Source organism: Gouania willdenowi, chromosome 4 (assembly GCF_900634775.1).
Source record: "Gouania willdenowi chromosome 4, fGouWil2.1, whole genome shotgun sequence".
NCBI lineage: Eukaryota > Metazoa > Chordata > Actinopteri > Blenniiformes > Gobiesocidae > Gouania > Gouania willdenowi.
Window position 1 is genome coordinate 18,246,053 of NC_041047.1, and position 144,179 is coordinate 18,390,231.

A 144,179-nucleotide genomic window follows, 5' to 3' on the forward strand; every position below is an offset into this window, starting at 1 on the left:
CCCTGTTGCTCATTAAAAGAACACCAACCTTTAAAATTCAGGATTGGTAAGGTTAGAAAGGTTAAATCTAATGATCTCTGTGAGTCTTACATACCTCAGGGGTGAAGCCATGGGAGGAGGATCTTACTCAACGGATGATGTAGTCACCATCTGACTTGAAGTTTGCCTGTTAATTAACATTGTAAACAGGTTGGTGAGAGACTTTGTAGCTGACTGTACTTGACAATCAAATTTCCTCGCTCTGAGTTTAACAATGTTTATCTCCCCGGGAACACTTGGAGGATGGAAATGTACCTTTGACAAAGCCCACAAACATACGCCTTTATGCAGAATGCACGCAATGCATGGAAGACCCAAACAGCTGCTGGCTGTGTGGGACCTAATGTTCTTTCTCTATTGTTGTATCCACATAGGAATTTAATTTGGAAAAGTTTTGACGTTGTTAATCTCTCAGCATGCACAAGGCACCTGAAAATAATCATTTAATAAACAAAGGATTCCATAGGGTTTTTGAGGGCTATTATAAGTATGATCTGGTGTATTGATGGACCCTTGGTTTGAATTATATAAATGTTAAAGTTAAAATGAGATTGCTCACAAGTTGTATTGTCAAGGGAATGAGTGGTATTGTGATGTCAGGAAGAAAAAAATCTCCAGTGATCTACTCCACACCAGAATGTTATGGTTGGTTTTTTCTTTCTATAATCCTATTGAGTTGAAAAGGTCATACCCAGAGTAAGTATGTAAGAAAGTCCAGAGTTAAAGTTAAATAAAAGCATGGTTATTTTCACAACTACAATTGTTTTTGTCTTTTTTAACCCCCCCCCCCCCAACCCTATATTATCGAATACTGTATCATAGCGTGAACTCGGTGTATCGTCCCGCCCCTGCTGAATCAACATGTTTCGATGCATTTTGGAGGCAAAAAAGCCACATTGACCGCTTTTATGTCAAGTAATCGCCAAAACAGCATAAAGACATCAGCATTCAATTTAAGTTTAAGCTCATACAGTACGCTTACATAACAACGCTAGATGCCAAAAAGGCTCCAGTGTTTCCATGCAGTTTGCATGTTCTCCTCTAATAAGTCTGCATCGAGAAGAACTATAGTAGAACCGTGAATGTGTGCGCGCCTTTGACTTCCACTCTCTATGTTTGCTCTATGATGGACTCAGATGTACTTGGAGTTAATCCTCAATGAGCATGCTGATTAAAATGCATCCATAAAGGACTTGTTATGTCCAATCATGAATATGAACTTCATGCTGTCATATTTTGTACAACTGTATGATCTGGTGCCCTCTGCTGGAACAGCCATCATCATCTGTCTACAATAATGAGGTCAACCCCTGTTCCTGAATGAGACTTCAGGTTAGTCCTTTCCTCCTAAAGTCATTTGGAAAGCCTATGTGAAGACACTGATGTCTATATAGAGCTTTAGAACCATGGAGTTCACCGCTTTCATTATAGGAGCTTGATGGAGAGCCGGTGCCATCAGATTGAGAAATGACAGTGTGGAGTTTAATGAAATGCTCCTAAACAGAGTCTATAAAAAAGTTTTTTTTTGAAAAGAAAGAGGAAAAGCTAAAACACAAAGGCTTTGAAGAAGTTTTCCACTGTAAGCTGAGAACAGTGGCCTTGTTGTGTTGGCAGTCACTGACACAAGGCAGAGGGAGTGGGAACTCTGAGAAACACCAGATGATAAACTACAACACTGGGGTCCTAAGGACTCGAGAAAGTGAATTCATTCAAATGTTTCATTAAAACAAGAAATGATTCAAATAAATATTTCATATGACAAATGTAACACTAAGGCATGAATGAGCCAATGGGTTTACGTAAGACATACATTGGTAAATCTGTGAGTACTATTCTACAGTACTGCTGTACAGGCTGAAACATAAAGCACTGGTTTCCTGCACACATTCTTCTCTGCCCCGCGCCCCGTCTGTGTTATTGTTGGCCCACAAAGGGGGGGGGGGGGGGGGGGGGGGGGGGGGGGGGGGCAATGCTCAGCGCCTCTTCCTGATGACCATCCTTCAGGTTTACAGCTGATGTCAGTCTTATGCTGAAATGTGTCTTTGTAGATGAGAATCTGCAGCTTATACTTAGTATTGACTAGGAGTAGGACAGTATAAAAACTTAATCAGACAAAACGATATATGATCGTGGGGGCACACAATAACGATACGAGGCAATATTTTTGGAAAGGAGAAAAAAAAAAAGATCAAAAATGCAGTTTGAAATATAACCAACTTTTTATTTGTTATTTTAGCTTACCTCTTGGGAAACTTACATATACACTGAATAAAACCTTTTCTATTCAATAGGAATTTTAGAATTTTAGTTTGTTCTTATTTAAAGTGCAAAAAGTGCCAAATCACACCAGTTCTAATTGGTTAGCATTGCTGCCTTTCAATGCAGAGTTTGTGGGCTTGAGTTCCAGTGGGAGGGGCTGTGATGGACTCAATGCACTCCTGTCAGCAGTGACGGAGCATTTACCAACTCCTGAAATTGCTGTTCACAATTTATAGTTGGAATGTTTTGCATTCTCTTTGTTAAACTAAGGAGGCAAAGGAAGAGCAGACGATAGAAATACTGCTTCTCAGCTTGATTATTTATGGGTTTTTTTTTGTGTGATACTGTTACCATATATGAATAGATCTGCAGTACTAATTTTATGATTTTTTTTAAAAAGGTAAAGCTCTGAATACACTTGTTTTTTTACTGAGCTCCAACACATTCTAATATTGATGCTGTGTCAATTCCAACCTGTTGCTTTTCTAAGCAACAGGTTGGAAATGGCTGCAATCTTTTATCCTTTAAAAAAGATGTGTGAATGTTGGTTGGTAATACTTAAACAAATAAATAAAAGGAGGATATGTAATGAGAACAGATGGCTCAATGTGTGCATAAATGCAAAGATTTAATTATATAGTCACTGTTACGTGCATGTACACATTGTGACAATTGGTGACCCCTCCTCTTTTGTTTTAGCAGGCCCTAATCAGCTCACCTGGCCCTCATTAAGTGGCTTACAGGAAATAAGGGCGTGGCCAGCACACACGAGGAAGAAGTCTGGAGAAAGCTGTGTGAACCTGTGCGGCTGCTGCCACTTTAGTTGAACTTATACTTACAATGAACTTTGTGTGGTGGTAAGGTGTAGGGCCAGGTAAGAGGAGGTACCTCCAACAATTTGCACAACTAGGATTTCTACGTCTAGACACGTTACTTTAGTGGTTGGTGCCACCCCCTGTAAGTTTTGGACTCTCCTTTAGTTAATCAGACAGGGTGTTTATTTCTTTTTCATATTGCTTAGTGCTAGAGTGTGATATGCCTTGTTTTATTTTCATTGTTTAATTTATTTGGCCCAACCTCCCCACCCTCACCTTCCCCACTCTGGAATAGTATGTCTTCGTCTGTGACAAATAAATCGTTCTAAACGTCATCGACTGTTCTACTTGGCATTATTTTGACTGTTTGTTGCCATCTGGGTGTATTTTCAGCACTTGGAGCATAACAAGTGGGGGCTTGTCCAGGATCATATATACTAGAGCTTGTCCTGGGCACAACAGTCAAATGTTGCTGAGAAGATCAATCAATCAATCAATCAATCTTTATTTGTATAGCGCCAAATCATAACCAATGGTATCTCAAGGCACTTTACAGTAGAGCAGTCTTAAGGACGGACTCTTCATTTTATGGATACACACATATGCATATATACGTATATACACATACATATGTATCCCACACCCAACAAGAATTCATCATGATGAGCCTTAGCGTGCAGTTTTGTTGCTAGTTCCCCATTAGGGCAGCTTGTAAAGTGTCAGAAAGATGATTTGCTAGACGTTGCTGCACAGTATGGGGCTAATGTACCTAAAGGGGGTTTAAAAAGGGACATAAGGACACTGTTTTTGGAAAAAGTGGTAATGATGAAACTGATTTAGCTTCTGACCACTGTCACGGTATGGGGCTAATGTACCTAAAGGGGGTTTAAAAAGGGACATAAGGACACTGTTTTTGGAAAAAGTGGTAATGATGAAACTGATTTAGCTTCTGACCACTGTTGTCCAGCCTGAGCCTGGTACAGTGTCTGTTACAGGTTTAGAGGATGGATTGAATTTACATTATCTGCTGCACTGTGAGCACATGCATGAATACTATGAACGGGAAGTGAACTCTGTGGTTGTCATACTTGTTTTGCAACAAAATTCCCACTCATATAAGCGATGTTACAGATATACAAGCACGCACGTACACACACACACACACTTTTTCTTTACCTCTCCACTTCTCTATATAATTATATAATAATCTTATTAACACTTGTATTTAACAAGGCCTTATTAAAAGGCTTATAACCTCTTAATTACTGCTTATTACAAGCACTTTTATATAGTGTTACTAAAAATGTTGCACGTTATTAGTTTTTCTCAATTGTTTAAACATGTGTAACTCATGCACCAATACCCTGAACCAATTCTACTAAACTATAAGCATAATCCCTGCTTTACACTTAAACTGCAGTCCTAAAACACACTTGTCAAAACATTACATACAATTCTCTGCATTTGGCAACATTTCCATGAAGAAAATCTCTTGTTTTCACAAGGAACACACTGTCATTCAAATTTCTAAAGTAAATTGCTCTTCTATGCAACATGGGTACCTGTCACGCAGTTTTCCAATTAGCAATCAGAGTTTTAGCATGGAAGGGCAACAGGTGTGCGTTTCTGTTTTGGAGCAATGGCGCCAACATTGGAAACAGAGTCAGAGGAGTGAGAGTGAGGGGAGGAGCTACACTGTGTAAATTGTTTTTGTGTGCAGTATAAATCAACATTTGTTACCATGTAATTGTGTTTTCTGAACAAAAGCCTGAGTCATGATGAATGGAGAAGTGTTTTCCATTTTGAGAATAAATAACATTGTTTTGAGTGAAAGGTTAAGTGCATATTTGCGTTGTTTTCTCACTGTTTGCAATAATTTGAGGAAAAAAAGATGATAAGATGATATATAGTTAAATATAACTTATGGGTGGAAAAAAGATAGCTTTCTGCTCCTGAAACAGCAGAAGTTTTTGAAACAAAACGTAGACTGATGTTATTTGAATACTATCAGTGTGATATAATTAGTATTCTGGACCAAAAGTAACTCAAAGTAGTGTAACAGTTACATTTTTAAAAAAAACAACAACAATAGGGTTAGGGTTAGGGTTACATTTCTGGCTTTTTCTGTCAAGATGGGGTGCTGAGTGTACATTAATGAGAAATAAAATGAACTTTTTTCATTTTAGCAAATGGCTGCAATGAAACAAAGAGTGAAAATTTTAAAAGGGTCTGAATACTTTCCGTACCCAGTGTATATTGCAAGTTTCGAGTAACTTACCCATACCTGAAGATTTCCAAGTATGTTCACATGACACTGCCTTTCAAACCACTCAAACTCCACCATTGTTTGCATTAATGGACAAAAGGCTTCAGGGTAAAAACCTCACCCAGTGTCTTATGATCTATTTTCTACAACTGTCTGGCTCATTCACTCGCTGTCAAATAGTTAAATACATGCAGGTTAATGGCTCTAGTATTATAGGAATTAGGCCTGTGAATATTATCGTGTTAACTTTATTAAAGTAAGTTGTTAAAGAAAAAAATATCATTAAAACTTTCTTGAATAATCACTATTGTTCCTAGGTGCTTATATTAAAGAGCTAGTGTCTTCATCAGGTTACGTTCTGTTATTGATTTTTACCAATATGTAATTCTTTTCTTGGTTTTGTTTTTGTCGTTCATCTCACTCACATCCAGACGTAAACCAGGGCACGAGTTATGCATGACGCTGACAGAACATGTGACCGATGAGGCCACTTTGGTGGCGAGATAACAGAAATACTTCTGTCTGTGGAAGATGAGTTCTTCAGATAACTATGACATTGTCTTTAAGAGGTTGGTTACATTCTGTTTGTACAAATACACATCAACAATCAGACCCGAGGGAGAGATTTAATGTAAGTATAGTATCTTATTGGGTGTCATTTGTGCTTGATTTGACATGTATGATCAAGATAACAGCAAATTCATTGAGCCATAGAATAAAAACTGGTTTACAGTGAAAGTTAGGCAAGCATATAATTACAAAGGTTACAATAGGTCATGGCTTGAGATTAAGAATAATGATACATTTTATTGATAAAGCACTTTTCAGACATAGAAAATGCAGCTCAAAGTGCTTTACATAGTTAAAAAAAAAGAGGAACAAAACACCCACGCACCAAAAAGGCAGTAAAACATACACAAAATGATCAAAATAAAGACACAATGCTGACAATGGCACGTGCATGACTACAGAGGCTCCAATAAGAAGACACCATCACGGGCTCCATGAGGAATACCCAATGAGTAATACATAGTAATGCCTTATAAAGGCTAAAAGAAAAATCACTTTATTATGCACTCATTAACTATGCTGCTCTCCAGCTAGTGGAACTTAGAATGGAACAGTGCTTTACAGGGATTAATAAAAGCATTGTTAATAAGTCCATAATAATTACTTTATTAATTAATTTAAAGTGCTGTTCGTTTCAGATCCAGTAGCTGCAGTGCAGAGGGCCATTGTTATTTATAAATGAGTGGTTAAAAAATGATTTATTTGCCTTTATAAGGCATTTGTTAGCCATTAATAATGTCAATAAACATCTCAATAATGTTGATAAGTCCCTATTACCAGGATTATTAACACATAATTACTGCTTGAATAGCATTAATAATTTTTTTATGAACACATGTAGGTATGTATTTGCTTATGTTTTCTGTATTTTTGTCATTTTGCTAGTTTTTGGAGTCATATTGTGTATTTTTGTTGTCCTTTTGCTTATTTTTCTGTATTAGTGTGTGTTTTAGGTTCATTTTGTGCCACACTAAATAAGACCCAGGCCGCCAGTTGCCCATGTCTGGTCTAGAGACTGGATGTGAGAATAAGAGTTGCAGTAGATGATGGGATAGAACGATGAAGATGCTGAGAGCAAAAAGTACGAGACAATTTTAATGTAATAAAAAAATATGGAATTATTACGCAGGGTTTTACTGTAGAGATGTATGTAGAGAGACACATAATGTGTAATGTGTTGTGTTGTGTCTCTACCTTCTACCACGTGGTGTCCTGTGCGCTGCAGAGGGGCGGTGATGTATTTACCTCAGTGAACAGCGCGGTTTAGACCCCGCCCCCAACAGAAGCGGACTACGTCACGCTCGCTCTTCGTTCTTCATTTCTCATCCCCATCACAGGCGCGCGCGGACAGGTGAGCTCTGATACCGACTAACCATGTTTTGTTTGGGTCAGCAAGATTAGATGAAGGACATATAGTGACGTAACTGCTGCTAAAACGTGAGCGATGGAAGTTATTTGATAGGTGCACAGATTATAAAGCGTGTGTGTGTGTGTGTGTGTGTGTGTGTGTGTGCGTGTGCGTGTGCGTGTGTGTGTGTGTTCAGTGCACTGTTCGTTACTGCCTCTGTGCAGGGATTCAAACCCTCACCTCACTGTACAGTGTTCACATGTCAGTGCATTAGCATGGGATCACAGCAGCAGCAGCAGGAGGAGAGGGTGTGTGTGGTGATGTTTGTGTGAATAGGTTTAGAGCCAAAAAAGATCTCACAATGGTGTTGTGCTTGCTGCAGTAAATGTGCAGGGCTGTGGTGAACACTGATTCCTCACGATAATATGTCTTTGTCCACAAATATGTACAATGTGAATGTCGATCAATGGATTAGGGCAAACTTGTTCTGCAACTGTGCCATAGATCGGTTATCTGTGATCGTAAACAGAGGCCATGTAGGTTCAACTGTGAGGAATCATCACCATAATGATGGTTTCAGTTCCAACGTTAGCTGCCTTATTCCTGCCACTGCTACTTCCTTAATATTGTTGTAATTTCCAATGTCAAAAAAGTCATTCAGTTAAACACCCAATATTATGTCACATATTATGCAATTTTTCACCCATCTCCATTTGTTCTAAGAACCCCAACAACATAGTATTTGAGGTAAATTTTCCCTAACCCGCCTATTTTCCTGAGTTTTAGCTCTTTGAAAAGTCACTTTTTTTTCTTTGTCTACACATGCTGTTAAAGTTCAACACTACAAGAAGTGCAATCTTTTTAAGGCAGCAATGCATGTTTTGTTATTGCAATTAAATAAATGATTGTACTTTATTGCATTTTGACCATCACCAGCCCTCATAAGGAAGGGTAAGAAACACTTTATTATAGGGAGGATATAAAACAAGAGAGCAGTGTTACACCTCGGTGAGGTGGGGAGGGAACAGGGAGGAGAGATTCAAGGTAGGAAATGGAAAGGGTGGGGAAGATTGTGATTATTTTAAAGTAAGAGTGAGATGTGAAGTTGTAGCTGTGCTCATTGTGTTGTGTAATCAAGCCAGTCTGGTGACAAGTGTGAAACTTGGTAATACCTAAAACTGGTATTTGGGATCAACGTGTCTAAGGTTTAGCCCAGTACGAGTTTTAACCCACAGCCCAAGACATGCCAGTGCATCCAAGACCAATGTATGTGCAAGAACCGCTACTGCAAACCAAAGCGCCGCCCCGGGCCCGAAGATGCAGCCAGGCCAGCAAAAATAGTGGGGCCCAAGGAGACTCAGGCCATTGCCCCACGTCCGAGTAGCCCCCTAGATGCCCCCAAGATCCCAAGCCGAGAAAGCCCCAAGGAGCCGAGGACCCAGTGCACCTCGCCACCGTCCCCAACCCCATGCCCCCCGCCAACATCCACTCCCCCACCACCACCCACACCCTTGCACCCAACCCCCCGAGTGTAGGGCACAGAGAGCCCCCTGCCCGAGACCCCAGCAGAGGAGCCAAGGCCCACGCCCAGCCAAGGCCCAAGCCCAGAGCCAGCAGGGACTGGACCCCAGGCCAGAAGGACCCGGAATAGAAGCGGCACCAGCAGCAGCCCGCCCAGCAGCAAAAGCAGCTGCTTCAGCTGCTTCAAACAGTTACCGGAGCTGCTACGTTGCTTTCTTGTCATCATCTCATGTAGAGATTCCAGGAATAGTCCATTCAAGGTGATAGTCCGCTGTTTTGTTCGACCGCTGCGTCGCATTGTGTCACAAACACATTGTTGCCAAATTTGTGGTTCGTGTTTGGGCTGTTTTTATTGGAATGGGCGGGTTCTAAGATGTGATTGGGCTGGAAATTCTCAATCTGATCTGGCAACACTGAATCCCGATTTTACTTGTGACGTCAAAAATGTAGAAAATTGTGAACGGAGCAATTTTCTCTGTGTTGTAAGACTTACACAGACCACAAACAAACCACTAGATAGTTTTATTTCACATTTTGTGTGCTGGTGGACGCTCAAGTTACCTCTTATGTCATCAAAAAAACTGCAAAAGTAGATTTTTTACAATATGTCTCTTTTAAGTTACAGTATATGTCCTATTAAATTTACTTTTTTCTTGCGAACGTTTGATGCTTTAAACAAACAGGAAGTTGCTGATAATGATATATACAGTGACACTTGCAGGAACAAGGTGCATTAGAGCTGGTATCATGGCCAATTTCCTGAATCAATTCGATTCCGACTGATAATGCTTTGAATAGATTAGTCGCAAGTCGATTTCAATTCAGTATTGATTGATGTTTCACATTTCACTTGGACTATAATAAGATGGTTCCAAACTTCTGGCGTCATTCCCAGCGGAACTTCGTCTGCATCCACCGATAGCCATGTTTGCAATGAATGCATTATCGCCTTGGCTGGCGCAGTAGTCACCGTAGCTAACGTCAAACTATAGCACGAGGCTACTGGGGTTAGAGATAATAAAAAAAATCAAATTCAACACCTATGAATCGATTTTGGAAAATTTCTATAAAATCTGACTGTGGCTTAACATTAACAATATAATTGTAAAGCAATACTGTCAACCAACTTCTCTCTGGACTATCTCTTCTGCATAAAACAAGGTATTTGGTTACTCAACCTATCACATAAATGCACTTGAGATTGAATATCTGAAGGTGAATATTACAACTTTGTTACTAATTAATGTCAGAAATGCATTTGAAGTCATTTATGTCAACTTTTAGCTTTTTAAAAACACAAAATATTTCTTTATATGTGGGCATCACCTTTTTGGGAGATTTCATCTGATCATGTCATGTTGTTGAGTCAGAACTTTGTCTTCTTTCAAGCTATATGAGTTAGCAAGACTTCTGTAGGTAGAAATGCACAAAATGTTGAAGAAAACTTGATAATACATAAACTATTATAATCTATAAAACATACAAAGTGCATTAGTAATAAGCCATTAAATGAAAGTGCTGTTTGACATCAGTGTTATAGGGCATCAATATTGTAGCAGCTTGTGCTTGTTAGTGCAGCCGAGACGTGGGTGAAAGCGTTTTCTTCTCCTCTCAGGATGGAGGCCCTGTTAAACGACTGGCTGTGGCAGGAGGAGTACTGGCTCCCTCCTGGTATTAGCTGGAAGGACATGGACGCTGTGGAAGGGGAAGGTCACCTCCCCCGACCCAGAGACCTGATTTACACCTTCCCTCTGGCTCTCTCCTTCATCGCTCTCAGATACGTCTTTGAGAGGTGAGACTACCTCAGCCGCTGTCCTTCAAAACAAATGCCGATTGTTTACTGATGACGACTGATGAACTAAACCGTGATCAGTGTGTGATGCTCTTTAACCTTCAACATTGTTTGTTTGATTTGCTGCATGACTGGTTTACAAACGCTGTCGTGTGAGTGTGTGCATTAGAATTAGCGATGTGGACCAAAACTCATATTTCAATATTTTTTCTCAAAATGACGATATACGGTATTAATCTCGATATTTTCAATTCAAATGAAGTCTGAGGAGACGGACAAATCTGGGTTCAATTTGCTAATGAAAAATGCCACACAGGCACATTTATTAACAAACAGCTGCACAATATGTTCCACTTTCATCTTTTACTCCTCTAAGGGACAGCACGTGTGAGTGAGTTGTGTAGTGTGGCTTGTTTAGAGAAAGGCCTGGGTTACACACTCGGTAATACGTCGAACTGTGCTTTTCATGTTCTGAGAAGTAACGAAAACAGTGACTCCTAAAACAAGTATTTTAATACAAAATAAGCTATAAAAAATATATACATCACAAATATGGAAAAATTGTAAAGGGCACTGTTTGGCTGTACTCTATGAATAATATTGAATACTTGTATGATGTGATTTGTGCTGTGTGATTGTATAAATAAAAACAAGTCAAATAAAAAATGTATAGATAAATCTCAATATAGGGACATCCCACGTAATGTCACGCCATTTGGAGCAGCCATTTTGACGGTCTACAGGTAGCCGCTATCATGCCGGAGCGATGTTGTGCTGTTGGATGCTATCAGATTCGTGATCCTACTAAAGGAATATCTTTATACCGTATCCCATAAGAAACAAAATGGAGAAGCAAGTGGCTGGCGGCAATAAACAGGCAAAACGCTGATGGCGGTGTTTGGCTTTCAACTCAACACACGCGGCTTTGCAGTCTTCATTTTGGATCAGGTAAGTGGTCCCCTCGAAGACTAATGAATGATTTCTCTGTGAGTTTGGGATTTAATGTTATAATTTCACTGTTACCATAGAAATCTGCCAATGTTTGTGTGCAGTATCAAACATTCAACATAGCGTTAGCTTGTCGTTAGCCGGACACATCAGGCTCCCAATTTCCCGATTTTTTTTTTTTATTTAAACATAAAATCAATTGTTAATCAAACGTTTAGCTGTCGCCCTTTATGATAAAAAGATTGTACATTTTGTCAAAGTTTTTTTTGTAGCAGTGAAAAGAACCTACCAACATGAGCTAGCAACAGAACAAAGAGTAGAGAAGAGAGTCGTGGAACAGCTCAGTTAGCTACAGAGTGACTACCGGTAAGTCAGTGTATGTTTTGGTCATTGAATTTTCCGTTCAGAAAAGGGAAATAAAGAACAAAGTAGAGTGGCTATCTGATATCCGTTTTTAAAATTCAAGGCGTATTTCTTCATCAGGGTCAGAAAGCAAACAATTAAAAATTGGTTGATTTTCAATTTTTGATTCTAAAACCAAAAGTCCTTTATCTTCCTGTTGTAATAAACGGTGCGATGACATGACGTTCCACTCAATCGTTGACTGTCAAAATGGCTCACACTCGGCTAGGGGTCACGTGACTGGGAGGTCCCTATAGACAATATTGTCATTTTCTATATCGCCAAAATAGAAACCTTGATATATTGTATCTTGAATTATGATATATAGCCGAGGCCTGATTAGAATGTACATCAAGAGAAAGGAAGTCATATTTGGGAAGCAGAATTATCTGCTGACTAAGATGTAGATCTCTGTATCTCTTAAAGGCATTAAGCCCAGCCAATAGCCTTAGTACAATAGCTTAATAACTGTGTAATATCTCTGACAGTCGCCCTTATCACTGAGGAACATCTATTAAAAACGACGTCTAAAACTCCAGTGTATATACCAGCTAGTGATTTCTGTTGTTGAGACATAACCACCCAACACAGACCATGAACTGATGTTAATTAAACACAAAAAGCCTTTGTCTTCCACAATGAGCATCTATTTATTGTGCTTTCATCAGCTAATTGTTTTAAACTCAGGCTGTGTAATTAAAAAAAAAAAAAAAACAATAGAAGAATTTTCAATGAGCTGCTGGTGTTTCCCCATCTGCCTGGTTATAACGTGGAGCTTTTCTCTGGGTTCAGAAATGCATGACTGTAAGCTGATGCTCAGTGTAAAAGCAAAGCTGCTGTAACAAGAAGCCTCACCTTCAGCTTGCCTCAGTCGGCTCTCGACTACTTTAGTCAGCAACAGGCTGACAGGTGCATGACGGAGGCCAGATGCAGAGATAGGTGATGGACGGATAGATAGGTTTGTTTTTGAATGCCTGCTCTTATCAGCTTCTACATTCACCTGTGCTTACACACACAGAGACAGACTTGTGACTGTTGGTAGGATTAGCTCCTTATTTGTACCCTCATGTGGTATTTATGAGCAGAAGCGTAACATTAGATGTAAGAAACACTGTTACTGACAAAAGGACTGAAGCACAATGTGGAACATGAAATACAGCACAGCATCTGGTGCAGGGCTCAACATCAGGACCTTCATTTCATTCAACGAGATCAAATCTAACACATTAAATAGGAAAAGGCGTGTGTTTGTTTCTGTGTGTGTGTTGTTTGTAACACTAGATGTGTGTGTGCCCAGGCCTTCTCAAACAATCCTCCTTCTTCTTCTGTGTCCACTGCATTATCTTCAAGATAGAGTTTCACACCTTCATGTTTGTAAACATCAACATGCACGCGTAGAGAGATCAAATGTCTCCTGATATATCAGTGAAAGACAGAGGCCGTCTGGTAAATGTCACCATCCCCACCCCCACCCCCATGGGAGCAGCTCTCCTGCACAATGACTCGTCTCATTATATTGTGTTACGTTGGACTGCTGTTGTTGATGAAACCATCAAACGTCCAACAAATAATAATCAGTGGTGAAACTAACGCATTACAAGTACTCACGTTACTGTAATTGAGTTGTTTTTATTGGTACTTGTACTTACTTGTATACTTTTTTGAGCGTATTTCTAAATCAGTAATTTTACTTGTACTTGAACACGTTTTTGTATAAGTAAAGTATTGCATTATTTTCCTACGCCCAACTGTTCCTGAGTACATTTTTATTTTTTGTTTTAAAATGATCAACGGACATTTGTGAAATGACAAAAAATGACATCACCAGGCAACATTCACATGCATCACATCATAGCTGTCCAACCATGCCGGTGAGTTCATACATTTAGCTATATTAGTCATGTCATTTTTATATTTTGAATTTAATTCATTTGTGTTGTTTGATTTAAAAGTTAAAAAGTTCCGATTCTGCCAGATTTCATTTTTAGTTTATACATGAGATGTTTACTGTTTGTCAAGATTTATTACCTAAAGTAAACTAGTAACTTGTACTGTTTCATTGAGCTACCTTTCACGTGTACATGAGTATTTTCTGTATGACTTACTTATACTTGTACTTCAGTACAATTTCAATCAAGTAACAGTACAAGTACTTGAGTAAGATACATCAGTACTCTTTACACCTCTGATAATAATACTGTCTGTTTTACATCCAGGTGTATTGTGTTGCATTGAAAGATGTAGTTGTTTAGTACGAAATGTTTTTTTCTCTCTTGTTCATTTTAGACTCGTCGCCATCCCATTAAGTCGACTTCTGGGTGTGAAGGATCGGATACGTGTTCGTGCTCCTCTGGTTCCAAAGCTCGAAGCTTTCTATAAACAAAACAGTCGACAACCAACACAGGTTTGTATTCCTTCACTCTCTGATAACAGATTACTGTGCACATATTTTATAGGAGACTTAAAGTTAGCATTTTACGCAGCATCGCATTTTTTTTTTTTTTTTTTTTTTTTTTTTTTTTTTTTACAATAACCTTGTTGTTCCTGTTTCCATATCCTTGTTTTTGCACCGAGAGAAAAAAAGATGAAGATTAAAAAGCCACACATAGGAAAAAAAACTTGCATATTTCACCTGGAAGCTGAAGCCACAGTTGGTGAGCTTCAAGGCAGCGTCTCTGTTTACGCTCCTTTCATTAAATGTAATGCTTTAAACGTTTTTTATAACAAAGGAAGGAGCTCCAACTTTTTGACAGGTGGTCTACAGCACGTGTGTCAAACTCAAGGCCTGGGGGCCAAATCCTGCCAGATCATCAAATTCGTCCAGCTCGAGAAAGTTAAAATGATAGAAAAAACTATTTCAGTTGTAGATGTCTCAACCCCTCCAAATACAAAACATCTATTAAAATCCACAATATTTTCCAGTTGTTATATCACATGACAGAAGTCATTTTTAATCTGAAATTGTTGAAAAAACTTTCATCCATCCATCCATTTTCTTACCCGCTTATTCCCGTTTAACAGGGTCGCGGGGGTCTGCCGGTGCCAATCTCCGGCTCTCATAGGGCGCTTGGCGGGGGTACACCCTGGACAGGGCGCCAGTCCATCACAGGGCAACACAGACAACCATTCACTTTCTCATTCACTCCTATGGGCAATTTAGAGACTCCAATCAACCTTACAGTCATGTTTTTGGATTGTGGGAGGAAGCCGGAGTACCCGGAGGAAACCCACGCAGCACGGGGAGAACATGCAAACTCCACACAGAAAGGATCCGAGTGTCCACCCCAGGGCTTTCAATTTTTCCAAAATCTGGCAAATTTTCCTCAAATTAATCCACAAAATTTCCCCAAATTTAAAAAATCAGGGAGGTTTAAGTGAGGAACCTGTAGGGACTAATATACTCACATACTTTATCATTTATTTATCATGTATATGTGAAAGTGCGAACCAGAGCACATTAATGTTGAATTTGCTCTTTTTCCATCTAAAATATGTGGCCCACTTTAGCTCAAACTGCTCTGCATGAACTAAAATGACTTAGACACCCCTGGTCTACAGTGTAGAGCTCTTTTTTAATATTCTTTACAGTCATTGTTAAATGCTTGGTGTGTGTGTGTTTTTTTTTTTTTTTTTTTGATAATTATGAACTTGAAAAAAACAAACTTTTCAGATGAAGGACGTGAGCAAGTTTGATCTGATTTGCTGAAATTCGGTCCTAAAGCTTTGTGTTGTTTTACTAAATCAAAGGTTTAGTCTGTCTCGTGAGATTGATTTGTGTATGAAAATAAGCGACTGTTTTATTTGCATCAGTCGTCTTCTCTCTCATTAAGGTAGTACTCGGAGATTCCCTGAACTCACACTGAGCATTTATTTTTTTATTTTTATTTTATTTATTCAGTTCATTTCCGACATGGTTGCATTCACAGAAATTCATTTGACATTCAGAGCAAAATCACATCATTGTTTTTTTTTTTTTTTTTTTTTTTTGTCCTTTTTCATGCCGGAAAGGGCGACGGAAAAAAGCATTATGCTTATCTAGATCCGTCCCCTAATTTGAACACAGATAATTTTACATCCAACCTCATTTCTTCCCTTTTTTTTTTTTTTTTTTTTTTTTTTTTGTGATGTGTTCTCGTCTGCAGTCATTGTTCCTGCTGTTACTCCTCTTCACAGTCTTTTTCCCCCGTATTTCCACGAGCTTTCTTTTCCAGTCGTTGTTTACGTTCCTCCAACTCTCCAAACGTGAAGTTCTTCTTCTCTCTGAGAACCTTCATATCCTGTGGTTCAAATGAACAGTACGTAGTGATAAAACAAGATCTTAAATGCTTAGTGAATGGTGTGTCAAACACGAGAAGAATCTGGCAGCCTGAAGCCAGTCGCTATGGTTCACCTCATTTGGCTTCCTCATCTTCTGCTGTTGTTCTTATCATTCTTCCCTTTTCTTTGTCTGCTCATTAGAAAAGTTCCACTTTGCAATAAAAATGTCCGTAGAACAGTGTGTTTATAGTGAGTCTGTTAGTGTGAGGAATGTGAGTGCTAATCTTCTGCTCTAATGCATAATCAGACTAGGACCAAGGAGTCATGCTCTTCCCACTGCCTGTTGAAACTTCCATTTCAACACTGATCTATCCATGCAGACCAACAGTTGTGCAATATCAGGGCAAGGCATGACTTGACATGAATATACAGTGCACTGTGTATATCTGTGCTGGTGCTATCTTACATTTGTAATGAAAAACAAGAGTGTTGTTTTTGTTTTTCATGTGCATCCTTTTTTGTGCATAAAAAAAAAACAGTTTTACCTCCATGTGGCCTGGATCATCAACAGTGGCTACGCCTCGGTCGTTTCTGTCATTTGAATACAAAGCTGCAGACTTGAAATGATACAAATGAAGTTCATTTGAAAGTTCTGCAGACAATGTGGGAAGGTGTCACATGTCTATTACAGGACCTGAAAGCAGACAGTGTTTCTTTTTGTTTTGTTTTTTTGTTCTTTAATCTCCTTGGAATTGAATGAAAGTTTAATGGGACACCTGAAGTGTGCAGTTTAGTCTCACCCAGCTTTCTCACATTTACACCGTAACACGTTCCTGTGTAAAGTATCAGAGTGCAGAAAGACGAGGCTGTAAACAACAGAGCCACTGTAGTCTTGTTACAGCTTCAACTGTTTAGGACTAACAGGCTATCAGAGTGGAGCTCAATGTCTCCATGTCACCACTCTTTGGTGTTAATCTGTAAAGAATATCCTTTAATTCATATGATATCATCTATCTCTCTATATCATTCTTGAGTTCTGATTCCTGGCATATGTAAAATTGGCTTTGCTAGTATTAATTGTGTTTTGAAAGTGATTTATATATTTTTTTTAATTTGGGATATCCCACCTTCACATACACTGGATACCAATATTATTGATATAAATTAAGGTAAGTTGCTTTAAAAAGAGCCTGTGGCACAATAGGTATTGTGCACAAGTATTTTTTTTATATAGGGGTAGAACCAGTAACCAAGGAGCAGGCTAAGAAAAAGGGTTAAGGTGAGAGAGGTCAATGATGTTTGAAGCACTGAATTTGAGCTCATTTAACACTATAACGGTGAATGCATAGTTACACACTTTCCACAAATCAAGAGCTTATCCTATTCAGCAAAAGACAGTTTGATACTCAGCGAGTACCCAGGTGGGAGAATTCCCAGACTGCACAACGGGAAGGACGTGGCAACAAGATGAAGTGTAGGAGGAGTTTTAATGAGAGGTAACCTAGTCCTACAAAGAGCAGTGAACATGTTTGTGTTTAATTCATAAGAGGATCATTTGAACTGTTGATGCATCAGTGCAGAGAAAAGGCTTTGGTTTCCCTCAAGTTTCAAGTTAAACTAAACTGAACTACAGAATAATGAACTTGTCACAAGGACACATGGTCACCAGTTGTACTAAAGCAGGGGTTCTCGACCCTATTTCGTTACCACAAATTTCTGGTGACCGTGAATTACTTTTTGATCATGAAGAATTAGTGACAAATTGCACCAGCTCAGCTATTTTTATACTGTATTTTGTTTTAACTACATTTCTATTTTTGAGAAAGTAAAAGTGTGTCATTATGTGTCATGTTTTCTTTTTAAAAATAATTATATGATAACAAGAATTTAATTATTTATATATATATATATATATATATATAGTCAGTAATTATTTTTAATCAATTACTAGACATTTCAGGCGACCCCATTTAAATTACAGGCAACCCCACATGGGGTCACGACCCCAAGGTTGAAAAACCCTGGACTAAAGCATCAACACGTACACTGCTTTTCATGGGGTTGAGCACGGAAGGATGGACAAGAATGCATGTGAAAAATGTGAACCACATACACACCTTACCACTCATGCCCATTTAAACCTCATAGTGTAATGTTTCTTTTTCACCCAGACAATTAAACCTATAGTTTTTTTTCTTATATTATTGTTCATCTCTGTGTGGTTTTAGAGTGAAATCATAAGCCTGGAGAAGCAGTGTGGACTCTCCCAGAGAAACATTCAATCCTGGTTCAGACATCGGAGGAACCAGGATCGACCCAACAACACCAAGAAATTCTGCGAGGCCTCGTGAGTTCTTTTCTCCTGTAGAGCATTGTTTCTCAAATGGGGGTACGTGTACCCCTGTGGGTATGTGATGCATTGCAGGGGGTACTTGAAAGAGAGAAAGAGTGGAAAATTAACAAATGAAAGCATTAAAAGTATTGGATTTTATAATGTTTATTTTTTTAGTTAAAATGATCATCATAATAATGATGGTAGAAATTATTTTGATTAGAACATGAACTGAAAATACAAGAGTCAGTCTGGGTCCCACATCAGGAGGGAGATGAACAAAAATGATAAAAAAAAGAATGAATTAAAAACAATTATAGAAATAAATCTAATCAGGAGGCACTGAATAGTGTTTCATTCCACTCATTTACAAAATGAGATTATTTAAAAAGTGTTAACACTTTCATTTCATCATTATGCTCTATTAAATATACTCCACATATCATGTGCATGTTTTGGTTTTGATTTATTTACAGTATGTGTTATTAATGTTTCAATTCACCAGTAATGTTACTTATGCGTTGCTTCTTTTTATGTCCGAACCGGGAGAAAAAGTCCGCCCAGTCTGCAGTTTATCTGGATACTATTTGGACCATAACACTGTTTGGTATAGTTGGCAGATATTCACAGATTCGAACTTCTAGCATCAATAACTCTTTAACAAAACATCATTGACACAAATTGCACCTCTGCCATCAGTGTGAGGTGGAAAACATACTATAAGATCATTTTATATCATTCGCAGCAGAGGAAAAGTCCATCTGTTGGTTGTTCTGTGTGGTACTTTTCATACATATATACTAAGTCTTTCATATATATATACACTTCTATATATATTCAAACTTTTCTTATGTATATTCAGACTCATATATATTTAATTTTCTGAATGGCTTGCCATTATATATATCCATTTGATTTTATTTGCACAAATAACAAGACAAAAATGTATACAGTGTTTAAAAGTGAGAAGACAGGCATGAGCATGAATCTTTTTTTTTTCTGCTGAATATCATAAAGTTAGTTGTTTGTATATTTCGAGGGAGTTGATTTATTTTAAACCACTCAGAGATATTTGATAATTTTTCATTTGCTTCTCTTATTAAAGTATCAAAATTCGAATGAGATAATAAAATACATGTTTCGTCAGCAAACAAAAGTACATTATTACAAACATTGCTTAAATCATTGAAATAAATTATAAATAAGTTAGTTATTGCCCCCTTCCATTTCTTTACTCTGTTTGAGGTATCTTCAAAGGGGACAGCTTTTCTTAGAAATCGTGTGCGGCTTTAGGGTATCAATACCTAAATAGAGTTCAAAAATGAGAAGTGTGCAATTATTTTTGCCCTTGTGTCGTTTTTTTACTCTGTTCGATGTACCTTCAAAGGGGACAGTTTTTCTTAGAAACCTTTTAAGATAGGAAAACCAATCTTGGTGTGTGGCATCAGGGTATCAATACCTTGATGGAGTTTGAAAATGAGAAGTGCGCAAATATTTTTTCCGGAGTTATTGCCCTTGGGTCGTATTTTTACTCTGTTCGAGGTATCTTCAAAGGGGACAGTTTTTCTTAGAACCCGTTTAAGATAGTTAGTAATTTTAAATTCTGATGTGGTAATATTTTCTTATGTATACATCTAAGTTCTTAGATTTAGGACATTTAGGAAAAGGTTGTGAGTAATAATGACAACCATGGTACAGAGACATAAATCTTTTTCCTGGAATAACGATTTCCTCTTTTCATGTTTCTGTTTTGATAGTTGATCGTCTCATTGATACTTCCATGTTTAACCAACACTTCCTTGTTTTTGACTGTTCAGATGGCGGTTTGTGTTCTACATCACAGCTTTCTGTGGTGGCCTCGCCTCCCTGATTAATGTAAGTATTTTTTAAATTAACTATGTTTCCGTGCTGGTTGAAAATGATAGATCTACAGTATATTGTTAGAGCACGATTGTACGCAACAGAAAAACTGTCCATTAATTGGTATAGCACAAACATGATTGCACAGCAGTACAGCAGCAGCATCCATGCATCCATCCAAACTTTATATAAAAAATCACAATAAGAAATAGTATGTAAACATAATAGAGTAGCGAATATGACTAGAGCAGCATTAATGTTTTTTTACACATTGAGTGGTTTTATTAAAGTTATACTGGGTTGAGAATAAATTGTATTATACACGTGATGTGTTCAGATTGGTTTATTGGCTCAGGCAATGGGAGGTTTTATTTGTCTTCTTACTGTTCATATATGTTAACAATTATTCTCAACATTCCAGACTCCGTGGTTCTGGCATCAGAAAGAGTGCTGGAGAGGTTATCCAAAACAGGTGAGCAGATGATTTTTCCATCTATTATAGCCTTGGGTTACTCAAATAAGGTGCAGTGTAATAGTGAAATGATAATAATATTTTGAACGACATGAGTCAGTTGTGAGTTATATTAAAATAAACTGCAGCCCCTGTCCTTTAAACTCATGTTAATCTCTGTAAATATGTGCTGTGCACTCTGTTTTAATCCTGTGAGTAGAAAATCTGTCCATCAGCTGTTTAATACCAGTAGAAAACAGTCTGAAGCAATATCTACCACTCCCGTACTAATGATTAGCTTACAAAACACTGACTTTCAACATAAGTGGGATTGGAGTTGTTGTGGAAAAATCCAGAGCATGCACACTAGCCACATTAGATTGGTCCTTTAAAGTAAAGCAGGCCTGGAGCTTTCTTTTCTGCGCTGCGTTTCAGAGTTTATATCTGTGGTTCTTCTGACGACAGGTTGGTATGCTTCATGCACGTCCACATTCCTGTCAAGAAGCCAACCCGACTTCACGAGGTCATGGCCTCACATAGAAAACAGTCAGAAAATAAACCCAGCTTTCACTATCTACAGTTTGACTGATTATAACTCCTGCAGGCAATACGGCTGCTACCCGTATTTCCTCTTCTGGGGTCTTTTGGCCTCTGACAAGCAGAAAGAAAGTGGTTTAGTGGCTTAATGCTTCATTCAGCTTCCCTCTATTGTGTAGCTGCTGCTTTGGATGCTGAGTCTTTTGCTCTAGTTTACATTTATAACTCAAAGTATGGACTCATCTTTTTCACAGGCATGTTGACAGTTTTGTTCATATAAATGTGCAGTTTTAGTACTGAAGCTGTTCCCCTAACCTTTAGTATTATGAGCCACTTAAGCCCTCCCCACCAAACCAACACACAAATTCCATTAAACTTTCTGAGAAATGTTCTGTTTTGTACTTGATGGATTTGTTTTTTGTTTTTTGTGCTTGACAGATTTTAGTTTGTACTTGAATTTCTTCGTAATTGAAGACACGTTTCTCTGCAAGTGTAAAAAATACTGTATTTGTTTGATAGGTACATTTCTTATTTGCAAAACAGAATGCATTAGTTTGTGAAGAATGTTTTGTATTTGCAAACCACGTTTTGTGTATTTGTGAGGGTTTTGTCATGGTTTTTAAGTCTATAACCTCTGCCCTAGCTTAACAGATGAATCACTTAACCTAGGTTCATCCACACACTACTAAGAAACACCAGATTTGTGTAAATGTTTGTGTATATCCACTGCATACTTTGCTACACAGGAAAGCCTGATGTTTGAAATGCTTTTGTTTGAGCCTCATAGTGAAAACATTGACCTTTTGCTACTCTCTTCCTTCCTTTCTTTAGCTTGTGGCCAGGCCTCATTACTGGTACTACATGTTGGAAATGGCTTTCTATTTGTCCCTGCTCTTTTCTGTCTCTGTGGATGTGAAACGAAAAGTAAGTATGAGCCAAATTCTTGCACTGCTCACTAAAAAAATGAATTAATATATTAGGAATTAAGTTCAAATTTAGACCTTTAGTAGCATCCTCTCTGCGGTTTCTTTGCATTTTATTACTAAATGTTCAATCTCCAATCTGATGGCTACAATCACACATTATATAAGATAATCCAAAACTTGTTTTCCTCATGCCCACATGGATTATGCAACTACATGAATTTTATTTATTTCAGACCCAGCAGGACCCTTAATCATACAAAAACAGATAACAAAACAATAACAACAATAGTGCAGTGGTACCAAATATTACAAGATGAACTTGCATTATTTAATTTATTTTTTGTTTCTCGTGATGAATTATATCAGTATACATATCACAATATTCAATGAAATAAAGATAGATGAGTTTTTAATTTCCCGTTTGAAAAGTAAGGTCAAATGTATTATATTGAAATTCATTCTTTTTATATTTCATCGAGATTTCTGTTGAGATTTGTGTTTTCGTTTTCATCCATTTTTTTTGTTTGTTCAATCAAAATAAATAAATAAAAATAATCTGAATATCTCAAGACCTGTATTCGGCAATTGAAAATTGAAAAAAACTTGCAAAAATGACAACCTGTATCTGGATTTGTTGACAATTTTTTTCTTTTTACTAATTGAATTGAAAGTAATAATGCAGGGAAAACGGTAGACTGACCTTGACCTTAAATATGACCTTGAGTGAAGGTCAAGGTCACATATTGAAAAGAAATGTTGTTTAATGGTACCAGTCTGAGCACTGTATCTCAATTTGTGGCCAAGTTATAGGCAAAAAAGTATTTTTTGGGTTTTTTTTTTTTTTGTGACGTCATGAACTTTGACCCCTCCCGATCTTTTTACTAGTAGGTCCTACAGCTTTGGTCCTGTTAAATGAAATACTCCACTTGAGATAAGCTTTTCATAAATGTAAGCATTGAATTTGTTTTGTACAATAAAATTTCGTAGCGATATGGAAAATGTTGTTTTTTGACACTTGGCGTGACCTTGACCTTGACCTTGACATTTTGGCTCCAAAAAAGGTGGACTGCACATCCTTGACATTGCCCCTATGAGCTGACATATGTGTAATTAGTGCTGCATTAATAGCCTAGGAGGAGTTCCACGACAAAGGAGTTGCGGAAGAAAAATAGTAACAACCCCTACGATAAGAAAATGGATGGATGGAAGATGCCAAATGGTTGAAATTGTAGTGATTTATAGTCTTAGTATTTAAATGTAAATGTGATTCTGAAAATAAAGAAAGAAAAGAAAAGCCTTTATAGTCAAAAGTGGTATGAAAAAAATGTTGTTTGTATATATAACAAAGCTCATTTCATTTCTGCTGCAAGAACACATGTAAGCTTCATAGGAAGGGGCGATAGTGGGTAGAAAATAAGAAATTAAGGTCACAATCATGCATAAAAATGTATTTATTTATTTAATTGCAATAATGAAACGTGCACTGGTGTCATGAAAAGATTGCACTACATATAGTGTGGACTTTCAACAGCATGTGCAGACAAGGAAAGAGAGATAAACAAAATAAGGTCTGTGTTTTATACAAGAAAATAATCTGTCCATCAGTGTTTTTATTTTGGACCTGAATGAGCATTCTGCCGAAGTAGAATGTGTTAATGGAGCTCACTCTCATGCTGTGTTCTTTGGGTGTGTTTTCTAGGATTTTAAGGAGCAGGTCGTTCATCACATCGCCACCATTCTCCTCATTGGTTTCTCCTACTGTGCAAACTATGTGAGAGTTGGTACGCTGGTGATGCTGTTGCACGATTCTTCAGACGTTCTACTTGAGGTAAAAAGTTAACTATAAATTCAAATGTCACCAATCATGATCACTGTAGGAAAACTTGTTTGTTTTTTCTGCTTATGTTCCCCTGTCCTGACACGCAAACACATTATCTACATGCCAAACAAAGTGAGCAATTCAGAGAAAAGCATTAATGTCTGTTTCTAGTGTGGGTGTAAATCTTTCACGTGCTACCTGTTCAGAAAGTAAGACAACAGGTCCTTTATCTTTGGCTGAATGCTCTCCATATCTATACTGATAAGATCAAAGAATTTAAGTTTGCCGTTTCAGAGCACAGGAAACATAGAGCTGCTTACGTGATATCAAGCTCAGCCACTCTCCGGCCACAGACACAAGTAGTGATACAAGTATCAGCCAAGACTCGTACCATGGCTGAAGCACCACTGCTTAAAGGTCCCATATCCTGCTATTTTTCACCCATCTTCATTTGTTCTAAGAACTCCATAAAAACATAGTAGTTGAGGTTTATTTTCCTAAACTCGCCTGTTTTCCAGAGTTTTAGCCTCTGAAAAATCACTTTCTGAGCAACTCTACACAAACAGGTTGATTTGCGGCCTACTTATGCATATTCATGAGTGGGCGTGTCTATAGACGGGACACTGACTTCCTCCCCCCCCCGCGTGGTGACGTAGGGCCAGAGGACGGCCTGCCATCCTCCCACTCACTCCGTAGCCGAGCTCATGCTGACAGAGCGTGGGGGCGGGGCGTTCAGCGGTACATACATAGATTGTAAAAATTACATACACAGCACTGCGCGAAGGACGCTGAAATACTCACCTTCGTGGGCGTGTCTGTTTCCATGTCAGTTACGGCAGAGAGCTTCCTGGAGGCGTGGCTTCTCCAGCTCAGTGCCGCGACAAATTCGCCATCAAAGTGTGAACGCGTCATCAAATTGGAGCGAGGTGTTTGGGCTCACCCTGTAGTAAGAAAGGAGCAAATCACCCTCTAACGAACGATTGAGGGAATCAATGAAAAAACACTTTGGACATGTGTATGAAGCCCTAATAGCACTTTTATGATGTTTAAAGCACAGAAAAGTCGATTTAGCTTAACATGGGCCCTTTAAACATTTGCACTGTCAGAGGTTTTCTCCTCCTGTTTAAAGGCAGCTCGTCACATCTAACCAGCTTTTGCACTTTAGCTTAAACTAGTAACATAAAGACTTAACTCCCTGCTCTCTTATTTATGTCCATGATTTATTTAAAGACATTAAAGGCCAGAGGCAGAGCTTTATATCAATGGACACGCCACATACAAGGATGGACAAAGATGAAACCATTATATAAAATTAGGGACGTGAACAGATGTGCCGCTGCGTGGGCGTCAATTGAAACACAGTGTATGTCTGTCAGATGGTTTTATTGTCTGTAACCTTTGTGACTAATAGTTAGATTTACACTGAAATAAATGTAAATCATTTTCAAAGTCACCATTTGGGAGCCTGACGAGCCAACTCCACACCAGTCACGAGTCAGAACTGACTCAGATATTTAGGAAAAGTAAAAAGAGCAAAAGCAACAAGTAAAAACATGTTTTCATACTTACTAACTAATATTAACCCTTAGTGGATGGACTTATGTTCCTTCTTTAAGCCGGGCTACCAGACTCAAAACGCCACTCACTTTGTTCTTCTTCGTTGTGTTGTGTACACTAGTTAAAATCACTACTCCTCTGTTATTCTTGAACGGATCAGACCCAGTGGCCCACCCGTCTTTTTTCGACAATTTCCAATATAGTCTCATTTATTTGTGAGTCAAATTTTGCGACAGTTGGTGGTACCGAATCATTGACACATACCAATATATAAATGACTTTGTATGTGCCACAAGGGCGCCAGGGGTCCCCCGGGGGCCCCATTTTTTAAATGACTACTCCTCCATTAATGCTCGTTGAATCTTGCTGTAATTTGACATGGATACTCTATGAGCGGATGTCAAGAGCCTCTCTGAGACCTTTTTTAACTTGGTGGAATCGAGTCATTTGACTGAATTCTCAGGAACGTGGTACGTGTGCGGCCATAGTTCATCCAAACTTCTTATTTTAATTTCCCAATAAAAATCCTTTGTCCTTTCCCGCTGTAGTCGGCTAAGATGCTTCACTACGCTGTGTGGACGACGACGTGTGACTCTCTGTTTGTCGTCTTTGCTCTGGTCTTCTTGGTCACCAGGCTGGTGGTGTTTCCCAGCAGGTAAGAAAGATGATGTGACTACAGAAGACATTTTTTTGTGATAGGCTGATTAATCGGTTTGCTTTTATGTTTAGTCTGAAATCAAAGAAGACTGTTATTTTTTCCTTGTGGGCGGAGTTATCTACTGGTACTTTCTTTTCCCGCCACAGTCCTAAAACATGTATGCATTCATGTCCACTTTATGGGTGCTTGTTTTTATCCTTTGATAAAAGGTGAATGCATTCACTGCACTGTGGATAATAAAAAGGCTGACATATCATCAACTACTCAGGGTCACATACCAGGAACAGCAGGAACTGAACAACTAAAACACAACTAAGATTTGATTGCAATAATCAACGTATTTGTAAATATATTCATGTTTTTTTCTGGCATCTTTAAAAAACAAGTTCATCTATGACAAACCTTTAAAAAAAATGGCAGAGAAGCAAAAAAATTGGTTGAATTGATTGAAAAAGTGCATTTACAGCATAATGTTGTTATCCCCCATCCCAGATATGAGGTTCTGCGCAAGTAGATTCAGGTAATAATTCATGTGTATTTATTTATGGCTTTTTGTCTTCATAAAAGGTGCCTGCATCCAAGTTATTTGACAAATATTACTACGTTATTCACAAGAACAAAGACTTCAAAGTGCTCCGTACCCCACAAAAACATCAACTCACCTTCAAACACTTGCATATAACAGCTAAAAAATTGAAAAAGGCAATTGAAAGTATTGATCAAATAACAAAAAGCAAAAGCACAAACTTTTTTTTAATGGGTGAATGTGCCTGTAATTGTAAAGCAGCTGTAAAGTAAATTTACCATTCTTGTCCTGTTTTTGTTTTTTCAGAGTGGTCCACACAACCCTGGTGGTGTCGCTCGACTTCTTCCAGCCTTTCTTCGGCTATTATTTTTTTAATGCTCTGCTTTTAGTCTTGCAAGCACTGCACATCTTCTGGGCCTATCTCATCCTGCGAATGGTCTACAAGTTTGCGTTCTCGGGAAAGGTGGGAGGAGACTCTGGTTAACCCAGACTGCTTTTACTGGAATGATTTTGATGTAGGTTTTCTTTTTGTCTGCAGGTTGAGCGAGATGAACGCAGCGATGCAGACAGTGAGGTGGATGAGGATGAAGAGCAAGATCATGAGGAAGATGAGGGCGAGTGCAGCTGGCAACAAAGGAATGGAACAATCAACTCCAAACTGGCTTCGCTGGCCAACAACTGTGTCCTGAACAACCTGACCAATCAGAGGAATATAAACAGTCGACTTCGAAAAACCAGATAAAGCAACGGTTTCATTTTACAGTTTCAACCACCTCCGGTGCATTATAAGATGAATGCATGTCCCTTATACACAGCAGACAGTGCATCCAACATGGTCCATTCATGATTTCGGGTCAGGGTAGGTTCACATGCTGCTTCTGCTTCAAAGAAATTGTGCACGATGGTAAATCTTAATATCCATAGTGTAGTTAGGGAAGAAACACAATAATCACCATCATCACAGATAAACATTAAAAGGGAAAATACAGAGAACAATGTCATATCAGCTAAAAACAGAATGTGCTTACTCACTTTAGCAGCTTTTTATTTATGCTTATTAACTTTATTGTGTTGTTAACTTGTGTGCACTGGATAATATTTTTAAAAACTGAAATTCTGCTCATTTTATTTTCTTTCAGCAGGAACAACAAATGTTTTATATTGTATACAAATTCAGAATGTTGTAAATCTTGTGAAAAAAACAACAACAAAACAACAGGTTATCACAATAACAAGCTGTAAGTTCCTATTGATTAAATGATTGTATCAAGACTATTGAAAGTAATGATTCAAGTAAATCTGATAATAAGAGTATTTTCATGGATAATGTTTTAATCTGTTGTAGAATATAACCATGCTTAGGTAAAATTTTCTAAGTAACCATAAAAAATTTAAAAAAAATTAAAAAAATCTTGCTTGGAAATTTTTTTGGGGGGGTGCCGCGTATGTGTTTATGTATAACTATAGCTGTGGCGCCCCCTGGTGCACACTGTATGGATGGATGGATGGATGGATGGATGTAGTATGTCCATGTTTTCATATGTGGCTCTTCAGATGGTCACAAAAGGCCCTTTCATGTTTAATCACTGGAGAATTAAAACAACTCGTTCTGCCTTTCAACATTTTTTGAGAAAGAGGAACTTGACAAGCACTAAAAAAATGTTTTTATCAACATCTTGCAAACTGACTCCCAGGATAACCAAGTCAAATTCAAAGAAAACTAAAATAGACACTTATTAGGTAATTTCAGAATTGGAAAGGCCTTTGTACTAATAAGTTGTTTGAGAAATTACATTGTATAAGCGGATTCTGCATCTCGCTGCGCGCAAAGCATGCTGGTCCGGGTCAAAGGTCAGGACTACCCAGCTCCCGCCTAGCTCGTATCATAAAACGTAAACATGGCAGAGTCTGACAAAGATATTGAATATTTTGAGCGTTGTAAAGTGGATGTTTTAAAAGAATATTGTAAGAGACGTGGACACGTTGTTACTGGGAAGAGGAAGAAAGAACTGGTGGCCCTCGCTTGGGCATTGTCATTTCAAAAAGCGCCTATAGTTTTGACAAAACAGCAGGAACGAGAGGCTGTCAACCTTGATTATAAATCTCTGCTCGAGATCGATGTTGACAGTTGATCCTGGGGGGATCGGGCATATTGTGGCGAGAAAGAAAAGGACGCCAACAAACCCCCGAAACCTGCTGGGTGAGAGACACCTCTCTAACATGTACACCACAATATAATATTTATATACTAGTTTACTAGTTAGCTTTAATGTAGTACAGTATATGTCAAACTTACTGATTTAATCCATTCGGCACGACGTTCTGGATCTTTTCTTTCAGTAGGAAATGGGATGAGTACGTATGGCGGGTCGCATATACATCGTGAGGTTCCTTTATTGCACTCGTGAACGGGGCAAAACTCTTTCATCCACGTATTAAGCCCACGTGTACCGTTGGAACAGCCACGCACTGACCAATGGGACCCTGGCATATTGCCTTAAAACGACTTTAAGCAAAGTAAATGCCTAAAAGTCCATATAAGTAGCCGGTTGTTCCGCTAGACAGGGGCTTTGTTGACACCCTGGGCAGTCGTGAACTCTGACCTGGATATATTGACCCGGGAATCGCGCATGCGTACTGATAATGCTGATTTGGCTTATTGTGTGAACAATAGTAAAGAATTATTGCAAAACGTACTGTTTAACATTCTATAACTTATGTGACCATTCTCATTGTGACGCAGCCTCTAATTGGCACTGGACAGGGAATGGAGTCCTCCACCTCAATGCATGTGTCTATGTATGGGTCCAGCAGCACCATGTTAGGAGATGCTTTGTTACTCCTCCTCTCACTGACCAGGTACATCTGACCACACACTGTAGCGCATCCACAGAAGAACTTCCTGTCCAGACATTCCTCCTGCAGCAGAGTCCACTCGTCTGTCTCCACATCAAAACGCAAAGCTTTGCCTCCGAACAGGTAGAGTGCACCGTTGAGCTCTGTGGTAACCAGGTCATATCTGGGGAAGAGTTTTCAATGATTAGATGTCATTTGTCTTTCTAAAGTCTAATTGAGGAACCAACATAACCGAGTCAAATTTGATAAAGTACATACATACAGTAATTAGCTCCGCCCCTGTGTTACGTTACAGTAATAAGATCCTCCTCCTTTTGGTATGTTACAGTTATTAGCTGCGCCCCTTTTAGCTCCACCCCTTATGTCACATTACAGTAATTAGCGCCACCCCTTGTGTTACGTTACAAATATTAGCACTGCCCCTTGTGTTACGTTACAGTTAATAGCTCCGCCCCTTGTGTTACATTACAGAATTTAGCTCCGCCCCCTGTGTTACGTCGTGGTTAATAGCTCCGCTCCTTGTGTTATGTTACCTAACCACTAGGGGGGGAAAAAAAGCCCAGAACCACGCAGGCAGAGCTGCTAACAGTGTATCGTGTTTTTCTGCAGTCTGTGTCTTCTCCTCGCCTTTCTCTCTCTGCTCTGTTTCAGGTGTCGTGAAGCTGATGATGGCAGTTCCTGATCATTGGTTCACGGCTCAACTAGTCTGATGTTCTATCTCTCTATCCTGTTCTGTTGGTCCTTCTGTCCACTAACACCAACCAGTCGAGGCAGATGGCTGCCACCTCTGAACCTGGTTCTGTTGGAGATTTCTACCTGTTAAAAGGAAATTGTTTCTTCTCACTGTCGCTAATGCTTGTTCATGTGGATTTGTTGGGATTTTCCCTATTTATTACTAAGTTTATATTTTGATAGTGCTTTGAGATTACTTTTGTTGTAATAAGCGCTATATAAATAAAGTTGAATTGAATTGTGTTACATTACAGTTATTAGCTCCACCCTCTGTGTTACATTACAGTTATTAGCTCCACCCCCTGTCTACATTGTAGTTATTAGCTCCACCCCCTGTGTTACCTTATAGTTTTTGCTCCACCCCTTTGTCACATTACAATTTATAGCTCCACCCCTTATGTTACATTACAATTAATAGGTTTGCCCCTTGTGTTACGTTATAGTTATTTGCTCCACCCCTTTGTTACATTACGGTTATTATGTGCTCAACATCCCACAGTGATGGCCCAGTTGAGATTCGAACCGGTGACCCTCCGATAACAAGCCCGCTTCCTTAACGTGTACTTTTTTGTGTACTTTTGATGTTGTTTTTTCTGTTTTTTGAGCCTTTATGTGTATATTTGTCCATTTTTATATATTATTGTCATTTTGTGTATTTTGAAAGAAAAACAAGAAGAAAAAAAACTATTATTTTTTGAAAGATGAACTTGGAATGGGGTCAAATTGACCCCAAGGATAAACTAACAAAATGAAAACAATTAGTATTTTGTTCATTTGTCTAATTTAGGTGCCACCAATGTGCATTTTGACTTCTTACCAATGGCTTCTTCAAAACACCTTATACAATAACATTGTAATTACATTTGTATATATTTTAGCTTCAATATATTCAGGCTTTTGTAAACACTGGGCCAGAAAATGAGATACTGGGGGCCAGAAGTGCCCTGTAGGCCTACCTTTTGAAACCTCTGCTCTAAATGAAACAGATTGATTTAATAATGTACGTAAACATTTCACACAAATGACGATTCACCAATAAGTTCAAGAATTTCTACATGTTAAAAATTGACTCACCGTGGAAATGGAGAAAAGGAGACCACATCCCATTGATCTTTCTTCACAACGTACCTTTGAATTCCACCAAAGACGTCTCCATTTTCATCCAGGCCACAGGCCACATAGAGACATCCTCCCCAAGAAGAGGTGGCAGCTCTTTCCACTGCTCTGACCAATGGGCTCACCCCCTCCCAGCCCTGCTCACACCCCAGGACCAGCCTTTCTACATCAGCCACCAGGCCTTCATCCGTGCTGCCGCCGAGGACATACAGTGCTGACTCCAGTCCGATGGAGCAGTGGCTGTGACGGGATTTCTGCAGTGCAGGTCCATCGACCCAACGCTTGTTCCCACAGTCAAAAATACTGACCCAATCCACACAGAACCACAGCACGTCTCTGAAGTTCCCGCCAGTCACAACCAGGCAGTCTCCTGAATGAGTAGATAGGAAATGACTTAAGATCTAGATTTATATGCTATTTAGCAACAAAAAAAAGATGTTAAAAGAACAACTAATAATCAGATTGTTATGTGTCTTTATAGACCAACCAAATCCTAGTTTATATGAAGTAACCATTACCTACTGCAGCCACAGAGTACTGTGTGAGATTCTTCTTCTGTAGTGGTGGACAGTTCTGCCATCTTCCACTGAGAGGGTGAAACTGGTACAGTGATTGCTGGTCCTGGTCATGAGGTCCTCCCAGGACATAGAGTGTCTCTCTGGCTCTGGTCCGCTTTACTGATCTCCCCATTGACCAACACGCAGGAAAATCTTCATTCAGTTTGCAGATCAGTTTAGCTCTGGGATCAGAGCTCTTCATTTTAGTTAAAAGATCAGTAATAAATGATAAAGAGATATACTCGGGCCTCACGAGCTCAATCAGCTCCAGGAAGTCTTCATCTCTTTTAGAGTCGAAAGACACCCAGCGTAACGTGGCCTCCAGGGCGAGATCCTCGTTGTGAATGGTTAGGTCATCACTGGCCAATAGATCTGCTACTGAATCCTTGGAAAGCGATAGAAATTCCTCCTCAGTGCAGATAGCAGGAAAGTGTGTCAGCACCACATGTCGTGCAGCAGTGTAGAGCTGTGTGATGCCCAGCTGCCAGGCGTAGGCCATCATCTCCAGACAGTTACTGAGGTGCAGCTCACGCTCCAGAAACTTGCAGCACAGAAGTCTGGCACCATCCAGTTGTAAAAAGTCTGCAGTCTCAAGGATCCCAAGAACATTTTCTCTGTCCAAATCTAGACTGCATGTACTGCAGTATTCCATCAACACCCTGAAATACTGAAGACGTACACCTTTGATCTCTATCTGGTATTTGTTGCTTTCCATGCCATGACCGAAGAACAGAGCCCTGAAATAGGGGCTCTGCAGGGAAAGATGTCGACGGTTTACGTAGAAGTCCTCGCCTTGCACTTGTAAAATACCATCAGGGAGAAAATCAGACTCCAATTCTTTTTTTCTTGGATTAAATTCATTCTTTTCTGTAATTATTTGCTCCAAGTGTGTCAAGCTTTGAAGGTTCAGCTCATTGTCAGCACTGAAGGCCATTACACAGCAAGCAACAACACCAACTGTCCTCTGCACTGTCCCTCAACCTCGGCGAAATGTATCACACACCAGCCAGTGGTATTAATAGACTTCTCTCCTGACAAACTGCTGGCAAAACACAGCATGAGAAAGGAGGTCATACCACCATTTTACCGTGACGATTGGGACAACCAATAGGAATTGACCATTCAGCCTCTATTTTACTATATATCAGATAATACATTTAGAGAATTGTTCTCAACGAACTTTTCTAAACAATATTTAAAAAAATAAAATAAATATATATATATATTTGTTTATTTATTTATTTATTATTTTATTTATACATTTCACAGCTGAAAATAAAGATTTTTGTTTGACGTGAAACACATTTTTAATTTACTTGTTACTGAATCATTCATTTTACAATTACAAAAACTGACACCAAGTCCAACCTTATTAACTCATGTCAAACTTACTTGAAAATTTTGGAAATCTAGGTCAAGAAAATGTACAGAGCCCCAGACATGAGCTGGTAAAAAACTATGTATATTTGTGGCCACAAAATACTATTTCGGTGCCACAATAGTACCATGTCATGTCAATGTCTATTTTGTGGCCACAAATTTATTAATTTTTTTTCTTTACTATGTCATGTCTGGGAGTCCGTAAAAATTGATGATGACCTGCTCAAAATAGTAAAACGACACAATACTATGTGACAGACCCCTGTACTACACCATATCTAATGTTTATTTAGTCTTTATTTATTCATGTATTTATTTTAGCATTTTAATGAGGGTGAACAATCTATTTTTAGAACAATTCTCAAATTTGATTTTTGTAAAAAAATATATATAAAAAAATTAATCATGTATCAAAAAAAGTGTATTGTTTTACTTTTATTTTGAAAAAATATATTTCTATTAATCACGCAGACGACGTCAGCTGAATGCACTCTGTGATTTGATTGGTGGGACATCTGTGAGGTCACACATTTACTTCCGTGTCAAAAAGCGAAAATGGCGGTGAGTGCGTGCATTTTGCGCTCTCATTCAATTTCTTTCTTACCTTTCTGCTCACTGACACATTCAGATATTTTAAACAAATTGCATATATATAACAAAGGTCTGACGTCTTTATTAACAATGTGGAAGGGAATTTACGCAGTGTGTGTCTGGTATAATAGCCCCGCTAAGCTAAGCTGACACTAAATAGCACCGTGTGTTTGCAGGACAAAGAGAAGAAGAAAAAGGAGAGCATCTTCGACTTGTCCAAATACATCGACAAACCGATCCGTGTGAAGTTTCAGGGAGGACGGGAAGGTCAGTAAATCCTTCAGGGTTGTACCGAGGTTCCCAAAATGAGGGCCGCGGATCATGCTCGTCTATATCATAACACCACTAAATAATCCTTATTAAAATCAATATTTGACATTAACAAAAGGAAAATCTTTAAAATGCTTTAGAAATTAGTAGAAACATGAAAAATGAACATTTATATCGCAGCAGCACAGTAGAATGTGTCCAAATGGACTTTTCTTACCAGGTAGTTAATAGGAGAAGCTGATGTCAGCTCTTTGATTTGTGACCAAGTAACATGTGATGTTTTTTAAGAGGTTGAAAATATTCCTTTTGATGAAATGTAACTTCTCAAATGTGCACATTGAATATGTGCAACTTTAGATTTTTTTTTCTCTAAGGGACAGCACGTGTGAGTGAGTTCTGTAGTGTGGCTTGTGTAGGGATGTCTGGGTTAGGACACACTCAGCTATCCATCTAACTGAGCTTTTCATGTTGTTCTGAGAAGTACCAAATTCAGCGACTCTTTAATTTAGCATGTTAATACAAAATATGCTACAAAATAAATATATAATTATAGGCAATATTGTAATATTCTGTATCGCCAAAACAGAAATATCGATACATCTTGACTCTCGATATATTTCCCAGAGGGGTATTCCATAAAGCGGGTTATGTTCAAACTCTGAGTATGTTCGGGCTCAAATGAGGGAAACTCTGAGTATCCCATTCCTAAATGCGAGGTATGATCTTCTGAGTCTGTTACCATGGTAACATTGTCCGTGAACTAAATCTGGTCACTGGCAGGTTTTATCAAAGAAACCCTGGGTTTATACCTGGCTCCGCCCACCTGAACATCGTTTCTTAACACTTTAATGAACCTTAACATTCTTCTTTGAAACACATTAGTCACATCACACACCACAGATGTGCTCACATCATTACTAATGTTGTGTTGCTGTACGTTATTTTTTGGGGTTTTTTTGTGCAAATGTTGTTTTTCTTTCTAACATTGTGGATGCAGAGCATTAAGTGAAAGTCACTGAGAGGTTGATCTGCATTAAAACATCTACTGACGTCTGTAGTAAAGTTCCCTGAATACAAACCTGTGGATAATATAAAGTAGAAGATGACAATTTAAATGAATCCACTTTCAGATGCATTCAGATCAAGCATCTTTGAAGGTATGACGGCGCAGTGAATTGTGACACCGCTCTTGGAAGCGATGGTTCGCAGGTTCGCATCCCGCTTCAGTGTTTTTTTATGACATTTTTCAGGATGTCGAGATGACTCTGGCGACATTTTTACATTAACAATCAATATAATTGATTCGATATCAAGCGGCAGCCACTGTCTTTATATCCAGTGTATGGAGGGCTCTCTATGCAGCCATCCTATGCTGCTGCCACGTCTCCTCAAACACATTTTATTCACATTATTCATCGCTCGTCACGTCACTGAAGCAATAAAGTGATGAAGCGACCAAAAAGTGTGACTAATTATGGGTGATTTAAGCCACTATAGTCACTGAAGACTGAACACACCTTTAGAACAGGCTCATATTCCTCAAACACCGGCTTATTTCACCCATTACGGTGAATAAATCACTCTTCCATTTGGTTGTCATGGCAGTTTGAGTAATCTCTGATCCATTGATGATGGCGTTTTATCGCGTGCGTGCACGTAAGTAACCCAAGGTTTACATACTCCATACCAGCTGTAATGGAATCAGATACCCAGAGTTTCCCATCGCGGGGTATGTTGACCCAGAGTTTATGGATAGACTCAGAGTTTGTTAACCCTCCTTTATGGAATACCCCTCAGGCCTATCGGTAATCATTCCAGGAAAAACTCAAATTTCTAATTGTAAACAATACTTTGCTGCACATTAGACAACCCGTCGCTCTGCTGCTAACCTGAACAGCCTGAGGATGAGCTTATCAGTACAGCCCCATCTTTGAATTGCCTTTTATTTTTAACAGAATGTGTGTTTTTCTTTTAGCCAGTGGTGTCCTGAAAGGGTTTGACCCTCTGCTCAACCTGGTGCTGGATGGAACAATCGAGTACATGCGAGGTGAGGGAATACAATTATTATTTTTGTGGTTTCTGTTTGAATTTTGTATTATTATTTTTTTCTTGTTTATTGTGTTGTCTAGTTTTTTTAAATTCTCCTAAAACATAAAATTAGGGGTGGGTGATATGAAAAAAAAAATCTTATGATTTCTTCTTTGTAAAATCACAATTTCAACTCTTTTTTTTTTTTTTTTTCATTCAGATAATTTAGACTATTTTCAAGGTAATTACCTGTTTAAAAAAAGCAAACTAAAAAACAATTAACCTACATAAAATCATCACCCTAAATCGAAACAAAAGGATACAAAAAAACCATTTAAGTAGAGTACTTTTGAAACATTTTAAAACTTTATGGAGCTGTGGCACAGAAACATTCCAACCCTGTGGTGAAGATTGTTTAATAACTGCAACAGTTGGAAACTTGAGCCCTTGTTTGTGGATCATTTCGTGTACAGATCCAGACGACCAGCTGAAGCTGACAGAAGACACCAGGCAGCTTGGACTGGTGGTTTGCAGAGGAACATCTGTGGTGCTCATCTGTCCTCAGGACGGCATGGAGGCCATACCCAACCCATTCATACAGCAGCAGGATGGCTAACGCTGAGTCAGCATCATTTTCATTTACACGCACACAATCACGTTCATGTTGGAATGGCTCACCCTCTCCATTTACTAACTCATGCAGGAGAGCAGTTTATCTTCAGTTAGAAATCCTGAGTTCATATGTCAAAGACTGTTGAATGCACTTCAGTTTTATTTTTCTGTAATTTGCAAATTTGTGTTGTAAAGAGCCTCCGAGTTATTAAGTGTTAACAGTAGAGTCTTTTTCTTTTTATCCAGTCTAGTTAAACCTTTTACAGTTCTTTGGTTTTGATAAGAAAATAAAAGTGAAAACTTTGCCTATGTTGCTGTTTGTCTGTTTGATCAAGTGTTGTCTCATCGACATTAATAATACAAGTGTTTCTGACTAATGTCAATCCACAGGTTAATTACTCTGTTTAGCCTGTAGGAGTTCTACATTGTTTATAGTTGAAGTGTATCCTAAAACTGGGTTTATAATAAGACTGTAGCTAACTGGTCAAACATAAAGGGAGTGTGTAGAGAAAAGCTTTACAACATGTTGACATCTGGATACTTGTGGCATTAAATGCTTAGCTTTAGGCTGAGTGAACAGGTTAAAACAACTGCAGCTTTAAATAACGCTTCAGAAGGTAGCTGCTAGAGGGCAGGAGCATTCACAGCACCTTTTTTGAAAATACATTTGAAAGTGTTAAAAGAGGAGTGGATGTTTATGAATACAGATGTGATGCTGTTGTGTTTTCCCGCTTTTGTCAAAAGCTGTAAATGATAAAATTAAATTCCTCTTGTATGCAGTGATGCGAATGGTTAAACTGGTGTTTGTTGCATCCAACAGCCCTAGGTGTATAACCACCTGGTTAATATGAAGGTTTGACTATAATCAGGGTGTGCCTTGGTATCTGCCAACAAGATATTTGCAGCAGATTCAGTCTTGTAATTTGCGAGGCAAAGCCTTCATCAAATGGAATATCTTACATTTTAACCATTTGCATGTGAAAATGTTAAAAAAAGAGTGAAATAAATAAAAATTTATTTATTTTTTCTATTCTCTTTTCAGTCATGCTCACTTAAAAATCAACTGGGGGGGCTACATGTCTCCCCTGAATGAGTTCACCTTGTATTTTTTATAGGTTCATGGACTTGCTGTTAAACTTTTTCCTACACACTGGTTATTGCATGTCCATTGATTGTGGCTTGGTACTCTGTCTGCTCTAAAGTTACCTTGTGTTTTCTGCCACCTTCATTTCAGAACAGGCATTATCTTCAGTCACATTAAAGGTATTTTTCCTTCTAAAATACATTATTTCTGATGGGATTTATTATCTATTTAAGTGAACACTGCCAGAACTTTTGGACATAGGTTCTTCTGTTGCCTAAAGAAGGAGAACGCAGACTCACTAAAACTCTGTAGAATCTTTTTCCTCGGCATAATTTGAGGGTCCTTCTTGATTTACCTCCAGGATCCTTGATTCTTGGCTGGCTAAAGTGTGAACAAAAAGAGAGACTGCAGAGGATGCTGACTTAGATACAATACAGAAGGTTTATTCCTTAAAAAAGATCGATTATTATTCATCAATAAGGCTTGTGCATAAGCCACAGATGTCTCGTCATCAATTTGTTAATACTTGAGGTTACATCCTTTTTCTCCTCCTTGATCCAATCATGGTCTAATTCTTATGACTACATCTTGCTTTCTGTAATACTGTTCTGCCTGTGGTCCTAATCTAATTCTGCTCTTCCTCTGTGGGCCTTGTGCATATGGTTAGAATAAAATAATATTATCCTGACGTTGATCTACAGTAGGACATCAGTTGGATCAGACCAACGTTATTTCCTCATTATTGCAGCAGGTCCTGTTCAGGGATGTCAACCACAGTTTTTGGATCATAGGAAGAAACCCACAGAACCATGAGAACATGCAAACTTCACACAGTTTATTTTATTTATTCCTTTCACCTGTCACTGGTCATTATGGGAGGCTAATGGTTTCTTTGGTGTGGTAAAGCTGCAGCTTTGGCCCCTCCTCTAAAGCTCAGTCCCTGGTTGTCCCTGTACACCTGTGTAAATCCCTATGGTTCTCCAGCTTTGTGTGAGGGTGTTATTTATTTCTTATTTACTCGGGGGGGTGACAGTGTTAACGCCTGTGCACATCAGGGAGGGACTGAAGGGACTGAAACGGATGGAAGTGGATTTGTGAAGCCGAGCAGACTCCCTCAGGTAAACAGGTGAGATTGAGACCCGGGGGGACGGAAACAACAACAACACGCCCCCCACCACCACCACCACATCCACACCCCTCCAGGTGGACTAAAAGGACCCACACCTCGTCCTCCGGCCGTGTGGGTCCGTGTGTCGGTCCTGAGCCGTGGAGAGCTCAGCTCCGCGTCCCCAGCAGCAGGAGAACAGAGAGGTGAGTGTCCACTGAGACATAAAGCAGGTATTGTTGAACACTGCTGCTCCTCCCGCCTCTTTACACTGCTTCTACAAAGCTTCACCGATAGTCATTCACTCATTTTTACCCACATCTGTTGGGAATACGCATCTATATGTTAGTCTGGTTTGAGTTTACGCGCTAGACTAGACAATTACTGCCCTCTTTTCATCTCTGGCATGGTTGCCAAATTGGGCGATTTTCTATGAGGTGCGATTGTAAAGTTGCACATGCTAAATTGCATAGCAACATTTAGAAAAATGCATGTGGATATTTTCACGTTACTTTGGAGCAAATTTACAGCAACGTTTGTGAAATTTGTGTACTTTTTATTTTATTTAGCTTTTATTTTGGTACTTCCGGCGAATTTTGCACATTAGCTAAAAAAAATGCATGTGAATATTTTCATGTTACTTTTGAGCAGATTTACAGCAATGCTTGTACTTTTTAAATTTTATTTAGCGTTTATTTTGGTACTTCCACTGAATTTGCACATTCGCTGAATATTTAGTTTAAATCGTGACATTTCGATTTAACATTTAAGTTTTACATTGAACATTTAATATTTAGATTTTACGATTTAGATTCAAACAGATTTAAATAAATTAATTAATTAATTAAAAATTAAGAGTTAAAAGGAATTAATAAAAAAAAATAAAAAATTGAATACTGATTGATCAAATAGTTTTGATAAAAGTGTTAGACCTCACCAAAATATGCATTGAATGTTGAATTCCCTCTATTTGTATTCACACATATATATTTTTTAACATTATGCACTTGCATTACTTGAACAAACATTTTATTTATTTGTCACCACTGTTAGATCTAATTATACTTCAAATTTTAATAATTTTTTAAAATGTAAATATTACCCATTTTTTCTTTGCTTTTTAAACTTCTCTTCTCAGCAGCTCCGTCCCATTCAGTACATAAACATTTTATTGTATTGACTTTGTCTGAAATTATATAAACTTTTACAAAAATGTTTTTTGTCTAAACTTCATTCACCACTCACGTTATGCCCTGTTATTGATGTCTTCATAGATTAGTCTTTTTATGTACAAGGAATGATGAGTGGAGACGTTTCATCCTGACTGGTGTCTGTTGCTGTGAATCCATGATGGAGAAGATGAAGGAAGAGGAAGAAGGAGCGTGGGCTTCCCCGAGAACTGCTTCCACTCCTTCAAACCACGGTTGCAACAGGATCACGATTGTAGTCTTCCTCCTTTTCTTCCTGATCATTGGCATCTTTGTAGGTCTTATTGTAGGTAGGTCCTCATTTTATAATCTGACTTTGGATAAGACCTGCAGACACCTTTTTAGTGTGATACATGTGACAATATGTCCGTCTAATCAATCTGTTTTTATTTATGGGCCACCGATTGTAAAGTCGTGCATGCTCGAATAAACAGCAACTTTTTGCAACATTTAGAAAACGTATGTGAATTTGTTGATCATGTTACTTTTGACCAGATTTGAAACAATATTTGTGATATTTTTTTCTCGTAAAAATATAATGTCAATGTTAAATCTAAATCTAAATGTTGAATCAAAATCTAAATGTTAAATCCAAATGTTGAATTGAAATCCAAATGTTAATCTAAATGTTGAATCTAAATCTAAATGTTACATTTAAATCTAAATGTTAAATCTTAATATTTTATTTTGGTTCCTCTGGTGAATTTGTGAATTAGCTAAATATTTAGATTCACCCATGACATTTAGATTGAACATTTAGATTTTGCATTTAGATTTTGCATTTAGATTTTGCATTTAGATTTTGCATTTAGATTTTGCATTTAAATGTAACATTTAGATTCAATATTTATTTATAGATTTAATATTTAACATTTAGATTGACATTATATTTGTATGAAAAAAATATCTCAAATTTTCACAAATATTGCTATAAATCTGGTGACTATAATTATTATTTTTATGTTAATGTGTTTGCCATCAGCTTATCTGGTGCAGGAGCAGCATTATTTCATGGAGACCGTGGAGTTAAAAGGTCTGAAGTATGATGTCCGTCTGCAGGATGAAAACTCTGGTTTCTTCATAATATTGTCCTCAGTTCTAAAAAACAGGGTTCGTGATGACATCCAACACATTGACTAAACTGTATTTTCTTTATTAAGTAATTCAATGATATGTCCTGTGTTTTTTAGATCCAAAACACCTTTATGGCCTCATCTATATCACATCACTATGTTGACAGCAATATCGTTGCCTATGGGTAATTCACTTCAAAACTTTTCAATATTCTAAAGCCTTTTTAGGACTATGAGCTGACCGTTTTTCTCATCTTCGCAGTAACATTAATGGTGATGTGATGGTGACACTCAGACTGGTGTTCACTGTGTCCAAGATCCAGCAGTATTCAGACAACTTTGTTCAGGATTTGCTGAGAGCAGGTCTCAGCTCGGCCATGCACGGAAAACCACTGGAGGTGCCGGAGTTTGGACGGATTAGCGCAATGGCTTTACTGGGTATTTAAAATCATTGGTGATTTATTAAGTGTCTTTGGTCTGAGATGATAATGTGTGAGAAATGAAAAGCAACTGTTTGTTCATCGGCTGTCAACTCATGTTGTCCTCTATATTCACTATAGGAGCCAGTGGAAAATCATTTTATAACATTGGAGATGAGATGATGGGTGAGTTAAACTGTAAAACATTCATTCATTCCCTTTCAAGCAACACACATACACAATGTAACACACAATCTTTTTTTAACACAACATTGGGCCTGTACTACGAAGCTGGATAAGTATATCTGAGATATCTCTCCGTTAGCGGGCTTCACCTAACCAAACATTCTCCTTCAGACAGCCCCTGTCCTACGAAGCAGGATATAAACACGTTCACTTAAGACAGGGGATTTCAGCCTGGCGACGTGTATGCTCCAGTGGAAGAGGTGGAGATTGCAGCGTCGGACCAATCACAAACAGAGAAACTATGCAGACTTACGTCACCATTGAGGAATAATTCTTTAAAAATAATAAGAATAACAATCGATAATTCAGACCAAAAACGACACTGTTGCTGCTAGGGATGTTCCGATACAACTTTTTCATTTCCGATATGATACCGATATTGCAGCCTGATCGATACATAAGATCATACATACATTTATTTATTTATTTATTTTTATTTTTATAAAAAAAAAATAATAATGACTTATTTTGTAGTGTGGAATGTTAGAAAAGGTTTGATCAAGTGATGTTACTCAAACAGAGAACAATAGTCAGCAACAGTAGGTATGAGAAAAACGCACTTATTAATTATAACCAATTGGTCACATAGATTTTAACCTTCAACATAATATCTACAGCATTCTACAATTGAATAAAAAAAAAAGAAAAAATGAAAATGAAAAAAATCAGAAATTTTTTGGATAATTGAATCCGATATTTGTTTTCAGGCTGATATCGGATCGGCTGCAGTAAACGCAGCAAGGAAGGAACGCAGGAATTAATGAGCGTTAATGCTTAGATTAGAGAGATTTTACAATAATCTCAAGGTGGACAATATTTGTATTTTTACAGCCTGTATTATCTTACAGGACTGAGACTCTCTGCATCAGCACAGAATACATGAATGAATGAATTTATTGATCTGAAAGGGCCTGACGCACGCAGGCTTTATCAGCTGACTAATGTAGGTCAGTTCATCAGATATAAATCTACATCTTTCCTATAGGATGTCATCGGGTTAATATTCTAAATATTCTCTCTCTCGGTCGGCTGTCACACCAGATTGCGCAGCAGCGTGTTCACAGAATGACCCACCCTTTCTGGGGCAGGTGGTTTTAAGAGAACTGATTGGTCAGGAGGCGGGACTTTTGTACTCGCTCAGACCACTTCATAACCTGGTCCTGGTTCAGCGTCGTAGTACAGCACACACAGAATAAATCCCGTAAGTTAGTGCGATAAGAGGAAATCCAGCTTTGTAGTACACTAGTAAACAAACAAAAGTTTAAAGAACAAACGATAACTAATTCTCAACAATGTGTCTCCCTAAAATGTGCTTGTTTGTTCTTTGAAGCTTATCCACAGATCCACCGCACACACAATGACATGTGAAAAATATATAAATATGGTCCTTCAGTTTTTTTTCTTCTGTTTTAGCATTTGTTTCTGTTGCTTTGCACTCAGTGAGCTCACAAACAACTGCTTTTATGTTGTGTGCAACGTCCTTTATTCTGAAAGTGGAAATATTTTATTTGTTGCTCTTTGTCAGGAAAAATTAAATCTCATATTTGGCAATGAAATGTCCTTGTGGGATAACTGTGCACTTTTTTTTGTTTGTGTGTTATTATCTTACACTCTGAATAGCTAGATGTCCTGAGAACACATTCACCTGTGCTAATGGAGAGTGTGTCACCAAAATAAATCCAGAGTGTGATTTCATCACTGACTGTGCGGATGGATCAGACGAAGCTCACTGTGGTTTGTAACCCTCTCGATGACAGAGCATTTTGTTTTACACACTGTTCTATTAGCACGTTCTTTAGAAATGGCTCATGTCTTGTCCCTCACCCATTTTTCCTCCCCTTCAGCCTGTGGCACCCGTCCTGCCATGGGAAGTAGGGTGGTGGGCGGTGAGAATGCTCAGCAGGGTGAGCTGCCATGGCAGGTCAGTCTGAGGTTTCATGGACACCACGCCTGTGGAGCCTCCATCATCAATGAACGCTGGCTCGTCAGTGCTGCTCACTGCTTCGAAGGGTTGGCAGCAGCTGTTGCTTTCTTTTCATTTCCAATGCTGTTGGATTTAAATGAGATATTGTACATTTTTAATTATCCATCAGTATTTTATAAGGACACCCCTCCCCTTTGTTTTTCAAATGTATAGTGCAGTGTTTTTCAACCTTGGGGTCGGAACTAAAACGCGGTCATCTGAAACGTCTAGTAACTGGTTAAAAAACAACTTATTTTAAACATGTTTGAATTATTATTCTTTTTCAAATACAGAATACGTGTCAAACTAGAATATTTGCATTTCCTGAAGAAAATGCAAGAGAGGAGGCAGGTGCTCGCCCGCGTCACACTGCATTAGCTTACCATTAGCTAGCATTAACTAGCATTCGCATTATCCTAGCAATAGCATTAACTTAGCATTAGCTATCATTAGCCCAATGTTAGCATTAGCCTCGCAATAGCATTAACTTAGCATTAACTTAACAACGGCATTAGCCTAGTATTAACATTAGTCTAGCTTTAGCACTAACCTAGCATTAGCAGTCGCCTAGCAATAACATTAACCTAGCATTAGCACTAACCTAGCTTTAGCATCAGCCAAGCATTTGGCTAGTAGTATTTACATAGCAATAACATTATCTTAGCATTAGCACTGTTTCAAATGAAATGCAGTATAAAAATATGTGAGGTGGCACACTTTGTGCAATAAATCTGGCTACTCTTTTTTTGTTGCACACTTTAATAAACATAATCAAAAACTAATTCTAGAAAGAAAAAAAAAATGCTTCTGGGGTCGCAGGACATTCGTGACATCAAAATGGGGTCACAACCCGAAAAAGGTTGGGAACCTCTGATATAGTGGCTTGCCAAGCAACAGGATTAGCAATTTAAGTTGTTTTTTTGTGTTTCTAGGAATGATGACCCTAAACTTTGGACTGCCCTGGTGGGGGCCCGACTGGTTAGCGGGGAGGAAACCGAGGCCAAAGAGTTTAATATCAAGTCTGTAACTTTGTCTCCATTCTACGACTCAATGACCACTGACTATGACGTGACCGTACTGGAGCTGGAAACTCCTCTCACCTTTAGCTCCTACATTCAGCCCGTCTGCTTGCCCTCCACGTCTCACGTGTTTTCACCTGGCCAGAGTTGCTTGGTGTCGGGATGGGGCGCTCTGCACCAGTTTGATTGTGAGTCTGCACACATTAGTTTCCTAATGAGTGTATTACTCAATGTGTCTTATAACCTTGTCTTGTTCCGCTCCTCGTGTAGTTGGGTTGCCCTCCACGCTTCAGAAAGCAATAGTGAAAATCATCGACTCTAAGGTGTGCAATAAATCATCCGTGTACAGAGGGGCTGTGACTCACAACATGATGTGTGCTGGATTCCTGCAGGGCAAGGTGGACTCGTGTCAGGTCAGAGTGTTTTCTGCAGCTCTAATAAAACACAAAGAGAGATCAATCGCTGACATCTCATCTTACATTCTTAGACAAAGTTTCCGTGTCTTCGGGCGACGTGTCCCAAACAACAATAACCTTCTGTCAGTCCTAGATTCTGTTAAATGTGTCTGTTATTGATATCAAGAGAATGCACGGCATCACTTACCAGGAAATGTTTATTATGTAATGACTCATATCACATAAAAATCAACCAGACTCCATCTGATTTTTTTTTTAGGAAGGGATTTTTTTATGATTTAGAAAAAAAACAAAACCATAAAGTTGGTTTAAAAAAAAAATAATAATAATAATAATAATTAGAAAATTGAACTAAACATAAAATATAAATGATTTTTATACTTAACAAAAAAAATTCAAAGACTTCTTTGATTTCAATAAAGAGAGAGAAATCTAATTTACAATAATGACAAAACTATTGGTGTTTCTGTACAGAGCTTTCATATTCTTCCATTGAACAACATGTGTATTGTGGTTTCCTGCCACTGTGTTGGATGTAGCAATTGTATGATCTACGTCCAATTACTAATCCTGTACCTGATAAGAGGGCATAGAAAATAGGAATATATTCTATTTCAGGTGCAATAATGTAAAAAATATGGTGATGACCATTTAGATTTAACATTAAGATTTAGATATAACTTTTTGATTTAGATCAGTGGTTGCTAGTCTTTTTGGGATTGTGACCCCATTTTGATATCACAAATTTCTGGTGATCCCTAAGACTTTCTTTTCTTTCTAGAATTAGTTTTTGATTATGTCTGTTCTGTATTACAAATGCTGCTAGGTTGTGTTTTTTTAGGGTAGTTGGAGGCTAGTTGCTAAAAACTAAAAACCCACATCTTTTTATACTGCATTTTATTTTAACTAGATTTATATTTGAGAAGGTGAAAATATAACATATTGTTGACAATTACAGGTTCATTAACGGGTTTTTTACATGAATTTCTGTCTTAAATGTGAAAAATTATCTAAATGTGACGAAAGAATATTTAAAATATGTCAGCTAAATGTCTAAAAACTATTTTAGCACATTGTGTATTTTTCATATACAAACACAACTAAGTTTGCGTGCTTTAAATGACTTTGCTACAGCTACAAATCAGATTTACTTACTTGATATATCAATATGTCACAGGGTGGAGCCTGCGCTGTCAATCAAATTTTATATGAAGGTATTTTAAAGCTGATATCCGGAGTTTCTGAGAAACGTCTCAATGTCCCGCCCTAAACAGCTCCACTTGCTCCCCCTGCCTCTCCCAAACCTCCAGAAGCCACACCTCTACTTTTCTGCACACGCATCACGGAACATAACAAGGTTGCATCAGGTTGCATTGATATAGGTCTATGGGTCAGGTAAAATCATATTTATCTGTTTGCTGTTGTGACGCGCAACCTTGTTTCCGTGCACAGTTCTGCATTCACTTTGATTGACGGTCTCAAAAACAGGAAGTCAAAGCCTATTGGCTGGGCTCACTGGGCGATTGTTTCCATTTGTATAGGGGTCTATAGGACGAAGGAGGGACTTCTATACATTAATGTATATGAATGACCACCGGCAGTAGACCATAGTAAAAGACTAGTTAGGTATTTTTTCGCATTTAAAAAGAATCATACATAAATATAGATTTCTCAGAAACTCCAGATATCAGCTTTAATGTCACAAAAGTTGAATAGGATGTACACATGTATGCTTTAGGAGAACAAAGGGTGTGCATGTTGTGTGTAGGGCGACTCAGGAGGACCTCTGGTTTGTGAAGGGGCCCCGGGCCGGTTCTTCCTGGCTGGTGTGGTGAGCTGGGGTGTTGGCTGTGCAAAGATCAACAAACCTGGAGTTTATTCCCGCATCACCAGGCTCCGCAACTGGATCCTAAAGCATGCAGACCCCAGTATGCTCAATGACTACATCCAGGATGAACCCAGTATGTCGGTCCCAGTCACAGAGGGCTCCTCCAATGATTTATCAGCCTCTGTAACGACGACCAATCATGTGTCAGCTTTACTCTCCCACTCTCCTGGTAAGGTCCTAAGCTTCCACTGAGTAAAGTCAACCTCTGTTGGTTACTGACTTTGGTTTCTATAACTAGTTTATCATTTCCAGTGTTAAACTGCAGTGGAAGCTTCCAGTGTAGCTCCACTCTGTGCATCAGTAAGGTCAACCCAGAATGTGACGGTTCCCCAGACTGCCTGAACGGAGCCGATGAGAGAAACTGTGGTATGTCGTTAATATGATGTAGGGACAAAACATGGCTGAATTCTAGATGTGCCTCTGACTTGTGCTGTGTTAGACTGTGGGCTGCGCCCCGCACTGGACTCCCACAGGATCGTGGGTGGTGTGACAGCACGCAGAGGAGAGTGGCCATGGACTGGTAGCCTTCAGCACCAGAGACTTCACCGTTGTGGTGCAACGCTGATTCACAGTAAATGGTTACTGACTGCTGCACATTGCTTCAAAGGGTACTGAAGATGATTTTTTTTAAATTGTTTTCATCTTAAGTGACATTGCTGTGACCTTGGTAAAATAACCTGCACCTTCTAATTTATCCTCAGCGATTTGAGTCCCACACTCTGGACTGTAAGTCTGGGATCTGTACTGAGAGTGGGATCCTTAATTGTTCCCATCCAGAGGGTGATCATCCACCCGGCTTTTAACAGCACCAACATGGACCATGATATTGCTCTGCTGGAGCTAAAAGTGTCAGTCCCCATGTCAAACACCGTCCAGCCAGCTTGCCTTCCTTCACCAGTCCATAACTTCCTGGTAGACACAGAGTGCTACGTCACTGGCTGGGGATCCACAAGGGAAGGAGGTGAGGTGCTTCAACCTAACCAGAAAATTCAGATTAATTTCTAACAACACAATTGTAACGGATTTTAACAGACAACACAACTTGTGTGTTAAAAAAGTTTACAAATCTTTATAATTCATGCTGTAAACATTAAGTTAAACTGTTTTGACAGAATTTGACTGTATTATTTTCTATTTAATCATTCTTTTGTTGTGGAGTGTTTCCTACCAATAAAACTTCTACTAAAACAGATGTGTCAAACTCAAGGCCCGGGGACCAAATCCGGCCCTTCAGAGCATCTGATTCGACCCGCTGGAGAGATTGAAAATGACGGAGAAAACATTGTATCATTGTGTAAATTACCAAATAATTCAGTTGGAAATTGTTGTTGAAAGAACTCTAAATTTTTCCAAAATCCTGAAATTTTTCTCAAATGACTCCACAAAATTGCCCCAAATTGAATAAAAATTGGTCAAAAAACAGGTAAATCAAAGGACTTTTAAGTATCTGTCCATTATTACGTAGATATTGTTGATGCCTTCCATACTTTGTCTAATTTATAACTGAATGTGCAAACTTGGGCACGTTAATGTTGAAATTGTTCGTTTTTCGTCTAAAACCTGGGTCTCACTTGTGATCGAACTGGTCCGTATTTGGCCCTTGAACTAAAATGAGTTTGACGCCCCTGTACTAAAACTTCTAATAATAATATGGTTGTATATAGCATCCATCTAGTCATCCTCTACAACCATGTATCGCCATCTAGACTGACAGTCTTTCTTTCTCAGGGTGAGCCATAAATATAGACTTTAGTCTACCCAACATGAGCCCAGAGAGGCAGCGAATCAGTTTGTAACCATAACACATTTAACTGGTTTTGACCGGTGCACCCAGAACAGCCCACATGACCCCCATTCTTTCCAGTCTTCATTGGCTTCCAGTCAGTTTTTGTATTGAGTGTAAAATTCTAGTCCTGACTTTCCGTGCGATGCATGGTCAGGTTCCTCAATACATCACTGACTTGCTGTGCCCCTTACACTCCAGGGCGCACCCTTCGGTCCTCAGGCCAGGGTCTTCTTATAATCCCAAAGATTAATTTTAAAACCCGGGGTGACCTGGTGTTAAGGTTGCAACCTTTCAGAAAAGAATACAAGGGACACACAAGGGACTGTGAACACAATCCTCAAAAATAGAACCATTTTGACATAGAACAGTGTTTCTCAAACGTTATTGCCCATGTACCCCTTAGCTCATGATATACATGATCTATTTGTGTCTCATCCAACATTAACCTTGAATTTAGGCCTTTTTGTTCATTTTGTTCTAATTTATTTTTTATTTTTTTTGCTCATTTTAGAATTTAAACTTCACCTTTTGGTGTATTTTAAAGAGCTGTGCAACAAATTATGATTAATGGATTAAAAAAAAAGTCTGTGCGCATGTAAAAAAAAAAAATCTATAATGTTGAATAATAAAGTGAAATGTTTGTGTGTACCTAGGGCAGCAGTTTTTCCTCCTCTCACCTGGATTTAAATCATTCCAGAGCCAAAAAAATAACTTCTCAATAAAGACAACATAGTGTAGAAAACTCTATACGTAGTTACAATTATGACGAATAATATTATTAGTCACTTTTTGTTGGTTTAGTTATTTTACCATGAATTTAAAACAGAAGGTTAACCACAGGTGTGAGGAAAGTTTATGGTTGATAGTTATTGCACAATGGGATTTATTTTTAGGTTGAAAAATTGTTGTATCATGATTTTATTTGGTGTCAATGTCATTTACCATTAATACCCTCTGTAATAAATAACAATTCATTATTTTAATATTTTCTTATAGCTATAGGGAGCCATTGCAAAAGAGTCAAAGAGCCACAGGTTGCAGACCCCTGTCCTAGGGGTACACGTTCCCCAGTTTGAGAACCACTAGAATATACAGAAATCTCTACAAACATTTTTAACCTAGGGAATATATATAGTATAAAATATTTATGTATTTAATTCATGTTAACCTATCAGTATGATTTTTGTTAAAAGGCCATACGTAATATGCCTATTTATATACTACTGTAATAATAAATAATTGGGCTTTCATTCGACTTTTAAACCTCCACATCCTAAACATTAAATCAAATCACAGTAGTCTATTAAATCAATCCAATCTTACAATCTAACCATGACATGTCTTACTGTATTAGCCTCAGGAGATGATGGATGTATGAAGAACGTCGCTTTTAGTTAAATTGCTTTAAACTTTTAATGATGTTCCTTCTGTTGTTTTAAATTCTCTTTTATTATCCTTTTGTGATGTTGCTGCTGTTTTAGTTTCAGCTTTGTTTGTACAGCACTTTGTGATTTTTATCTGTGAAAAGCGCTTTATAAATAAAATGTACTTTACTTGTTTAGGTTCATTGACCAACCTGCTACAGAAAGCTGCAGTGAACATTATAGCACAGGACGACTGCCAGCATTCCTATGGAAAAGCCTTATCTGCCAACATGATGTGTGCTGGATTCATGGAGGGAGGCAAAGACACATGCTTGGTAAGATACTGGGTCTCTTACTCAGCCTTAAACTTCTGTAAATGCAGACTTGGTTGTCTCTGAGCAGGTGGATGGCTAATAGTTATTAGGGCCACTGCTTTAATACATGTATATAAACTAGAGCAGAGGAAAATTAACTCGCATGTTAGATGTGAGGGCTGACTGGAGGAGGCACACAGAAAGATGATTTAGGTTTTATAGCACAAATTGAATCAATTAGTGAAAGCTAATATTATGTTCCAGCAGTAGAAATTTGATTGCTGCTCTTTACATTTTAAAACATTACATTTTCTTACCATTCTATCTCTTCTTTGCAAATACCTTTCTATAAAACATTTTTAAAGGTTATTTTCTCTGACATAACTCGAACAGTGTTTCTCTCATTGATTCAGGGAGACTCTGGTGGGCCTCTGACCTGCCGTCAGCCCTCTGGTCAGTGGTTTGTGGCTGGAGTGACAAGCTGGGGACATGGGTGTGGGCGAATGGCTTTTCCTGGAGTTTACACTCGTGTGACGTCTGTTAGAAGATGGATACACTCACACCTACCTTTGTGACACGCTGCAGAGGAATGATCAACCAGCTCAGAGAGTTTCTCAGCCTTCTCCATGAATGTACTGTACAAAGACCAATCTTCCACAGTTTACCGTCCTGACTCACAGGAATTATTACAAACTGGTGCTGTTTTAAAACTATGCAAACATCTGAATTAAACTGAGAATACTTTCAGCCATTAAAAGCTGATTTCTTGGATTCTGGCATCACTACTTTTATTTGAGACCATGTGTTTTTTGTTAATTTTAAAACTGCTAGAGACAATATTTTTATCAGGTAAGTATATAGACTAGGCCTCATAGATCAAAAAGACTGTTTGCTCAAAAAAAAAATATTTAAAAAGTCAAAATTGACGCTCGGAAATTTGGTTTGATCTCCACAGTACACACTCCTACGCTGGCATTGTAGGAAAAGTTTTGTGCATTGAATTGTGGGATGTGGAGTTCCATAGACATGTTTTTACTTCATTCTTAGTCATTTCTTGTGTTCACCCTCAAAAACTTTGATTAAATCACTTCCCAACACATTTCTGGGGTTTTTATGGACTGAAAGTTGCGTGGGAAGAACAATGGCTAATGTTCTATGAACAAAACTACAGCAAAAATAATGTCAAGCCAATCACTGTCCTACTTATCTAGAGAAGAAACACAAAAAAAAAAAAACACTAACAATGAAGGGAAACACTTGTGTATTTGACTGCAGGACTCCACAACCCATAATGCAATGTGCAAAGCTTTTGACATGTCAACAAATTGAGTGTTTCAACTTTACAGTGGAAATCATAGACTTTCGAGCAGCAATTACAGGCTTTTACATCCTTTATGGAAGATCTACACTGTCTTTATCTGATTAAAAAATAGCATCATTAGCTTTAAATTATGTAGTTAATTATTTCGGTTTATTTTGTATTTTCTGTCATGTAACAAAAAGAAAAGTAATGCTACTTCATTTTGATTTTAGATATTCGTGTAATCAGAATAAATTAACTGAATCAAAAGGATATTTCTTCTCAAGCAATCTGGGATTCTGACCAGTGTGTTTAATCAAAAAGCACTTAGTAAATTGGAGAGGATTTATTCGTTTTTCATGATAAAAGCATTCTTGGTGCTTGCATACATATCTCCAATCACATATTGGGCTCACAAGTTTTGATCCCTTCTAACCTTTAGCAAATGCAAGAAATCAATGTTTCCTGAAACTGTTCACATACAGCCGTGCTTCAGTGCCCTGCTTAGAGGGCAAAGGCAAAACTCCACTGAGACACAGAGTGGAGGGAAGTACATGATAATATTTCTGATCAAGTATTAATTCTCATGTTTGAACTGCTTTGTCAGTCGTCTTTCAGTTCAATCTTCATTTGAAAACTGCATTTCTTAGTGTTCAGCCTTTACAAAAGCTCGAGAGTCACTGTTGGCTGGTTTACAACGGTTTGTTCTGTCAAAATTTAAATGGTCAGAATAATATTTGTAGAGTGAGGAAAAAAAAAAAGTTTGTCTGACTTCAGACTGCCATTGATGTATTTTCTTTGCCTGCTTACTCGTTCAGGGACAGAGGAAGGAAGTGAACCCCTGCTGTATTTATGCAAGTTCTCTCCAACGGGCACTTTAGCGTTTCCAATCAAACTGGACGTTGTACACAAAATATGAATCACTTCCAACATTAAAAAAACAAATAATGACTATTAGCAAACTGTTCCATTGTTGTGGGATTCACAAGTCCATAGAGTCACTGTGTGGCTCTGTTTTACTGATCTTTGAGGTATTATCTGCTGACGTGATGCACCTGTGCACAGCCTGAGACCTCCAGTGTTGCTCTTCATTAGTCTTTGCGGTAGAGGGCTAAAACAGTGAAATGTTCACATGCGAGCACGTTCCCTCTGCAGTCTGGAGTTGTATGTTCGGGAGACTGTGTTCCAGGCGTCCATGTACCGGTCCATACACATGGCAATGCATTTCTGCGAGGGCAAGAACAGCCAAGGTGAGAAAAGAGAGCAATCAACATGACCTAATGCAGCACTGAGGCTTTAGTTCAGGGTGAATGATGTTCATACACTGTAAAAAGCAAGTAACTGATGAGACATTTAGCTGAATGTACCTGCTCAGAGTTATCCAATGAACTTCCAGGTTTGCCGATACACTTCTTAAAACATTTGTCCGTCATTCTCTAAAACACAGAGAAAAGGCTCGTTACATTTCTCCCTGCAAATACAGAAAACACTGACTATTTATGAGATAATTTTGAGTAATGTATCATATATCACTAAATCAAGTTACTCAACAAATTGCAGAAAGTATTCATAGTTATTCTATCGAAATATCATACAACTATTACTTTAGGTACACGATCAAGTGCCCGACATCCACTAGCAACAACTCTCCCTTTCAAAATAAAACCCCAGAGTTAAACACCCCTGTCAGGCTAACTGCATTAAATTGCCGGAAATATCTCCTAGTACGTAATACGTATCCATATACCAGCTTTCTATCTATACAAAAGATGACTGTACTAGAAGTCACGTGACCATTCTGTGCGATTAGGGTTAGTCCGTAACGTAGTTTACGGTTACGTTTAGGGTTAATTAGTCCCTAACGTAGTTGACATATTAATACAAACTAATGTACAAGTGCGTAGAGTCTCATTGGCCAGTTAAGGTCACGTGGTGCACCTATCACGTTACCTACACTGGCCAATGAGGGGCGTTGCTTACGGATAGAATGCCGGTATATTGTAATGTGTTACGTATAGATAGCCACTGCCTAAATTGCCATCTCAGCACAATTTGCACTTGTATCAAATCTGTTTGTGTTGTCATCTAAATAGTGACTAATGAACTCATGATTATCAAGAATAACAACAACAAATATAATATTTATTTGTTTAATTGATCTTCTACATCGGTTTTGTCCTGTTTGGAGTTGCATGACATTGGGTGTTTGACGGATCATTACATGACCTTTCCCTGACAGGACAATTTAAATACTCCAATATAAACCAAAAGCACGTATTTTTATACTGTGGGAACATAAAAACACCTGGAGAGATAACCCATGTTATGACAAAGAGAACATGCAAGCTCCACACTTAAAACTCCTGGGTCAGTTCTGGAAACCAAAGTAAATCAGGATTTAATAGTAAAAATGTCTTTTTTGTTCCTGACACAAAGGTTAGGGAAACTATGTACAGAACTGGATTTACCTAAACCATCTGGAGCTGTGGACAAGACAAAAACAAGGGGACTTTTTAATCCAATCCAACAGTTTCGACCATTTTAAACAACTGGATGGATTTTTACAGAACTGTTGTACACGCAGGTAGAGTTTCGAAATGTTGAAATGAACACGTGTTTAGATGAAGTGAATAATCCCTATTGACAGCATGAAGCTGATGAATGCTCTCAATAAGCTACAGCCATCACTGTGCATCACTCCACATTCACACCATCATTCTGACATAATAACAGTGTCACTGTTACAACATGTACAGCCGTTTCCAGGCTCTGTTATCCCCCTATGGATTTACCTGCAGCAGCTCTTGAGCGTTAGCCACAGCGATCTGGACCTTGACCTGCTCCATGATGGTCCCAGTGTCCATTTTTCCTCCAGATGCTCCTGCTGAGAAGTCTGAGCCGAACCCGTCCATTTCTATCGCAGTCCTTCAATGAAACACTCTCTTATTGGTGTTCCTGGACACACGTGTGTGCTGCTGCTGCTGCTGCTAACTTTAGCTAATGATACTTGTCAGTGCCCTTGACTGAAGCGGAAACTGTGTTGCGTCATTTCCGGACAAGGAATTGTAGTCATGGGAAATGTTGTTCTGTTAACAAAATGCAACAATTTTTGTTACAATACAGTCCACCTCTTGGTGGCGCTATTATAAAAGTAGTTGTAGTCTATCAATAGTTTTGTGTAGCAGTGATTTGGCCTGTTAGGCCCCAGAACGTGGTTCAAGGTTTGAATTTTGACAAAAGCCTTAAAAAAATAAATAAATAAACATTTCAATTTATAAGATCCTTTTTACTTTAGTTTCCATATTGTAGGCCTAGTCAGTGACTCAGCAGTCTTCAAGTCTGTCTGTCTGTTTGTTTTGCTTTGTTTTGCTTTTCCTTTTTGATTAAAATCACACTGTTGAACAGAACAGAATAGAATAGAATAGAATAGAATAGAATAGAATACACCTTTGTTGATCACCAAAGGGGAAATTCACATTTGCAGCAACACAGCTTAAGAGCAGAGAGTAAGAACAAAAATAAATACTAACATACACACATAAATTACAACAACAACAACAACAACAACAACAACAATGTGCAAGTGACAATTGAGGAATTGGGTGGTGGTGGTGGGGGGTGTCAGTTTATTGAATTAAACAGTAGTGTTTAACTGTTTTGTGTGCGGGCTGGTTGTGTAATGAGAATATTTCAATGACAAATTATTTTTTTATTTTATTTTCACTAACTATAACTGTAAAGAAAAGGTATCATTATATCAGGTGATTAAAACCAAAACAGAACAAACCCATAGCGTTCAAAATACTAACTAAACAAAACATAAGAAATAGATTTACGACAGACCAAAAATTACATGAGGAAGACTCCACCACAAATAGAAAGGTGTAAGGGAAGAACCCCGAGCTGCATTGTTTGCTGTTGAGGCCTGGGGTTTAGGTTGACCCCCCCCCCACGAGAACCCACGCCTTATGTTTCAGACAGGATGACCTCACTGAAAGGACCACCTGCCTTGAGTGAACGAATATAAAGTACAGTGAGTCCAAGCACAAACAATGGAGTAACGGTTACTGTCATTCAAACAGACATGATTAGGGTGTTGGGGAATATCTGTGGGGGGTGTGATTAGTGGCGTGCCTGCCTAACTGTAATTAACGAGCTGCTACATAATGCTTGCAAATATGTGCATACGCAAACACCTACTTTTAAATCCTGGGGCCAGTTTGGCCTTGAGCCATGGTGCCTGACTGGGGGAGGGGAGGGTTAAAGTGCAGCAAAATGAATTAACCCGAGATTACAATCATGGAGTCATTAATCTAATTTCCTTAAAATCCTAATCTCCATTAGGCACACTTGTATGAAAGCATTTGACCAAGTCAGGGAGGAAAAACAGCCTCAGTGAGTAACAGTCACTTCAAAGATGTGGTTCATTGATGAGTGTGTTGACTTTAATGTCAACAATCTAGAACAGGGATACTCAACTGGTGGGTCGGGACCTGCACTGGGTGGGTCGCGGACCTGCACTGGGTGGGTCGCGGACAGCTGGTCAAAAATAAATTAATACTTAATATCCCTCATGTTGGACTTGTCTTTTATTTTGAGAGATACTTTTCTTTTGACAGGGATGCTGTGAAATGCATGTTACACGGGAATATACTGTATATAGATTTATGTTTAAAAAAAGATTATAAATGTGTGTTTTCAACAGTTATTTTAGAAAAAGATTAATTTGGTCACAAAAAACTGGGTCACATATTAATGACCATGATAAAATGTGGGTCCCAGTGCGAGACCAGTTGGGAACCCCTGATCTAGAAGACTCTGAGGTAGGGCTCGGCGATATGGACCAAAACGCAGTTCTCGATATTTTTCCTCAAAATGACTATATACGATGTAAATCTCGATAATTTTATTTCAAATAAAGTTTGACCAGAAAAACAATTCAGGTTTACATTTTTCTGATGCAAAATGCCACACAGGCACATTTATTAACAAACAGCTGCACAATATGTGCCACTTTTGGCTTTTTTCTTGTATCAGGGACAGCATGTGTGAGTGAGTTCTGTAGTGTGGATGTTTAGGGGAAGGTCAGCAATCCATCTAACTATGTTTTTCAATGTATATTTCAATATTACCAAAATAGAAAACTCGATGTATCTTGAATCTCTATATATCGCCTAGTCCTACTCTGAGGTTACATGGCAATGGTGACTGTGTAGCCATTTGATGTAAATTATTCTGATTCTGATCAGACAACATGAGACGTGTGTTATTCCCTGTATGGCATGGTACTTCATTGTAAATCCTTGATCACTAAAACAATTAGGCATTATAAAATAAATAAAAATTAGGAGAAAACAAACTTTTATTTTATTATTTTGTCACCTCTGAGAGCAAAGAGACTGAGAAGCTTTTCCATTGTCAAAAGCAGCTGCTGATTGTCACTAAGAAGGAGTGAAAAACAGGCGGAGATAGCCTAAGGAAACCTGAGATGAATGGCATCCACTCAGCGATACTCAGACAGGTCAAAGTCAGTCTGTTTGGGTGGGTCAGCCTTATTTTTGAACACCGACGATGCTTCAAATATCCAAACCATCCCTGCTCAGAAAAGTAAAAAGTCTGTTTTTTTTCTCCTTTGGCTGGGAGGATGAGGGTTCCTTACCTATTGTGATGTTTCTAAATATCTTTCATTCTGTTGTTTACTATGAAATTATTCATGTTGTGGGTCCTAGTAAATTAAATATTACAATTCAACAAAGCAAGAACATTAAAAGTATGTAACTATTAAAACAATACACCTAATCAATTCTTGTGGCTCTTTAGCTGTCACTTAAACCCAGTTCAACAGTAAACAATGCCACTACCAGTGTATGTGCTGCTGACTTGGGCTGCCTGGAATGAAAAACATTCTTGATAAATTCCTGCAAACCTCACGAGAATTTAAATCCTTTAGAAAATGACAAGAATTCAGCTGAATCAGCAATATCCTGGTCCTCATGACAGACTTAACCTGCAACCCCATGATCAGTAAGACTGTTAGTTATGTGGTGCTGGCTCAAACACAGGTGGAGAGACAAATGAGTTAGGATTGGTTTTTAGATTTCCCTGAACTAGATAAACATTCATATTTGATAATAAAAACTACAACATTTTCTACCTTGTGCTGGTGTTTTGTTGTAGAGTTTTACAGAGCTATAAAAGCTTATATTTTTCTGACAAATTGCTTGAAAAACAATGATTATAATCATTAATTAACATGAAGAAAAACAAAATTAAGAAGCAAATGTATACTGTACAATAAATAAAAAATATTCAGTGCTGAAGCAAATATCAGAACTAAATAGAATATAATAGTTTAAAACTTATCTTACATATTTTAGGAAACCACATGTGCTCCAATGCAAGCTTGGCTGGCAACTTTTAAATGTGTTTTGTATGAATGGGAATGAGTTGGAGCATACTTTACATTAATAGTTGGAATTGGTAACATGTTAGGGAAATATTAAATGTTAGAAAGGTATTATGAAGAACATTGATTTGGGAACATTTGATTAAAATATCTTAAATCACGTGTTAAACTCAAGGACAGGAGGCCACATTTGGTCGTATTCTATATGGCCCTTAATATAATTTTCACTAAAAACAGGACAATTGTTACCTGCGCCAAGGAGATAATATTTTCACCATTTTATTAAGATTAAGTCTAAACGGATTGTGACACATTGTTCCCCTAAGACAGACCATACACCATGGAAGGTTCCATTAAGTGTTGGAGGAGTTGCTGCTCAATATACTGATTCTGGATTAGTTAAAAATCAAATTCGTTCGTAATTGAGCGACTGATGTTCATGAAATTTGACTCTGACATGTGGAGTTGGTCCCTCTATCCCAGGGATGTCGAAATAATTTTAGTTCAGGGGCCAAATATGAACCAGCTTGATCTCAAGTGTGCCACAGATTTTAGGTGGGCAAAAGAGAACAATTTTAATACAATTGTGCCTTAGTTTTTATTATCAGTTCAATTCACTTAACTGTGGAAAATTTGAGAGTTCTTTCCACAATTTACAATTAAAAATGACTGAATTCATGCGACATAAATGAAGGAAAAATGCAAGCCCCTAAAAATATTGTTGAGCTTCATTCAATTGGTGAATTGGAGATATCTACAACTGGATTATTTGGTAATTTACACAATAATTCATGTTTTCTCTGTCATTTTTACTTTCTTCTGCAGGCCGAATTGTATGCTCTAAGGGGCCTCGAGTTCTACACAGGTGCTCTATCCTCTCAGTGAGTTTCCTTTGGATTTGGAAGAAAATCACCATTACTGATTAACAGATGTCAATTGTTATGTTTTTTGTAACATTTAGGTGACAATGCAAAATGGGGGACTGCTATGGTGTGGCGGAAGTCTGTGCTCTCTGAGGGTTTTCCAGTTTCAGAATAAGATTTGTCAAAGGAAAATGAATACATTTTTAATAGTAGGGTGTTTAAATTGTTGTTGTGATTTGAAAATAGTCGTTTGTGCCCCCTTAGAATAAAAAAAAAAGTTATTAGGCAATGTCATGAATGTTCAAAATTAGTATTAGATGAATTAAACATATGGTGGCTGTGTATCAAGTCAGTGTACTGGCAGTCTTAGCGTGTGTGTGTGTGTGTGTGTGTGTGTGTGTGTGTGTGTGTGTGTGTGTGTGTGTGTGTGTGTGTGTGTGTGTGTGTGTGTGTGTGCGCGCGTGCGCGCGTGCGCGTGTGTGTGTGTCCATTGGTCGCTGAGGAGGGGGCGGAGCCTCGGTGAACAGGCCGCCGTTGCTCGTGCTCTTCCTCTCCGCAGACTGCGTGTCTTCACCGCATCGCTCCGAGCGACTCCTTTATCCCGCATTGTTTCACTCTCCGTCCGCCTACAGCAAAGCAAACCGTGCCAACGGAGACAAATGGCTGTCCTGCTTCCTCACGGCTCAGGACGAGACGAGTATTTACAGCCAGAAAGCGGCTGTGCTTAAGTTTGAGACACAACAACTACTGAACACATCGACGACGGAACAAGTTGTAGCCCAAATAAAGGGACCCGGACCAGCTATACGCCTGTTCAAAGGTCAGTGTTTGAATCCTGCCTGTGAGTGAATGACTGGGGAGAACTGATGTGTGGGTTTAGGGAGTCTCTAGGACTTAAAAACGTGAAAGTTTGCTCTGTCGGGAGCTCCCAGTGTGTCTGTAGTAGCAGCCTCTGTGTGTTTGCTGCTAACTGGAGGAAAGTTGAGCACATGCCGAAGTGTTGAATAGTTTCATAGAACTGTCCCGAAACTGCCTCTTTCCTCCATTATATAAGCACTAAACATTGTATAGGTTTGGAAACTAAACAGGGTTTAGAATTTCATTTGATCGTTTTTCAGCTTTTACACGATGATGTTCAAAATGGGTTTGACTTCCGTAAGAGCTGCACGAGCGAGCTAGACTTTTCTACCTTTGTGTGCATCCTATACAACACCATTTTCGCCTAATTTTAATCAGATTGGTTAATTTTAAAGGAGTTTGGGAATTTACTCGTACATTTGTGAGATATCTGTTTAAAAAAGATAGATTATTGAATAATCGCGATTGTTATTATTATTATTATTATTGGCGATTAGGATCGGTTAGGATTAGAATTGATAACTCCAGCAAAGTTAAGTTTGTCTACTTTTTCTTAAAATATGTTGAGGCTTTATTTATTCAGACGCGTTTCCTGAAAAAAGTTGTCTGAACAAAATGAAACCATAACAGATTATAAATTGAATTTAAAATTTCTAAAGATCGATTATATTATTTAAATTGCAATAGAAAACAGGCAAGCTCTAATTGAGATATTTAAATTACACCACAACATGTTGAAGGTGCTGTGAGGTGTTACTCAAAAGAGAAGTTACATAATTCCGCATCTGACTGATGTTAAAAGATCAATAATTGTGAATCTGAAAATTGAAATGAAATTTAGTTTGTAATAGTATCGGGATCTCAGAAATCGGACTCAAATTGAATCAGGAAACAAGGCTGATCAACCACCCCTAATGTGTGGCCTGGAAAAAAATAAATCGAACTAGTGTTTAAATTAGTGGTGAGATACATTTTTTTTCTAGTCTGTTCTACTGAAGATCCTGGTAGTCAAGGAAATACATCTTTAGGGTAATATATCTTACGGAATATAATGCAAAATCCAGTTGTTTGATTCTATTATTAAACAATCTTTTGCTTTTACTGTGTCATTACAGACATCCACTTATCTACTATACACACTCTGTATTTGGACTGTGGGAAGAAACCACAGAACCAGAACAAAACCCAGGCAGACTAAAAATATAATGGTGCAACATACTTTCTAAATCATGTTAAAATGTCTCTTCCTTTCAATGCACTACTTTTTCCAAACCTGATGCATATCACCAAAATACAGATTAGATGTTCTTATCTGTTGCACTGTGGTTACATAAGTTATGTCCTGAAGGAGCTGAGGAAATACTCCTAATGTGGGCTTGAAAGCTTCGCCTTTGGCACCTTGCTGCATGTGAGCCAGCTGAGAACAAGCAGGCATGAATTTACTCAGTGGCTGGAAGTGACTCAACACACTGAAATGTTTATAGGAGTGAAAAGAGACGAAAAAGGGCAGCACACCCAGGTGTTGCTACACCTCGCATCATTACAGAAGCTTGTTCTTGGAGCCACACTTTGAGATTCAAGTGTTCTAGCTGTCATAGTTGTGTTTGTTTTATGAGTGTATGAGAAAGTGATTGTCTGGATCCTCAGTGCTCGCATGCTGCTCTTCTTATCGCATATCCTTTGATCTCTTTAAAGCTCAAAGTTCATTTCCGTTGTAACTGGGCAAACTGTAGATAGCGTTTCATGTTTAACCAGCCCGTTCTCCACCTGCTGCTGCAGAAACATAAAAAGGAAGGAGTGGTTTTGTTGGTCCTGTTCACATCAAAGGAAGGTGCACCACATTCATTGCTTGGATTGCCTTGATTGCTGTCATTCCACCTTTGAGGTTGTTTTAGAGTTTATAAAGATGATGATGGACTGAGTGAACCCTGTGATTTAGGTGAGGCTAAGAATAAATGTCAGGCTACGGGTGTGAAACGCCAATTAGTTCAGTGGCCATAATCATCTTGGTTTGGTCTGTGAATAAATAATGTTGGTTATCAATTGCAAATATTTATAAAGGGCTACATCCTAAATTACAGCTGACGAAGTATACCTTCAATCAGATATTATACAAAAACTATAATAAACATTACTAATAGAATTCCCAAATGTTTTGCAAGAATGTAAGCCTGATTATAACATTGCCTAAAACATTTATTTGTTACACAAATATGGACAATTTAATTGGAGATCAACACAATTTAGAAAAACTTGCATTTCAGATTTGATGTTTAACTATGTAAATGAAAATGTGGGACTTTTAACAGAAATCTGTAACACAAATTCACACCTAAAAATGTTAGTTTTATTTCAGAATGGTTGCGTCTTTGTAAACAAGTTTTCTTTAAACTACTATATAAAGAAAGTACATTTTTTTGTGATGCTTATATGGATTCCTGGGCCACTTGAATGGTGGCAGTGTCTAGGAAGGCCAATTACAGATGGGCATGTCTACTTTTGTGCACAGTAATCTTCATCAATTTAATTGTCTGTATTCTGACTTTCTTCCCTGTTTAGGTGAAAGTTCAAGATGTCCGTCAGCAGCCACGAAAACAGAAAGTCTCGTTCTAGCTCTGGCTCAATGAATATACAGCTTTTTCACAAAACCACCCACGCCGATAGTTTGTTGACGCAGCTCAACCTGCTGCGCAAACGGAAGGTCTTTACAGATGTTGTCCTGAAAGCGGGAAACCGATCGTTTCCCTGCCACCGGGCCGTCCTGGCGTCTTGTAGTCGGTACTTTGAGGCCATGTTCAGCGGCGGGCTCAGGGAGAGTCGAGATGCCGATGTCAACTTTCACGACTCCCTCCATCCAGAGGTGCTGGAGCTCTTACTAGACTATGCGTACTCGGCCAGGGTCATCATCAACGAGGAGAATGCTGAGTCGTTGCTGGAAGCTGGAGACATGCTTCAGTTCCACGACATCCGGGACGCAGCAGCAGAGTTTCTGGAAAAGAACCTCCATCAGTCCAACTGTTTGGGGATGATGCTGCTGTCGGACGCGCACCAGTGCCAGAGACTGTACGAGCTGTCGTGGAGGATGTGCCTGGCCGACTTTGCAACGCTTTTCAAGACAGAAGACTTCCTCAACTTGCCCAGGGACAAAGTCCAGGAGCTAATCCTCAGTGAAGAGCTGGAAGTGGAGGATGAAAGTCTGGTGTATGAGGCGGTCATTGATTGGGTGAAAGCCGACATGGAGCGGAGGCATAACGAACTTCCTGAGCTGCTTCGCTGTGTTCGTCTGGCGCTGCTGCCCGAGTCATACCTGCTAAAGAACGTGGCTTCAGAGGAGCTGGTGATGTGCCACAAAGTGGGACGAGAAATAGTGGAGGACGCTGTCCGGTGTAAAATGAGAATCCTCCAAAATGACGGGATTGTGACAGGTTTCTGTGCACGGCCGAGGAAAGTCAGCCAGGCCCTGCTGCTGCTGGGAGGACAGACCTTCATGTGCGACAAAGTCTATATGATCGATAATAAGACCAAGGAGATCACCCCAAAAACAGACATTCCCAGCCCCAGGAAAGAGTGCAGTGCCTGTGCCATTGGCTGCAAGGTATGTATTGATGTAAACAAAAAACAAAGTTATTCTGTCTTCCTGAATATGATGTGAACGTTCTCACTGGAACACTTTTTTTTTTGTCTCAGGTTTATGTAACCGGAGGGCGCGGATCTGAGAATGGAGCCTCCAAAGATGTGTGGGTCTATGACACGTTACATGACGAGTGGTCCAAAGCTGCACCCATGTTGGTGGCCAGATTTGGACACGGTTCAGCAGAGCTCGACCACACGCTGTATGTTGTGGGCGGGCACACGTCCATCACAGGATCCTTCCCCGCCTCTCCATCCGTGTCGCTCAAACAGGTGGAGCAGTACGACCCTCAGACCAACAAATGGGCTCTGGTGGCTCCCCTGCGAGAAGGTGTGAGCAATGCTGCTGTGGTTGGTGCCAAAAACAAACTATTTGCCTTTGGGGGCACCAGCGTAAACAGAGACAAATATCCCAAGGTGCAGTGCTTTGACCCCTGCCAGAATCGGTGGTCCGTACCAGCCTCGTGCCCACAGCTGTGGCGATATACGGCAGCGGCCGTGGTCGGCAACCACGTGGTCGTGATTGGCGGTGACACTGAATTCTCAGCCAGCTCTGCGTATCGCTTCAACAGTGAAACGTTTCAGTGGTCCAAATTTGGTGACGTTACAGCCAAGCGGATCAGCTGTCACGCAGTAGCATCGGGGAACAGACTGTATGTGGTGGGGGGCTACTTTGGAGCTCAACGGTGTAAGACTCTGGACTGTTACGACCCATCGTCAGATTCCTGGGACAGCGTGACCAGTGTGCCATACTCACTCATTCCTACTGCCTTCGTCAGCACATGGAAGTACCTGTCAGCATAGAGTCACCGAGACCGTGTGTTTTTTGGTAAGTAATTGGGACCAAAATCAATCTAATATTTCCATTTAGCCACTTTTTTGCAAAGTAAAATATTTTGGAACTTTTATTATATGAAACAATTTGTTGTAAAATGGGTCAATTATAACCTAAAGAAAATGGAGACTAAGAGCATGGTTTAACTTGGTATAATTACATTTAAATGATGATACAATAAAGGCAACTTTGAGAGGTTTCTCAACTTTTAGTCATGGAATGGTTTTTGAAATTTTCCAAAAATTTTGATTTTGTAGGACAAAACTTGTGGTATTAAAGAAAATCATTCAATGCCTAAACTTTCTTCGGTAGTCTATTTACAAAGAAAATATCAATGTAAGGCTTTCAGTGTTTTGACTGTGATTGTGTGATTAATAAATACCTTATTTACTTTAAAAAAAATTAAAAATATTCTAAATGCATTTTTACGTTTTATACCAAATGCTTTATTTCAACCACTGTACATTTGAAGTCGCATTACATAGAAATTAAAATTCTTGGTGATATTCTTGTTTTACAGCTTTCTGCTGGAGTTTAACGCTATCGTTCAAATCATGTTCTAACTCAAATGTTATTGATGGTCAGCACTTCAAGCCACAGTAAACAGAGCCAGTGAAATCCTCTGACCTGGAAGAGGCACATTTGAAACCTTGCTCTCTGTACTGGTCGTTGCTAGTGGTTACAGTGGTTACAGTGTTCGCTGCTGTGACAGCTGAGTGTTGGATAAACATGGAGTTTGGGGTGCTGGAGGAATGTTAGTGAGCTGATGATTACAGAGCGAGAGCTGCAGAACGTCACCTCACTCGGTGACAGGAGTGATGCATGGAACAGGTCTGAGCCTGTGGTGCACCACTGCATCAGGGAATGGGTCAGTCTGCAGGGCTAGCAGGAGCACGTAGGACTTAGGAACAGAAGCTGCTTTGGGTTTATTGACTGTAAAGTACTCCAAGGTGATGGACAAACTATAGAGGGTTTCATACAGGTATGGAAATGGGCCTGTATGATTCATGTCACACAGCTGAAAAATGACACGGCTCAATGCATCTGAAGGAGTGACAGGTGGTGGTTTTCACAGTTTCATGAGAGATAAGAGATGACACATTTTCCCCGAGGTGTTCTCAGCTTTTTAGAAGGAGGAGGTTCGAAGCTAAAATGAGAACAGTCAATACGCTGATATTTTGGAGCTGTGGGAGAGTTGTTTTTAAATGTGCCCCAGGGAAGCTGGAATAGTTTAAAACAGCATAAAATCAGGTCTGTCTAATGATTTCTTTGCTCTGATGCAATCGGGGGAAACAGTTTATTAGAGCAGTTGTGATTTGCAGTCGAAAGTACTTCGACAAAACTGCGTAGTTGTACTAGTGTTTTTTTTAATTATTATTATTCTTATCTACTGACAATATGAAATAGAAGGATCAAGGTAAATAAATATTACTGATTCAACTAAATGTTAAAATATGGTGTCAAATATTTTCTTCTAGTTTCTTTATGTCACGCTTTAAACACACAGTTTTTCACTTATTACATTAGCAAACACATGCGTAACTCAGTACAAAGCTAAAGTTAAGGTAAACTGCCAGACAAATCGCCAACGTGCTTCTATAACTTTTAATGAATGTGATAACATAAGTCGACCAGGGTGGTACACGTACCCCTAGTGGGTACAGTAGCACATTGCAGGGGTACTCAAAAACAGTTCTCAATTCATTTCAAAATAGGAAAATGCTCCTAGTTCCTTTTTTGGGTATTTTTTGACAAATTTACCACAAACTATCAGTACTATTGCTCAATAAAATACTGTCTTACATTTTGATTTATTGAAACAGGTTTAATTTATACTCTAGATCCCAATTAATTACAGTTATGACGATGGGAGAGAATAATTTGTTTGGTTTATTTTGCATTGTTGGTGGGTTCATTTTTTTAAAAAAAACACTTATTTCGGAATTGTGGATTAAGCTTTTGGGAACTATTTTCGAGACAAAGAAAGAAGTTCATGAGAGCACATTGATACATGAAAGATATAGCATATGTAAAATGTGGACTGAGTACTGATGATATAAAGAGAGAATACACATGATTTGACAATATTACAAAGGGGTGCATGGGACAAAAAAGATTAGGAACCACTGCGCTACAGCTATTTTAAAGTCACACTAACTTGTAATAATGTACTTGATACGCATGTGTGTGTGCATGTGTATACAAAAACAGCTGTAGATGATGGTGCTAAGGATTCAGCATTATAAGACTGCGGGTATGGCCCGCTGTGTCCACAGTAGCTGATCGTTTTTTCTTCTGAGGTGGAGACAGACAGGCTGGCTGTGAAAGATCAAGGCACCACATCGTTATAAAGTCCAAAGTTACAGTAGCCCTCATTGCGCTGCTGCTGCTGCTAGCCTTTATGTTTAATTACGGCTTAGATGGAGGGAACGCTCTGCTTCCGTCCTCCTCTAAGCCGAGCCAAAGGTGGACAGAGTTAGGGGAGTGAAGTGGCAAAGAGATACTGCGGGAACTACAAAGGGGTGCACATAAATGGGAAGAGGAGATTATGAGGAGAGCCTGTGAGACCAGCCAAAGCAAAGCTATATTTTGCACTGTTTGGCAGCCGAGACCAACGCCAGCCTAAAAATACATCTGCTCCCGAGGCTGTCAGTTTTGAGCCGGGGTTAGAAGGAAAAATACTTGTGTGTTGTAAGTGGGTGGTGTGTATGTGTGTGTGTATGGCTCTTTTCTTTTTGGTGTTACTGGAGCTCGAAAACCACCAGTTAACTGTTCACATATTCACTGGCCACAATGTGAGTTTTCACTCACTCGTAAAACCCTTTATATTACACATACACTGACATCATGCTTTGCTTCTTGATCTTATCCTTCTCCTTTGTAACCTTAAGCCCAAAGCATGATCTGACCCTACAGGGAAATCCTTGCAGGCTCCATAAGTCTGTTTTTAAGGGTTTTTTTTTTTGACCCCACAAAGAAAGTAAAGGAAGGTTACTCACACACATGCACGCACGCACACAATAGTGGTTGCTTCGCTGGTATTGCCTGTCTTTTAAAACCGCCCATGCTCACTCTAATGTGGCTGGAATGAAGGTGTGGTCTGCATTCCCATTAGTAAAGTTTGGTTTATGTTGCCCTGTGGTTAAGCCGTTGTCCTCATCTCTACAAGTCGTGTGCATTGTTTGAGATTGCCTGTCTCTCTGTTCTTTTTGTCAATACTGACTGTAGTGTGTCTGTGTCTCCACCCAAACCAACCACTAGAGCCTCTCCAGTCAATCCAGAGCCCAAAGTTGGAAGATGTTTCATATTTTGTATGTATTCAAAGCTATAGTAAAGGCTCTTTTTAATCTTAACTTAAAAAATAGCTTTTCTTTACTTCTGGTAAGGTTTGGTCCAGTCTTTTCTGTTCATTTGATGTAACCGGAGATGTGTAACAATCTGGCATGTTATCTTTGTTTTTGCTATTGTACCAACACCCCATTATCCCCCCTTGACAAAAGTCAGCCATCAGCAGCTTTAACCAAAGCTTGTCCAGCTTGAGCTCAGCTCGGTGTGACAGGGTACACCTGGAGAGAGCTCCAGGCCACTCGGGGACGCCACGGTTGGATCCCTGCGTCCCCAGACAGCTGCTGTTAAAAGCAAAGGTCACAGTGGGATCAGGAAGGAGGGGTGCAGAGAGCCCCAGTCACTCAATACTAATGTTTTATTAATGCTTCACTGTGATGGCAACCACGAACACAAACTGAATAAGGCTTTTATTGTGGCATCTGTGTAAAACAACACCCCCTTACCACACACACACACACGTAGATGCACAGTTTGAGGTAGCACGTGCATGCACACTTTGTCCCCGGTCCCTTGAGTAATCAATCTGCCACATTACAGCCATCAGCACGGCAGATTTAATTTGCATAAACCACTTTTATTCGTCTTTTCTCTTTGCAAAGAGCAGCAAAAAAAAGAAAGGGAACCCATTGCTTAAAATAGGTTGAAAATCACCCAGTTTAATACAATTACACCCGCAAAAAGAAATGAGCTGTCATAGTTATAGAGGCCTCTTCAATAAGCCAGCTGGGGTAACTTATCTGAATTATGTAATGAGTTCTGAAGTAAAGCTCACACATTCATAGAATGCTCTTTGTTGAAAAGTCTGAAAGTGGAGATTTCTAAAGACGGGCCTTATTATTCTATAGAGCTGCTTTAAAAATGCACCTGACCAAGATCTTGGAGTCCTTCAACGTCCCTGAAAACAATGCAAACTAATGTAAATGAAGTGGGTGCGATTCATAGGTTGGTCAATACTGTGCAGCTTTTGGTGGTCATTAGTAAACAAGGCACAGAGCAGGTTGCACACAAGGGACGGATAAAGAAAGAGAACCCTGCTTTGTTTTGGGCTAATTGGGCTTCAGGAAGACGCAGATGTGGTCAAGAGTAAGATGGATGTAATGGTGCTGATGACGTGCTGATAAATGGGACCCAGTCCCCTGCCTATTGATGTGTTTTGATTTAAACAGGTCAAGGGCTTGAAACTAGATTATTTCCTGTTGTGAAACTCCAAGCTGAGTTCAACCTCTGACCGTCAGATCCAGTCATATCACAGAGTCCCAGCCCATCTGTTTGGTCTGCTGAAGGACACATGGGTGCCCTCCATCCCTCATTGCTCTACTTTGTTTCCTCAGAACTCGAGCAGAAACACACTGGGGCTGGGCGATATTGACCAAAACTCATAATTCAATATTTTTTTCTCAAAATGGTGATATACGATATAGATCTCGATTATTTTAATTCATATTAAGTCAAGACAATTCATGGTTACATTTTCTGATGCAAAATGCTACAAAGGCACATTTATTAAGAAACAGCTTTTGTCTTGTTCTCACAGCACGTGTGAGTGAGTTCTGTAGTGTGGTTTGTTTAGAGGAAGGTCAGGGTTAGTATGCACTCAGCAATCCATCGACTGTGCTTTTTTTATGCTGTTCTGAGAAGCAGAACAAAAAACAAAACAAAACAAAAAATTTAAAAAAAGTATATTGATGTAGGGAATATTTTAATCTTCTGTATTGCCAAAATAGAAAACTTGATATATCTTGAATATACAGATGGATATATCGCCCAGCCCTAAAACATGGTGTGCGTTCACACCGGTAAACCGAGTGTGTTTTGCTCTAGGTTAATACACTAAAGATCTGGCAGACAAAATTTAGTCTCAGACTCTGAATGTTTTCGTCAAAGTCTTGAGTGATTCAGGTGCGTTGTAAATATAAGCACTCAGCCGGGGCCAAAGACAGGAAATGTTGAAGATGATGGCTTCGACCAATGGATGAGAAACTCTTCTAATCTTCTGTTTGTCTGATCAGAGAAGTCTCTGCTTCAGTAACACCGTAGCTCATGCAACTGCATCTGAGACGCTGAACAATTTAAACGAGCCAAATCAATGTGATAAAATAACTATCTGTTCTCCACCCATTGGCCTGGTTCTGTGACTGTTTTGGAATTAAACACTAAGTTGGGACATAAATCAGGAGGAAAGAGTGCCCATGTAGAAGAGATGATCTTTGATATATGGGCAAACGGTGAACATTGTTACTAATGTAGTTGAAGTTCTGTAAATAATTGACCTTGACATGACGGGTAATAATAAAAGCACTTTGAGGCGGTCTGCGGCTCGGGACGCGTGTCCTCACAGAAGGAGCTGATCACTTGAGACGAGGCAGTGCTTTCTTGATGAATGCTTTAATGATGACGGTGACAACCTTTCTAGGTTCAGAGATTATCACTGAATAAAATGTGTTGACAACACAAATGAACCTTGTACTTCTTTTAACTCGGTCTTTCAAATACATTTCAACAAGTTTAAACTTAGCTGAGCACTGATAAAAGCAGTTGTGACATTTTCGTTAGACTTTGAGCAGACCTGAATGATGACTGTGAATCAATGCGTTTATATTCTGAGCTTTAATTAAGACCATACACAGAGCAGTGCCCAATGCTAATTTTTACAATTTGAATTATAAAAATTGAATGATTAAACAAAAGTGGGTTCCAGTGCCATCCATGTAGTTGTTAGTTCACGTGTTTTCACATTGGTCTGTACTAATTACATGCAAACACAGGATCGGACATTCTGATAACAGGAGTCTGATGACCTGATGGAGGAATATGGAGCACTGTGGAGCAATTTGAACTCTCCAAGAAGTGAAGATGGGATTAATTTATGTTTATGTGGGGCCAAATGTTTATCCATTTGTCAACATTCGCCTTACTCGTGGTGCCGCATCCCGTATTGTGATGATCCGCAGTAGACCACATCCACGTCTGTGACCAAGCGTCCCAAAGTGTAGCAGTTTGCCACTGACTCATGCCATTTTCCGTACTGCGTGGTACATGCCGTTGAAATGTGAGGCACTCTATCTCAAATATAAATTCCTGGCATTCGTAACATGTCGGGACTCTGCATAACCTCAGCATAAGCACCAAATGGTCTGTGGTTTGTTTGAACAAGTCATTTATTGATTCAGGTCTGAAGAATCCAACCATGAGTTTAAGGTGTTTCCATGGCCTCTAAATTTACCAACATCCCAGTCGTTCGCACTGATGATTCTTTGACATTTGTACAAGACTCTTGATTAGAGCCAATCTTTACCTGGGATCACTTCTGTTTAAACCGTTCTGCAAAGTAGACCCTTGGTGTCTGTTTCCTTTGTTAAGAAGCTGTTTTTTACCTTCCTTTTTTCATATTCAAACAAAGCACACAGCCATAGCTTCCTCACGTTCCACACACAGTTAAGGAGAGTTAAACCTTTGAGACGGTAAATATTTACCTCCTGCTTTCTTTTAAATTTAAGCTTTTGTAGTTGGCTCTGTTTGCCCGTCGGTGTTCCGGTGGCACCGTGTCTGTCTGCGTCCCACTGTTCCACTCCAAGCAAAGTGCTCCCAACAGTAACGCATGTGTATGGATCTGTGGAGGTTTGTGTAGTATCAGCTGGCTTTGTGAACCGTGGAAGTGAGAGCTCATTAAGTTATCTAAACAAACCCCCAGCAGAGGCTGAGTGCTCATCGTCTTTGTTCACAGATAAGTGCAAAGTTTTCAGAAACATGTGACAAATGCCTTTTTGGGGTTCCTCACCACACGCCGAACACCCGGAGCACCCAGAACATTCCTCCCTAACAGCAGGCAAAGATAATTAGATGCTGAATTATTGGAGGCTGCAGAGATGAGCAATGTTCAAAGAGCTTGTTGCTGTTTTTGAAGCCTCTGCTTGCAGATGTGGGATTTTGAATTAAAACCATAAGAAGTCGTCATCTGGTGTGAATTATATGTGGATAAAGGGGATGAGCCCGTGCTTTTGAAATATGTGTTTTATTTGCAGCCAGAGAAGCCTATACTCACAGGGGGTCCACCCTCACATATTCATTACCATAGCAACATAAATGGCTTGACAGCTTAATCTCACATGCCAGGAGGACCTTGGTTAAATAATGCCCCATCCTGAGGCATTAATAATGCTATGTGGGTAAGCCTGATAAAATGGCATGGTGATAAGCTGATGTGCAGCCTGTGGGACTGAAGTCTCTGCGTTCTTCTACACTCTCTGAGAATGTTAAGGCCACCCATGTTGGTCATGTGGCGAGCAGTACACATCCAAAGTCCTTGTACAGCAGACTTCACAGGCCCTTGAGATTAATCTCCCTCTGTCTCTTTCCCCAGATGAGCCGTCGTGGCTGGAATGCAGGCGTGCGTCTCAGATGAAGGGGAGGAGGAGGGAGGGGATGTGTATTCCCCCTATGGCACCAGCGAGCCTGATTCACGTCATCTTCAGCTCCACAAGTAGGAAAGCCTGAGTGCTGGATACAACCCAGAGACTAGATTCTGCACGGTTTTGTAACTTTCCCATGAAGCCTGTGCTGGGCTGAGGCGCCTCCACTCTGAGCCTCAGGAGGCAGAACAAACTGTGATGTAAAACCAAACAACAACTGAAACACATTCTCTTCCCACCCTCCAAAGGAAGAATATGCTACTGTGACTGTCTCAGCCCTGCTTGGCTCCACTCACTTATTCCATATGCCGATGTTTATCATCTCACCAGTACATTACCATTTTAATTGACATTTTAAGGAGAAGCTGTTCTTTACTGTGGTTCCACTCCCCCTCCGTGCACTGGGCATCCACTCAGGTGTAATTTCTGCAGACTGCTGCTGGACTGAATTAGACCTTTGCTCTGCCAAACATATGGAGATGGAGAGGAACACTGAGGGGAAACGTGTGATTTCCAGTTCACGGTGAACAATCATCCTGTCTTGGTTTTTCCTCAACATTGGAGAGTTAAATTTACATAAATCTCCTCAACTTAAAATACAACCATCATGGCTGAACGAGAAGGATTCAAACTGTGTTTGTGTCAGTTTTCTGTGTTTGTTGTCTCAGGGTTGTGCGTGTTTGTCCAACAAAGGGTCACGTCTTCTCATCTTGTTTGTTCTAATCAAGATGTTCTGTGAATGTGCTCTTTTGTACTAAACAATTTTACAGAACTTTTTTTTTTATTTTAAAGTATTTTCTTTACATTTTAACATCAAGTGAAAATGTAAGAATATCCTTTAAAAAAAAGTGGTCTTATTTAAAGTGTGACTATTGCCAAAACCTGATTAGCTAACTTTTAGTGATGTGATGGTTCTATAAAAACTAGTAACTGAATTTGTAGCTGTAACCGTTTTGAGCTGCCATGTGTACAAAAGCCTTTTGTGTATAGTTTGTATATATTTTCTGTGTAACTGATTTGTAGAAGCCTTTGGTTTGCACGGTTTGTAATTTTCTCATTGTCTTAATTTTGTATTCGTGTCTCAACCCAACTCGGGTCGTTTGAATAATCACAGCCTTTTGTAGCAAAGTCCTCTCACTTTTTAGTTTCTTTTTGCTCTCTCACATGAAGCGTTCACTGATGTACACTCTGTGACTTCCTGTACGTTTAAAATAAACTTCCTGTTGAAGCACAGGTCCTTGTTTAGTGTTTGTTTTTCAGGGAATGGCTGGAATTCAGCGCTGGTGTCATTACCCGGCGTGGGCAGCCCTATAATCATACAGGTGCACTTATCATGCCTTGCATAGTTTCCAAACACAGGTGGGTTTTGACATTTCCCAGTTACACCCATCCTTCCCATTCACACCCAGTCTCTGCTGTGGTGCTATCGCACTTTGAGGTTATGTGGTATGTGAAGTGCAAACCTCTGCTGCCCTGGCCAGCTCATTGCACCACGTGGACCCACATTATAGCCCTCAGACCTTAAAGAATGTGCTAATGCTGCTCGCCATCTGTCAAGTGACGCCGCTCAGTACCGCCAACACCACAAGGGCTGCATTCTTCAGGAGACAACAATGCAAAGCAGACTGAACCGAGTGTTAATGGGGACAGAGTGAAGAGCCTGTAGTGTAAAGAAGGTGTAGTAATGAGCCGTTACAGGTGTGAGCTAAGACATCTCCTGTGGGAGGAGTCTGTCCCAGCTGACTGTGGATAGGATACGGGTCATTCAGTCTGTCACAGGGCGAACACAAGTAGGCAGATCCAACATTAGAGGAGCGTGTTATTTTAAAAGTTATTGTTTACTTTTTTAATGATGTATAAATACATAAAAGCCATTCCAAAATGTAGTTTTCCATCATATTTTACTCACCTGTTGCTTTACAAAATAATTTAATTGCTAAAATTACTGTCGGACAACAAAACGGATCAGAAGTATTAGGATTAGGATGCTGTATCTAATTAAGTCAAGTACATTTGGGATTAAAAAAATGTAAAATGTTTAAATGTGAGTTAATTTTTGTGGGTTGATTGACACTGAGTTTAGAAAAAGATATTTTTTGGAAAGGAAAAAAACTGCCTTGTGACTAGGGGTGTAACGATTCCTTTAAGCAACAATTTGATTCGAATCATGATTCGTAGTTGCAGATTTGATTGATGGATGATATTGGTTAATTTGGAACGATTCGATCTGAAATTATTGAATGACTTGAAATCGATTTAGTAAATATTTAGCCAAAATAATAATTAAACCAGTGTGACTCAATTAAATACCTGGATAAAATTGATTGGCTACCTTCTTAAACAATTTTAGATCGATTAGTGTCATCCGATAGGCCAACGTGCCAAGCACAGATTGATGTAGTTTGATTTTAGGAACATAAATTGATAAATCAATCTAATGGATGAATCGTTACACCCTTCCTTGTTACATTTCAATGTAGCAATAACTTGTCAAACGATATATTGTCCACCTTTTATTATTTCATCTGATGTATAACATTTTAGCCTTATTGATGTGCATTTAAACTGAAATCCATTTTTTAACAGGTTTGTTGCTGCTGTTTTTTTTTGTAATTAACAATAATAACGATAATAAATATTCTGTGTATAAATGGTAACTCTTGGTCTTCAAAAGTTGTAAAGCTGACTGTCTTGTAATATTTGGCACATAGGGTGTAGCAGTATTTTTTTTTACTTGTCCTTTATGCCAAATATCTCTCTGTGGAAGATATAAACTACAGTTTATCTTATCTTGATGATTGCTTCCCGTCACTGTTACACAAGCACTGCACTACAGCTTATTTGCATAACATTACATAAAATCTTCAGCGGTTGCTCAAAAACAAGTGACACAATGCGGCAGCATTGTAGAGTAATTTCAAAGGCCGCTCAGCAAACATCAAAGTGTTTGTTAATTGGACGAAAACAAAAGGCGGCTCCAAACATTGGTCCTGCAGCCGTGACATCATGCCTGCAACAGTCCACGTCCAGTGGAGCATGTGGTCATAATTGTGCCAGAGCGGGTAAAGGGATTCAACCAAAAGTTAATTTATGCATTTTAAATACGATTGGACATACAGTGCAGAAAAGGGGGAATTGGTCCAGCAGACCTGGCACTGAACAGAGGGATGAGCAGCTACGCTCAATGGCTGCCATTGTGATGCAAAATGTGCAAACCAAGTTGATTTCAAAAAGATCTCGACAACACAATTAAACCGATGTGAATAAATAAATAGACATCTGAGGGTCTGTTGAAAACAAAAAGAGCAAGGGGGGTGGGGGGGGTCCCTGTGCCTGTCTCTGTGTTATTGTGTGCATTTGAATTTATTCTTCATGTGCCTGTGTGTGTGTGTGTGTGTGTGTTGTTGCTTTGAGTGTGAGGTGGGTTTGGGGGGTGGAAAGCTCCTCTGAGAAAAGGGGCAGCGACGTGGAACGGACAGCAACGCTGTGCTCTGCAAGCCCACCTAAAGATCGGCGTGTGTCTTCAGGGAGACCCCCGGCTGGGGCCTTGACTTGCCCTGTGCAGGGGGGTGAGGGGAGACAACACACACACCCTGATGAGGCCAGAATCGACCCACACGTAGCCCTGAAGCCCAGCTTGGATGGGCTTCAGGGAGTGGATACTGGATCAATATGAACCTTATGGAAGACTTTAGATGTAATGTGACACTTTAGGGACTCACAGCTGAACAACAGTGTGTACTTTACATTGTGTCTTATCTGCAGATATCACACAGAGACCAGTGACGTGCAGTCAGGATAGGCAAGGTAGGCAGTGGCTACCCAAGGGTGAATTGAATTGAATTAGCACTTGCCAGCAGAAACATATGAAATTGTCATTGATGTTGACATTGGTGGTCTCGATTTGCAACGCCCTGCCTACCCAACCCTAGTGCTCATGGCACGTCACTCACAGAGAGGGTTTCTTTTGCTGTATAGTTTGACTGAATTAAGAAGAGGTCTGAAAACGACTGGAACAATGTCTTCAGTCTGTGCCTGCATGAAAAACAACACTAGAAAAGAAGATTTTCAAGCTTTCAAAAAAAAAAAAGAAAAAACACAGATGGAAAACAACTATTAATCTTCCCGTCTTTCACTCTTCTCCTCGGCTCGTTGCACATTTAGCTTTCATTGTGCTGGCATGAAGTCAAAGCAGTGCTATAAAGGCTTTAAAGGATAAATAATGTTACTGCTCTCTTTGTGTCTGCTGCTGGAGGTGTTGAATAGCCCTGCATCCTTTCTCCCTGCTTTTCTCTCGCCCACCCCTCTCTTTCTGCTTCTCTGTGGGCATCTGTGTTGGCAGCAGCTCTGAGGTTTCAGAGCTGACTGGGTAAGCAAACCAGGAGTAAACAGAGAGTGAGACTGACAGACAGACAGACAGAAGGTCTAACCACTGGAGCAAATGCTGGAGCCGTCTCTCTCTGCTGTCTGAGCAGGAGGTGGGTTGGTGGGTGGATGGGTGTGGATAATTAGGTTCACTTAGCTGGTATTGGACAATCCATAGCTCGATTAACACACCCAGATAATGCGATTGGCAATCGAGCAATCAGTGCATGTTACTGCGTTAGCTTGTTAGCATTGACACCACAAGGCGTTCTGCGCATGAACCACTTTTTCTCGTACGACCGTCCCCAGGAGACAGAAGGACATTGATGTTGGGCGAAACACTAAAGATGTGCAGCATGGATCTGAACATCTTGAAACACATGGAAGGAGCAAAAACGCAGGAAAATAAAAGATTTTAATTCGATATAATCTTGATCCTCTTCGGTTTGCATGGAACTTTGTCAATATATATGCATATGTTTTGTAAGTAATACAGCGTCACCTATGTGGAAGTGTAGTCAGACAGACATTGTAGGTGGCTTAGTTTTCTGTCCTGCATGTTTATTCAGACAAGACAAAACTACGGTGCGCCGATTGTAAAGTTGTGCATGCTAAAATGAACAGCAAATTTTTGTGACATTCCGCAACAAACCCCGGTTAAAAAACGTGAGTGAATTTTATTGTTACTTTTGACCAGATGAGTGATAGTGTCAAAATATGTCAATATTAAATCTAAATATTGTGTTTAAGATTTACATTTAACATTTACATTTAACATTTACATTTAACATTTACATTTAACATTTACATTTAACATTTACATTTAACATTTACATTTAACATTTACATTTAGATTTAATATTTAACATTTAGATTTAGATTTAAAGTTTAGATTTAACATTGTCATGATATTTTTAAGAGAAAAAAAAATGATATTTCACAAATATTGCTGTAAATCTGGTCAATAGTAATGTAAAAAAAATTCACGTAAGTTTTTAAATGTGGTTTGTTGCAAAATGTTGCAAAAACTTGCTGTTTTTTTTAGCATGTGCAACATTACAATCGGTGCCCCACACGATAGCTGAGCATGTAAACACAAGAAGACGTGTTATGTATCTGATTGCGTGGAGTTAAATAATTCTATCTCCTCTGATTGTATGTTGTGGTGAACTTCAACTCCAATGGGTTCATTCAATCCTTCTTTTTTGCAAATTTCCCCTCAACGTTACCTCTTTCACCATGACCTTATACTACAGACCACACAGTTCTGAATATTAAACATTTATTTCTTTCCTTCTCTCTTCTGTGGCATTCATATTTTATTTACATTGCAATGGAAATGTACTTAACACACACAGTTAGATGTCACGACAATCTAACCTTACTGCTCTGTGAAAACTTATTGCAAATAATTATTGAATAAAAAATGGGACCATCCCACTCTAAAGTCTATTCCTCAGAATTAAAGACATTCCTATTTGCACTGGTTCAAAGTAAAAATCTATAAATTGGAAATCATTCCACTTTATGGAAGCCGAATAATCTCCTGCACCATATTTTGATTTCCATTTTGACAAAAAATTAACCTGTCAATTACAAAAATAAACTGTGTGGAGGAAAACCTTGTTGTTTTGTCTTGTAAAATATACTGAAGATGAATTCATACAGTTTATATACATTTTTAATCATTAAGCAGCCGTTCACTCAGTGATTTTGGTCTTTGGGGGGAAAAAGGAGTAGGAGAACATGCAAACTCCACACAGAGAGTGAACAGGTCCATGCCTGAAGTTGACCCTTGGTCAGTGTGATGTCCTCTACAGCACAGTGCTGTGCTGTGGAAACTGGCTTGAGGTTTTAGTCTCATTGTTTCTCAGTCGGTTCTTTTTCTTTCTTCTCTGGATTAATTTCAGATGGGTTTTTTTTTTTCAGTCTGAGAAGCAAGGACTTGTATCTTTGTCTGTGAAAAGAGAGAAATGTGAGCATCGAGAGCTTTCAGATGTGCCAAGTTTCAGCCGCAGTAATAGCTGTTTACACAAGAGAATGATTACCAAGTGAATTACAGGGAGGAAGAGGACAGGAGGTTTTTCAGTACAGAGCTTTAAATGAAAAAAAAAAAAAGAATCTTTTTCCAGCTAACTGGCTTCTCTGTGAAATGTTCTTTCAAATGTTCTGAGTTGAATAACCGTTAATTGTCTCCGACTATACATTTGGCAAATTAAGGTTAATATTAAAAACCAAACAATGATCAATGTTGATGTGATGCAGTGCTTCACTGTGACAACAGTTACGTCGACTATTCCGGTAAATCAGGGCACATCACATGGATTCTGGGAAGTGATTAAGCTCAAAAATATCTTACTCATGCAAGAGTTAAACAATGAACAAAATGCCTGTCAATGTTTGAAGAAAATCATACCCATCGGTATCAATGACCTATAAAATAAACATCTTGTTCTGCAAATTCAATGGGTAAACTGAGCAAAAAAAGAAGAAAAAGAAAAGAAAATGGAAAAAAATTAATTCCTCTTGGAAAAATGAAAAATGGAAAAATCACATTTTATGTTAGGTTTTATATTTTCTGCCAAACAAAAATCATTTTAAGGTAACTACAGAAAGTCATTTCAACTAAACCATAGTATCAGGTTAGAAGCAGAGTGGTGGCCTAATAATGGACGTGAACTGTTTGAACTGTGTGGTTCATCGCTTTACACGAACTGCTCTTCAGTTCTACAGCTTCATCATGAGGCAGAAAGAAAGAAAAGAAGAAAATAGTATCAGGTTAGAAAGGAGCAGTATTTTAAGTTTGAGAGCAATGAAATGATTCATGTCAGTGTGAATTAAATCAACTACTATTATTGTGATCATTGATATGGTGTTTTTTTTTTTATGAATAAGATTATCACTTATTACTGTAATTATTATCATTATTTTCTGCTTATTTCTTGTTAAAAAAGTTTTTAAATGTTGTTTTTATGATGTTATAATGTTTTTTTTTGTTATAAAATAGAGATCAGCCAGGATTGGTGACAAGTTGTGCCAGCTTAGATATTTTCTATAGTTCATTTTATTTTAAATTGATTGAGAAAGTGAAAGTATAGAATACAGAAAAGATTGTCTGTTGTTTTAAATTTAAAGATTATGTTTTTAATCAGTAATTTAAGAACTACACATTTAACTTAATTTCAAAGAATTTATCTCATTTAGGTGTTGTCAGGTGTAGATAGATAGATAGATAGATAGATAGATAGATAGATAGATAGATAGATAGATAGATACTTAGATAGATAGATAGATACTTAGATAGATAGATAGATAGATAGATAGATAGATAGATAGATAGATAGATAGATAGATAGATAGATACTTAGATAGATAGATAGATACTTAGATAGATAGATAATAGAATAATAGATAGATAGATAGATAGATAGATAGATACTTAGATAGATAGATAGATAGATAGATAGATAGATAGAAGATAGATAGATAGATAGATAATAGAAGATAGATAGATCGATAGATAGATAGATACTTAGATAGATAGATAGATAGATACTTTAGATAGATAGATAGATAGATAGATAGATGATAGATAGATAGATAGATAGATAGATAGATAGATAGATAGATAGATAGATAGATAGATAGATAGATACTTAGATAGATAGATAGATAGATACTTAGATAGATAGATAGATAGATACTTAGATAGATAGATAGATAGATAGATAGATAGATGATAGATAGATGATAGATAGATAGATAGATAGATAGATAGATAGATAGATAGATGATAGATAGATAGATAGATAGATAGATAGATAGATAGATAGATAGCTAGATAGATAGAGAGATAGATAGATCGATAGATGATACTTAGATAGATAGATAGATAGATAGATAGCAGAGACGAGATAAGATAGATAGATAGATAGATAGATAGATACTTAGATAGATAGATAGATAGATAGATAGATAGATAGATAGATAGAAGATAGATAGATAGATAGATAGATAGATAGATAGATACTTTAGATAGATAGATAGATAGATAGTAGATAGATAGATAATAGATAGATACTTAGATAGATAGATAGATAGATAGATAGATAGATAGATAGAAGATAGATAGATAGATAGATAGATACTTAGATAGATAGATAGATAGATAGATAGATAGATAGATAGATACTTAGATAGATAGATAGATAGATAGATAGATACTTAGATAGATAGATAGATAGATAGATAGATAGATAGATAGATAGATAGATACTTAGATAGATAGATAGATAGATAGATAGATAGATAGATAGATACTTAGATAGATAGATAGATAGATAGATAGATAGATAGATAGATAGATAGATGAGATAGATAGATACTTAGATAGATAGATAGATAGATAGATAGATAGATAGATAGATAGATAGTGATGATAGATAGATACTTAGATAGATAGATAGATAGATAGATAGATAGATAGATAGATAGATAGATAGATAGAAGTAGCTAGATAGATAGATAGTAGAGATAGATAGATAGATAGATAGATAGATAGATAGATAGATAGATAGATAGATACTTAGATAGATAGATAGATAGATAGATAGATAGATAGATAGATAGATAGATAGATAGATAGATAGATAGATAGATAGATAGATAGATAGATAGATAGATAGATAGATAGATAGATAGATAGATAGATAGATAGATAGATAGATAGATACTTAGATAGATACTTAGATAGATAGATACTTAGATAGATAGATAGATAGATAGATAGATAGATAGATAGATAGATAGATAGATAGATAGATACTTAGATAGATAGATACTTAGATAGATACTTAGATAGATAGATACTTAGATAGATAGATAGATAGATAGATAGATAGATAGATAGATAGATAGATAGATAGATAGATAGATAGATAGATAGATAGATAGATAGATAGATACTTAGATAGATAGATGCTTTTTCTTTCTCGTGCCAACAAAGGTCTGTCTGAAATATGCATGTTAGCTCCAATCTGCTGACAAAGTCAACATGGGGACGTTTCCATTCATGTGAAAAACACACAATGGCTTCATCTTCTGAACAAAGCAGATGAGCAAAGACTGTAGGCTCTGCAGAGTCGCTGCACATGCCAGACGAGCCTGGCATTTTATGGATTTATGTGCAGTCTGTAGTTGCTCTTCTTCCTCGGAGTCGCAACGAAACAGCCAAATCTTTTTCTGTATATAATTGCTGCTTCCGCTCACGCTCATTAATAAAACAGAAATGAATTCCCAGTTGAGCTCGAAAGAGGCTGGAAGAGGGGGTTGTTTAAGGTTGGAGTGGTATGGAGGGGTTTAATATGCAGCCTGAGGTAAAGTGCTAACACACACACACACACACACACACATGCATTAACACACAGATACCAAACATTTGTGCCTCATGTCTCTCCAATCAAAGACACCTTTCCCACCCAGCAAAATATGGTATATTTGCCATACGTCTTTTTCTGGTGGTAGTACTATACACTCAAGATGAATTTAGTTAGTTAATTCATTATTTAAAAGTGCCATATCTTACCTTCACAAAATGTAATTCACAATTGTGGGAACTTTTGTCGTCGACTTGTACCAGAATCAGATTTGTATTTTTGGTTTACGTTTGTGAGCTGTTACAGTATGTTTGAAGTTGTTACAGTACATTTTCGTCTTGTTTTTTGGCTAATTTGGTCAAAATTAGCCCAAATAAAAGTGTTAAAATTGTTGAGCTACCACATAGCTCAACAATTTGAAGTCCTATTTCCAATGACTAGTTTCAAGCCACACTTGGACCAAATGTGCTAAATCTGGACCAAGTTGGCTGGTCCAATAACAACCCAATTTCAACAACTATGTTGTGAAAAAAATTGGTCCTAGTTGGACGGCTCAATATTACCTCAATTTTCACAACTATATTTTGGCTATAATTGGAACAAGTTGGACAATCCAATGACAGCTACGTTTCAATGACTATATTGGGGCTAAATTTGAAACAATTTTGACAGTAAAAAAAAAAAAAAAAAAAAAACCCAAATTCAACCATTAAAAAAGGGCTAAAGTTGGACTACGTTGGACGGTCCATAACGGGCTAAATCAGGCTAAGATGAATAACCAGATTTAGCCCAAAAAAGAACATCTAAATGACGTTGGGTGTTTGGTGGGTTGGATCAGATCAGAGATTATCCATCCACGGTGTGGCAGATGTACACACACAGAACAACACACTAGTGTGTGTGTGTGTGTGTGTGTGTGTGTGTGTGTGTGTGTGTGTGTGTGTGTGTGTGTGTGTGTGTGTGCGTGTGTGTGTGTGTGTGTGTGTGTGTGTGTGTGTGTGTGTGTGTGTGTGTGTGTGTGTGTGTTTAGAGCGGATCCCTTCTGTTGGCCATGTCTAACTGACCATTTGAATGAGCTGTGACACTAAGGATGAATAATACAATAGAGAGACCCTCAGACGTGTCAGCAGCATCTGTCTGTGTCGGTGGATGTCGTGCGTCGTCCTCCCTCCTCATTCAGAGCAGCGTGCTGAGGCTCATAGAAAACTAATGAAGCAGACACACGCTGCATTAACACATACACACACACACACACACGCAGACAAACAAGCATAGAGCTGACTGAACAGGGCCAGACGGTGCAAAGTAAAGTATTCACTTTGTAACCGACAGCTCATCTCAGGTTTCTCTAATTCCCTACAGAGCCTTGTTGTTGTGCTCCTGATACACACACAAATGAATCCCAGTTATAAGGAAAAGGCTGATGGAGGCCGGTCAGTGGGAGCAGGAGCAAACACTGAATGATTTATGATCAGAAAGCACATCCTAGCCCCGTGAATCCTTTACAATCATAACCCAGCAAACACCCAACGCCATTTAGACGTTCTTTTTTAGGCTAACTCTAGTCGGTCCGTCTTAGCCTCGATTTAGCCCAAAAATAGTCGTTGAAATTAGGGGATTTTTGACCGTCAAATTTAGCCTCAATATAGTCGTCATTGGATTGTCCAACTTGGTCCAATCTTAGCCCAAGTATAGTCGTAGAAATTGAGTTGCTATTGGGCCGTCCAACTACATCCAAATATTTCCCCAATAATAGTTGTTGTAGTTGGTTGTTATTGGACCGTTCAACTTGGTCCAGATTTAGCACATTTGGTCCAAGTGTGGTCGAAAATAGTCATTGGAAAAAGGACTTCTCGTTTGGGGTAAGTAGATCAACAATTTTAACCCTTTGATTTGGGCTAATTTGACCAAATTAGCCAAAAAATAGGAAGAAATGGTATTGTAACAACTTCAAACATAACAGCCCACCAACATAAACCAAAAATACAAATCTGATTCTGGTTCAAGTTCACTACAAAAGTTCCCACGATTAGGTATTACATTTTGGGAAGGTATGATGTAAAACTTTTAAACAGATAATTAATTATTTGGCAAAATTCTAAAAAAAAATGCATCATGAGTTTATAGTAATATGACCAAAAAAAGACAGCTTTTCACTAATCATTTTTCTACCAAATTTTGATGTTGTTTAGACGTGTGGCAAAGACGTCTTTTCAATGGTTTTTCAGCCTTATTTTGCTGGAAGTGAACAATGGCACCTTCTTCCTTTGTGGTGGAACAGGTTGCCGCTGACAACCTGAGCTTTCACTGCAAGTCTTATTATCATATGGCACTCCCACACCAAGCCAAGAATCTCTGAAATGCTAATCTCCTGAAATAAGATCCAGGCTACAGGAAAAACATCGAGCGTGTGCAGTGTTTATTTGAGTGTGCGGTAAACAGAGCTCCCTGCTGTGGGTAACAGTTCATCCATGAGTTAGGTATAATGCTAAAGGTCACGTCAACAGCCTTTTTCATCTGTCGAGTGCAAACTTGTGTTTGTGCTATCATTGGGAACTGAGATGCTCCTTAGCATTTTTGAAAGTTTATTTTTTTTAATTTTTTATGCCTTACTATAGCCTTACCTCTGATTTGGGGTCCTTGTCACTTAATTCTCATTTTCCATTTTGTTCTCATTTTTCATGCCTTACTGCATTTTTACCCCAGTCTTAGCGTGCTCGTCATATTTGTACTAGTTTTTAAGGTCTTGTAATAGCCTTATCTAAACAAAAAAAAAAAAAAAAAACATTCCATTTTTATGCCTTACTAAATCCTTACCTCTGATTTGGGGTGTTTGTCACTATTTTGTCATTTTCCACTATTTTCTCATTTTTCATGCCTTACTACATTTTTTACCCCAGTCTTAGTGTGGTCGTCATTTATGTACTAGTTTTTAAGGTCTTGTGATAGCCTTATCTCAAAAAAGAAAAAAAATCCAAAATGTTTCCATTTTTATGCCTTACTATAGCCTTTAGCATTAGCATTTTTACCCCAGTTTAAGTGTGCTTGTCAGATTTGCATTAGTTTTGAAGATCTTGATTTAAAAAAAAAAAAAAAAAAAGTTTTTCCATTTGTATGCCTTACTATAGCCTTACCTCTGATTTGGGGTGTTTGTCACTATTTTCTCATTTTTCACTTTTTTCTCATTTTTCATGCCTTTCTGCATTTTCACACCAGTCTCACTGTGCTTGTCATATATGTACTAGTTATTAAGGTCTTGCAGTAGCCTAATCTAAAAAAAAAATAAATTCCGTTTTTATGCCTTACTATAGCCTTACCTCTGATTTGGAATGTTTGTCGCTATATTCTCATTTTTAACTGTTTGCTCATTTTCCACATTTTTCTCATTTTTTATGCCATACGGCATTTTTACCCGAGTTTAAATGTGCTCGTCATATTTGCACTATTTTTAAGGTCTTGTATTAGCCTTATTTAAAAAAAAAAAAAGGAAGAAAAAATTGGAAAAAAAGTTTTTCCATTATTATGCCTTACTATAGCCTTACCTCTGATTTAGGGTGTTTGTCACTATTTTCACATTTTCCACATTTTTCTCATTTTTCATGCCATACGGCATTTTTACCCCAGTTTAAGTGTGCTTGTCATATTTGCAATATTTTTAAGGTCTTGTATTAGCCTTATTTAAAAAAAAATAATAAAAAAATCCATTTTTATGCCTTACTATAGCCTTACCTCTGATTTGGGATGTTTGTCACTATTTTCTCATTTTACACATTTTTCTCATTTTTCATGCCATACGGCATTTTTACCCCAGTTTAAGTGTGCTCGTTATATTTGCACTATTTTTAAGATCTTGTATTAGCCTTATTTAAAAAAAAATAAAATAAAAAAAATTCAAAAAAAAGTTTTTCCATTTGTATGCCTCACTATAGCCTTACCTCTGATTTGGGGTGTTTGTCACTATTTTCTCATTTTCCACTTTTTTCTTATTTTTCATGCCATACGGCATTTTTACCCCAGTTTAAGTGTGCTTGTCTTGTTTGCACTATTTTAAGGTCTTGTATTAGCCTTATTTAAAAAAGAAAAAAAAAAAATTGGAAAAAAAGTTTTTCCATTATTATGCCTTACTATAGCCTTACCTCTGATTTGGGGTGTTTGTCACTATTTTCTCATTTTCCACTTTTTTCTTATTTTTCATGCCATGCGGCATTTTTACCCCAGTTTAAGTGTGCTTGTCTTGTTTGCACTATTTTAAGGTTTTGTATTAGCCTTATTTAAAAAAAATAAATAAAAAATTGGAAAAAAAGTTTTTCCATTATTATGCCTTACTATAGCCTTACCTCTGATTTGGGGTGTTTGTCACTATTTTCTCATTTTCCACTTTTTTCTCATTTTTCATGCCATACGGCATTTTTACACCAGTTTAAGTGTGCTCGTCATATTTTCACTATTTTTAAGGTCTTGTATCAGCCTTATTTCAAAAAAAAAAAAAAAAAGAAAAAAAAAAATTGGGAGAATTTTTTTTCCATTATTATGCCTTACTATAGTCTTACCTCTGGTTTGGGGTGTTTGTCACTATTTTCACATTTTCTACATTTTTCATGCCATACGGCATTTTTACACCAGTTTAAGTGTGCTCGTCATAAAAACACTATTTTTATGGTCTTGTATTAGCCTTATTTAAAAAAAATAAATAAATAAAAAAATGTCAGAAAAAGTTTTTCCATTGTTATGCCTTACTAAAGCCATACCTCTGATTTGGGGTGTTTGTCACTATTTTCTCATTTTCCACTTTTTTCTTATTTTTCATGCCATACGGCATTTTTAACCGAGTTTATGTGTGCTTGTCTTGTTTGCACTATTTTAAGGTCTTGTATTAGCCTTATTTAAAAAAAAAAAAAAAAAAAATTGGAAAAAAAGTTTTTCCATTATTATGCCTTACTATAGCCTTACCTCTGATTTGGGGTGTTTGTCACTATTTTCTCATTTTCCACTTTTTTCTCATTTTTCATGCCATATGGTATTTTTACCCCAGTTTAAGTGTGCTCATCAAATTTTCACTATTTTTAAGGTCTTATATCAGCCTTATTTAAAAAAAAAAAAAAAAAAAAAAATGGGAGAAAGAGTTTTTCCATTATTATGCCTCTGCTTTGGGGTGTTTGTCACTATTTTTTCATTTTCCACTTTTTTCTTATTTTTCATGCCATACTTCATTTTTACCCCAGTTTAAGTGTGCTTGTCATGTTTGCACTATTTTTAAGGTCTTGTATTAGCCTTACGTTAAAAAAAAAAAAAAAAAAATGGAAAGAAAGTTTTTCCATTATTATGCCTCACTATAGCCTTACCTCTGATTTGGGATGTTTGTCACTATTTTCTCATTTTCCACTTTTTTCTCATTTTTCATGCCATACGGCATTTTTACACCAGTTTAAGTGTGCTCGTCATATTTTCACTATTTTTAAGGTCTTGTATCAGCCTTATTTCAAAAAAAAAAAAAAAAGAAAAAAAAAATTTGGAGAATTTTTTTCCATTATTATGCCTTACTATAGCCTTACCTCTGGTTTGGGGTGTTTGTAACTATTTTCACATTTTCTAAATTTTTCATGCCATACGGCATTTTTACACCAGTTTAAGTGTGCTCGTCATAAAAACACTATTTTTATGGTCTTGTATTAGCCTTATTTAAAAAAAATAAATAAATAAAAAAATGGGAGAAAAAGTTTTTCCATTATTATGCCTTACTATAGCCTTACCTCTGATTTCGGGTGTTTGTCACTATTATCTAATTTTCCACTTTTTTCTCATTTTTCATGCCATTCGGCATTTTTAAACCAGTTTAGGTGTGCTCGTCATATTTTCACTATTTTTAAGGTCTTGTATTAGCCTTATTAAAAAAAAAAAAAAAAAAAAAAAAATGTCAGAAAAAGTTTTTCCATTGTTATGCCTTACTATAGCCATACCTCTGATTTGGGGTGTTTGTCACTATTTTCTCATTTTCCACTTTTTTCTTATTTTTCATGCCATACGGCATTTTTAACCGAGTTTATGTGTGCTTGTCTTGTTTGCACTATTTTAAGGTCTTGTATTAGCCTTATTTAAAAAAAAAAAAAAAAAATTGGAAAAAAAGTTTTTCCATTATTATGCCTTACTATAGCCTTACCTCTGATTTGGGGTGTTTGTCACTATTTTCTCATTTTCCACTTTTTTCTCATTTTTCATGCCATATGGCATTTTTACCCCAGTTTAAGTGTGCTCATCAAATTTTCACTATTTTTAAGGTCTTGTATCAGCCTTATTTAAAAAAAAAAAAAAAAAGAAAAAAAAAATTTGGAGAATTTTTTTTCCATTATTATGCCTTACTATAGCCTTACCTCTGGTTTGGGGTGTTTGTAACTATTTTCACATTTTCTAAATTTTTCATGCCATACGGCATTTTTACACCAGTTTAAGTGTGCTCGTCATAAAAACACTATTTTTATGGTCTTGTATTAGCCTTATTTAAAAAAAATAAATTAAAAAAAAAATGGGAGAAAGAGTTTTTCCATTATTATGCCTCTGCTTTGGGGTGTTTGTCACTATTTTTTCATTTTCCACTTTTTTCTTATTTTTCATGCCATACTTCATTTTTACCCCAGTTTAAGTGTGCTTGTCATGTTTGCACTATTTTTAAGGTCTTGTATTAGCCTTACGTTAAAAAAAAAAAAAAAAAAAATGGAAACAAAGTTTTTCCATTATTATGCCTCACTATAGCCTTACCTCTGATTTGGGATGTTTGTCACTATTTTCTCATTTTCCACTTTTTTCTCATTTTTCATGCCATACGGCATTTTTACACCAGTTTAAGTGTGCTCGTCATATTTTCACTATTTTTAAGGTCTTGTATCAGCCTTATTTCAAAAAAAAAAAAAAAAAAAAAAAAAATTTGAAGAAATTTTTTTCCATTATTATGCCTTACTATAGCCTTACCTCTGGTTTGGGGTGTTTGTCACTATTTTCACATTTTCTAAATTTTTCATGCCATACGGCATTTTTACACCAGTTTAAGTGTGCTCGTCATAAAAACACTATTTTTATGGTCTTGTATTAACCTTATTTAAAAAAAATAAATAAATAAAAAAATGGGAGAAAAAGTTTTTCCATTATTATGCCTTACTATAGCCTTACCTCTGATTTGGGGTGTTTGTCACTATTATCTAATTTTCCACTTTTTTCTCATTTTTCATGCCATTCGGCATTTTTAAACCAGTTTAAGTGTGCTCGTCATATTTTCACTATTTTTAAGGTCTTGTATTAGCCTTATTTAAAAAAAAAAAAAAAAAAAAAAAAAAAAAAATTGGGAGAATTTTTTTTCCATTATTATGCCTTACTATAGCCTTACCTCTGGTTTGGGGTGTTTGTAACTATTTTCACATTTTTCTCATTTTTCATGCCATACGGCATTTTTACACCAGTTTAAGTGTGCTCGTCATATTTTCACTATTTTTAAGGTCTTGTATTAGCCTTATTTCCAAAAAAAAAAAAATGGGAGAAAGAGTTTTTCCATTATTATGCCTCTGCTTTGGGGTGTTTGTCACTATTTTTTCATTTTCCACTTTTTTCTTATTTTTCATGCCATACTTCATTTTTACCCCAGTTTAAGTGTGCTTGTCATGTTTGCACTATTTTTAAGGTCTTGTATTAGCCTTACGTTAAAAAAAAAAAAAAAAAAAAATGGAAAGAAAGTTTTTCCATTATTATGCCTCACTATAGCCTTACCTCTGATTTGGGATGTTTGTCACTATTTTCTCATTTTCCACTTTTTTCTCATTTTTCATGCCATACGGCATTTTTACACCAGTTTAAGTGTGCTCGTCATATTTTCACTATTTTTAAGGTCTTGTATCAGCCTTATTTCAAAAAAAAAAAAATTTGGAGAAATTTTTTTCCATTATTATGCCTTACTATAGCCTTACCTCTGGTTTGGGGTGTTTGTAACTATTTTCACATTTTCTAAATTTTTCATGCCATACGGCATTTTTACACCAGTTTAAGTGTGCTCGTCATAAAAACACTATTTTTATGGTCTTGTATTAGCCTTATTTAAAAAAAAAAATAAAATAAAAAAATGGGAGAAAAAGTTTTTCCATTATTATGCCTTACTATAGCCTTACCTCTGATTTGGGGTGTTTGTCACTATTATCTAATTTTCCACTTTTTTCTCATTTTTCATGCCATTCGGCATTTTTAAACCAGTTTAAGTGTGCTCGTCATATTTTCACTATTTTTAAGGTCTTGTATTAGCCTTATTTAAAAAAAAAAAAAAAAAAAAAAAAAAAAAATTGGGAGAATTTTTTTTCCATTATTATGCCTTACTATAGCCTTACCTCTGGTTTGGGGTGTTTGTCACTATTTTCACATTTTCTACATTTTTCATGCCATACGGCATTTTTACACCAGTTTAAGTGTGCTCGTCATAAAAACACTATTTTTAAGGTCTTGTATCAGCCTTATTTCAAAAAAAAAAAAAAAAGAAAAAAAAAATTTGGAGAAATTTTTTTCCATTATTATGCCTTACTATAGCCTTACCTCTGGTTTGGGGTGTTTGTAACTATTTTCACATTTTCTAAATTTTTCATGCCATACGGCATTTTTACACCAGTTTAAGTGTGCTCGTCATAAAAACACTATTTTTATGGTCTTGTATTAACCTTATTTAAAAAAAATAAATAAATAAAAAAATGGGAGAAAAAGTTTTTCCATTATTATGCCTTACTATAGCCTTACCTCTGATTTGGGGTGTTTGTCACTATTATCTAATTTTCCACTTTTTTCTCATTTTTCATGCCATTCGGCATTTTTAAACCAGTTTAAGTGTGCTCGTCATATTTTCACTATTTTTAAGGTCTTGTATTAGCCTTATTTAAAAAAAAAAAAAAAAAAAAAAATGTCAGAAAAAGTTTTTCCATTGTTATGCCTTACTATAGCCATACCTCTGATTTGGGGTGTTTGTCACTATTTTCTCATTTTCCACTTTTTTCTCATTTTTCATGCCATTCGGCATTTTTAAACCAGTTTAAGTGTGCTTGTCATGTTTGCACTATTTTTAAGGTCTTGTATTAGCCTTACGTTAAAAAAAAAAAAAAAAAAAATGGAAAGAAAGTTTTTCCATTATTATGCCTCACTTTAGCCTTACCTCTGATTTGGGATGTTTGTCACTATTTTCTCATTTTCCACTTTTTTCTCATTTTTCATGCCATACGGCATTTTTACACCAGTTTAAGTGTGCTCGTCATATTTTCACTATTTTTAAGGTCTTGTATCAGCCTTATTTCAAAAAAAAAAAAAAAGAAAAAAAAAAATTTGGAGAATTTTTTTTCCATTATTATGCCTTACTATAGCCTTACCTCTGGTTTGGGGTGTTTGTAACTATTTTCACATTTTCTAAATTTTTTCATGCCATACGGCATTTTTACACCAGTTTAAGTGTGCTCGTCATAAAAACACTATTTTTATGGTCTTGTATTAGCCTTATTTAAAAAAAATAAATAAATAAAAAAATGGGAGAAAAGTTTTTCCATTATTATGCCTTACTATAGCCTTACCTCTGATTTGAGGTGTTGTCACTATATCTAATTTTCCACTTTTTCTCATTTTCATGCCATTCGGCATTTTTTAACCCAGTTTAAGGGTGCTTGTCATATTTTCACTATTTTTAAGGTCTTGTATTAGCCTTATTACAAAAAAAAAAAAAAAAAAAAATGTCAGAAAAAGTTTTTTCCATTGTTATTGCCTTACTATAGCCATACCTCTGATTTGGGGTGTTTGTCACTATTTTCTCATTTTCCACTTTTTTCTTAGTTTTCATGCCATACGGCATTTTTTAACCGAGTTTATGTGTGCTTGTCTTGTTTGCACTATTTTTAAGGTCTTCTATTAGCCTATTTAGAAAAAAAAAAAAAAAAATTGGAAAAAAGTTTTTTCGATTATTATTATGCCTTACTATAGCCTTACCTCTGATTTGGGGTGTTTGTCACTATTTTCTCATTTTCCCACTTTTTTCTCATTTTGTCACATGCCATATGGCATTTTTACCCCAGTTTAAGTGTGCTCGTCATATTTTCACTAATTTTAAGGTCCTGTATTAGCCTTATTTAAAAAAAAAAAAAAAAAATTGGAAAAAAAGTTTTTCCATTATTATGCCTTACTATAGCCTTACCTCTGATTTGGGGTGTTTGTCACTATTTTCACATTTTTCTCATTTTTCTTGCCATACGGCATTTTTACACCAGTTTAAGTTTGCTCGTCAATTTTCAATAATTATAAGGTCCTGTATTAGCCTTATTTAAAAAAAAAAAATAAAAAAAAATTGGAAAAAAAGTTTTTCCATTATTATGCCTTACTATAGCCTTACCTCTGATATAGGGTGTTTGTCACTATTTTCACATTTTCCACTTTTTTCTCATTTTTCATGCCATACGGCATTTTTACACCAGTTTAAGTGTGCTCGTCATATTTTCAATATTTTTAAGGTCCTGTATTAGCCTTATTTAAAAAAAAAAAAAAAAAAAATTGGAAAAAAAGTTTTTCCATTATTATGCCTTACTATAGCCTTACCTCTGATTTGGGATATTTGTCACTATTATCTAATTTTCCACTTTTTTCTCATTTTTCAAGCCATACGGCATTTTTACACCAGTTTAAGTGTGCTCGTCATATTTTCAATATGTTGAAGGTCTTGTATCAGCCTTATTTAAAAAAAAAAAAAAACTTGGAAAAAAAGTTTTTCCATTATTATGCCTTACTATAGCCTTACCTCTGTTTTGGGGTGTTTGTCACTATTTTCACATTTTCTACATTTTTCTCATTTTTCATGCCATATGGCATTTTTACCCCAGTTTCAGTGTGCTTGTCATATTTTCACTATTTTTAAGGTCTTGTATTAGCCTTATTTCAAAAAAAAAAAAAAACTTGGAAAAAAAGTTTTTCCATTATTATGCCTTACCTCTGATTTGGGATGTTCGTCACTATTATCTAATTTTCCACTTTTTTCTCATTTTTCATGCCATACGGCATTTTTACACCAGTTTAAGTGTGCTCTCATATTTTCAATATTTTTAAGGTCCTGTATTAGCCTTATTTAAAAAAAAAAAAAAAAAATTGGAAAAAAAGTTTTTCCATTATTATGCCTTACTATAGCCTTACCTCTGATTTAGGGTGTTTGTCACTATTTTCACATTTTCCACTTTTTTCTCATTTTTCATGCCATACGGCATTTTTACACCAGTTTAAGTGTGCTCGTCATATTTTCACTATTTTTAAGGTCTTGTATCAGCCTTATTTCAAAAAAAAAAAAAACTTGGGAAAAAAAGTTTTTCCATTATTATGCCTTACTATAGCCTTACCTCTGATTTGGGGTGTTTGTCACTTTTTTCTCATTTTCCACTTTTTTCATGCCATACGGCATTTTTACCCCAGTTTAAGTGTGCTTGTCATGTTTGCACTATTATTAAGGTCTTGTATTAGCCTTATTTAAAAAAAAAAATTGGAAAAAATTGGAAAAAAAAATTGGAAAAAAAGTTTTTCCATTATTATGCCTTACTATAGCCTTACCTCTGATTTGGGAAATTTGTCACTATTATCTAATTTTCCACTTTTTTCTCATTTTTCATGCCATACGGCATTTTTACACCAGTTTAAGTGTGCTCGTCATATTTTCACTATTTTTAAGGTCTTGTATTAGCCTTATTTCAAAAAAAAAAAAAAAAGGCAGAAAAAGTTTTTCCATTATTATGCCTTACTATAGCCTTACCTCTGATTTGGAATGTTTGTCACTATTATCTAATTTTCCACTTTTTTCTCATTTTTCATGCCATACGGCATTTTCACACCAGTTTAAGTGTGCTCGTCATATTTTCACTATTTTTAAGGTCTTGTATTAGCCTTATTTTAAAAAAAAAAAAAAAAAAAAAGGGAGAATTTTTTTTCCATTATTATGCCTTACTCTAGCCTTACCTCTGATTTGGGATATTTGTCACTATTATCTAATTTTCCACTTTTTTCTCATTTTCCACTTTTTTCATGCCATACGGCATTTTTACCCCAGTTTAAGTGTGCTTGTCATGTTTGCACTATTATTAAGGTCTTGTATTAGCCTTATTTAAAAAAAAAAAAATTGGAAAAAAAGTTTTTCCATTATTATGCCTTACTATAGCCTTACCTCTGATTTGGGATATTTGTCACTATTATCTAATTTTCCACTTTTTTCTCATTTTTCATGCCATACGGCATTTTTACACCAGTTTATGTGTGCTCGTCATATTTTCACTATGTTGAAGGTCTTGTATCAGCCTTATTTGAAAAAAAAAAAAAACTTGGAAAAAAAGTTTTTCCATTATTATGCCTTACTATAGCCTTACCTCTGTTTTGGGGTGTTTGTCACTATTTTCACATTTTCTACATTTTTCTCATTTTTCATGCCATATGGCATTTTTACCCCAGTTTAAGTGTGCTTGTCATATTTTCAATATTTTTAAGGTCCTGTATTAGCCTTATTTCAAAAAAAAAAAAAAACTTGGAAAAAAAGTTTTTCCATTATTATGCCTTACTATAGCCTTACCTCTGATTTGGGATGTTCGTCACTATTATCTAATTTTCCACTTTTTTCTAATTTTTCAGGCCATACGGCATTTTTACACCAGTTTAAGTGTGCTCGTCATATTTTCACTATTTTTAAGGTCTTGTATTAGCCTTATTTCAAAAAAAAAAAAGGCAGAAAAAGTTTTTCCATTATTATGCCTTACGATAGCCTTACCTCTGATTTGGGGTGTTTGTCACTATTTTCTCATTTTCCACTGTTTTCTTATTTTTCATGCCATACGGCATTTTTACCCCAGTTTAAGTGTGCTCGTCATATTTTCAATATTTTTAAGGTCCTGTATTAGCCTTATTTAAAAAAATATATATATGGGAGAAAAAGTTTTTCCATTATTATGCCTTACTATAGCCTTACCTCTGATTTGGGATGTTTGTCACTATTATCTAATTTTCCACTTTTTTCTCATTTTTCATGCCATACGGCATTTTCACACCAGTTTAAGTGTGCTCGTCATATTTTCACTATCTTTAAGGTCTTGTATTAGCCTTATTTAAAAAAAAAATAAAAATAAAAATAAAAAAAAAAGGGAGAATTTTTTTTTCCATTATTATGCCTTACTATAGCCTTACCTCTGATTTGGGGTGTTTGTCACTATTTGCACATTTTCCACATTTTTCTCATTTTTCATGCCATATGGCATTTTTACCCCAGTTTAAGTGTGCTCGTCATATTTTCAATATTTTTAAGGTCCTGTATTAGCCTTATTTAAAAAAAAAAAAAAAAAAACATTGGAAAAAAAGTTTTTCCATTAATATGCCTTACTATAGCCTTACCTCTGATTTAGGATGTTTGTCACTATTTTCACATTTTCCACTTTTTTCTCATTTTTCATGCCATACGGCATTTTCACACCAGTTTAAGTGTGCTCGTCATATTTTCACTATTTTTAAGGTCTTGTATCAGCCTTATTTAACAAAAAGAAAAAAAAATTGGGAGAATTTTTTTTCCATTATTATGCCTTACTATACCCTTACCTCTGATTTGGGATGTTTGTCACTATTTTCACATTTTCTACATTTTTCTCATTTTTCATGCCATACGGCATTTTTACCCCAGTTTAAGTGTGCTTGTCATATTTTCACTATTTTTAAGGTCTTGTATCAGCCTTATTTCAAAAAAAAAAAAAAAAAAATGGCAGAAAAAGTTTTTCCATTATTATGCCTTACTATAGCCTTACCTCTGATGTGGGGTGTTTGTCACTATTTGCACATTTTCCACATTTTTCTCATTTTTCAAGCCATACGGCATTTTTACCCCAGTTTAAGTGTGCTCGTCATATTTTCACTATTTTTTCAAAAAAAGAAAAAAAAAAATTGGGAGAATTTTTTTTCTATTATTATGCCTTACTCTAGCCTTATCTCTGATTTGGGGTGTTTGTCACTATTTTCACATTTTTCTCATTTTTCATGCCATACGGCATTTTTACCCCAGTTTAAGTGTGCTTGTCATATTTGCACTATTTTTAAGGTCTTGTATTAGCCTTATTTCAAAAAAAAAAAAAAAAAATTGGAGAAAAAAAGTTTTTCCATTATTATGCCTTACTATAGCCTTACCTCTGATTTGGGGTGTTTGTCACTATTTTCACATTTTTCTCATTTTTCATGCCATACGGCATTTTTACCCCAGTTTAAGTGTGCTTGTCATATTTGCACTATTTTTAAGGTCTTGTATTAGCCTTATTTCAAAAAAAAAAAATAAAAATTGGAAAAAAAGTTTTTCCATTATTATGCCTTACTATAGCCTTACCTCTGATTTAGGGTGTTTGTCACTATTTTCACATTTTCCACTTTTTTCTCATTTTTCATGCCATACGGCATTTTTACACCAGTTTAAGTGTGCTCGTCATATTTTCACTATTTTTAAGGTCTTGTATCAGCCTTATTTCAAAAAAAAAAAAAAAATAAAAAATAAAAGGCAGAAAAAGTTTTTCCATTATTATGCCTTACGATTGCCTTACCTCTGATTTGGGGTGTTTGTCACTATTTTCTCATTTTCCACTGTTTTCTTATTTTTCATGCCATACGGCATTTTTACCCCAGTTTAAGTGTGCTCGTCATATTTTCACTATGTTTAAGGTCTTGTATCAGCCTTATTTAAAAAAAAAAAAAAAAAAAACTTGGAAAAAAAGTTTTTCCATTATTATGCCTTACTATAGCCTTACCTCTGATTTGGGGTGTTTGTCACTTTTTTCTCATTTTCCACTTTTTTCATGCCATACGGCATTTTTACCCCAGTTTAAGTGTGCTTGTCATGTTTGCACTATTATTAAGGTCTTGTATTAGCCTTATTTAAAAAAAAAAAAAAAAAAAAAAAAATTGGAAAAAAAGTTTTTCCATTATTATGCCTTACTATAGCCTTACCTCTGATTTGGGAAATTTGTCACTATTATCTAATTTTCCACTTTTTTCTCATTTTTCATGCCATACGGCATTTTTACACCAGTTTAAGTGTGCTCGTCATATTTTCACTATTTTTAAGGTCTTGTATTAGCCTTATTTAAAAAAAAAAAAAAAAAAAAAAAAAAAAAAGGCAGAAAAAGTTTTTCCATTATTATGCCTTACGATAGCCTTACCTCTGATTTGGGGTGTTTGTCACTATTTTCTCATTTTCCACTGTTTTCTTATTTTTCATGCCATACTGCATTTTTACCCCAGTTTAAGTGTGCTCGTCATATTTTCAATATTTTTAAGGTCCTGTATTAGCCTTATTTAAAAAAATAAAAAAAAAAAAATTGGAAAAAAAGTTTTTCCATTATTATGCCTTACTATAGCCTTACCTCTGATTTGGAATGTTTGTCACTATTATCTAATTTTCCACTTTTTTCTCATTTTTCATGCCATACGGCATTTTCACACCAGTTTAAGTGTGCTCGTCATATTTTCACTATTTTTAAGGTCTTGTATTAGCCTTATTTAAAAAAAATAAAAAAAAGGGAGAATTTTTTTTCCATTATTATGCCTTACTCTAGCCTTACCTCTGATTTGGGATATTTGTCACTATTATCTAATTTTCCACTTTTTTCTCATTTTCCACTTTTTTCATGCCATACGGCATTTTTACCCCAGTTTAAGTGTGCTTGTCATGTTTGCACTATTATTAAGGTCTTGTATTAGCCTTATTTAAAAAAAAAAAAAATTGTAAAAAAAGTTTTTCCATCATCTGTTTTGGGGGTGTTTGTCACTATTTTGGGGTGTTTGTCACTATTTTCACATTTTCTACATTTTTCTCATTTTTCATGCCATACGGCATTTTTACACCAGTTTAAGTGTGCTTGTCATATTTTCAATATTTTTAAGGTCCTGTATTAGCCTTATTTCAAAAAAAAAAAAAAAAAAAAAAAGGCAGAAAAAGTTTTTCCATTATTATGCCTTACGATAGCCTTACCTCTGATTTGGGGTGTTTGTCACTATTTTCTCATTTTCCACTGTTTTCTTATTTTTCATGCCATACGGCATTTTTACCCCAGTTTAAGTGTGCTCGTCATATTTTCAATATTTTTAAGGTCCTGTATTAGCCTTATTTAAAAAAATTAAAAAAAAAAATTGGAAAAAAAGTTTTTCCATTATTATGCCTTACTATAGCCTTACCTCTGATTTGGGATGTTTGTCACTATTATCTAATTTTCCACTTTTTTCTCATTTTTCATGCCATACGGCATTTTCACACCAGTTTAAGTGTGCTCGTCATATTTTCACTATCTTTAAGGTCTTGTATTAGCCTTATTTAAAAAAAAAAAAATTAAAAAAAAAAAAAAAAGGGAGAATTTTTTCTCCATTATTATGCCTTACTATACCCTTACCTCTGATTTGGGATGTTTGTCACTATTTTCACATTTTCTACATTTTTCTCATTTTCATGCCATATGGTATTTTTACCCCAGTTTAAGTGTGCTTGTCATATTTTCAATATTTTTAAGGTCCTGTATTAGCCTTATTTAAAAAAAAAAAAAAAAAAAAAATTGGAAAAAAAGTTTTTCCATTATTATGCCTTACTATAGCCTTACCTCTGATTTGGGATGTTTGTCACTATTATCTAATTTTCCACTTTTTTCTCATTTTTCATGCCATACGGCATTTTCACACCAGTTTAAGTGTGCTCGTCATATTTTCACTATTTTTAAGGTCTTGTATTAGCCTTATTTAAAAAAAATAAAAAAAAGGGAGAATTTTTTTTCCATTATTATGCCTTACTCTAGCCTTACCTCTGATTTGGGGTGTTTGTCACTATTTTCACATTTTTCTCATTTTTCATGCCATACGGCATTTTTACCCCAGTTTAAGTGTGCTTGTCATATTTGCACTATTTTTAAGGTCTTGTATTAGCCTTATTTCAAAAAAAAAAAAAAAAATTGGAGAAAAAAAGTTTTTCCAATATTATGCCTTACTATAGCCTTACCTCTGATTTGGGGTTTGTCACTATTTTCACATTTTTCTCATTTTTCATGCCATACGGCATTTTTACCCCAGTTTAAGTGTGCTTGTCATATTTGCACTATTTTTATGGTCTTGTATTAGCCTTATTTCAAAAAAAAAAAAAAAAATTGGAAAAAAAGTTTTTCCATTATTATGCCTTACTATAGCCTTACCTCTGATTTGGGGTGTTTGTCACTATTTTCTCATTTTCCACTTTTTTCTTATTTTTCATGCCATATGGCTTTTTTACCCCAGTTTAAGTGTGCTCGTCATATTTTCACTATTTTTTAAGGTCTTGTCAAAAAAATAAATCAATCAATCAAATTTCATGCTTTACCTCTGATTTGGGGTGTTCAACGCTTTCTTCTCATTTGCAACTTTTTTTCTAATTATTAATGCCTTACCCCAGTTTTAGTGTGCTCGTCATAATTGTACGAGTTCTTAACGTCTTGTGATAGCCTTATCTAAAAAAAAAAAAAGTTTTACAATTTTTATGACCTTACCTCTGATTTGGGGTGTTTGTCACTTTTTTCCTAAAGTTTCATGCCTTTCTGCATTTTTACCCCAGTTTAAGTGTGTGCATCATATTTGCACTAGTTTTAGGGTCTTGTATTAGCCTTATTTCAGAAAAATTTTAACGCTTTACCTCTGATTTTGGTTTGTTGTCCTTTTTTCCCTCATTTTGTGTGTTTACATTGCAGTTTGTTTTTCTTTCTTCTTTTGTGTTATTAGGTGTCTGTTACTTGGAGGAATCAAAAAGCTGTTCATCTGTGACCTAAAGCCACATGTTACCACAGACTGGTCCACTACACCATTAGTACTTGACTTATTAAAAGCAGTGCTTATGGCGTATTTCACTTATATTTTTAGGGTATTTGATTTGAAGAATGTTTTTGAAAGTTACACTTATTCCACTAAAGAAACAGGATATGAAAACCTGCTCTCGCGTGCCAGCGTCACAGCTTGTCACACTACACTAAAGCTCCTTTTACAGCTGGCACTTCCTGTAGCGTATTTGACTTTTAATTTAGAGCCAGAAACTTGAAAACTGTCTATATGTTTGATGCTGAATGATTCATCTGGGATTGAACCCCCACCCCTCCTGATGAATGTGTTTTATAGCAACTGTTTATCCACGCCACACTGTATCCTCACTATGACTCATGGGGTATTTGACTTTCACATTTTTGGATATTAGCTAAAATTTCAGCCGTTCACACATGGAGCATTGAACCCATGCTATATTACTTAGAATAGCAGTTCTTACAGGGGGAGCTCAACTCTGTGCTTACTGATCATAATGATTTGTGGTATTTATCATTCAAAAACAGTTTTTTGGAGTCTAGGTTTAGGAACAAAAAGGACCAGACATGCATTTTCATCTCAGTTTAAGTGTGCACATTATATTTGAAGTAGTTTTTAGGGTATTGTGACAGCCTTATCTCAGAAAATGTCTTTTGGTCTTTTGACAAGTACTTTTCTGTTTTATTCTAATCTTGTTAGCTTCTCAAAGTAGGTCATATGTCTCTGCCTGTGTTTGTTTGTTTGTTTGTTTGTCTATTTATTCATTTTTAATTTTTTAATCTGTTTATTAACAGTCTAACTCAAAAACTAGTGGATGGATTTTGATGACATTTTCTGGAAAAATCTTAAACGGTTCAAGGAACTAGTTTGGTGATGATTTAGATCAATATACTGGATTAATAAAGAAAAAAAAAGTGGTTCATCAATTACTCCACCAAGTATAATCCTAGTTGCAAAAAGTGAGTATACATTTGGACTTACTGTATCATAAACAATGGGGATGTTAATGTCTTGGTCTTTAAAGTGTGAATTATCTTGGTACCTTGATCAGGATAACTGCAAATATCTGGCAAAAAAGACATTTGTTCCTTTCTGATTTGTTTTTTTTTTCTTTTTTATTCACATAAACTTGACTTATTGCAGTACTTCTGAGTTATTGTGTTGATTCTACCATTCGGATTGTTCTTTTTCTTCATGCACATATCCAGCCAACCGTTCCAGATTCTGGTGTTTGGCATTAACGGTTCGTGGCCTTTATGTCTCTTGGCTATGTCTGGCCTGTCTCTGCTCTCTCCTCTTCCTCTTCCTCTTCCTCTTCCTCCTCCTTCTGTCAACAGCAGAGCCAGAACATCCACCCTGCCAGTTCTGCAGAGAGGCTGTACACCACTGCTCTGTTCCAGCTCCTAAATCAGAGAGGTCGTGTTTAGATCCCCCCTGTAGTGCAGAGCTACATTACAACCAGAGCACTGCTGTGCAGCACTGTTTGCAGCTGAATGAGGGCTCGGCTCAGGGAACTGTGTTTCTATTCTCATCCATGAAAAGGATCTTTCTGGTTTGGCTGCAGCCTTCGGTGCACCAAGTTATTATTACATTTATCAGACATAGTCAAAGACAGTGGGTGTTTCTGGTGGTTTCTGCAGCTGCAAATGCATTTCAGGTGAAGATGAAGATAAACACTTGAATGTAGGACACAACATCAAATGGAGATGTTCACAGAGCAAGAGCTGGGAATGTTGAAACATTTGAATAAAGGAGTAAAGTGCATCGCTGCAGGCTGATCCTGCACAGGAAACTCCTCAGAGGATACAGGTCGCTTTAAGTACACCATCAGCAGAAGTGCATGTGGGTTTGCAGATGTTTGGAAAACTGCTTCCAGCTTGTTTTTTTTTTTAAACCCATGGTAGATATGTTTCACATCACTCCAGTGTATCATGCACAGACTTTGTCCAAAGCCTGAGGATGTTTTTTTTTCTTTTTTTTAACTCTGAACACATTTTCCACTCTTCGTTCCTATTTTCCTAAAAGCAGCAGATGTATACCGCTGACTTAAAAAAAAGAAAAAAAAACCTTGATGAGGGGAAGAAACTTTGAAACAAAAGCTCCTAGGTGTTTCCAGGGAGGGACTCTGCATCTTAAATGACCCACATCTACACATTTGTGACATAAACAGGGTTTTCCATGCTCGCTGCCAGCAGGCTGTTTGCCTTGGCCCCACCACTGTTTGACTGTAGTGTGCTGATGTGTGTGTTTGCACTCAGTGTGTGTGTGTGTGTGTTGATGTGAGCGAGGGAAGTTCTTTCGAATTCTTTGCTAACTCCATAGAGACCTCCCACACCGCATTAGCCTTGAACAATACTGCATCCGGGGACAAAGATGGACGACGTTTAAACCGTCTGACAGCCTCTGAATCCGCCCCACACTAGTATTTATTTCACTAAACACACTCAGATTTAGATTTTTAAAAAAAACTTCCTCCCATATGAAGATATAAGCTGTACTAGTAATTTGTTTGAATAAGTTTTTGTCTACTATATTTTTTGACTATGACTAATTAAAAAACTTGAGATTGACGTGATCCATGTAGACTCAATTTGTTCCTGGAAGTTATTGGCGGGCAATTCAAATCCATTGGGATTTTTGGTAATTTGTTGTCAATAACTGCATTGATTTACAGTATCTATACAGTACACTGTCATATATATATGTGTATAGAATATATGTTTACGTAGTTTTATAATTATTATTTTTTCCTAACATAAATTTGTTTTAAAGCTTAGTATAAACAGCTCACCCGCTTTTTTCAAGTCGACTAAACATGCTTTGAAATCTAAACTCCATTTGGTGAACTTGAAGCCACAGCAGCACATATGAGACGTTTGTTTCCTCTTGTGTGGAACAAGCTGTTCCTTTACAATGGTGTTTGTTCACTGCTTTACCAACACAGCGTAATGAGCACTCACAAACTGGGCTGACTCGACGGTCACCCTGCGACAGCTGACAACCAAATGCAAACTCTGCGAGCACAAAGGGCTGAGTCAGCACAGAGCACACTTCCTTTATTATCCACCTCCTTCTTTTCAATTCACCTGCGGCGTCGCTTCAAGCTCAACAATGGCCCCTCTATCTGATTACTACCTGCCACAGCCTCTGAGCACAGGCCTTTTCACCACTGCACACACACACACACACACACACACAGGCCTTTTCACCACTGTACACACACATACACACACACAGGGCTTTTCTTTGTGATGCATGATGGGAGATCAGCTGAGGGAGTTGAAGGAACAATATTTCTCATTCGTCCGAATCAAAATACGAACCATAAGGCATCAAATCAAAGATTGTATCAGAGTTTATAACAGTTGCGCTCTTTGTCTAAAACTGATCATGACGATGGCAGCAACACGAAGAACTCTGAACGCCCACCTCGCAAACTCCACCACAGGAATCCAAGAAGGTTAAGATTTGTATATTTGAAGCGTCCTTGGCAACGAGACTTGTTTTACTGCTGCTTATCTTTCTGTGATGGCCTCGGCTGTGAGAAAACGAGGACAGATTTATGCCTTTTCAACAAGAGGATCCTTGTGTCAGAGCACAGCAATGAAACAGTGCGTGTGGGACGTTCCTTCATAACATCATCCAGCAAACATCCAACTGGAAATAATCACACACTAGAAAAATGAAATGTGACTGGCTGAATAAACAAAATATGTGTTCAAGGCTATCATCACAAAGTCTTCCAAGGTTTTTTTTTTTTTTTTGGCCTTTTTATAATTTTTCATATTTTAAACACTCTACTGACATATTCATCAGCTCTTGCTAAAGTTGGGCTTTTAACTGATTTCTTCTTGTTTTTATTATGTTTCAATCCTTTTGAACTTTAAAACTGTACCTGTATTTCATCCAGAACTTGTTCTCATCCACTGCCCTTAAAAACAGCTCCGCAGAAATCCAATTTAATGTCTTGCAGAGTGACGTCATAGCACAGGGAACACCATAAACAAACAAAAAGGAAAATGGCGTCACTGTATTTGTTGTCTGGTGAATAAACACAAGAAATCACGATAAGGATGAAGTAAAAACACTTAATTATCAGAAATGTAACTGGACATTCAATGGGATTCCCAATTCTACAATGCAATGCTTAAAACCTTCAAGTCAAGTTCAAGTCACTTCACCATTTGTTAACAAATCTATTGCTTGTTATGGAGTCAAAAACAGCAATTTCAACTTTTATGTTAGAGAGTACGGTAAATTATCTTTGATTTATTGATCTACGAGGCCTACACTATGTCTTTATTTGTGTTATAAAAAAAAAAAGTTAGTTATTGTCTCAAGCAACTTTCAGTATTTTTGTTAAAAAAAGGGTTTTGGAGGTACTTTATAATTTCATATAGCAGACACTTTTATCCAACGAGACGTACAACATAAGCAGTTAGGGTTCAGAGACTTGCTCAACATCACTCAGGTTGGATGCAAACCCATGACCCTCCGATTACAAGCCCGGATTACGTCAAAAATACTTAGCCTAATTGATTTTGATATAATTTTGAACCAAAGAAAGATCCTTTGGAAGGGATCTGGATCAATATTCTGATTCTGAACCAGTTTTTTTTTTTCTTTTTTAAACCATAAACTGTCTCTCATCTTTCGCAAAATTTCAAGAATCACATCTTAATATATAATTCACTGATCTTTATGAAATTTGACCAAGTCATGTCTGGTTGGTCTCTTAAATACACCACCGAGGTTCATTTGGATCATCATCATTGGATTGCGCATTTGCTCGCAGTTTTAAAAGGAAAATGGAGGTGCCCACACATTTGAATTTACATACTGCATCATTAATAATGGAGATATACATTTCTAAAAAAGGCTTTAAAATGTGAATGATCAGGGTACCATGAGGATCAGACTTCATGAAACAACAGATTGTCAGAATTCAAACAGGCTTCACAAATTATTTCTCCACACTAATAGTGAGTTGATTTGTTACCAGTTCCCTCCCAAAGTACCAACACGTGTGTGTTATCAGTCACTAAATGAACAGAGGTTGTGTTCTAAGTGATCAGTCGGTAACATTCCTGCTTTGCTGTGTGTTCAGCACTCAGTGACACTGGTCTGCAGAAACACGCATGTATAATGGCTGGTAATGGCTGGATTGAGGGGGATTGGTAATGCTGTTAAATGTGGTCTTTGTGGTCCGATACGACAGCGTATCACTGACAGATTGTTGTTATAAATCTGTCTCTGAGGCCTACTTCGACCGCCCGATTGTTAAATGTAAATAAAAGCATCAAAACAGAAGCAATACGACAGCTGACAGAGATCATCAAACTAGGATTGATTCCTGTGGTCTGATGCTCCTAAAGGGATATTCCTGTGGCTCTGTCGGGCATCTATTTGTTTAACCTTGTGGTGAGAGGAAAATAAGTTTGGCGACTGACTTCCTGCAAACTGCATTACATTGAAACGCGTGGAACAGACTTGAAATGGGCAAGTGTGGTGGAAGGAATGACACTTGAAACAAAGGCGGAGTGAAAAGCAGCTCAGAGGAAAGCCACTAATGACAGTAGACAATAAGAACTGTCCGCTACTGTGACATCTTCCCAGTTTGGAGATGTCTGCATTGGGATTAAACAGCTTGGACCACAGCACCTGAAAATAGAGCTTTGTCTGTGAATAGACTGTTATTAACTGGTCTAAACAGAGGAACAGCAGGCTAATTGGGTGGTCATGGTTATTTTGATGAGCCAATGGAAACCTCAATAATTGAGCTGAATTATATGTTGGACGTTCACACTGTTTGGAAAAAGAAGGAGCCAAAATCCTGTAAATACAAATTAAGTCCAGTAGAAATCATTCATCACGACGGTCACAGGAGGAAAAACGTCTTTTATTACTAAACTTCTCCCTAAGGCAGCAGTTTGTGTCCACAGGATTCTACATCTGCAGTGAAAACAATAGAACAGTAGAAAAAAATCAGTCATGCTGGATGCTACAAAATGTCGTCAGACATCAGAAAGTAAAACAATCACGTTCACATTCCCCTTCAAGTATGCTACTATTCAAAGTGACTAGTGTGAAGTTGGCAGAGAGAATAAAATATTTTCATGGTAATTTAATTTACACAGTACAGGTTCGACATGTGCCAAAGTGTGGAAAACAAACAGAATATTTTCAGTCTGTCTGTGAAGTGACAGACTGACGTCCCAATTATTTAAATCAGAAAGAGAAAAAACTGAAAAACAACATTTTAAGACTTGATTTTGCTGAATTAGTAACAGGCCCTCAGCGCTCGCATTGAGAAAACATAAACCAACACACGTTCAAGGTCTACGACTTTAGTAACTTTTTACCCCAAAGTCCTCATTATGAAACAGTTTTCCTTAAACGTGAAAACAACCCTTTAAGACTGATCACATCATGCACTTTTAATTATGTATCCAAATAAAAGTTTTGAGGAATGTTGATAAAGGATCACAGACATTGACTTTATGATGGTGAATTACTGTCACATTTCATCCCAAAAGATGATCACAGATCAAAGACGTGGCCACAATTCATCAGTTTGTACTGGTTTAACACAATTACAGATTCATCACTGAAATTTCTTGATAACAAACATATTTATTTGGATTTTAAAATCCAAATAAGTCAGCTCTGACTTTTGAATGTAAGTCCAGGTAGACGCTGCAGCAAATCTAAACTCAGTCCTTTTCATTTTAAACTAAAACATTCACACAGTGTGCGTTTGAACATTTAAACCATAACCAACATCAACTCAAAGACTGATTTCCTGAGTTCATGTTAAAATAAAGCAGGTAGTGCTTATACCTGCTTTAAACATACAAATAGAAATCCAATTCATACAGATTATTAGAACCAGAAACTTCTGATTAGAATTTTAATAGTTTCTCAGCTGCTGTTTAATCAAAATCACTCACAAATAAACATGATTTTTTTCTTCTTCTTGCTTTTCCATAAGCTAATTGTCGTGTTTGACTGATCTGACAACTGAGCTGCATTCCAAAAATATTTCACCTTTTCATCTACTGGCTTTTATTTTGAAAAGCTAAACTCTCGCCAGTGTCTGCTTCCAGCAGATTGTGCCGTCTGTAAAATATAAAAGTGATGAAAACAAATTTGACATAAGGATATTATAGAGTTGAGGACTCTTCATTAAAACTGGTGAATGGTTAATAAAACATTGGTAGTTATCCGTGGAATTAGGAATGATGTATTTAAGTTTGGTGGAAAATGTAGCCGATGATTGGCTAAAGATGTCAACCTAGGATTTAAGGTCAAACTAAACCTGCTTTCTGAAACAGGGGCTTCATCGTGAGGATTGTTATGGACTATGGTGTGTCCTTCAGGCAGAGATCAGATAAACAAAGCCAGTCAGCTGAACGTCTCTTTGGTTGAACCGACTGAAACAACACTAAAGTCTGTTTTTTTTTTCTTTTTTTTGTCACTGCTACACAATTTGTGATGAAACACACAAACTGCACACGCCTCCACTTCAGCGTCACAAAGCCAACACGTACCAGAAGATTAAATAAAACAGCATCGCTCTCCTCACCACAGTGAGGAACGATTAGGACGTCAGACGCCTAATGTTTAAAGAAGCTGTGTCATGTCGTGCACGTACAATCAGCGTGCACATACACACAGAGACACACAGACTTGTGCTCTGATGTCTGCACGTTGATTAAAGCCAAACTTCAGGTTTGAAGGGTGAAATAGAGCAAACGAGATCACACACTGTACAACAATATATATAATGTACACACACACAAGCGTCACAACATTTATCCTCCCAAATACACTAATAATGTGACTTCATGAGTTCATACGCAGAGAAAAAAAAAAAAAACAAAGGATGGAACTTTTACTTTTCCTTTTAGGGACAAAGACAACAAATAGTCGCCCTTGTCACAGACTCAGAAACTAAACACAGGCAGTAAGATGGAAGGACCAGCATCATCTTCATGTTTACTTCATTAGACTAAAGTAATCATTCAAACCATTTCTCTACAAACAAAATATTGTCCAGACACACAAATGTGCTTCATTTCATTTGATTAAGAACAAAACGATAGATTTTTTTTTCTAACTTTGTCTCGTCTTAAATTGCATGTGATGTTCAATCCACAGATAAGGAGAAGCTTTTAAAACAGCTCTACTCAGTATTTATACGTCAAACAATAACAATACCAAATCATATGATGACATCACATGAAGACAGGAAGTGACCTGTGCAGTTTAAAGAGCATGTGACCATTTAAAAACTGTAAAACACCATGAAATAGTTGGTTTATTACAGTGACAAACCAAGAGAAGACCTTTAGAATGGTACCAGTGCTAGATTTAGACCAGGTTAGCTATCCCAGGATAAGTGTGTGGGCTATATGTAACATGTAGGGTTAAAGTGGAGATGCATGTAATTCTGTCTTGTGTTCTTGAATGCAAAAATAGAGCATTTATGAGTGCAAGCTGGAAAGAATTGATATAACTTCATTATAGTTTGTGTAGTGAATGTAATCCACCCACATTATATGAACCACAAGAGCTGCGGTGAGGTTTGTATGTTTGAATATTGGACAACCTAAAGTTTTCTCAGCATTAGTTGGAAAATGTGGCAAAATCTGCCAAAAATAATCAAACATTGCTTGAAGTGAAATGAATTAAGTTGGAAATGTTTCGACCTCTGTTCTTTTTTTTTCTTCCATAAATGCCACAATCAGGACAAAAAAGCACTAATGAAATGAAATGATTCCGACAAACTAAACTGAAATGTTGTACGAGAGCACAGTGCAAATGAAACATCAAGCGCAGAGTGTTTATATAATGGTCGTCAGATCACTTATGACTTCCTGCTGAACGGTTGGATGTGGTTCCTGGTGCTGCAGCGACTTCCTCATCCGACAAAAGACCGACGGCTTCTCTTTCACAGCATTTCTGTGTCTTTGGATGGTTCATTTAAACCACTTACACACATGTTCAAAAGTAGCATTTGTTTTTTTTTTAAATCCTCAATTCTCCAACTCTGACATTCGCTTAGGTTTAGGTATAAAAAAAAAAAACTAAAAATTAAATAAATTCAAGATTTTATCCTCGGTATTGACAATATTAGGCTCAATCTAAAATATCTTCTTTCTTGAATAAAACACGTTGCAGTGTTCTTGTTTTTTTTCATCTTTAAAAAAAACCCCCCATCTTTAAAAAACAAACATTATTTACAAAGCACCTTCCCCACAGTGATCATCTTTGTCCTTGATGTGCAGACATGCCACACATGTTCAGAAGAAGATCACGTCCTCTTTGCTGAGCTCTTCTGAGATGCCTTTATAAGGTGGGGGCATGCTGTGGCTGTGGCTGAGCTGCGTGTGGCCCGGAAGGTTCTGCTGGAAAGTTCCGGTGCTCTGCGAGTGTAGCGGGACGACGACAGCCGGCACTGAGGGCTGAGGATGGGACTGAACCGGAGGAATGGGCGGCTTTTGAACATTGGGAGGATGGGAGGCGCTGCTGGGGAAGCCAGGGTGTGTGTCTGCAGCGCAGTTGTCTGGAAGACCCACTTGATCTGTCACAGATGAAAAATGAAGAGGAAAAATTTGATTACAACAAGCAGATTATTCATCTGCACCTGGGTCTAGTAGTCATCTTAGCACAATCAAAAAACACACGCACATCCCTTTGAAAGCAGTGTGATGGATCAAAAAGCTCCCAATTTTAATTTAATTTACACCAAAAAACGTGACGTTTCGGGCTGAACGCCCTTCATCTTACTTATGTGTCAAATCCACAAGAAAAGCTGCCAGATTGTTTCTTTTTGGAGGGGCCATGATTCCCAAAGAACATGATTAAAGTGTTAAAATATCTTCGTCAGCAGTAACACCTGCCATTAATCACAGACGAGCATGTGAAAAAGGGCGAGGCAGGCATGGAAGCAGAGGAGGAATGTGATCGGGTGGGGTTTGTGTGTGTCTGTGAGAATAAAGATTAATAATGCATCCGACAAAGGCAAACAAAAGGAGATTGTGTTTGGCTTTGCCCCGATCGGAGAACAAAGGAGGAGGTTCTGTGTGTGTGAAGTGTGTAGCGTATACTATAGTGTGTGTTGCAGGGTCGTACGGTACCTGGGAGCTGATGCGGGAGGTGAGGCTGAGTTTGGGCTGACAGTGGGTGCTGCTGGTGGGGGCTGATGGAGCGCTTGGCCTTGAGGCTGTTGTCCTCTCTGGCAGACAGTTTCAGAGGGAGCATCTGCTTCATATCTACAGATACTGAGGGGAGGAAGAGGAGGAGGAGGAGGAAGATAAAGTGATGGAAAAAAAACAAGAAAAACAGAGACTTTAGAAAAACTACACTGCATTTACAAATAGCCACGTCAGCTTTTTAAAAACAATGACATTGATTTACATTGATGCTTGTACAAGATCCTTTGTCTGTCAACCAATGTAACCAATCAATGGTTTTTCCGAAAAGTAACAGAATAATTAAAAATGAATCTGCGTGGATTTTTTATACTTAAACCAACCACAGCTGTCAGATAACAAGTATCATTAATAAATGATGAACACAGTGTCTGCAGCTGTAAATTTATACACGTTCACATTTAAAGCTGCTGAAGACAAACTATTTTTTTTTATCAGATAAAAACATAGGCCTCACAGATGAAATTGTGCTCATTATTTATTGCTAAATGTTTTCTCTCTTAAAAAGTAAAACTTTGGCAGTATCTCAGGTTTTTGTGCTGTTATTTTACAGACGATAGTGTGAGAAATGCAATATGAACTTCTGTAGACTATTTAATGTAATGACGTCTCAGGGATGTGTGAGTATGTGTAGTATGGGAGACGTGTATGTTTTTAACTGGATCCTGGAGAAAAGTCATCTCCTCTCGTCTGCACTACTGCTGTATATTCAGCAAAATGATAATAAAGCTTGACTTGATTTTGAATGGATTTCTGATCACATCTCATGGTGTTGCTTCTGTTCTGATCCAGCAAACTTGAGTAAAACCGGTCATTGTTTTCAGTTTGCGTCCCATTACTGCAGTTTAAACAACCTGGTAAAATCCTTGCTGCCATGTGACTCTAATCTATATGATACTATATACTGTATGCTGTTGGGCATTCTGTGATTTTACAGTCAGTGTGGAAGTAGAACTGAAAAATGTGCTGCATACAGACCTCACATGATCATAATCAATGAGAATGTAACAAAAATAATGATAATTCTATATTCCTGCTGCACATGGGTTCAGTCGGTGCTGATTGGACCGTATGATGAATGTTTTGGGTGGGGCACATTACCAGTGCTGTCAGTGCGATGCGAGGCTTTGCCCGTCTTGCCTCCTTTCCCTTTGCTGCTGTTGATCGCTGCCAGTTTGGTGGGAATCTGCTGCTGCACCCCCAACGCTTTGTGCTGCTGGTTGGTTGTGCTGAACAGGTGGAGCGGCACTTCTGTCTTGAGAGGCTGCGTGGAGGATCCCATCTCCCGTCTTAACATGACCTCGGGGCGCTCGGCGTAGTCGGCGGGCGCCATTGACAGGCTGGAGCGACTCAGAGGCTTCTGGGGAAGAGGCAAGTCAGAGACGCTGGTGGAGCCAGTGAGGCCAGAGGACAAGAGAAGCTCCCCATTCAGACTGCCGGACAGAGGAGCCACCTTGAGGAGAAAAAAAGACTGCACATGACTTCCTGTAAACTGAGTGAGGTCATAATGCAAACATCTTGATGCAGGAGTGCCAACATAGATCATTACGGCTACAACTTCCTGTGTGATTGCACAAGTAACAGTCAGAGGCTGTGTCATTCTAATGTACTACTCATACTAAGTCTGATGTCAAAATGAGTATATAGTGCATTCCAATTAAATAGTATGGAAAGATTAGGTATGCGAGAATATACCCAGATGTATGCTATGTCGGGACATTTTTTTACGTATGCCCAGTGGGTCACTGCTCATACTCAACTGCCCCACAATGCATTGAGAGCGGAACATTACATTGTCAAGGGACCGGTTTCAAGTTAAAAGACAAACATTCCCTTTTAAAAATAACGGCATCTCTTCTCGTTTTCCATTAGTTTTTAACGCTTTTGTAAATAGGGCTCTTGTTTTGAAGTTAACTGGAAGTTTTGCCAGAAGAACAAAGGCGGGTCTCCGAAAATCGACATGATATATGTTTCGGCAAGTTTTGAGGATCAAATAATCTCATGCTGATATTCTACTTGGTCACTTTTACACTTAAAATGTTTTCAGAACTTTCTAATTTCTAATCTCCAACCTCTCGATCAGAAGACGACCTCTCTACTACCGGAGCCACGGTCATATATAGTCATTGAGTGTGTCGTGTATGGTAGGCTACATTAGTATGCAAGTTTGATTTATCTGTTTATCAATCATTAGTTTGCACCCAAAATCAGGAAGTAGCAACCCCAAGAATAAAGGTGATAGGACCCTAACTTTAGAAACCAATCAGTCATCGCTTTGAGTATTTACAGCCTAAGAGGGACTACCGGTAATTTCTGCACAGAACCGCACTTTGGTCCTTTGGCGCAGGATGCAGATTTTCTTTTTTACCCAAGAAGCTCAAAGACAATTCATCCATTGACACACATGCACACACACAAAAAAATGAGAAACATAAAACCCCTTCCAGGTCCCTGTGCACATAAAGGTGTGTCTAACTAAACAGACAGGAGTGTCAGCCAAGCAAAGAAACAAGTAAAGGCTCTCATGACATCAGTGGATAAAAGACACTGAGCACATTGTCCAAATAATTACAGGAATTTAGGGAAAGATGATCCACGTGGTCATCTATCCAGCATTTGGTAGAGATCGGGTGACTAAGGAGGAGTGAGGACAAGAATGTTTGTTTGGTCATAAAACAACTAATTGACTATTTAATGAAAACTAATCCTGCATTCAATAACAGAGGGGTTTTTTGTAATTTAGAGTGTACTTTGTATTTGACTTAAACATTAATGATTGATAATCAAACCCCAAACTGAGTGGAAGCTTTCTTTTAAAGCCATCTTTAAATTGCACTGATCATATTGCCAGAAAGATGAAAACATATCCTTCTTTTGATAAATTACACTCTGAATTCCATCAAAGATAAAAGTCAGCCATGAGTCAGTGTCCTGTTTGGTATGCAGGTCACATGCTGGATGATTAATGATGAAGCCAAATACTTCCTGTGGCAATGGCTCTGTTTCACAAAGCATGAAGGCCACACTCTGGCGACTTGACACGTGGGGACGACCTGAGGCAGTACAGGAGTCGTGTCTTTGGGAAAGTCTCCCTCCATCATTTCTCCTCGGTCAGCGCTAAACATTTCTCACAGATCATGGTGATCAACTTCAAGCCACAGAAACTGCAGGTTTCCACAGCCATAAAACTGAAGCAATGACTGACAGCATGTAAACAATTAACAATGGCTGCCTTCCCGCAGGTTCTACTACTGGTAATAATGGGTTTATGAAATAAAAAGCTGATTGCCAACTGCCAGGATACTCCCATATCAAGCACACATCGATTCCACACTACTGGCGGTTCACAGCGGCTTCTTTCAAACAGCAACAGAAGTGTGATCGTCTGGTTAGGCAACAAAACATTTACGGTACACTCGAGACTGTTTATAGGAGACATTTAAAATTGAGAGGGTTCCCGAGACAAGACTAACGCTGCAGGCTAAACAGTCAAACGAATAACGGAAAATGAGACATTTCTATTTGATCAACAGGGAGTGTAGATTCTGTGGAACGGTACATTTAATTTATAGATGAGCCAATCAGTGAAGCCGAGGGTTTGCTGAGCCGCCTGCCAGAATCAGTTTCATGTTTAAATGATTTCTCCAACCGTTTAGCAGCATTTTCATCACTACTTTCTAAATAAATCAAAGCCTTAAAGGGAAATTGTTGGCAGCGTTTTGATGTAGTGAAGCCTCTGCAGCTACTTATCAAAAGGATGATGACAAAAGAAAATAAAACAATCTTTGAAAGAACAAAGAATGCAGCTTTTCTAGCTTTTTTTTGATGAAGATTTGCATTACTAAAACTAAGTTCTGTGGTTTTAACCAGTACCAGTCCAACTATCCATACATGAGGTTAACAGGAGTCAGGATTGAACAGATTTGTGCATTTGAGCGTCCGTCTAGGTTTGTTGTTACCCATAATTCATTGGTGCACAATTATTTGTTCTGAAACAGGATAAGCGAATATAGAAAACAGACGGATAATATCTAAATAGCCTTATCCCATAATGGTAAATCCCTTTATCCCTACACTGAAGTAGTCTCAAAGCGCTTTTACATATCAGCACATTCACCCACTCACACACCAATGGGACAAAGCTGCCATGCAAGGAGCGAGTCGACCACTGGGAGCAACTTAGGGTTCAGTGTCTTGCCTAAGGACACTTCGACACATATAGACTGGGATCTAATCCCCAACCTTTCGATCAGAAGACGACCCCTCTACCACTTGATCCACTAATAGTATGATAATAATAATAATATAATAAGTTGGGCTGTGATAACATGCTTTTGTCCCGATTCAATTCCAATTTAATACAATACTTGGGTGCTGATTTCATTTATTTTTCAATTCTGATTCATAAAATATTACGATTATCACAACAATAGTTTCCCTGCTTTCCTTATCCAAGAACAAAAGTTGAATCTTGAAACTTAATACATGTCAATTAATCTGTTTAACATTTATAATAATATAATAATAATAATTATTTCACTCCACACTAAGTGGTGGTAAGCCACTATTGTAGCCACAGCTGCTCTGGGGCAGACTGACAGAGGCGAGGCAGCCATAGTGCGCCATTGGTCCCTCCGACCACCACCAACATTCGTACTCGGCAATGTGGGTGAAGTGTCAATGATACTAGGGTGACTGTACCCCACTGTGGCACCTGGAATTCTCAGTGGTCTCCCATCCAACTACTAACCAGGCCCAAACCTGCTTAGCTTCTGAGATCTAACGGGATCGGGCACTGACAGGCTGGTATGGCCACTTTATAAAAAGAAGTTTGATATATACATACATAGCTATGATCAGCCAATAACAAGTGCAGAAAAATTAGCTGCCCTTGAGCTTTCTTTATTACCAGCTGTTTATTCAAACTAAAATCACTCGGTCATTTTAAGTGTGTCCCAAGGTGCCGAATAGATGATCAAAGATGTGTTTACGAGAGCTTTCACATTTTAGTTATACATTGATAGCTACAGTCTTGTAAGTTGGCATGAAAAAGGGAATAAAAGACAATAATCCACATTATTAGAGCAGACAGATTTCTACAAATCATGGCAATACCTTTAAACATCTGAAAGTTTCCAAGTAAATAGAAACAGATTTTATACAACATACATTGTAGAAGGTTTGAGTTTTTTTTACTAGTAATGTGGGCACTTGAGCAAAGGGAACCTGCAGGTAAGCAAAGACATTGCAAACCCAAAAGACATGAAGTAAGGTTCTTCCATGCATCCAGTACCACCATCTTTGCATTTACAAAGCTTAGTTTTTGCACTTTAGGTTGTCTTATTTTAACAATTAAATATGCTTACAGTTGGTTTCCTTTTTTCTAAATTCTTTTTAAGTTTTGCCAGTTTTTCTTTTTCCCCTGCCAAACAGACACTGTAGCAGTAACTCAAGCATCGTTTTGTGACTAACAATCACAACATTGTTTTGCAATCACACCGAAAGCTCTGAATGAATACACCGCCAATCCAAACGTTGAAGTCGGCAGAGAACAGAGGTAAGAAAAGCTCCTGTGAAACCAAGACAAGCCCTAACTTGCACCATTCTTACTCATGCACTTACAAAGATACGAGCAAGCACATGCAAAAAACAAACAAATTCCTGCCCAGTTTTACGAGGCCTAATCATAGCTCTGTTGGTTTGCTGATGAGTCTTAATGTTGGCATGGTGCTGATTAAATGTCTGTTGATATCAGGTTGGCCCAAAGCCTGGAAAGGATCCTGTGGTTGCAGTTAATGAAAAGACCATATGATGTTTCTGACGCAGAAGGGAATCGAACTACTTCCAAATCTCTGACAAACACAGCCAGCAAAGTCCAAGAGAACAGCTCCCAGCCTATGCATGTGCATAAAGAGCACACAAACACCATTCAGCTACCAGTTAAAAACAAATAGTACAGGAATTATTTCATGGGGGATGTTTAACTGTAATGTATTTGTGATGACTACAGACAGTGAGGAGGCATTTCCCACACTGATTCCAGAACACGCCTCTGTAATTAGAAGAGCATCACTCCTCACTAGAGACTAGGTCAAACCAGACCAAGACCAATGGAAGTGGTTTTAAAGGAGTCGCTGTGAAGTTTTGTTCATACAATTTTATAATCAAAGACCTAATTTTGCAGCCTTGAGATAATTAATCAGGTTTTTTTGTGTGTGGATGCATATGGTGTCACTTATCCGACATCTGAGGTTAATTTTTTAAATGTAGGTTTTTAGTTAACAAAAAATTGAATGCTAGTAGCCAGGGTTGGGGTCAATTACAATTACATCTTCAATTATCCATGTTCAATTACAACTCAATTTTGATTACGGTGACTGGAATTTTTCCCATTACAATTAAAACTAAAATGATATTTTTCTCCTGAAATTCAATTACAATTATGTGCTCAAATACTAGAGTTCAACTTTAATTAATCTCAATTACTGAGCCTGAAATAAATAACCCCATAAAACATTTTTATGCCTTATAATAGCTTATCTCAGAGAAAAAGTTCCAAAATGTTTTTAGTTTTATGTTTTACTCTATATAGCCTTATCTCAGAAAAACAATTCTTTCTACTTTTGTGCCTTCTGATAGCCTTATCTAAAAATAAAAAAGAGAAATGTTCTACATTTTTCTATTTGTATGCCTTACTATAGCCTTAGCTCCAAATAAATTCCAAAATGTTTTTATATAATTTCCATGACAATTACAAATACAAAGTCAATAACCTGAATTACAAATTAACTACTCTTAGAAAAGCTACAGGTTTTTTCAAATACAATTATAATTACGTCATAATTGTAATCAATTGTCAATTACGTAATTCAAATTATAATTGATGCCAACCCTGCTGGTAGCGTAGCTATTAGTGAAATTACAGCAGTGATTTATCTTAACCTACACCCATCCTCCTAATCATTGATAACGATTACTTTTTGATTTGGAATAATCCTTTTAAACCCTCAAAATACTAAGTTTTTGCCATATGCTGCATTGCTTTTGAATAAATAAACCTAAAATACTGAATTCAATGTATTCATCCAAGGACAAATGCTTAAAACGACCCAATCAAGTCTAAAAAAACCTGTGAAATTGACTGAGGATGACACCACTGTAGAATAGAATGCTTGTACGAAAGTGAGGTCAAATACAGTGCATGAATATATTTTGCATAAAACACAACCAAAATGAACATCAAAAGAATAAAAGTCTCTAGAATGAGCATCACGAGCCCTCAGGGTTAAAAGCCTTTGTTTTTTTAAAGACATGCCTCAACATGTTTTGCTTCATGTGACTGTTGTGCAGGTGGAAATCAGAATGTTTAACAACCCTGCTTCATTTAAATCAACCCAGAGAAAAACAAAAACATGACTCTTAAGGTGTCATACCCCACGTGGGAGCCATGTGCCGATGAAGGACCTGCAGACTGATATGAAGTAACTTAACAAAGGCTCCTTGATGGATCTGTTAGCGCCGGGCATGAAATTACATTCGGCTGATCTTTCCCAGAGCTCCTCTCCCGTGAAACTAACAAACAATAGATAGCATTGTTGTTCCACAAGGTGAGAAAAGGAGTTTAAGAGGTAAAGGGAACATTCTCCATGTGTTCAGCTGTTCACGTGTTAAAGGACAGGAGCACATTAAATATGAACTGCTGCTGCAGCAGACATAGCATGTTGGCGCTGTGATGAAAAATGTGAATGAAATAAGACTTGGGGTAAAAGTTCTAGTGTCAGTGTCGGGTGAAAACATTTTCAACCCAGCAATTAGGAAAGTCTACTTTGAGCTTCTGTACGAGGGTTGGTAAACGATACACAAAAAAAGGAAGAGTCGAACAATAAAAAGTGAAGAAAAGGTAGGAAGTGGAATGGAAAGGGAAATGTAACACTGGATAATTGCTAGCAGCACAAGTCATTGAGACAGCAGTAATATACACTTGGAACATTCGAGCTTACAGTTTGAATTAGTGACTAAAACATGTTTACAATAAAAAAAAAGTGCTAAACTGAGTAAATAGTGATCACATAGTATGTAAAGTAGCATGTATATGACAATAAAAATAAATTAAGATTATAAGTACTTAACTTCTATTATTAGGTATTGGGTTTTAAGAAGAAAAACACTGTGCTTTTATGCAATCAAGAAAGATTTCTATAACCATCTCATCATTTGTGATAAATACAGAAGAAAATCCTTACTCTCTGTTGTGTAAAAGCATTTCTGTGATGCTTCCAACATAGTGACAGATTTATACATTATTATAGAAAATAGTAATTTACTTCTTGGCTCGTGCTCCTCTGTTTTATCCTGTATCAGTAAATGTCTTGCCAAGTATTAATTTGACATACCTGCATTAGACAGATGGGTGGAAGCCAAATATAGAAGTAGGCGAGAAGCTATTTTTTATTAAATTCAGAACATTGAACACAGTGTTCACTGAAAAAGAGCTACAGGCTCATTCTGGGGTGGAAAATGCTTTCCTCACCTCTATGGTCTTCCTCTTAATCTTTTTGAGGTACTCCAGACGTTCCTTTTCTTTCTCTACAGCTCTGGTGGATTCTCTGAGCCTTTCCAGATCCTGCTGGTACGTTTCTCTCTGCCTGTCCAGCTCCTCCCTCTCCTTCCCCAAATGTTCCTGCGTTAAGACAGTGATGCAAATTGTTTATATAAACATTAAACGAATGAATCAAAGAGTCAAGGATTCTACACAGCATATAAGGACATTAGTTTGACACAAGGTTTCCAAGGCATCAGGTGAGGAAGAGCTCACCTCCAGCCGTTTGCACTCCTCCTCTTTCTGCCGTAGCCGGGCCTCGGTGGCCTCCACCTGATGACGATGTTTCTGCCTCTCCTTCTCCCAGCGTTGCTGCTCCTGTCGATGCTGGGACTGAAGCTTGTGAAAGCTGGCCAGCTCCTCTCTCTGCAGGGCCAGTGTCCGCTGTTTCTCCTGCTCCAGGAGCACGTTCCCCCGGTGGCGGCCCGGCAGGGAAGCACGTTCTGTCAGGGAGGCTCGCTGAAGCTCGATTTGACTGTCCTGCTGGGAAATGATGGCCTTCAGATGGAGAAAAGAATGGGAAAGTATTTATTGTTGCACATTTTTGGCAATAACATTGTGAACATTTGTTAAAACAAGGTAATGAATTAAGAAATCCCAAATACCTGCAGACTGTAAAGCCTTTGAGAGAGCATCAGGACTCGGTCATAAAACTGGGGAGACAAAAAACACCAATATCGTGGAAATGAACTCTTCTGTCAGATTAGCTAGCAGGTCAGAGGACTATGTTGAAATGAGTAGGCTGAGCAATGACTTTAAATTCTAACAATACTGAGCAAGACAAGGTGAGAGATAAAAGAGCAGAAGCTCACCTCCGTCTCAGGGAAGGAGTCGGACCAGATGCGTTTCCATCTGGCAGGAGAGGAGCAGCTCTCATCAACCTGAGCAACAGCAGCCACAAACACACAAGGTCAAACATGCTGTGATACCTGCTGGTGCAGAGATGGTGTAGGCACTACAAAGTTGAGTGAAAAATGAGCAGAACCTAATCCATGATTAAATAATTAGAACTAAGGCCATATTTGTGTATTCCCTTAATTAAGACATAAAAACCTATTGTTTGTGCTAAACAATGTTTATTTTTATTTTTCTAGTTTCAAATCTTGAAGTGGCCACCGTCTGTGACCAGATGAGATTCAAAACTTTAACAGGAATAAATGAAGGAATACTGCTGGATTCATTATTCTGTTTGTTTGGTCGGTCTCTTTTAAAAATAAAGAAATTATGGCTGATTTCCAAAAAAGGGACTACTTGGTAAACTTTGTCTGCACAGCAATTCATCTACACTACACTCACATTACAAAAGGTGGCAAAATACAGACATATTTTGTCTGACGAGTCTCAAGGACAAGGACATTGTAGAATCTAAATAATGCTTAAAAATCAAGTGTTTTGATGCCAAAAAAAAAAAAAGCACATTTTCTGCAGGATCTGTTTCTAAATTTCATATGTACCTTTGCAGCCTATTATTACTCTATACAAAAAAAGACAGAATCACCCCAAGAACTCTTGTCTGTGCATTAATGGACGTGCGTGTGCGTGCACACAAAGCTCTTACCGTCTGGTCTGGTGTGCTGCTGTCACAAAGGTCTTTGAGATGAGGGTCAGAGGTGGGTCTTTGGCTCCTATCTCTGTTTCTGGACTCGCCAGAACAGCTCTTCATGCTGCCATCTGGCACAGACACACCATCGGCAATGCACAAAAACACACACAGCAACATAAACATACAAATAAAATGTACAGACAGACTGACAGGAGACTACAAATATATAATATACAAAAACTACACATATATCAACATACAAGTACAAAAAAAACTTGGACTTTGAGGGTCATAGAGACATGCATGTCCTTGAAAGAAAATAACCAATTTATTTCTTCATTGAGCGTTTATTAAGAGGCTATTAAACAGTTAATTACAAGCAAACACCCATTAGATGGCAGACTTTCCCTGAGCAAAGAATGTGTTGGACTCACTCTTGCTGAGGATGGTGGGGCTGCTATCATAGCCCCCAAAGGTTTCTGCTCGCCTGGGCAGAAGCCCTGATCCACTACCATCCTCCATCTGGGAGGGTGGGGCTTCTTCCCCAACACCAGACTGCAGAAGGTTTTGGAGGTTTTCCACTGAGAGAAAAACAACGACATGTTCAGATGGCAACAGATTCAAATAGCAGCAGTTAAAGATCTAAACCACTGTACACAAAAAAGAAAGCGGTACAGCAAAGCAGCTCACAAACCATCCTTGTGCAGGATATGACAAAGCTTTTTTTTCTTTCTAATCATGTAGAGACATTGTTGTACCCTCAGTGATGGCTCCTTTAAGCAAGGTCTCCCCCTGTTGGAGGTCTGAGGCGTCTCCTCGAAGCATGAGGCGGGATCGTGATACAGCGTCCTCCAGCCCTGCCACAGACTCTGCCATCTCAGCGAACAGCTGCAGCTTCTCAGTGAGAGCCTGAACAATTACTGCATCCTTCTGGCTTAACCGCTCTACAGCAAAAAACACACAAATCACAACAGTAAAGGTTTGTCAAGCAACCTGAGCTACACATGCTAAACCACAAATATTTCTACCCAACTCTCATTTAAAATGTATTAGAATGTGGCACATGAGCACCTTCTTGTGGTTGATCATGTGCAAATCTGCACTTTTTGTTTTGGTTTCTTGCTGCCAATGTCATCAGTTACCTTGAAACTCTTTCAACCTTGAAGCTCGTGCTGCTTCCTCTTCACTGAACAGCCTCTCTTCTGTGTGTGGACAGCTTTAACAGAATTAGACAAAAACAAGAAAGAATCATTGCACTTATTTGTTTTAGGCCTAACAAAACGCACAGTCATGGACATGATGTGCTTGATATCTACATCGCTTTCCACAGAAAGATATGGTGGTAATACGTAATGTATATATGACTGTAGCCAACCTCTCCACAGCTTGTCGTATGTGTGTCATCCATGTGTTTCTCCCCTCCTTGGAAGTTGTGTGGATCTCGTACATTTCTGGTTCACTCGAGGAGGCACAGATGAGAAACATGGCTCTCTCCTCATGTGCTACCTCTCTGACAATGAGCTTCTGGAGAGAGATCACCGACGGCTTGTTATCCTGTGGAGGATAAAAAAGTGCTCAATGCTCCCTATTGCGTTAACACTTAACGTGTGTTACTCAACCAAAAGTGTGTTAACATGTTTGCTTATAGTACACGTTTGACTGGTGCTATATTTCTAGAAACATAATGCTTAAAAGCTCACCACTGCTGCAAAGACAAATCTCTGATCTTTCTCCTGAAGCAAGATCAACACATCTGACAATAGCACTGCAAGAATATCTAAAAAGACAAACAGCAAAAAAGAGATGTCTTTACAATACAATCTCAACAAGTGATAGCTTGGATATCTATAATAACGGGTGCTTTGAAGTGAGTTGCAAGAACCTGAAATAATAATAATAAAATTTTCCAATAATTTCCAACTTGATTTTACACAGAAAATAAGGACCTGGGAGTTTGACTCAGTTTTCCATTGACAATTTTTAGGTGATACAATTGATAAATAATCAGTAAGAAAACATAAAGAGGCCAGTCATAAATACGTGCATTGTTGCCTTAGTTTGGTTTGCCGAGTCTGAAAAAATTTACAATATTTTTCTCTTTAATTACACAAAAGAATACAATGAGTTGTGTGATAAACAGCTGGCCTGTCCATGCAGTGAAAAATATCGAATGTTGTAAAAAGAAAAAAACATTCCTTTGTGATACATTAAATACAGAATCACTTTATGCTTTCAGCACAAATGTTTTACCGTTTGTTTGAAGCAGTCAAAACACTAATTCTGACCATAATGTTCCAAATTTAAGCACATTTCACCAGCCTCCAAGTGAATCCAAATGACATTTTACCATGGCAGCACTGTGATTTAAAAAAAAAATAAATAAAAGCATGATTTTATCACCTTTGAGTCTACCAGAAGCAGCTTTCCAGCTGACCGTGCCCTCATGTAGCAGCCGTCGTCGTCCCTGTCCAAGGTCCTCCCTGCGAAACACTCGACCGTCTTTGATTTTTCCCAGCGCCTTTGGCTCCATTTTGTTGTGAATGTCTCGTAGTCGAGAGTTCTTCTCATAGAGATTAACAAACGTGTCCACCTGCACTATGGTGTCCTTAATCAGAGCCAGAGCTTGAGTCAGATCATCATGCTCCTCAGTACCAACTACAGATAGGTGAGGAAAAAGAAACAAATTAAAGACAATGAAGCAAGATTCTAGACTGAGACATGAACACATCTTAAAATAATGTGGGTAATAAACATAATACATGTTGCAGACGGACCTTCAGTATTGCGCAGAATGCGCTCCACCAGTACTGGGTACTTAGTTATTCGCTGCGTCACCAACAAAATACACTCAGTCACCCCCAATCTTCGTACGATGGACAGGTGGTTAATTTTCTGAGGACACAAAGAAAGTCGTTTAATCCACTGCTGTAAACTCACAGTACTGGACAATCTGAAAACAAAAACAGCATCTTACTCGAATGATGTTTTGGAACCTTTTGCTGTTTTGCAACTGATCTTTGTAGTAACTGACAGCTTCATGGTGGTGACTACAGAAATCCCCATAACATTCCTTCATCTTCTCTCCTATTTCACCAGAAAACTGAAAAACCCAAAAAGTAGCATTTGTTAAATGGACATTAATGATGGATACACAAGCCTTGTTAGATGAGATTTGTCTGCAACATCTACCTGTGTGATCAGGATGTCTGCCACTCTGTTGATAGTGTAGTTCCTATCGTCTGGAGAGACAAGACTTTCCTGTCGGCGCTCTTTAAGACGAGAAAGGAAGTGCGTGTGGAGTTCCAGAAGGTTTTCTAAGCGAGGAAAAAGACAGTCTAGCCTGCCCGGCTCCATCTGGAGGTTCTCCTTCAGCTCTCGCACATACACACGCAGCATTATCTTCAGTGTTCGCACATGATGCATCTCAGTCTGCATCAGCTCTGTGAAAACACAAGTTGCAAGGAAACACTGTGGATCATCTTAAAATGGGGAGCACACAGCAATCTGAAACCTTTACTATTGTTTTAGGGTTTTGTTTTGAGTAAAATATGGTACTCAAAACAAATGAGAAACCAACAGTTTACTCTATGTAAACAATAAAGTGTTGGTAACTCCATTAAGAAGAAAATAAATGAGCAATTACTGCATCTACAAAGAAATAGAAAGTAAATAAGAGCAAGTCAAAAAAGTAGTTTTATAGTTAAGGAAAAAAGGTTTTAAAAATGAAACTTAGTGATAATAAATACTTAAGGAAGAGTCACTATCCTCCCTCATTTATTTTAACTGAATTATTTGAGCTCTGATGTGATTTTTTAGAATTGTAATTATTTATTTATTTTCCCACTTCAGTTTTTCTGGTCAAATTTAATATCAAACTTTACATTTTGACGCCTTCCCTAAAATATTATCCACTGGGTTAGTTCATATATTTATCAAGTGAAAACAATGAAGTGCACTTTTATAAGTTCTTACTATATTAAAAAAGCACCAGGCAAATATAGTCTTACCCCTCAGCTGCAGATGATTTATAGGATCAACACAGGCTACAACAATCCTTCCAAAATCACACTTACCATATATCACATCCTGCCGGTTCACTGCTTCCTTAGAGTGCCTCTTAACGTATTGATGGTCGACTGCCAAGCTCCATGAGTCCAACTCCAAATCCTGGGCATCAGATTCCAGGTCGAGACGCACAGCTGCATAGTGAGCTTCTAAAGAGAGAGAGACAAAGGTTCAAAATGTAAGTTTCAAGGTTTTTATTATCATTTTCCACTTGTGAACATGTAAAACTAAATGTGTGCCTCGGGGCCATCAGCATACTATAAATAATAAAATAACAAATATAAAAAAAGAAAAGTAGACACACGTAAAATACAAAATAGGTTGAAGACGCACACATGATGATGAGCTTATGGAGATGTGTGGCAGCATCAGAGCTTTGGTTATTGTTACTGATGTCAGTCTTACAGCTGCTGGAGCCTTGTTGTTTTGGCTCTGATGCTGCACAGACTTCTGTGTGTTTCAGCTAAAAAGTTCAACCTAAATAACTTTTTGGAAGCCTAGAGTTCTCAAAACTTAGTGTTAAAAACACAAACATAGCTTTCTCTTCAAGGGTAACAAATGGCTGAAGTCCTTAGAAGACCTGGAAAGGAAAATTCTTTATCATTCATAAATTATGAATAACACTTTTAAAGGGACAACATACTCTGATGGGTGTTTAAGTTTAAGAATAGTTTAGTCATGACTTCATGTCTTATCTTTTTTTTTTTGGCAGAGCTGAACATGATAAATGGAGACAGTACTGTGGTACAACTAAAACATAAAAATTTTGACCTATTTGTCCAACTGTTTTCAAATGAAAACGAAAACATTTAATTTCGAGGTTTTCTAACTTTTCTCACAGTTAGAAAACACCTAAACCTATGGTGAGTTCACTTTAAGAAACATAACAAAATTAAGAAAAACATAGGATAACAGCAGCAGATTATTGACAATCAAAGAGTCTGGGTGTGAACTCCCACATATTTCAGTCTAAAGACAAAGGGAGAGGTCAAATGTATTCCACACAATCCTCTGTACAGTATGTATGAGACCACAGACCAGTACACAGGAAAACAAATAGCAGGAATATTAAAATTAGGAAAACATTTCTCTGCCTAACAATACGCACTGATGAATGAAAGGCTTTAAACCTCCAAAGTAGTGAAAGCCCAGACATCCACTCACCTTCTACATAAATGGTCTCTGTAGTAGATGGGGTGAGTGAAATTGTGTCTTCATTGTAGCGCTTGGAGCGTAGAGCATCAGTCTCATCCATCTCCCTGGGGAGGGATCTAAGAGAAGACAACCACAGGTTCAAGTTAGCATAAATACTCAAACTAATGATACATTATAATTTATCATATATTTTTGTTGTAGTTTTTCAACTTCAACATGTTCTTCATCCACATGGCCAGTGACATTGTGGGGATTAAACTGGACTCTCTGACAGTGGTGACAGAGAGGAGGAGCCTGTCCAAGGTAAAGTCCATCTTTTCAATGCGTCCCACACACTCCATGATGTGCTGGTCAGCCACAGGACCACCTTTAGCACCAGGCTGATCCCACCATGGTGCTCAACAGAACACCACAGGAAATCATTCCTGCATGTGGCGATCAAACTGTAACCTGACAGCTTTGATTGTTGTATATATCTGTATTATATTTGTATTATTATTTATCTATTTTATTTGTTCCACTGTAATGTGTGCACTAGTATCTAATCCTTATTTAATTAACAGTCTTTCACTTAGTTAAATACGTTCTTTCTTTCTTTCTTTGTTTAGGGTTTATTCTTTTTATTTGTAATAATCTTTCTTCAGCCTCTGTAACAAAGTAATTTCTCCATGGAATTAAGAAAGTATTTATGATTCTAATGATCAATTCATAGATAAAGAACGGTGGCAGTACATCGAATAAGACCAATTGATAATAGGAGCAGGCTGAGGACACTCACCCTGAGCTACTGAGGATGCGTTGGCTGAGTCCGAGGGTCGAGGCAGAGGCTGCTGTGATGCTGAAGGTTTGGGCAGCAGTCGGCTGAGTGTTTGCTCCCCACGAGTTAAGGGTCATGCCTGGGGCACTGAGAAAACCTCGATAGCCATCTGGGACCTGAGAAGCAACTGGGCCAGTCTGATCTCTCTCCCTGTCCCGGTCCTTCAATACTGGGGAGAAAAGACAACACGTGAATGTAAACAAGGAAAAGAGGTTGTTGAATGTGGAACTCAGAAACAAGAGAATGAAATAAGGACATGGCCTGTGATGAGTTAACACTGCTATTTGATAAGTGATCGTGTTGCATTGCATATCCACTGCAAAGGGAGTGACAGTGACATACATTATTAACTGCTTTGAAGTATCAAATACATTTAAATACTTTATTTGTACATATTGTCTTTTAAGCTAAGCAAGATATTGAACATATATCAAATTTAAAAATTATCTTAAAATAATATAGCTGATGAATCTTACATCACTGGAAGGATGAAAAACCTCCACCTTCTAAATCTTGGTTGAAAGATGTTCTTCATTTACTTAGAGAACATTAAGTTCAGTATAAGAGGTTGTTCAGACAATTTTAATAAGACTTGGGGCCCTTTTCTCTCCTTAGTCAATAGTATGTCATCTTCAGAAGACTAATGTATATTTGACAGTTCTGTGTAAGAGGATATTAATGGATTGTACCGACCAACTTCAAACACACTGAAATTCCTTTGTAAATTTACATATTATTTCTGTGTATTTACACTGGTAATCCTTTATTTTGTTTACCTGCTTGTCTGAGGGGTATTCCATAAAGCGGGTTATGTTCAAACTCTGAGTATGTTCAGGCTCAAATGAGGGAAACTCTGAGTATCCCATTCCAAAAAGCAAGGTATGTTCTTCTCTGAGTCTGTTACCATGGCAACATTGTCCGTGAACTAAACCTGGTCACTGGCAGGTTTTATCAAAGAAACCCTGGGTTTCTACCTGGCTCCGCCCACCTGAACACCGTTTCTTAACACTTTAATAATCCCTTAACACTTTTCTCTGAAACACATTAGTAACATCACACACCACAGACGTGTTCACATCATTACTAATGTTGTGTTGCTTTACGGTTTGTTTTTTTCTTTTTTTTTTTTTGTGAAAACGGTAGTGTTCTTTCTAACATTGTGGATACAGATCATTAAGTGAAAGTCACTGAGAGGTTGATCTGCATTAAAACATTTACTGACGTCTGTAGTAAAGTTCACTGGATACAAACCTGTGGATAATATAAAGGAGGAGATGATAATTTAAATAAATCCACTTTTAAGGCTCAATTGTTGTTTTATATTGTTATACAGTTAAATCTGTAGATCACGTGTCTTTGAAGTTATGATGGCGCAGTGAAGTGTGACGCTGCGCTTGTAAGTGCCGAGTTGCGGGTTCGCGTCCCGCTTCAGTGTGTTTTAATGACATTTTTTAGGATGTTGAGATGACTCTGGTGACAATATTACATAAAAAATCAATATAAATGATGCGATATCAAGCGGCATTTACTGTCTTTATATCCAGTGTAACAGGAGGGCTCTCTATGCAGCCATCCTATGCAGCTGCCACATCTCCTCAGACACATTTTATTCATATTATTCACCGCTCGTCACGTCACTGAAGCAATAAAGTGATGAAGTGACCAAAAAGTGTGACTAATTACGGGTGATTTAAGCCACTATAGTCACTGAAGACTGAACACACCTTTAGAACAGGCTCATATTCATCAAATACCGGCTTATTTCACCCATTACGGTGAATAAATCACTATTTTCCGTTTGGTTGCCATGGCAGCTCGATTAAATCTCTGATCCATTGATGATGGTTTTTTGTCGCGCGCGTGCACGTAAGTAACCCAAGGTTTACAAACTCAGGGTTGATTAACCCACTTCATACCAGCTTTAATGGAATCCGATACCCAGAGTTTCCCATCGCGGGGTATGTTGACCCAGAGTTTATGGATAGACTCAGAGTTTGTTAACCCGCCTTTATGGAATACCCCTCTGATATCATTTTGTTGTTTTGTTATTTTTATTATTAGTGTGTGTGTGTGTGTGTGTGTGTGTGTGTGTGTATGACATGTTTTTGTGTTTGAAAAATAACAAAAATGGGTTGCATGTACCTTGAGAAGATGTGTGAAACCAAATAAAAATACTTTTGAAAAAAAAAATACATATGTATTTATCAATATCAGACATGAAATTACCCATGACTTGGAAACAACTATCTAGAGTAGTTCAGGAAAAGGTAAAAGTTAATCATCTGCCTGTTCTTTAGAAAAAGCTAATCATCACCATTGCCAAGGAACTGACAGAGACCAATCCCTCTAACTCAGTAAGTGGGTGAAACTCACACGCATTAAGAGACAGAAGGAGTTTCATCCTCAGATTTTAAATAGTCTCTTTAATCATATGCAAATGACTAAAGTCGTACCAAGTTAAGCTGGTGGAGGAAAGCCACCTTTTCATCTGTAAATCCTTGAGGAGAGATTGTGGTTGATGAGATTAATGAAGAACATTTTGCTCACCAAGGTTGGGAGATGATGAGGCAGACTCTCTCTGCACAGAGAAAACAAGGGAAAAAAAAGTCAGAACTATGTGTTTACAGCCATTTCTTTATGTTTCTCAGTGAAAAATGACAAAATACTGAAAAAATGCGCCATTCATGACATGCTCTACAATGCTACATAAAAAAAAAAAAACTTAATGCAAAAGTGTATGAATGAAATACAAAAACATGTGGTTTTAAAGTGCGCTTCATGTTGTATGATCAATAGAATTTGTGAAGTGACTGTGAAGGTTCTCAGTTATCCAGGTCATGTTGATTTTGTGTAACTGTAAAGGGAACTGTTGACTCCACAAAGTTACCAGACTTAATACTGGAAATTAGAAATGGTTTTGCTTTTTTCTTTTGTTTTTCCAAATTAAACGCTGTTTTTAATGTAGATTTCTTAAGAATAAAAATATTGTTTATAAGAGAGTTCTGGCTGCAGACTTCCCAAAAGATGTGTACATCTACAGGGAAATATGTGTCAATATAACTGCCATTCCCTCTATTGATCAAGGGCTTTATTTGACCTCATCTTAAAGCTTTTACTAAACAAGTAATGTTTACCTTAATCTTGCTGCTGGTGCACTCACTCAGGAGAGACTTGCAGCTCTTGTGAACATTTACAGCACAATCTGCAAAACAACCACAGCAGTTTAGAGCAAATATTGCATTGGTATTACAGGACCAGTGGTGTGCTAACAACATTTCCTTATTTGGCTTTCAAACCATAAAACTAATTCAGCTACTTTTAAGACTGATATTTAATAGGAAAGTACCCAATCACAGCAACATAAACAAGTCTAGAAACCTTTTTTTATTTATTTATTAGAGATGGAGAATCATCCTAACAATATCACCTGCCATAAAATGTAATATTAGCTGATCTTTGTATAGATTTTGTCTCCATTAGTTATCTTTGGTTGACGCTATATGTAACGCAATAGTTTCTTGACAAATATACAAGTATTTTCACCATAGAAGAGGGGGTTCAAAACTTGAAGTTTTAAATGCACTTTTACTTTGTAAAACTGATTATGTGCTATTTGGGACATGTGTCAAAAATAACTTTTTCCATAACTGAAGTTAAATAATTTTCTTTTTTTGCACAAATGATGTTTCATGTTATATACAAATGAGGCATCACAATTAAAGTAGTCTTAATGGAGAAATACATAACGTGACCTAAAATTAGGTTAGGGGTGGAACTTAAGTGTTGACAAGTACACAAACAATGACAGATATGAGGCAGAAAATGCATTTATTGTAAAGATTAAAGAACAAAATATATTCAAAGTATAGTCTAAATTAATGATAGACCGATACATCCGCTGGCCGATATTGTGTATCGGCATCGGCCGATGCGGGCTTCTACATCACGTATTTTTAATATTTGTGAAATCTTTTTTACTTGTTCTTGTTCTACATCACCTGTTTTTAACATTTGTGAAACATTTCTTACATGTTGTTGTTCTACCTCACCTTTGTTAATTTCAATCATTTTACCTTTTTAAAAAATTGAGACCTGTACCATTTGTTATCATCACTGTGAAATTTTTATGATGTAAATTAAAGGAGAAAAAGTAGTATCGGCTCCAAATATTAGCTCAAGAAAATCAGCAGTCATCAGCTAATGATGGAAAAAAAATCGGCATCGGCCACAAAAAATGAGAGGGAGAGTATGTGTTCATAGTCAACAACATGCAGTGGATGCCTAATCTATAATAAAAAGTCCAATCTTCCATAGTAATTTCTAGGTTAATTTTATAAATTTGAATCTTTCTCTATATAAACACTAATAGAATAGCATTATGTTTCATTTATCTGAGTAGGTGACAAAGATGACAGTCTTTCAGCATGTTTTACATGAACCAGACACACCATGGCTTACAACACCTATACTTTGAGTAAAAGAGGCTCTGTAGACTAATGACAAAAGGTGACAGTGACCTGTGAGTAACACAATGTACACATGAGTCATACTGGTAACTTCCACTAAATGCTCCACAGCCTACATCAGTGGTTGCTATTGCTCATTTGGTGCAGTGTGTCCTGCTACAATGGGGACAAAGACAAATGGACTCTTCTTTCCCTAAAAACATAGCACATAGAAAAAGGTTTTGATGTGGGTGGAATTGTTTTAAAAGTCATTTCAAAGATTTTATCTTAATTGTTGAGTCTTTTGAAATAGAAAAGAAATCTACTTTGACTCTAGTTATTTCTGTCCAGACTGGGGTTTCTCTTTCTAATACATATTGTCAAAATTCTGCTATGAACCAAAATTGCCTAAATAAAAGAACCCATATATATCGGTCACCCTAAAACTTTTTTTTTTTAATGAAGTGCCCGTCGCTATTAATACAATAATGCCAAAACAATATCAACATTTATAAAAATATGCAACGCTGTTCATATGTCCCTGTCGCAAAGTCCAGTTTGTATTATGCATTTTTAAACAACACTAAGAATAGGTTAAGTTCACAATGTAGCAATAAAACTGAAGTCTTCTATTTCAGAAGCAATACAAACTAAAAAGTATTAAGGAAAACAGACTAACAATTATGCGGTCCGTCCCATTTTTCCTACTTGCTGGCTTTGGTAATAAATATTAAATAACCACAAAAGGGCTTCAGCAGTGATAAAGGTAAAAAAAAAAAAAATGTTTCTGTAACACGTAAACAAAAAATAGCTGACCTTCTTTGAATTGAGCTAAACACCCACACCCAACACAAGCAACATCTTTGGCCAATAAACATTTCTCTGCTTCGATTCGTCTTCAACTGATAGCGGAACCATTCTGTCAGTCAACAAAAACAACCAAGCACAGAAACACTTTTTCCAAATCGAACGATACAAAAAGAAAAAATAAAGTAGAGTGAAGTAGAAGACTATATCAAACCAAAAACATACCGTTAAGACTTTGACTGAATCACTCTCCCATCTTATAACCATTCACAGGAAAAACAAAGCCTTGGAAGGATCAGGAACAGGACAGAACGACCCATAAACAATAAGGTAAGCAAAGCCTGATGGAGTCACAAAATAAAAATCCATGACATTGCCAAAACATCTCCTACAGTCATCACTGAAGAACCCAAAAGTCAGCTCTCTCTGTTTATAGTCAAAAGCCTTGCTGGTTCAAAAATTAACTCAAGATAAGCTGAAACGCACTGTGGTCACTTAATGATATCACAGAGCTTATCAGTGCTCCACACACAGCTGCAAGCCTGGGTGTGACACTTCAAAATACACACACTCAACATATTTCCAAAATCTGAGACCATTGTGAAAAATGTCATTTGAATGTGTCAGGTTGATGTAATGTGTGAGGCTCTACCTGCTCTATCACTCAGTATAAATCTGAATAACCTGAGTCACTCTTCCATATCAGAAGCTTATGTATTTACATACAGTGTGTGTATCACTGATGTTGAAAACTGGTGGTACACAATTCATTGAGTCAAGTGGGAGAAACACAATGGTGTAGGCCTGGGCAATATGTCTATATTTAAGATATATCAAATTTTATGTTTTGGCGATATAGAAAATTATAATATCGTCGATATCAATATATTTTTATTTCATAGCTTATTTTGCTTTTTCTACTTCTTACAACAGCATGAAAAACACAGTTGGAACCCAGACCTTCCCCTAAACAAGCCACACTACAGAACTCACTCACAGGTGCTGTCCCTTAAAGGAAAAAAAGGCAAAGGATGCACATTTAGTGCTGCCGTTTGTTAATAAATTAGCCTGTGTGGTATTTTGTATCAGCAAATTTAACCATGAATTGTCTTTCTGCTAAGATTTTATTTGAATTAAAATTATCAAGTATTACATCGTATATATCGCCATTTTAAGAAAAAATATATTGAAAGTTTTGGTCCATATTGCCCAGCCCTAAGATAAAGCTTGTCTTTTTCAACAGAATATACTTTATGCATTTGCTTGAGTTCTGTTAGTTTAAGACGAAATAGAAAACATTCTCAAGCCACACATTTTGTTTTAAATAGGTGCTCAAAACTACTATTAAAATATATGCATGTAGGGCCTCTGATTTTCCATTTAAAAATTTCCCAGTTTGTATTTCAGGGCTTAACAATTTCCGCGTTACAGTCGCGTCACTTCACACTTTTGCGTTTTCTTTCCGTTTAATCATCTTTCCCTGTTTAGATGACTTTACTGGCTATAAAACCTTCCAATGAGATACCAAACATGCTAAATAGGGTTATTATTCGACTACTGTTATTCATTTTACATTGTATATACCCTCACACTGATAGACCCTCAGCCACCCGTTTATTGAGAAAAATAGCATGGAAATGCATCATATGCTCCCACATTTGTGAAACCGTTAACTACCTCCAAAAAGTGAATCACATTTTGCACAAAATTCCACACAGCCGTGTACTTGAAGGTGCAATGCTTCTACCATTAAATGTAGGCAAGTAAACTCATCACCATTTTCACTAATACACCATCAGCTAAACCTGTCTTTGTACCAATGCCTTTTCAGATTTGAACGCAGTCATAATAATCTGAACCACTTGTTTAACTTTAACACGTTGGATGAGATTTTGAATGTGATTGTGGGCTGAATTAACATATTTTTCTGTTCTTTTTCATCAGTTTTCTGGTGAAAAATGTGTGTAAATGAAGTGAAAATTCCCAAAACATGCATGTGAGGCGATTCAGTGTCATCAGGGTTAAATTAAAGACATTTTATTGCCATTTGAAATTAAATCCAAGACCAACTACACAGTAAACACAATTGGAGAAAAAGAACATCACATTCATTACATAGGGTTAGGGTACATGTTTTCCCGTGCTAGTGCAGACATGCAACAACTGGTGGCCCCCAAAGTAAACAAACACAAATACACAAAAAAAGACAAATTTAAAATACGGTACACTGAAATAAATCAATCTAAACACACACAAGATGACTACAAATATAGCCAGAAATCCATAAAACAGCCAAAATACAAAAAAAATAAGCCATTAAGAAAAATCTTGGTTGGACAGGCAATTTTCGCTAAATGTATTAAATTTCCCCATGTTGTTGAAAGTTGCTACAAGCATGAGACACATCTGTACAGAGCTCAGCTGCAACCACGTCATTGTTTTGTAGTTGGTTCCGCTGTGTCGTCATTGCTCAACGTTACGGTAAATGATTAAAAAAAAAATGTAATGAATGTTAGCATTGATTTTGAAATGTGAGACTAATTACAATCATAAAATCATACTTATGTGTTCAAATTTAGGAAATTTTAATGACAATTAAGGCTTTATTTTTAAATTCATGAATTTAATGCCGTTTAAAACTTTTTAAGGATCAGTGGCAACCCTGGTCATGTTTGCCTTTTTCACTTCCGATACGATACCGATATTGCAGCCTTGAGTACTGATCGCCACACCGATCCGATGCAATATCAGCACAAATCATACATACTTTTATTACTTCTTTTGTAGTGTGGAATATTAGAAAAGGCTTGATCAAGTGATGTTACTCAAACAGAGAACATTAGTCAGCAACAGTAGGCATGAGAAAAATTGGCCCATTTATTATTAACCAATTGGTTACATACAATTAACCTTCAACATTATATTTAAAGTATTCTACAATTGAATAAATATGATATATATGATTTATCAGTGATTTTAGATGCAGTCCGAAAAAATCCGATATTCGTTTTCTGGCTGATATCAGGCCGACATCCGATATCAATATCAGATCGGGACACCCCTATAATAAATAAATAAATTTAAAAAAACGGGTCAGATTCGGAGGCCGACCATACACAGTATATAGATACACATATGTATATACACTAAATGTCTGACACTAAAAGAGTCGGGCATGCTGGAGGGCAGTGCAGTGATGCATGGAGAAGTGGTGAACATGCAGAGATGGGCGAGACTAGTAGTCAGTGGAGTGGGCTGTAATGCACCGACACACCTGCAAAACACAATTAGCACCATGTGACCCAGTCAGAGAGAAAGCTCGCTCAGACCAGAAATGCTGAGGAGTGAAGGGACATGCTGAATGGTCAGCACTCAGTCTGGGACATTCCTATTGCTGGATGCCTTTAATGGACTGGCAGAGGGCATCACCTGCCCGGCTCAGGAATGTCAGGAATTTTACCGTTATGGGAAAAAAAAAAGAGGTTGTTAGGACTGAAAAGTGAACTCATGACTGGGAGAAGGAAAAATGATGTGTTTTATAGATACTGAAAGAATAAATGGATCAACAGAAATGTAACTTCTTTGTTGTAAAGAGTTAAATTAAAAGCTTGTATGTAATATCAGTAAAAACATCTAAAGCTTTGAGTTCCTTGCTGAACACGCCGCCTCCGACACCCGTTCATCAGCTCTACATTATCCAGAGAGTGACTTGGCTTTATTTGCACCTCGGCGCTGTTTCTGGAATCACCAGAGCTGCGCTTAGACAAGAGTCTCTTTCAGCGCTACTTCCGTCTCTCCTGTGCCCAGTGAGACGACCTGTGACCCGCATCGGCGCTCGCATCTCCTACCAGGACAGGACAGGTGCTCTATTCCAGCAGAAGAGCGCCTGTTCATCTGTCTCCAGTTAGAGTTTTTTTTTTTTCATTATTCTGAATTCATCATGGTTGGGGAAAGCTCCCGATTGGTCGACGCACCGCGATATGCCCCAAAAGTTCAACAATCCCAACTCCAGCGTGGGCCGTGTTGGAGACGCCGGACACATGCCAAAAGCTTGGAATCTCAAAACGCGGTGCACAGGAGGCGCAGGACCCGCAGTGGGACCACTAGATACTCCTAAAAGCACGTTTACCATATATTGTCTATGTAAACCTGATGCTGTTGACGCTTTGGATGCGTTTGGTGTGAACGCGCCATAAGTCATCATACAACATACACCTGGACCATTTAAAGGTAAAATATAAAATGTGAGAAGTTTTTCAACTTCCACAAAAAGACTGAACAAATTTGTGTTTTATAAATAAAAGATGAGAATTAATCAAAGTTAATATTTTATTTTTTACTTTAATTTTCTGCTCGCGAGTTTTTCAGGCTGTGATATGATGCTCCTCTAAACTTATTGGTAATTGATATTACTTTTTGAAACAACTTTAAAAAAAAGAAATAAATTAACAAGCAACCTAAAAGTTAAAAATAAATAAATAAAAAATACTTATTTTAGTTTGAAAAATGCAGACAAGCGACACATGGTTTAGTTTGAAAAAAATGGTTAAAATACTTAACGCTCATGAGCTGAAAGATGGTTTTACTCTGTAGTAACGTACTAATGTGCTCACAAACAAGTGAACAAGTGAAAAATCAAATAACATTTCTAAATACAAATCATGTACACTACACTGTTTTGTGCAAAAACATTCAATAGAATTTTCCACGTCTAACTGTCATTATTTTATAGAGGTGTCCCGATCCAATATTGATTTCGGATATCGCTCTGATATCAGCCAGAAAACGAATATCAGATTTTATCGGACTGCATCTAAAATCACCAATATAAGCTTTCTGATAAAAATTTTCCGCTCCAGCACTTCGAAAAGTATGTATGATTCATGCTGATATTGTATCGAATCAATATCGGGGTCGGCCGATACGCAAGGCTGCAATATGGGTACCATATCGGAAGTAAAAAAGTTTTATTGGGACATCCCTATTATTTTATGTACAAATTAAAGCTCAATGTAATGATATACTCTAGCTTACCAACAGGTACGCTGCAATATTGTTTTGACAATAAAATCTATAGCTAAACCAAAAAAGACAAATTTATCCTCTACAGCGTTGTAATGTTTTACTCCTGGAAAAAACGTCCTAAACTTCCATTTAATCTATGTGCCTGGTGGATGTTCACTGAGTAACAAAGTTCACTGCCCATCTAGTATTTAATCTGATCTCTTGCACCTCTTTGTACCATATTCAGCTAATACACACATCTGTAATGGACATACAGATGTGACATGACACCTGTATTCCTTTGTAGTAGTGCCAAAGCTATCATAATGAAAAATCAAACTAGCTCTATTGTCCATATTTGAAATGTATGTTATGAATTTATTATTATTTGTTGATTGTTATTATTTGAGTCTAGAGTCATTTTATTAAAATTTAAGCGCAGTTGTGAAGTATCGTTCAGTATAAAATAATTTTAAAATAATATCGGATGATTTTTACCCACAGGCTTCCCCTCTACCATCGAGTGTGAAGCTAACTTCAACACAGCTTAGCGGTCACCTGTTGAGCTTCAGGGTAAAATCTACCAATAGATGCACAAGTTCAGCTAAACATTAAGGTGATAATCACATGTCAGTGCCACAATCACAATACTCGCTAATAAGTAAATGTTTACGTTGGTTTACTTGGAATATCACTATAAGCCAATTAGGGTTCACTGTTTATCCAACTAACCCAGTTTTTCCAACAGATGCTAACAGGCTAGGTGGCTAGGGGCAGCTAGCCAGTGGCCAGTGGCATAATTAGACATACAGGCCAATTCCAATGCGTTCATTAGTTTAAATGCCAGGGTAAGGTTTAGGTTTCAAATAAAAGTCTTGAAGTAAACAAAACACTGGTGTAAAGTGTTTAGAAGTGAATCATGAGAAGGTTAGCTCAAAGTTAGCCTGTAGCTCTATTGAAGGAAACAACGGGATGATCCACCTGATCTCACTAGAAACCGTCGCTCCGGGATCTGCTCCTTACCGTTCCTGTCTCAATCAGCTGCCTGTAATCCACCCGGAACCATCAGCAGCAGCAGCCATTGGGACGGACGGACAGCAGAAGTAGCTCAGACTGCGGTTTTATCCAGTAGTGTCCCACTCTGTACTGGGAACAGTTTCTGGCACACAAACGACGCATTCCACAGGCTGAATCCCTACAGGGCAGCTCCGAATTAAAGGGACACTCACTTGTTTTCTGTGTGTGTGACGTATCAATAGCAGACCGCTTTGATACGGGGGGGGGGGGGGGAGTGTGTTGTGAATTGATCAGTGATGCCCTTTGGATTTGTAAAAGTCCCATACATATTTTTTTGTTTCATACACAAGCTGTAAGATCTGTTATTTCATGTTTCAAACTCGAGGCCCGGGGGTCAAATCTGGGCCGGATAGATCATCTTATTTGGCCCACAGGAAAAATTGAAAGAAAAAGTCTATCGATACTGTTTAAGGATGGCCGAGTGGTCTAAGGTGACTGACTCAAGGATTCTTCATTCTGCTGCTGTGGGTTTGAATCCTACTTTTGACATATATTATATTATATATTCATATTAACATATTTAACACAGCAAATTCCACCTTTAAAAATACATATACAAAAAAAATAAACATTTTAGGGTATTTCCTGGGTTAGGGTTAGGGTTAGGAATAGGGTGAGGGCTAAAATAAAAGGGTTAGCGGGGCAGCTAAAAATAAATATGAGCTAAAATACAACTGACAGAACTTTAATTCATGTGGTGCACCTATCACGTGACCTAAACTGGCCAATGAGGGCCGCTGTGCATAGAGTGGCAGGCTAAACGTATCCATAGCCACGGCCAAATTGAAAGTATGAAAGAAAATATGAATCATTGTGGAAATTACCAACTAAAACAGTTGTAGATGGATACAAATTGAATGAACTGCACAAAATGTGCAGGGCTCATAATTTTATCCTGCTTATATCACATGATGGCAGTCATTTATTATTTTTTTTAATATACAATTGTTAAAATAACTTTTAATTGTTACTAATAAAATTAAATTCAACTTATCTAACTTGAAGCACATAAGAGACAATCTAACACCAGAGGCAGCAAAACTGTATTTCAATGCAATGATTGTTTCTCATATGACATACTGCATGACAAGTTGGGTATCTACAGGACAGACTACTCTGAAACCAAGTATAAACACCCCTAAAAACTTGAGATAAAAAACCAAAATCTCATCATTACTGTATAATCTTAAAGAAACACACTATACTGTGCTGGGAAAACATGATTACATTTGTGGACTTTACCCTCATTTACAAACTTCTTCAGGGACTGGACACTGTTCAAGCTCCAGAGGTGACAGTAAAATCCCATCCAAACTATATTTTCATACATGGAACGCCATCCCAACAACAATACGAGAGCTCTTTGCTCCTTTTCCAACCAACTGAAATCATGGATGTTGGAAAATCCAAATTGTACACACAACCGAACAAAACTTTGCACAATCATGTGACTGCACTTTTGCACAGGAGCCGAGTACTGCAAATATATTGGTATTTTAGATGTTTAAATATTGTTTTTATTGTGTGTGTGTGTGTGTGTGTGTGTGTGTGTGTGAGTATGCAGTGTTTGTTTAGTCGTGTGAGTGAATATACAAGTTGGATGCCAACGCTCAAGAATATATAAGAGTGAGCTCGGATGTTGGTGACGTGTTGAATTAGATTAGCTTTAGCTACAATCCTTCATATTCACAGGTACATGGTTTTTTTTTTTTTTCAGCATTATCTCGTTTTTAATATGTATTGTCCCTTGAATAAATAAACAAATCACAAAAAAATCCCAAATCCTGCAATTTTCCCTGAATTATTCCACATAATTTCCTGCAAAAAATAAATAAATAAATTAAAAAAATATATATATATACATTTGTCACCTATTGCTTGAATATTATTAGTTGTTTCCATACGTTACAGATCAATCATCCATGAAAGTGAAAATTATAGCATATTGAAGCGAAAACAGCTCAGTTTTTGGTCACTGTGAGACACCAAACATATGCATAAACAAAACATACTCATCATTAGTGTAATAAAAGTGGACCATTCAATACAGTGACAGTAAACACTGGGAGAAGGTTGTGTGTTAATATACATTTATACAACAATCATTTATTAGTAGTTGGTGTTATATTCATTGTAATGAAGTTTATTATGTATATGGTGTAAATATATAGTGTTTGTTGGTGCAGTTGATTGATCATATATCAATTAATAATGTATATTAAATTCATTCATTATTTATAGGAAGTAACACTAATGAATTTTAGGGTGGAATTCACAAGTACTGTATATACTTCTCCCTGTTCCTTTTCAAACATATCTTTATACATGTTTGAGATCAATAATTAAAATCCAAAGCCACATTATATACTGTGATTAATTAGGCAAAACGATTTTAGGAAAGTTTATAATTGTGATTTTTCTGGTAGATATTGCGGTTTTGATTTCATTCACAATTTTCTTCAAATCAAGTTTCAGTGCAATATTCACAATGTACAGTAACATTTACTAAGATTACAGAAAATTACATTATACCATTAAAACATTAAATGCCATATACTCAAATACTTTTTAACTCTTGCAAGGAAACAAAATAAATAACAATAATTAAAAAACAACAAAAACATAATCAAGCAAAAAATTGTATGTAAAAAATAAAAATGTAATTTAAAATAATGTGTAAGCTACCATTCAAAGGTGTAATGACATGGATTTTCATCATTTTTAAAATCGGTTTTAAGACAGGAAACTGTCAGCCATATCTGGCAACCCCATGTCAGGTAACATGAGCAGTATTTCATCTTCTCGCTGCTTCCTGCATGTGTGTTCTTTTTTTCTTGTTTTTTTCAAGTGGGTAAGTTTGCATGCTTGTGGTATCTTGAGTGTGAACAATATGTGACTTTGTGCGTGAGCCCATGCACGTGAGTGAAGAGTCAAAAAAAAACCAAGCGTGGGTGAGTGTACAGCTGTGTTACTCACTCATGCACTGCAGGCCATGCTTTTTCTGCAGGGTTTTGCTGCACAGTGAGCAGGTGGCACAGCTAGAGAAGGATCCAGATACTAAATGATGTCCATTGCTGGTGCTGGTGCGACACACGCCCCCTCTCTCCTTGGCCTCCCTGTCCTTTTCTTTCACTTTTTCTTTCTGCTGCTCTTTTTCATGATTCTTACCCTGAAAATGAGAAAAACAAAGACAATACAGAAGATGAAATGATCCTATAATTTTTCTTCTCCCTAATTATAGCACACACTTCACTGTGGAACATGACATTGTATTAATATGTAGAGCAGGAGTGTCATACTCATTTTAGTTCAGGGGCCAAATACAGAGCAGTTTTATCTCAAGTGGGCCACAGATTTTATGCAAGAAAACAAGTAATTTCAACATTATTGTACTATAGTTTGCACCTCTATGCGTACATAAAATACAAAATATGTAAGAAACCGAACATATTTTTTTTATTTTAGAGGCTGTTATACATGTCAAAGTGATAATCTTATATCTTTTCAGCTTTAACGCTTCTATTGCGGGTTTTTTCAATTAAATTAAGACACACTGAAAATGTGTTTTACCTTATCTTTGTTAAATGACCCAGTCATCCTATTCCTCAGTGAGCTGAGAGTCCTCTTCACTTTAGTGCCTTTCTCCACCTTCTCTGGCCGATCGTCCTCTTCCTCATTCCTGGTCAGGAAACAAACAAAGAAAATCTCAAAAACTCGTGAAAATAAATAAGAATTGGATTAATATATTTATACATAGGCTACATTCTCACCTTCAAAAAACACCTCAAAACCCATTTATTTGGGACTGCTTTTAATGTATAGCCATTTTAATGTATACCCATTTTAATGTATAGCCATTTTATCTTGTAGTCTACCTATTGTTTATTACATTGTGTTTTTATTTAAGTCTATGCCTCTGTATTTTTACTTATTGTTTATCCCTGTAAAGCGCCTTTGAGCACTGTAAAAGCGCTATACAAATCAAATGTATTATTATTATTACTATTATTATTACATAATTTATAGGGTTTTGTATTTTCTTAGAAAAACTGCAGTGTTACAGGTTTACTTTGAATTGATAATTGGACTTCCCAATATCAACGCAACACAGTGATCCCGTACAAATAGTGATCGTGCTTGTGAACAAATCAAGAATGCACAGAATAAACAAGGCTTAAAAGTGATTGAACATTAGGCATTTTAAATAGAATTTACATTTTTTATTTATATTCTACAGCACCAGGAGATCACTGGATATTTGTAGTGTAAATGTGTTGTGACTGCTTTAAAATCACAAAGTAAGGTTTTCTGAAACATCACTAAAAACAAACCTCTGTGCTAAAGTATAAATATCCTGGTGACTCTGCGATATTACGTTTGTGTGAGCAAGTTTTAGTACCAGGTTGACAATGATAAAAGCACCACTTACTCATTTGACAGGAACTCGTACCAGGTGACGCTACTTGAGTCTTTTTGGCTTGATCGGTTATGTCTCTGCTTTGCTCTAATAATATACAAGGACAAAAAAAGAGTTTAAATAAGGGAGCATTCATTCCAGTGAGTTCATTTTGGGGTTTTTTTAACATGTGTTAAGGTTTTGTTTATTAAACAAGGTTTTCAGGAATTTTATCCGCTTACATGTTTCAGTTGTCAACTGCCAGTCTTCTTCACAGGTGATACGCTTTGATGTGGCCCTACTTGTAGGGCAGCCAACATGGGCAACTGGTGGCCCAGGGGTCACATGTGGCCATCGGTTCAGTTTTATGTGGCCCCAAAAGTAAACACACAAAATGACAGAAAAACACACAAAACAAAAGCAAGAAATACCAACAATTAAATGCAAACATTGCAGGAAAATACAGTAAAAGACAAACAGAGATAAAATACTCCAAAAAACACAACAAGTCTACTACAAGTGAACAAAACGACAACATTAATACACAAAATTACTCAAAAAAATATACAGAATTACAGAAAATGACAACAAAAGTACTCAAAAAGACAAAAGAAACACAATACTTACTACAGAAAAAATGCAAAAATGACTGTAAAATACACAAAAGGTAGAAATGCACAGAAATGCACAAAATACCTCATAACACGCAAGAGACAACAACAGAAAAACACAAAAAACTCTGTGTTCTTTCCCGAGTTAATACACTTTTTTATGGCCCTCACTGTGATCGAAGTTGTCTTAGGGACACATCAAGCATAAATCCTCTGAGGAAGACTGGCAGTTGACAGTCAAAACATGTCAGGGGATTAAAATGTCCTGAAAAATCTTGCCTGAATAAACGATGCCTTTACATATAAGGGAGAAAAAAAATTTAAAAGTTAAAGCAACGTTATGGTTGATATATTCACATTCAGAAAGTGAGAAAGCAGTAGTTTAATTAATGAGTTAATGCTTTAGCCATTTGTCAGCCTTCAGATGTGGGCTAATCTGACTGTTTTACAATTAAAAATTAATTTAGTAGGTGTGTGATAATGACATTTTTACTGTTTCACATATACTTTGCAAAAGGAATTTAGTGCCATGTAGGTGTACAAACAGACGCATGCAAACACGTGCATTATTAAACATGCATTAAAAACAGTCTCTGCTGCTGCCCTGTGCACTACGGGTGGTGTGGTTTGCACAGCCCCAGTAGCAGCAGGCAGACCTCCCTCTCCTGTTTACTTACCCATGGTACAACCTTAGCTCTTGCAGAACTTTCTGTACCATCAGCCTAAGATAAACAAGACACTGAGACTGAGCGAGGGCTGTGGGAGAGAAAAGGAAAGGACCAGGACAATTTTTCTGGGAGCTGAGCTCACACACACACACACACACACACACACACACACACACACACACACACACCACACCACACACACACACACACACAACACCACACACACACACACACACACACACACACCACACACACACACACACACACACACACACACACACACACACCTTACCTGATCACTCTTCACTATCACTTCTGTATTCACATGCTTAGTCACACACACACACACATACACACTCACACACACACGCACACGCACATGCTAAGTAAGGGGCCATGTAAGGAGCTGGAAGAGAGAAGAGTAAGAGGAGGGGATTGCAGACATATGACACAGAGCAGATATGTCAGCAGAGAATGGGGAAAGCCCTTGTGAAGAGGTTACAGTATGTAGGTGTACCAGACTAAAGAAAATGTACCTCTACAGATGGAGGTGATAAGTAACAAAGAACAAATACTTTGTTACTTCATTAAAGTTGTTATTTTAGTTTTTTTTTGTATCTGTACTCACT

General features: G+C 37.5%; 7 protein-coding genes and 1 pseudogene across 10 annotated transcripts in view; 4 read left to right on the forward strand and 4 right to left on the reverse strand.

Moving 5' to 3' along the window:
• Positions 1-7,198: 7,198 nt before the first annotated feature.
• On the forward strand, positions 7,199-28,260 carry LOC114462138 (ceramide synthase 2-like). Of its 2 annotated transcripts, none has more exons than XM_028444806.1 (11): positions 7,199-7,300; positions 10,434-10,610; positions 14,247-14,364; positions 18,446-18,564; positions 20,367-20,424; positions 20,831-20,881; positions 22,229-22,321; positions 24,023-24,151; positions 26,248-26,354; positions 27,190-27,346; positions 27,422-27,950. In XM_028444806.1, exons 2-11 carry the CDS (start codon positions 10,435-10,437, stop codon positions 27,623-27,625), a joined length of 1,212 nt encoding a protein of 403 aa, XP_028300607.1. In that variant the 5' UTR covers positions 7,199-7,300; position 10,434; the 3' UTR covers positions 27,626-27,950. The 2 variants fall into 2 exon arrangements, with proteins under 2 accessions (XP_028300607.1, XP_028300606.1); XM_028444805.1 differs by lacking the exon at positions 7,199-7,300 and adding an exon at positions 8,514-9,078 and having other exon boundaries at positions 27,422-28,260.
• Positions 27,965-33,119, reverse strand: LOC114462137 (kelch-like protein 24). Its single transcript, XM_028444804.1, has 4 exons — positions 32,106-33,119; positions 31,546-31,957; positions 29,544-29,902; positions 27,965-28,683 (listed from the first exon to the last, which is right to left on the reverse strand). The coding sequence occupies exons 1-3, from the start codon at positions 33,076-33,078 to the stop codon at positions 29,599-29,601; spliced, it is 1,689 nt and encodes a 562-aa protein (XP_028300605.1). The 5' UTR covers positions 33,079-33,119; the 3' UTR covers positions 27,965-28,683; positions 29,544-29,598.
• A 900-nt stretch (positions 33,120-34,019) lies between these two features.
• On the forward strand, positions 34,020-37,334 carry lsm7 (LSM7 homolog, U6 small nuclear RNA and mRNA degradation associated). The gene is made up of 4 exons (XM_028444818.1): positions 34,020-34,085; positions 34,292-34,382; positions 36,361-36,432; positions 36,887-37,334. Exons 1-4 carry the CDS (start codon positions 34,080-34,082, stop codon positions 37,027-37,029), a joined length of 312 nt encoding a protein of 103 aa, XP_028300619.1. The 5' UTR covers positions 34,020-34,079; the 3' UTR covers positions 37,030-37,334.
• Positions 37,335-39,082: 1,748 nt separating this feature from the next.
• On the forward strand, positions 39,083-51,549 carry tmprss9 (transmembrane serine protease 9). Its single transcript, XM_028444706.1, has 16 exons — positions 39,083-39,420; positions 40,489-40,712; positions 41,405-41,532; positions 41,613-41,680; positions 41,758-41,933; positions 42,056-42,100; positions 43,781-43,894; positions 44,005-44,170; positions 45,056-45,330; positions 45,413-45,555; positions 47,327-47,615; positions 47,699-47,812; positions 47,886-48,054; positions 48,148-48,407; positions 50,795-50,931; positions 51,324-51,549. Exons 2-16 carry the CDS (start codon positions 40,562-40,564, stop codon positions 51,483-51,485), a joined length of 2,397 nt encoding a protein of 798 aa, XP_028300507.1. The 5' UTR covers positions 39,083-39,420; positions 40,489-40,561; the 3' UTR covers positions 51,486-51,549.
• A 992-nt stretch (positions 51,550-52,541) lies between these two features.
• timm13 (translocase of inner mitochondrial membrane 13 homolog (yeast)) lies at positions 52,542-55,254 on the reverse strand. The gene is made up of 3 exons (XM_028444710.1): positions 55,003-55,254; positions 53,578-53,646; positions 52,542-53,437 (listed from the first exon to the last, which is right to left on the reverse strand). The coding sequence occupies exons 1-3, from the start codon at positions 55,120-55,122 to the stop codon at positions 53,339-53,341; spliced, it is 288 nt and encodes a 95-aa protein (XP_028300511.1). The 5' UTR covers positions 55,123-55,254; the 3' UTR covers positions 52,542-53,338.
• Positions 55,255-59,991: 4,737 nt separating this feature from the next.
• enc3 (ectodermal-neural cortex 3) lies at positions 59,992-73,794 on the forward strand. Its single transcript, XM_028444422.1, has 4 exons — positions 59,992-60,299; positions 62,897-63,932; positions 64,025-64,796; positions 72,511-73,794. Exons 2-3 carry the CDS (start codon positions 62,910-62,912, stop codon positions 64,769-64,771), a joined length of 1,770 nt encoding a protein of 589 aa, XP_028300223.1. The 5' UTR covers positions 59,992-60,299; positions 62,897-62,909; the 3' UTR covers positions 64,772-64,796; positions 72,511-73,794.
• Positions 73,795-106,026: 32,232 nt separating this feature from the next.
• The window catches only part of arhgef18b (rho/rac guanine nucleotide exchange factor (GEF) 18b), a 52,028-nt gene continuing 13,875 nt past the window's right edge, over positions 106,027-144,179 (reverse strand). For 2 of the 3 annotated variants that reach the window (XM_028444796.1, XM_028444798.1), the window contains 26 exons: positions 143,560-143,604; positions 142,305-142,379; positions 141,446-141,554; positions 140,852-141,044; positions 129,677-129,744; positions 129,090-129,120; positions 126,504-126,711; positions 125,735-125,841; positions 124,579-124,719; positions 123,695-123,945; positions 123,480-123,605; positions 123,280-123,397; positions 122,906-123,160; positions 122,206-122,282; positions 121,881-122,059; positions 121,648-121,721; positions 121,264-121,449; positions 120,940-121,086; positions 120,521-120,633; positions 119,775-119,843; positions 119,568-119,615; positions 119,179-119,460; positions 118,894-119,043; positions 111,465-111,816; positions 110,289-110,432; positions 106,027-109,732 (listed from right to left, as the gene is read on the reverse strand). In XM_028444796.1, coding sequence (XP_028300597.1) covers positions 109,452-109,732; positions 110,289-110,432; positions 111,465-111,816; positions 118,894-119,043; positions 119,179-119,460; positions 119,568-119,615; positions 119,775-119,843; positions 120,521-120,633; positions 120,940-121,086; positions 121,264-121,449; positions 121,648-121,721; positions 121,881-122,059; positions 122,206-122,282; positions 122,906-123,160; positions 123,280-123,397; positions 123,480-123,605; positions 123,695-123,945; positions 124,579-124,719; positions 125,735-125,841; positions 126,504-126,711; positions 129,090-129,120; positions 129,677-129,744; positions 140,852-141,044; positions 141,446-141,554; positions 142,305-142,379; positions 143,560-143,604 — 3,829 coding nt within the window. In that variant the 3' untranslated portion in view covers positions 106,027-109,451. The remainder of the gene's footprint in view (positions 109,733-110,288; positions 110,433-111,464; positions 111,817-118,893; positions 119,044-119,178; positions 119,461-119,567; positions 119,616-119,774; positions 119,844-120,520; positions 120,634-120,939; positions 121,087-121,263; positions 121,450-121,647; positions 121,722-121,880; positions 122,060-122,205; positions 122,283-122,905; positions 123,161-123,279; positions 123,398-123,479; positions 123,606-123,694; positions 123,946-124,578; positions 124,720-125,734; positions 125,842-126,503; positions 126,712-129,089; positions 129,121-129,676; positions 129,745-140,851; positions 141,045-141,445; positions 141,555-142,304; positions 142,380-143,559; positions 143,605-144,179) is intronic. The other variant, XM_028444797.1, reaches the window with a different exon arrangement.
• Positions 115,066-115,183, reverse strand: LOC114462689 (uncharacterized; annotated as a pseudogene).

Excerpts from the sequence above, each read along its gene's own strand:
- LOC114462138 (XM_028444805.1), top strand. The coding sequence starts at position 8,690 with ATGCCCCCAAGATCCCAAGCCGAGAAAGCCCCAAGGAGCCGAGGACCC. Across the intron at positions 20,425-20,830 it reads GCCTCGCCTCCCTGATTAAT|ACTCCGTGGTTCTGGCATCA; the intron begins GTAAGTATTTTT and ends TCAACATTCCAG. Across the intron at positions 26,355-27,189 it reads CTGGTGGTGTTTCCCAGCAG|AGTGGTCCACACAACCCTGG; the intron begins GTAAGAAAGATG and ends TTGTTTTTTCAG.
- timm13 (XM_028444710.1), bottom strand. The coding sequence starts at position 55,122 with ATGGACGGGTTCGGCTCAGACTTCTCAGCAGGAGCATCTGGAGGAAAA. Across the intron at positions 53,647-55,002 it reads ACGCTCAAGAGCTGCTGCAG|AGAATGACGGACAAATGTTT; the intron begins GTAAATCCATAG and ends TCTGTGTTTTAG. Across the intron at positions 53,438-53,577 it reads CATTGGATAACTCTGAGCAG|AAATGCATTGCCATGTGTAT; the intron begins GTACATTCAGCT and ends TTGCCCTCGCAG.
- LOC114462137 (XM_028444804.1), bottom strand. The coding sequence starts at position 33,078 with ATGGCCTTCAGTGCTGACAATGAGCTGAACCTTCAAAGCTTGACACAC. Across the intron at positions 31,958-32,105 it reads GTACTCTGTGGCTGCAGTAG|GAGACTGCCTGGTTGTGACT; the intron begins GTAATGGTTACT and ends CTACTCATTCAG. Across the intron at positions 29,903-31,545 it reads TCCTTTTCTCCATTTCCACG|ATATGACCTGGTTACCACAG; the intron begins GTGAGTCAATTT and ends ACTCTTCCCCAG.
- enc3 (XM_028444422.1), top strand. The coding sequence starts at position 62,910 with ATGTCCGTCAGCAGCCACGAAAACAGAAAGTCTCGTTCTAGCTCTGGC. Across the intron at positions 63,933-64,024 it reads CCTGTGCCATTGGCTGCAAG|GTTTATGTAACCGGAGGGCG; the intron begins GTATGTATTGAT and ends TTTTTGTCTCAG.
- lsm7 (XM_028444818.1), top strand. Across the intron at positions 34,383-36,360 it reads GTTTCAGGGAGGACGGGAAG|CCAGTGGTGTCCTGAAAGGG; the intron begins GTCAGTAAATCC and ends TTTTTCTTTTAG. Across the intron at positions 36,433-36,886 it reads AACAATCGAGTACATGCGAG|ATCCAGACGACCAGCTGAAG; the intron begins GTGAGGGAATAC and ends TTTCGTGTACAG.
- tmprss9 (XM_028444706.1), top strand. The coding sequence starts at position 40,562 with ATGATGGAGAAGATGAAGGAAGAGGAAGAAGGAGCGTGGGCTTCCCCG. Across the intron at positions 40,713-41,404 it reads CTTTGTAGGTCTTATTGTAG|CTTATCTGGTGCAGGAGCAG; the intron begins GTAGGTCCTCAT and ends GTTTGCCATCAG. Across the intron at positions 43,895-44,004 it reads ATCAGACGAAGCTCACTGTG|CCTGTGGCACCCGTCCTGCC; the intron begins GTTTGTAACCCT and ends CCTCCCCTTCAG.